The sequence below is a fragment of the Pipistrellus kuhlii genome, unplaced genomic scaffold, assembly GCF_014108245.1.
Source record: "Pipistrellus kuhlii isolate mPipKuh1 unplaced genomic scaffold, mPipKuh1.p scaffold_m20_p_3, whole genome shotgun sequence".
Taxonomy (NCBI): Eukaryota; Metazoa; Chordata; class Mammalia; order Chiroptera; family Vespertilionidae; genus Pipistrellus; species Pipistrellus kuhlii.
The window spans coordinates 44,898,638-45,027,012 of NW_023425529.1; the positions used below are offsets into that span (position 1 = coordinate 44,898,638).

Genomic DNA, 128,375 nt, shown 5'->3' on the forward strand with positions numbered 1-128,375 from the left:
TGTGTTCAGCGCACAAACTGTGTTCTGCACACAAACTTGTGTTCTGGGCACAAGCTTGTGTTCTTCACACAAATTTGTGTTCTGGGCACAAACTTGGGTTCTTCACACAAACTTGTATTCTAGTCACAAATTTGTGTTCTGGGCACAAACTTGTGATTTGGGAACAAACTTGTGTTCTCGGCACAAATTTGTGTGCTGGGCACAAACTTGTGTACTCTGCACAAACTTCTGTTTTTGGCACAAACTTCTGTTCTGGGCACTAACTTGTGTTCTAGTCTCAAACTTATGTTCTGGTAACAAACTTTGTTCTGGGAACAAACTTTTTTTCATGGCACAAATTAATGTTCTGGGCAAAAACTTGTGGTCTCGGCACAAACTTGTGTTCTAGTCACAAACTTGTGTTCTCGGCACCAACGTGTGTTCTGGTCACAAACTTGTGTTCTGGTCACAAACTTGTGTTCTGGGCACAAACTTGTGTTCTCAGCATAAACTTGTGTTCTGGGTACAAATTTTTGTTCTGAGCACAAACTTGTGTTCTCAGCACAAACTTGAGTTCTGGTCACAAACTTGTGTTCTGGGCACAAACTATTGTTCTGGGAATAAACTTGTGTTCTAGTCACATACTTGTGTTCTGGGCACAAATTGGTGTTCTCGGCACAAACTTGTGTTCTAGGCACAAACTTGTGTTCTCGTCACAAACTTGTGTTCCAGTCACACAAATGTGTTCTCGGCACAAACTTGTTTTCTTATCACAAACTTGTGTTCTGGGCACAAACTTGTGTTCTGAGCACAAACTTGTGTTCTCAGCACAAACTTGAGTTCTGGTCACAAACTTGTGTTCTGGGCACAAACTATTGTTCTGGGAATAAACTTGTGTTCTAGTCACATACTTGTGTTCTGGGCACAAATTGGTGTTCTCGGCACAAACTTGTGTTCTAGGCACAAACTTGTGTTCTCGTCACAAACTTGTGTTCCAGTCACACAAATGTGTTCTCGGCACAAACTTGTTTTCTTATCACAAACTTGTGTTCTGGGCACAAACTTGTGTTCTGAGCACAAACTTGTGTTCTCAGCACAACCTTGTGTTTTAGTCACAAACTTGTGTTCTGGGCACAAACTTATGTTCTCAGCACAAACTTGTGTTTTAGTCACAAACTTGTGTTCTGGGCACAAACTTGTTTACTGGACAAAAACTTGTGTTCTGGGCACAAACTTGTGTTCTCAGCACAAACTTGTGTTGTAGGCACAAACTTGTGTTCTCGTCACAAACTTGTGTTCTGGACACAAACTTGTGTTCTGGGTACAAACTTTTATTTTTGATGCAAACTTCTGTTCTCAACACAAACTTTTCTTTCGGTCACAAACTTGTATTCTCGACACAAACTTGTATTCTAGGCAGAAACTTGTGTTCTCAGCACAAACTTGTGTTCTAGTCACAAACTCATGTTCTGGGCACAAACTTGTTTTCTGGGCACAAACCTGTGTTCTGGGCACAAACTTGTGTTCTGGGAACAAACTTGTGTTCTGGGCACAAGCTTGTGTTCTTGGCACAAACTTATGTTTTAGTCACAAACTTGTGTTCTGGGCACAAACTTGTGTTCTTGGCACAAACTTGTGGTCTGGGCACAACTTGTATTCTCGGCACAAACTTTTGATCTGGGCACAAACTTGTGTTCTCGGCACAAACTTGTGGTCTGGGCACAAACTTTTGTTCTAGTCACAAACTTGTGTTTGGGCACAAACTTGTGTTCTAGTCACAGACTTGTGTTCTTGGCACAAACTTTTGTTCTGGACAGAAACTTGTGTTCTGGGCACAAACTTGTGTTCTCAGCACAAGCTGTGTTCTCAGCACAAATTTGTGTTCTAATCACAAACTTGTGTTCTCGGCACAAACTTGTGTTCTAGTCACAAACTTTTTTTCTGGGCACAAATTTTTGTTCTGGGCACAAACTTGTGTTCTGGGCACAAACTTGTGTTCTTGGCACAAACTTGTGTTCTGGGTACAAACTTGTGTTTTCGGCACAAACTTGTGTTCTAGTCACAAACTCGTGTTCTACGCACAAACTTGTTTTCTAGTCACAAACTTGTGTTCTGCACACAAACTGTGTTCTGCACACAAACTTGTGTTCTGCGCACAAACTTGTGTTCTGGGAACAAACTTGTGTTCTGCGCACAAACTTATGTTCTGCGCTCAAACTGTGTTCTGCGCATAAACTGTGTTCTGCGCACAAACTTGTGTTCTGTGCTCAAACTGTGTTCTTTGCACAAACTCTGTTTGTGCACAAACTTGTGTTTGAGCACAATATGCAGAACACAGTTTGTGCACAGAATACAGTTTGTGTGTAGAACAATTTGTGCGCAAAAACTGTTTCTGCACAGAGCACAGTTTGTGTGCAGAACACAAATTTTTGCCCAGAACACAAGTTTGTTCTCAGAACACAGTTTGTGTTCAGAACACAGTTTGTATGCAGAGCACACTTTGTGGGTAGAAACTGTTTTGCGTAGAACACAGTTTGTACATAGATACAGTCTGTGCGTAGAACACAGATTGTACGCAGAAACAGTTTCTGTGCACAAACTGTGTTCTGTGCACAAACTGTGTTCTGCGCAAAAACAAACTGTGTTCTGCGCACAAAACTATTTCTTCGCACAAACTTGTGTTCTGGGCACAAATTTGTGTTCTGCGCTCAAGCTGTGTTCTGCTTAGATACAGTTTCTGCGCATAAACTATGTTCTGTTCTCAAACTGTGTTTTGCGCGCAAACTGTGTTCTGTGCACAAACAGTTTCTACTCACAAACTGTTCTGTTCGCAAACTGTGTTCTGCACTAAAACTGTGTTCTGCACACAAACTTGTTTTCTGGGCACAAACTTGTTTTCTGGGCACAAACTTGTGTTCTGAGCACAAACTTGTGTTCTGAGCACAAACTTGTGTTCTGAGCACAAACTTGTATTTGGGCACAAACTTGTGTTCTGCGCACAAACTGTGTTCTGCGCGCAAACTGTGTTCTGCGCACAAACTTTATTCTGCGCAGAAACAGTCGTTCTGCGCACAAACTGTGTTCTGCACACAAAACTGTTTCTTCACACAAACTGTATTCTGTGCACAAACTGTGTTCTGCCCACATTCTGTGTTCTGTGCAGAAACAGTTGTTCTGGGCACAAACTGTGTTCATAGCGCCCCTCCCTCTCCCCCATTCCCTGAGCTGGGTCGAAAGAGGACGCTACTGTCACTAGGCCGGACATGAAAGGAGTGGATGCCGGATGCCAATACCACTGTTGTGGTTCCTCACTTTCCACCCTCCTCCTTTACTTGCCAAAGCACTGCCACCCCGGCAGGCAGATGTCAATCTGGGCCTGCTGGCCAGGGGGAGAAATGGGGCACAGGAGATTGGCCACTGGCCCCAAGGAGGGAGTGGGCCCTCAGCCCCCCAGGGAAAGGGGATGCATCTGCCACCACCCACCCCGTTTCCTGTCCCAGCCTAGGGCCTGCAGGCTGTGGGGAGGAACTGGGGGAGGTTGGCCAGCTCGGGGAAGGTTGGCCGTGAGAGTGCACTGACCACCAGGGGCAGCTCCTGCATTGAGCGACTGCCACCTGGTGGTGAGTGTGCGTCATAGCGACCAGTTGTTCTGGTCATTCTGGTCATTTGGTCATAACGGTCCCTTAGGCTTAGATAGATAGATAGATAGATAGATAGATAGACAGATATAGCATTCTTGAAATGAAAATTATTGAAATGGAAAACAATTTAGTGATTGGCCAGGGGTTAAAGAGAAGATAAGGCCAGAGGTAGTGCTATAGTTTTGTAAGTTGTCAGCTTTGCAGAAAACTGAGAAAAGGGTACATGAAGTTCTCTCTGTGCTGTTTCTTACAAATGCAAGTCTATGATTCTCTCAAAAAAGTTTAATTTTTTTAATGGCTTTGTAAATGTTTTTCATTTATTTTTTAAAATAAATTCATGGTGTGTTTTTTGTTTTTGTTTTTACAATCAACTCTTACCCTAAACACACACACCCTGAAATTTTTCCTCCTGAGTATTAATTATAGGAAAGAGCTCCCCTTCTTATTTTAGGAGCCTGGAAGGAGGTTGCAGGAGTCCCAGGACAAACTGGAAACCAGGAGACTTCTCCAGCTGGTGGGATTCGGGGGAAGGAGCGGCAGGAGGTGTGGCCCCAGGCTCCAGGAGGCCACTGGAAGGGGGGTAGGCCCTGGGCCCGCAGGGCTGGGGACACTCAAGCGCCACCCTTCGCTCCACGTGGGCGCAGATGGGTGCACCTTCGAGTGCATTGTCAGCGCAAAGAGAAAATGGGGAGCTGGCAAGAATTCAGCTTCCCCACGCGGTTGGCTCAGGAAATGAACCGAGTCTGCGGACAGCGCAGAGCCGGGAGCAGCTTCTCCAACTCCAGAGGTTTCTGTAAAGAATTTGGGGGATCCTGGGACTCGCTTCCTGCCCGTCCCGCTCTGGCTGAACCAGCCTAGCCCTATGCCTCCTTCCTATGTCTCCCTCCGCCCCCTCTCCTCCCCCGCTTCCTCCTCCCCCCCCCCCCCCCACACACACACACACACACTCCAGGACTTGGGCGCCTTTTCTAGATTCCTCCCCTCGCCTTCCTGACTCCCACCTTGGCTGAGGCTTTCAGGGGATTCCCACCCCAACACAAAGCTTCTTTTTGTTCTTGCAGTTCCTCTTTGCCCCTCAGCCCCGCCCCCGAAGAATGCGGCCTTGGACCGGGCTTTGGAGGTGATCAGGTTGGAGGGGGTGCAGCAGATGCCAGGGCAGCGGGCTGGCCAGGTGCCCGCTGCGAGGAGTTGGGGAGTGAGGGTGGGCCCCACACCCAGGAGTGGCAGAGGCCAGCGCCTCTGAGAGGCAGACCTCGACCTAGTCTGCCTGGGCTCAAACCCCTGGTGAGCCACTTGCTAGCTGAGAGACTGAGGGCAGGCGCTCTGTCAGTGCCTTCCTTTCCTTGTTCCTAAAATAGAGCTAAAAATAGTGCATGCTTCTCAGGTTGTTGGAAGGATTAGATGAATTAACATAGGCAAAGCTTTTAGAAGCCTATCTAATCCATACTAAATGCTGTATAAGACTTCTATCATTATATCGGGTCTAGTAATAATTAATGTTGTTTTTAAACATTCGTTTAAAATCTTGCTTGGCGTTGACTTGTATTGACATAACCTTCAAACACGTGGTATCTACAGAACGTGTGAAGTGCAATTAACAAGTTTTGCTTGAAAAAGTTTGTGTTTGGTTTGGTTTTTGTTGCAAAAGATGGCGGATGAAGAGCATATTCGGCACTGCATGCTTTACGAGTTCCAATTAGGAAGAAAAGCAAGTGAGGCTGCAAAAAATATCTGTAGTGCTCTTGGTCAAGATGCAGTTAGCGCCAGAAAATGCCAGCGTTGGTTTGAGAAATTTCGCGAGGGAAATTTTTCGTTAGATAACAAGAGTGGTCGCGGCCGAGTGTCCAATTTTGATCAAGAAGCTCTTCAAGCTCTTTTGGTGCAAAATCCTCAAATTACCCAACAAGAGCTTGCGACAACTTTAAATTGTTCACAAAAAACAATTTCCAATCAATTGCATGCACTTGGCAAAGTCCAAAAGTTTGGAAAATGGGTTCCTCATGAGTTGACCGACAACAACCGTAATCAAAGAGTCACAATTTGCAGTTCGCTCCTCTCTCGTCAAAACCGTTTGCCGTTTTCAGAGCAAATTGTTACCGGAGATGAAAAATGGGTGCTGTATGTTAATTTGAAAAGGCGGCCTCAATGGTTGGACAAAAATGAGGCTCGCAGCCCACGCCAAAACCTGACTTGCATGCGAAAAAAGTGATGTTGTGTGTTTGGTGGAATTTCAAAGGAATTCTTCATTATGAACTTTTACCATCTAACCAAACCATTACAAGTGCAGTGTATAGTGCCCAATTGGAAAGGTTAGCCCAAGCTTTAAGAGAAAAAGAACCCGCGCTGATTAATCGGAAGGGCGTAATTCTTCACCACGATAACGCACGACCGCATACTGCAAGAATCACTGCTGAAAAACTGCGCCAGTTGGAATGGGAAGTTCTCCCTCAACCTGCATATTCTCCTGATATTGCCCCTTCCGATTACCATTTGTTTCGTTCTTTGCAAAACTTTCTTCTTGGAAAAAAGTTTAATCATGAAGAATGCCTCAAAAATGCATTGACCGAATTTTTTGCATCAAAATCACAAGAATTTTACAACAGAGGGATTAAAATGCTTCCTGAGCATTGGGTACAAGTAGTAGAAAACAACGGCAACTATATTGTTGATTAAATTTTGTTGTACTGTTTAAATAAATTCGATTTTAAAAAGTATTAGAAAACGACATTAATTATTACTAGACCTAATATTAATAAGTATGTAAACACCAGAATTCAGTGTCCTCTTCGCAGGTTCCACACTGCCTCTTTTTCCCTGCCTCTCTGGAAGTCCTGTCACAATCTGGTATGCTCACTGGTCCACAGGAACGAGATACCAGTCCCCTCACCCTGGCCCAGGTGCCTCTCCCCTCTCCCAACCCTTAGCGCTCCTTGGTGACAGGAAGTAAGCAGAGGGATGTTCTGGCCTCACCTGGTCTGAGTCACACACCAGAGTGAGCAAAGCTGGACAGCTCTAAAATCTGAGTCCTTGTCCCAGCCCTGTCCTTACCTTCATGACCCTGAGTCAGCCAGCCTCTGAGCCTCTTCCCCCCTACTTCCCCCACCCCCACCCAGGCATGAGTGAAATAAAGATTTTTCCTTTCTTGAGCATACCCTTACAGATCAAAGACACTGGCCTGGCCTGCCCTATTTTAAAGGTTGCGACAATCAACCTAAAAAAAAAAATGCAATTGGAAATGAGTCATGAAGTTCCATAGAGCTCCACACATTCTCTAACCCTGGAATTGTGAAAGGGCTTCCAAATTACTCAGCGCTTATCTTGCTGCTCTCCCACCCACCATCCCCTGGGAGATTAGGGGCTTTTGTCTGTTGGTACTCAGATGTGACCCAGCACCTGGCACAGTGTCTGATAAATATGTGTGGAATGAATGAATGGTTCCAAGTTGGTCTCCCGAGATAGGAATTTTATTTATAGCCTTCTTGATGTCAGGCCCCTGTGTGAAGACTTTAAGATAAGTTTTAAGTGACTTTAGATAGCGTCGATTGGGCACTCCAGTTATTAAAATGTTATTTCTCCTACTGGGTGAAAATCCGCAGACTTCTAACCTCTAAACTCAGTTCTGCCCACTAAGAGGTACACAGAACTGCTCCTCCATAAGGTTTCATACGTGAGTGGTTATTCTAATCTGTGTAGAGGGAGCCCCAAGCAAAATCTGAGTAGGATTTGCTCCCCGCTGGCCCTACCTGCCTGTGGATGAGCTGGTAAAGAATTTTTTACACAGGAGCACCTCAAGGAATTAGAGTCACAGTGATCCTAGGGAGCTGAGAGACTATTTATCCCAAAAGCCCTGGTCAGAACATGATGAAATGGATCTTCCACTCTTTCTCCACTTATAGGCAAGATGGAAAGAATTTCTAGAATCTGCAGAATGGAGCCACAGGAGAGAAAGGGGCTTTATCTGAATGGCCATGTGGAGCAGAGCCCTCCTACCAGCACTAACCATGAGAAAATGAAAAATATACAGTTGAGCCAAAGGCTTAAAATGGAAATGTGGATAGAAGTACTCTTAAACAGCAAATACTGAAGTTGTATGCCATTTTACAGCCACATTTTCCTCTTATGGGTGTGCTTTCTTTAAATAATGTAACAATATTACACAGCAGTGGAAAAGAATAAAACATAGCTACACATACCAAGTTGGATGCATCTCAGAAAATAATATTGCCCTATAAACGTGTCTCCAGCACAGCAATTCTTCTATTAAAGACGGGTCCCCGTAGCCAATTGGCCTGGAGGTCAATTCCTCCCAGTGACACCAACAACAATCAAGACTTAACTACAACAAGGCTGTACACACAGTCCACAAAGGGGTGCACCAAGAGTGTCCACATCAGGTAACTGGGAGGCTGATCCGTTGAACCATATAGGACACCCAGCACACAAAGCTACCCTACCAACTCAGGGAAGCAGAGAAAATTAGAAGACAAGGAAACAGATCACAAATGAAAGAAATGGAGGAGAACAAACGACTGGACACAGAGTTCAAACCCACAGTTATAAGGCTTTTCAAGAATTTCCTAGAAAAGGCTGATAAATTTAGCGAGACTCTCGAGGATATGAAAGAGACCCTCAAGAATATGGAAAAGGACCAACTAGAAATTAAACATACACTGAATGAAATAAAAAATATTATACAGAGACCCAACAGCAGACTAGAGGAACACAAGAATCAACTCAAAGATTTGGAATACAAAGAGGCAAAGGACACTCCTCTGGAGAAGCAATAAGAGAAGGGAATCCAGAAAGTTGAAGATAGTGTAAGAAGCCTCTGGGACAACTTCAAGCATACCAACATCAGAATTGTGGGGGTGCCAGAAAAAGAGAGAGAGCAAGATACTGAAAACCTATTTGAAGAAATAATGACTGAAAACTTCCTCCACCTGGTGAAAAAAATAGACCTTCAAGTCCAGGAAGTGCACAGAACCCCAAACAAAAGGAATCCAAAGAGGACAACACCAAGACATATCATAATTAAAATGCCAAGAGCAAAAGACAAAGAGGGAATCTTACAAGCAGCAAGAGAAAAACAGTTAGTTACCTATAAGGGAGCACCCATACGATTATCAGCTGATTTCTCAACAGAAACTATACAGGCCAGACAGGAGTGGCAAGAAATATTCAAAGTGATAAATAGTGAGAACCTACAACCAAGATTACTCTACCTAGCAAAGTTATCATTCAGAATTGAGGGGCAGATAAAGAACTTCACAGATAAGAAAAAGCTAAAGGAGTTCATCAACACCAAACCAGTATTATATGAAATGCTAAAAGGTGTTCTTTAAAAAGAGGAAAAAGAAGAAAAAAGTAAAGATAAAAATGAGGAACAACAAATTTATATCTATCAACAAGTGAATCTAAAAGTCAAGTGAATTCAAAATCTGAGGAACAGAGTAAACTGGTGAATATAATAGAATCAGGGGCATAAAATGAGAGGAGATTGATAATTCTCAGGGGGAAAGGGGTATCTGAGTGGGGGGTACGGGAAGAGACTGGACAAAAATCATACACCTATGAATGAGGACAGTGGGGGTGGGGGGGTAGGGAGGAGGTAAGGGCAGAGGGTGGGGTGGGAACCGGGTGGAGGGGAGCTATGAGGGGGGGGGGGGGAGGAGAAACAATTGTAATAATCTGAACAATAAATATTTATTAAATAAAAAAAGAGAAAATAATATTGAGTGAAAAATTCAAGTTGCTGAAGAATACAGTGATTTCATTTATATTAACTCAAAACTAAACTACAGATTAAAGATATCAATACATGTGACAAACTACAAGGAAAAGGAAAGGAATAATAACCCAAATTTTAGGGTAGAGGTTTCCTCCAGGAAGGAGCAATATGACATCATGGAATGGCACCTGGAAGATCTCAAAAATGCTCAGAACGATCTATTTCTTATCCTGGGTGGTGGCCAGGTGGTTGTTAGTCAAGCACATAGTATAATTGTATCAATTCAGTTTTTGATAAAAACAATTAAAAATAAGTCAAGTAAAGGCATATTTTGACATATAGTAAAACATTTTCCTGTAGCCTGGCCTGTTGCTAAGTGGATAGAGCATCAGCCCATAGACTGAAGGGCTCGGGTTCAATACCCATTCAAAGGCAGGTACCTTGGTTGCAGGTTCCCAGGGGTGCATGCGGGAGGTAACCTATCAGTGTGTATCTCTCATGTCAATGTTTCTCTCCCCTTCTACTCTTTCTAGAAATCAATGGAAAAAATATCTTTGAGTGAAGATTTAAAATAATTTTTTTTCTGTAAAAAAATAATGAAATGACTGTAGCAGGGGGAATTTAAGGTAAACTTCTGAGGATTCTAAGACATTATACTGCTTGAACCTAAAGCACACAGAATTCTCCCCAGACCCCACCCCAGACAGCAGGGTCTAATTGGCTGACCTTTCGCCATCACTCCCTCCTCAGCTATCTGAGGACATTCATTGTTGAACTTCCTTTAAGGCCGTTCCCACACATGCCTGTGTTTGAGTCCTGTTTATGTCTACTGCTGGAGCTAATGATTTACATTCAAGGCCAGACAAAACGGTTGGGGAGCCAGTGATGGGAGGGATGGGGGAGGCACCCAGAGATGGAGAGTGAATTCAGTCCCTTGTCGCCGTGATCTCCCCTCAAGTTAGTTCCTTTTGCCAGACTTACGGCTGTTCCTTTCCCTCTTTTCCTTCCAAAAACCACTGCAATTTCCTTCTTTTCCTTCCAAAAGCCACTGCAATTTCTTCCAGTATGCCCCACCCCACTAATATTAAGCAGTGTTTTTCAAACTGAGGGGTATGAGCAGAAAGAGCTAACCAGCATATAAACATATTTTTAATAAAATAAGTAAAGGAGGGTAGAACAAACTAAACTAGACTGCCTCCCATGTGGGAAGGATGAATACTACTATTACACTGTTTCATGAAACTTTTGATAGAAATAGATAGATGATATTGTGACTACAGCAACCTCGGTTCGTATCCAAGTCACAGCACACACACACACACACACACACACACACACACACACAGAAATAGGTAGATGATAGATAGATAGATAGATAGATAGATAGATAGGCAGATAGATAGATAGATAGATAGATAGATAGATAGATAGATGTGACTGCAGGTTTTAATCAGAAAATTTTACGTAAAAGCCACAGCCTTGATTATAGGGAGGATCCAAGATGGCTGCGCCCAGGTGAACACCTAGCCGCAGCCGCACACAACAATTTCAATAAAATACAACTAAAATATAAAACGGACATTGCCCAGAACTACAGGAAGGTTGACTGACTGGAAATTCTACAGCGAGAAGCAAGGAGAAAACCAGAAGGAGGCGCGGAGGAGCTGGAAAAGCCCAAGGTACGGAGACGCGGCGCGGAGAGGACGGAGCCAGAGAGGAGGGAGGCCGAGTGCCTGACGGGCGTTCCCGAGCGGAAAGGAGAGAAAAGCTCCAACTGTGCTGGGCCCCCAACTGCTCTGAACCCGGTTCTGGGCCAGACCCCGGGGACTCAGGCTCAGCCATAGGGAGCCGGGCTGTAAGGCGGAACCCCGGGGAGAGGCGAAAGGAGGTCCCGGAGGCGCGCACACTGCGCGCAGAGAAGGGACGGTCGGCTGTGCCGCGAGATTGCCCTGACGGGAAGGAGACCTGGGCTCCAGTCTGCTCTGAACGCCACCTCCAACTCCACTTCCAACTGAACTGAACCCCAATACCGGGCTCATTGGGGGAGAGCATAGACTGTTTGGCAGCAGGCGAAAATCGAGGGCACCTTTCTCTCAGAGGCGCCGGCAGCAGCGAGCACTGAAGGACCCGCATAGGGCGGGGCTGACAGAAGCCAAAGCTGCAGGCTCCACCCTGAAACCCCGTCCCATCTGTAACTGCGAAATGCGACAACAAAATAGATCACAAAAGAAAGAAATGGAGGACAAAAAGCGTCTGGATATAGAGTTCAAATCTACGCTTATAAGGTTTTTCAAGAATTTCCTAGAAAAGATGGATAAGGCCTATGAGGATATGAAAAGAGATCAACTAGAATTAATAAGGAGTCAACAAGAAATGATAAGGGATCAACAAGAAATAAAGAATACATTGTCTGAAATAAAAAATATTTTACTGAGTCCTAAAAACAGAAGGGAAGATCGCAAGAATCAAGTCAAAGATTTGGAACATAAAGAGCCAGAAGACACTCCTCCACAGAAGCTAGAAGGCAAGAGAATCCAGAAAATTGAAGATAATGTAAGAAACCTCTGGGACAACTTCAAGCGAACCAACATCAGAATTATGGGGGTCCCAGAAGATGAGAGAGAGCAAGATATCAAAAACATACTGAAAGAAATAGTGACAGAAAACTTCCCCTACCTGGTGAAAGAATTAGACTTACAAGTCCAGGAAGCGCACAGAACTCCAAACAAAAGGAATCCAAAGAGGACCACACCGAGACACATCATTATTAAAATTCCAAGAGCAAAAGACAAAGAGAGAATATTAAAAGAAGCAAGAGCAAAGAAGGTAGTAACCTACAAAGGAGCACCTATACGATTGTCAGCTGACTTCTCAACAGAAACCATGCAGGCCAGAAGGGAATGGCAAGAAATATTCAAGGTGATGAATAGCAAGAACCTACAGCCAAAAATAATCTACCCAGCAAAGCTATCACTCAGAATCGAAGGCCAGATAAAGAGCTTCACTAATAAAAAAAAGCTAAAGGAGTTCATCACCACCAAACCAGAATTATATGAATTGCTGAAGGGGGTTCTTTCAGAAGAGAAAGTAAACAAAGATAAAAATTATGAACAACAAATACATAACTATCAACAAGTGAATCTAAAAACCAAGGAAATTAAAAAAATCTGATGAACAATATTAACTGTTGAATATAATAGAATCAGAGGTATGGAAGGGGAGTGAACTGACGATTCTTGGGGTAAAGGGGAGAGGGGGGCGTGGGAAGAGACTGAACATAAACTGTGCACCTATGGATGAGGACAATGGGGAGAGGGGAAAGGGCAGAGGGCAGGGTGGGAACCTGGTGGAGGAGAGCAATGGTGGGGGGGGGGGGGGGAAAGGAACATTTGTAATAATATGAACAATAAAAACTTATTAAAAAAATATATATATATACCATTATAACCATTAAAAAAAAAAAAAAAAAGCCACAGCCTTGAGCACTTGGTTCTCTCATTTTGAAGGTCTAGTCTGAGTCTGCATATATGACCCATTTGCCTTGTCTGTTCCTCTTTCTCCTTCTCCTGCTTCCACACAGTATCCAATAGAACTTCCTGCAGTGATAAAATGTATACTATATCTGTACTATCCTTTACGGTAGCCACTAATCACAAGTGGCTATTGAGCACTTAAAATATGGCTAGCATGCCTGAGAAAATGGATTTTTTTACTATAATAATTCATTTCATTTACATTTAAGTAGCCACAGTAGTGGCAAGTGGCTAATGGTTACCATGCTGGACAATGCAATGATAAACTATAAGTTTCCTGTGGGCAAAAACTAGGCTATATTGCTCACTGGTTACACCTGGGACTTAGCAGTTTCAGTAAATGTTAAATCACCCTCAAACAGTAGGGGGAACTGTTTTTGAGAATAAATGAAGTCTCCCTGATCTACAGCACTTGCCAATTTTCATGGTGTAAATATTCCCACTGTGGTCAATTTCAAGCTATTGGTTATTTAATTCTGGCAAGAAAAATTCCTGAATTTACCAATCAGCTCTCACTAGCTTTAAAATGAATGAGTGAATGAATGGATGAATGAATACATAGATGAGCAAATAACCTACCTGGATGGGGCTCTATATGTGGCACAGTTGAGGGAAGGAGGGAGAAGGAAAGTAGAAGGATCCTTTTCTTTTTAAAGATTTTTTTTTTTTTTGAGAAAGAACAAGGGAGAGGGAGAGAGAGAGAGAAATATCTATGTGAGAGCAAAACAAGGATCAGCTGACTCTTGCATACCTTCTACCGGGGATCGAACCAGAAACCCAGGTATGTGCCCTGAGTGGAAATAGAACCTGCAACCTTTCATTGCATAAGGCAATGCCCAAGCAACTGAGTCACACCAGCCATGACCTACAGAGTTTTTTTACAATGCCGATAGGAATCTTTCTTTATAAAGCCTCTTTGTACTAAGAAATAGAACCTAGTGGGAAAATGGCTGAACTTCCTCAGTGTTCGGCCCCACTTCACACCTCACAACTTTAAGAAATTCCAGGGGCTTTCCAACAGACCCTATAAGTCATTCTAGCCAGAGGAAACACCTGTACGTTACAAAAGTTATTGAATGAATATTAAAGCATGTAGAACAGATACTAAGCTCATGTAAGGTAATCGCTATCATTTTTTTCTTTTTTTAATATTTTTTATTGATTTCAGAGAGGAAGGAAAATGGAGAGAAATATAGAAATATGGGTGATAAGAAAGAATCGTTGATCAGCTTCCTTCTGCATACCTTCTATTGGGAATCAAACCGTGACCTCCTAGTTCATAGGTCAATGCTCAATCACTGACCCATGCCCACTGGCAAGGCATCACTATCTTGTTTTGTTTTGTTTTAAATGTCCCAGGCACAGCCGAAACCGGTTTGGCTCAGTGGCTAGAGCGTCAGTCTGCGGACTGAAAGGTCCCAGGTTCAATTCTGGTCAGGGGCATGTACATTGGTTGCGGGCACATCCCCGGTAGGGGGTGTGCAGGAGGCTGCTTGTCAATGTTTCTCTCTCATCGAAGTTTATGGCTCTCTCTCTCTCCCTTCCACTCTGTAAAAAATCAATAAAATATATTTTAAAAAAAAAAAAAAGAAGAAAAAAGAAAGAAAGAAAGGGCAAATGGCAAGCTTCAGGCAGTACATCACCATGGAGATAACCTTGAGCTGGCAGGAGTAGCAAGGACATAGGTGGGGCTAAGCAGGGCCAAAAACAATAACTAAAGGTCTGTCCCTGCTGCTACCCCAGGATGCCAAACCTCCAGCTGCCCCAAGGCCCAGGCCTAAAAAGAAGGTGACATTCTGCCGGCAGAACATGGCTCTGCCCAGCCAGGGTCTCGAAGGCCTGCTGCCTGCTGCCTGCTACCTGCCTTGGCACTGTCTTGAGTCCTGTCTGGCACCAGGCCCAGCCACACTCTCCTTCTCAGAGTTATCAGGTCCCTGGGTTGGCAGGGTAGCTGGACAGTCACCACCCAGATTCAATCAAAGCCTTCTTGGGGTTCCCTGGAGCTGTCTCTCATGTGCCACCCACTTTCAGGACTCTATCACCCGACCCTAGCCCTTCCCAGCAAGCTCTCTGGCTTAGTCAAGCTTCCATCAAGAAATACACAACTCATCCTTAAAAAGCAGCATTGCCCGGCCAATGTGGCTCAGTGGTTGAGGGCACATGCCTGGGTTGCAAGCTCAATCTCCAGTGTAAGGCATTCAAGAGGCAGCCATTCAATGATTCTCTCTCATCATTGATGTTTCTATCTCCCTCTCCCTCTCCTTTTCTCTCTGTAATCAATGAATATATATATATATATATATATATATACACACACACACACACACACACACACACACACACTGAGTGGCCAGATTATGATCTCTGAACACATAATAATCTGACCACTCAGTGTATATCCTATATAATAAAAGGCTAATATGCAAATTGTCCCCTCGACCAGGAGTTCCACCAGTAGGCAGGCCAGCCAACTACCCATGTCCCTTCCTCCTGGCCAGGCTGGCCAGACCCCGCCCATGCATGAATATATATATATATATTAGAGGCCCGGTGCATGAATTATACACACACACACACACACACACACACACACACTGAGTGGCCAGATTATTATGCATTCAGAGATCATAATAATCTTGCCAGTCAGTATATATATATTTGGCATGCTCCCAAATGCGGGCCAAGGGGAGGTATTTTCATCAGTGTCCCCACTTCTGTGATCCCTAGGTCGCCTCCAAAACTGGCTCTGCTTTATTTCTGGAAGGAGAGTATTTGTGGACCTAGGCAGGTGACTCTCCAAGACCTTACTCATGGGGCTCCTGCCCATCCTCTGCCCTCTACATTCCACTCATCCTTACCTATCAACATGTGTCCACTACCTCCAGGAAGGCCCTCTCTCTGCCTGTCCTTCTCTGTAACCCTCAGTTCACCTCTCTTCTCTGTAACCCTCAGTTCACCGCTCCTCTCTGGCAACAAAGCAGAACAGACTTTGCTGGGCCTTATCCCCTCACAGTTTCCTGTAGATGAGTCAGCCCACTTTACACTCCTCAAGGACAGCAGCTGCATTCCCCCTCCACTCCAGAGGGCAGAGGAGAGTGAGGACTCAAACTACTCCATTGACCCCTGCCAGGCCTTGTCACCACTAAACTCCCACTGATATATTCTGCTCTTTGCTATACAATTTGCGTTTTATGTTGTATGAGCACAAATGACTATAAATTTCCCTCCCTTAACATCCAGACACCCAGGAGAATATCGCTGCTCTTCACCCAGGGTCCTGGGCCCCAACACCTCCTTAAAGACTGCGAATTCCTGCCTTGTTGTCTTCTAGACAATTAGATGAAATTGTCACTTGGGAAGGTGGCAAACGCTCTACAAATACCAGGCCTCTCTGGAGGCCCGGCTTACGGAATTCCAGATCCTTTGAATGGGCAAAGACCACATGGCCATCTGCTCTGAGTCCCTGCCCAGTGCCCAAACCTGGGACTGCCTCTGTGGGATGCGGATGAGGCAGGCAGCCCTCTTGACTGGAGGACATTTTATAAAGTCCTTCATTTGAGCAGAAATCTGCCTCCAACAGCTTCCACACTTTGGTCTGGGTGTGCCCCTGGGAGTCACAGAGATTAGGTCTGATTTCTCTTCTCCTAGATGATAGTCCTTCAGATATTTGGTATCACAGAGAGTGGAAAGGAAGAGAGTAGAATGAAGGTTAAGTCTACATTTTGTTGCTGAGGAAGACTGGGACCAGAGAGGAAAGGACGGTGTTATGGTTGCAGAGTGAGTTAGCCTGACCTGGCCTAGGCCTCCTAACACCACTGAGGACACGTTTCTTACCCAACAAGCTTTCTTTTCTCAAGGCCAAACTCTCCCCCTCTGAAATCTGACTTTAATCTACTCAGTCCAATTTGCTTCTAATTGCAAATGCACATTGTCTTCCTGATTGAGTTCACCCAGTAGTGTAAGCATTGTCTTGTCCCTCCCCCCCCCCCTTCCAGGGGCGTAGATAGTACAAAGTGATCAAGAAACACTCACTGGATGAAGGAACAATCAAAGTAGCCGAGACCCACTGAGTTCCTTAAGTGTTCTATCAATACATGCTTCACTTCTTTCATCCCCAACCAGAGCTTCATTTAAATGTTTGAAGGAAACAAGTGAGGAGATGAGAATGTAGTCTGGCCCCTTCAAGAGGTGAAGCCCTATCTTCTAGGCAGCTGGCATACCCCTGCGCTGCTCTTGTTAAAGTATTGAAACACTACGTTGTGTCCCAGTCAGTAGATAGTCACTGCCCGAGCTGTCCAAGTCCCCCCACTCCATCTTGTTTTCCTGGGAGCCCTCCCTGCCAGCAGCTCTAAGGAGCAGGCATTCAAGCTTGAAATCCTTTTGCTGTAAAACTTAAGCCTGGACTTGGCTGTCAGACCACAATCCCTTCACTTAACCCGTGGGTCCGGATGACTCTTGGGATTCAGAATCTTTCAGATTTCAGAAAAGACACGTAGTGCATATACTGTGTAAGGGAAACTACAGTGGGGCTTGAGGTGGCACCTGAAACCATGGAATCAGACATTGATATTTCTGCAATGAAATGTATCAACATTCACACTAAGTGGAATATATGAAAATGATAAATAGCTTCATGAAAGTGAATTACAAGTAACTTTTGGTCTTTAGAGTCTTCTGGAGTTTGGAATTGTGGGATAAAAGTCTGAACTATATACTGCCTTTTAATTTATTTTTTCTTTTCTATAAAACAAAAATTGCATTTTGTTATGTATTTATTAAAGACAATCATTTATAGTTTATAAAAAAAATATTGCCCTGATATACACAAAAATTTCCTGATAGTGTTAATTAAAAACAGCTACTCCCACTACCCCTTGTGTCCACACCAATATTCAATCTAGATTGGTTTAATCTTGAAGTGTAATCCAAGACTAAAGACCAAACACTTCAGATCCTGGACAAGATAATAAAATACTCATAAGCTTTCTGGGTCCTTGGATTGATTGATATCAACAAGGGACCCAATTTTTGGTGCTGTGAAAGAAATGTGTTCATCTCCAATGATGATTTCAAGCTCCTGCCGGCTCACTCGATCAGGGGAAGGCCACAAAGCATCATCCTCTTTGGTAATTTCACTGTCATCAATTATTCTCTTCAGTTCTTCCATCACACTCTTATGTACATAGCCTCTTTTCTGATCATGACATCATTTTTGTAATTGCTGTTGTTGGCATATCTCAATTTCCCACTCGGTCAGAACTCAAATTCCAGAAATTTGTGGCTGAACTTGCCCTTGTGATGCAGATAAAAGTCACTCTCCATGGCTATGATATTGCCTAATATATATATTTTCCACTTCTTCGAATATATATATCTAGAGAGAGAGAGAAAAAGAGAGAGAGAGAGAGAGAGAGAGAGAGAGATTTCCTATATAATAAGAGAGAAATATGCTAATTATCCGTTATGCCCTGAGGTGTATCAACCAACAGCGTAACAACAGGATCACGGATCTGCAGGAGGGTGGGGCATCAAACTACTAGCGGGCAGCAGAGACCCACAGGAGGGGGCAGAGCAGCAAGACATGAGGGGGGAAGGGGAGAAGAGGATAGGAGGAACTACAGGAGGGTGGCAACGACCTACTGGCACACAGATTCGTGCACAGGGCTACTAATACACACACACACACACACACACACACACACACATGTGCATATATATAGGTGTACCAGTTATTAATAGCAGATTTTGTAATCAAAGAAAATACAATAATTTCAGGAGAAACATCAAAAATGCTATATTTGAAGTAATGTCCACCTCTAGCTAAACATTTCCCCATCTTTCAGGTAATTTGTGGATACTGTCCCAATAGAACTTTTCTTATTTTGAGATAAACCATTCAGAGACACAATTTTCCACTTCTTAGAATGCTTTGAAGTGCTGCTCAGAAAGTGCATGTGCCATCGATCGGAACAAGTGATAATCTGAAGGAGCAAGGTCTGGTGAATACAGTGGGTGAGTTAATACTTCCCAGGCAAGAGCTTTTAACATGACTTTAACTGGTTTTGAAGTGTGTGATGGTGTGTCATCATGAAGCTAAATTACTTTGCCATGTCTTCTGGCACATTCTGGTCGTTTCATGATCAAAGCGTCTTTCAAATTGATTATTTTTTGTCAGTAGTGATCAATATTAATGGTTTCACCAGGTTTTAGAAGCTCATAATATACCACACCTTCCTGATCCCACCAAACGTAGAGCATAGTCTTCTTTCTGAAGCAATTTGGCCTTGTAGTCAATGTTGATGGTTGATCTGGATCAACTCATGTTTTTGTGCATTTGGGATTCTCAAAATAAATCCACTTTCATCGCCAGTCACAATTTGATACGAAAAAGACTTTTTTTCATTTCATTGAAGCAACATTTTACCGATGGCTTTTTCGGTTTTCCATTTGTCTTTCGTTCGATTGATGTGGCACCCATTTTCCTTCCTTTAAAAATCTTTCCCATTTCTTGTAAATGATTGAAAATTGTTTGCTGAAAAATGTTTAATTTTCTGCAAGTTGTTTTTTAGTTTGAAATGCATCTTCGTGTGCAATGTTGGTCTTCAAACTTTTTCGGCTGACCTGGACGTCCTTTGTCTTTCACACCAAAATCATCACTTTTAAAGCATTTAAACCAGCGTTCACAAGTATCTCAAAATGGAGCATGTTCACCATAAGCTTCCTGAAGTATTCAGCAGCACTTTTCTTCAAAATAATGAATTGTAACTTCCTACAATGCTCTTATTTTGGCATAAAATTTTACATTTTTAAGCATAAAAATATCTATGATGTTAACACCTTCAGAAATTTTTATATATAAAGTTTTAAGCTTGTTGTCAATACAACAAAATGGCGTACATATCAAATCACATATATATCAATAAATGTGTAACTCCATCTATTAAAAAAATCCACATTATTAACCAGTACACCTAGTAATACACACACACACACACACACACACACACACACACACACCCCTCTGGTTCCTGAACCACACAGAGGCCTGATTGTACCTCAGCCCCAAGTATGACGGGCCTGCAGACAGCACTCTTGCACCAAGCTCAGAGCCGAGGCTGGCATCCACCACCTTTCCAGCCCTGTACCGAAGGGATGGGTTAGGGGAGCAGGATGTAAAGAAAGACAAGTGGGACACAGGTGGGTGGGGATGAAGACTCAAAGGCCTGGAATCCTAGCACTCCTGTTAAATGTTATCTCCCTTCCAATAATAGCAGCTACAAACGGTCCAGTCCCAGATTCCCAGAGAGATATCCCTGGATAGAGGTAAATAAAGAGCTCAGCCAACACTCTCTCAAGAAAAGTCATTGTCTCCATCCCCCCTCCTCAAAGGTATTCTCTCAGACCCAGGAATCAGTGTGGGTCTGCATCCCAGTGAGTCTTCCCCTATCCCCACCCTGGCTTCTGGAGCAGTGAAGAAAATGGGGGGATGGAGGTGTGGGGGTTACAAAGAGAGAAAGGAGACATTCAGGGGAGCCTTTTAAGTGAGCTGATCGTCTAGGACACATGTGTCAAACACAGGGCCCGCGGGCCAAATCCGTCCCGCCAGGCCTTGCAATGTGGCCTGCACCACGCTGTCATCACTGCACTCCGCTGCGTTTCCATCACAATGACAGTTTATGACTGTTCAGTAAACCATTCGGCCCGCGATTTAGGCTGGATTTTAGATTTTGGCCCCTTCTCTGATTGAGTTCGACACCCCTAGTCTAGGATCTCCTCCACAGAGCCAATGAGCTCATTTTAAACCATCTCCTTTGCTTTTGAATTTCTACCCTCAGCTCCTCCATGCCCCACTCCCATCTTCCTGGGCTGGGCGGAGGTGAGACCGTGGAGAAGGCAGGTAGCACTCAGTGAACTGAGCTCCTCCCTGGAAGCAGAACAGTTCATCTGTCTTCTGCTACCTGGGAGGCAGGGAAGGCTTTGAGGTCTAAGTTCCACTGTGGACAAAAGCGCTCGCTGGCCAGGTGTAGACACAAGGTCTGAGAATTCCAGATGAGAGATGAGGGACAGTGTCTCCTTCCTAGCCTGCTGAGACAGTGGTAACAGCTGAGGGTAAAGAGTGGGGGAGATAAGAGAGCATGGGATCCTTACTTCTCTACACTTTGCTCCCAGAATTATCTTTAAGTCTGCATCTGTCCCCCTCTCAATGCTCACCTGCCTTCATTGTAAACACCTGTGATGGCTTCCCATTGTTCAAAGTATAAAATTTGATCTCCTTGCCCCTACATTCCATCTCTCCCAATATTTCTCTCCCTCCCTAATGCTCCAATCCCCTCCTTCTCTAAACCCTCTGCTCCACCTGAACTGATCCCAAACATGTATTCTAAACTACCTCCTGCCACTTCCTCTATTTACTGATGCTCCTCTATTTCCTACACCCCACACTTCCCTCACGGCTTTGCAAGAATGACACCTCCTCCCTGAAGCCTGAACTCTAGCACTGCTGCTGATGTCCTCTCCTTCTCTGGATACCTCAAATTAGCACCACATATTTTTGTAGTACTTGGGGTGCCTACCCCCCTATGTGGATGGCATTGATTATTTAAATGGACATTTTATTGATCCAATCATGGCACCTGCTCTAGAAGAGAAAGGATAGAGAAGCCCATAGCAGAGGTCAATCACCTGTAGCCTGAAAAAAGAGATGTCTATGTAATGATTAAAATGAAAGTTCTCATGTGTTGTAGATTTGTGCACCTGAAAACTGTATAGTTGTGTGTTATTTTTTTTAAACTGGTGTCAACCCAGTAAATCCAATTAAGAAAAAAGTCTTCCTCCAGATTCAGAAGCACAGGCCTTATACAAGCCAAAGGAGCCATAGGAGAGACCCAAAGCTAGAGATGAGGGCTGACATGGGGGACATAGAAAGATTATGGGAGGCAAGTTCTTCCCACGGAAGAAGATAAACTTCAGGGACTAAAGAAGACAGAAACTAGTTCCTGGGAAAGAAAGTGATACTCCTTCTAGAAGGGGGGGAAAAAAAATGGAAGCTCTGGAAAGAAAGGGTCCTGATCTTACCTGATATTTACATTCCAGAGGCTCCAGCTGCTGCTTCTCCTCTTAATTAGAAAATAACGCCAAATAACTCCTATAAGCCAAAATGTCACTGAGATCTGAAATATCAAATTCGTGCATTTTCTGTTTTGCCAATTGCTCTCTGAACTTTGGCAGATTTCAACAATTAAGTCAAGTTGATGGCTTCCTTGTATTTCTGATTCCAATCCTCTTAATTTTAATAGGTAAAGATGTTATTGTAAAGATGAAAAAAATATTTTTATTATGCTTATGCAAATAATTTCCACTTATAGCTTTGTGTGATTTTATTAAAAGTAAAATAAAAAGTAAGATTTTTCTGGGATAGTCATTAGAAAAAAATGAGGAAATACCTGAGGTTTCCAGCTATGTGCTGGAAGACAGGAATTCAGGTGCCTCTCCTGATCTCCACCCCAGTCCTGCTCCCTCACCTCTGACCTCTGGGCTTTCTGTGAGGACAGACTGCTGATGAGAGCAGGGCTTCTGTTTGCATTTCTGTTTCTTTGTCTACATTGGGTTGATCCTTTAAGCTCATTTTTTGGGGGCAGATATCGTAAGAGGATCTGGAAACCTTCAGGGCTCCACTCCTGCAGGGGGGAAAAAAAAGAGAGAGAGAAATAGCCTCTAAGAAAACTAGCAGCTTCTCTCATTCAGTCTGACACACACACCCCACCCCGCCCCCATTGTTCTTACTCTACCACTGTGATGTCCACCAGGCTATTTTATCCACTCACTTGTCCAGCTGTCCATTCAAAACCACTTATTAGGACCTACTATACATGAGTCAGACACAGTGCTGGGGTACAGACACTTCTGTGGGAGTCTCCATTCTCACTAGTATGTGATTAAAGCTAGAATCCAGCTATAAACATGCTGTGAGTGGATGGAGACAAAGTTTTGTCTTGTAGATGTCCCAGAAACGGTTACATTTGAGCTGGTCTTTGAAGGATTCATGCAAGGTGAGCATCTCAGGCAGAGGGAAAGGCAGGAGCAAAGAACTGGACACCATCAGTTGACCTTTCTCTTTCTCTTACATCAGATTTCTCTCTCACTTCACCCATTAACATTCAAACCTGTTCTAGAGCTGCCCGCCTTACAGCAAGTTTTATGGGCCACCTTCCCAGCAGCTCCTCCTCCAGCAATCTGTCCCTTTTCACTGGCTTGCCCCTTCCTTACCCTTGCTCACTCCTCAGCCCTCTCCAGGCTGGTCTGGGCTCCCATCACCCCAGGGAAACTGCATTCGCTAAGGTTCCCAGAGACTCCACATTGTTAAAATCACCGGACACTTGACACTTCTTATATACCTAGACCCCTTGGCTTCCAGCAGCTGAATGCTCCCTCCTTGAAACATTGTCTCTCCCTGGCCTTTTTGACACCTCACCTCAGGTTTTCCTCCAGGTATACCTTCTCAGTCTCTTCCCCAGCTCACTTCCTTTATCTGATCTATAAACATCCATGTTCCTCATAAACATTGATGTTCCTCCTGATAGGTCCTAGACCCTCTTTTCTTATTACTGTGTTCTACTTATTTGAGTAATTTCATCCATTGCCATGGCTTTAATTGTATTTTTTATATACCAGACCTTCCTTCTGAACTCCTGAACACTCCATGGAATTTTCTATTTGATGCCTTCTTTCAGATATCTCTTAGGCATCTCAAATTTAACTTGTTCAAAACTGAATTATTGAGCTCTAGCCAGGTGGCTCAGTTGGTTGGAGGGTCATCCCTGGTTGGAGCGTGTATGAGAGGCAACTGACTCATGTTTCTCTCTCACATCAATGTTTCTCTCTCTCTTTCTCTCCCTTCCTCTCACTCTAAAAATAAATTTAAAGCCAGGACCGGTTTAGCTCAATGGATAGAGCATCGGCTTGGGGACTGAAAGGTCCTGGATTCGATTCCAGTCAAGGGCATGTACCTTGGTTGCGGGCATAACCCCAGTAGGGGGTGTGCAAGAGGCAGCTGATCGATGACTCTCTCTCATCGATGTTTCTAACTCTCTATCTCTCTCCCTTCCTCTCTGTACAAAATCAATAAAATATATTTAAAAAATAAAAATAAATTTAAAAACATATCCTCAGCCAAGACCGGTTTAGCTCAGTGGATAGAGCGTTGGCCTGTGGACTGAAGGGTCCCAGGTTCAATTCCTGTCAAGGGCATGTATCTTGATTGTGGGCACTTCCCCAGTAGGGATGGTGCAAGAGGCAGCTGATCAATGATTCTCTCTCATCGATGTTTCTAACTCTCTATCCCTCTCTCTTCCTCTCTGTAAAAAATCAATAAAATATATTTTAAAATAAATAAATAAATAAAAATAAAAACATATCCTCAGGTGAGGATTTAAAAAAAAAAAAAAAAAAAAAAAAAACCTGAATCATTGACCTCAGTCTCCCCACCAGTTTCTTCTTAATTATTGCTCATACCCAAAACCTGGGAATCATATTTGACCCCTCCATCTCTCTTACCCCACCCCTTACATCCAATTAAGTATAAAGTGAAGTCTAGTTCCAAGATATATCCATACCTATTCCCTTCTTCTCATCTACACACCTTGTCCAGGCTGCAGCCATCTTTCCTCTGTGCTACAGCACCTCCCTAATGGAAGGTCTTCTCGTGGTCACCAGCAACCCCTCAACCGCCCTCCACATACCATCCAGCACGGTATTCTCACCTACTTAGAATCCTTCCATGGTCTCAGAAATGCCCTAACTACATGGTCAGGCCCCTGATTCTCCCCAGCCCCAGCTTTCTCATTCTCTCCCTGTTGACCCATCTTCAGCCCCACTGGGCTTCACCTGGCTCTTCTAACCAGCCACACTCTTCCAGCGCCAGGACTTAGGAGCGTGGTCCTCTTTGCCAGTCACACTTGGTACACCCACTCCACACATACACATTGCCCCTCATTTAGCCCCTTCCCACCTCATCCACAGGGATCTTTCCCTTACCTTCCCAGGCTCTAGCTAAAAGCTTTGATATTCAGTGAATATGGGGGAAAGAAGGACAGAAGAGAGAAGGGAAAGATGTGGTAGAGGGTGAGGCTTAGAGGAAGCAGGGGAGGGTTGAGGGATGAGCCTGGAGAGGTACTTTGAGCTGTACCTTTAAGCGTTTAGTTTCAAGAGCTGCACCTGTTTGTCTTATTCTGTTTTGTTCCTGGCACTTCATTGTTACCATGTTCCGTTTCATTGAAGGGCAGCTGGTGGCATTGTTGACTGGTAACTCCAGCTGGCTTTGGGGAAGCAGCAAGACTCTTAATCTTCCTCTGCCCCCTGGTGGCCTTCCCGGTGCAGATGGCTGTTCCCGTCTAACCCAGCACTATTATGCAGTACTTTGACTTTCTGTCTTACAGCACCACCATCTGGCCAAATAGCTGCTAATAGTTGGCTTCTCCACCCGCATGCACCTCCAATTTCTTTTCAATATTTCCATTGGGCAACTTGCTCCAATTCTGTCATTCTATGTGGACAGTTAGAACTTTCATTTGTGTTTGAAATTTAAAATAATGGCAATGCAAACTGCAAGATATAATATTTTTACTTGACAATGCAATCTTTACTTCATACATGAAATGTTTTACTGGATTTGAATAATAATTTTGTTTCTTTTGTTTCTTTTTATATTTTAGAGAGGCAGAGAAGAAAAAGAGGAGGAAAAGGAGGAGGAGGAAGAGGAGGAGGAGGAGGAGGAGAAGGAAGAAGAGGAGGAGGAGGAGGAGGGAACCATGATGTGAGAGAGATTCATCAGTTGCCTCCCATATGCATCCCAACTAGGATCAAACCAGCAACCTAGGTGTGTGCTCTGCTCGGGACTATGTTCCAACCAACTGAGCCACACTGGCCAGGGCTGAATAATATCTTTTAAGTAAAGTAATATTTTTAAGTTATTCTAGAGCTGAAAAGTGAATTTAAAAACTAATGATTCTTAGCAAAACAACAAGAAAGCCCACTGTGTGGGAGAACATATTTGCAAATGTTACCACTGATAAAGGTTTAATCTCCAACATCTACAAGCAGCTTATACAACTAAATAAAGGGAAGATGAATGATCCAATTAAAAAATGGGCAATGGACCTAAATAGAATATTTTCAAAAGAAGACAGAAGGAAGGCCAAGAGGCACATGAAAACATGCTCAAAGTCACTAATTATCCGAGAGATGCAAATCAAAACAACAATGCGGTACCATCTCACACCTGTCAGAATGGCCAACATCAACAAATCAACAAACGACAAGTGTTGGCGAGGTTGTGGAGAAAAAGGAACCCTCGTGCACTGCTGGTGGGAATGCAGACTGGTGCAACCATTGTGGAGAACAGTGTGGAGTTTCCTCAAAAAACTGAAAATGGAACTCCCATTTGACCCAGTAATCCCACTCCTAGGAATATATCCCAAGAAACTAAAAACACCAATCAGAAAGGATATATGCACCCCTATGTTCATAGCAGCACAATCTACAATAGCTAGAATCTGGAAACAGCCTAGGTGCCCGTCAGCAGATGATTGGATCAAATCATGGTACATCTACACAATAGAATACTATGCTGCCATAAAAAAGAAGGAATTCTCATCATTTGCAGCAACCTGGATAGAACTAGAGAACATTATGCTGAGTGAAATAAGCCAGTCAATAAAAGAGAAATACCACATGGCCTCACTCATTTATGGACATTAAAAAACATTATAAACTGACAAAGCCCTAAAGACAGTAAAGCAATAAGCAGACTGTAAAATTACACCAGGGAGAGTAGGGAGATCTGGGGGAGATAAGAGATCAACCAAAGGACTTGTATACATGCATAAGTACAACTAATGGACACAAAACTCTGGGGAGGGAGGGTATGTGGGGGGGGGGGCAATGTTAAAATATGTACACAGATAATAATTTAATAAATAAAAAAATTAAAGAAAACAACAACAACAAAAAACTAATGATTCTTACTAAAAATAATTTTGGCCTTTAAAGGAAGAAGTGTCAAATACTTCAGGTATACCACTGGAGAAAGACGTAATTTCATTTTTTAAATATGATATTAATTAGAATTATTATGGATGAATCGCTTATTTCTTGGTTAACTAGTATTGTTATTGAATGAATAATGTTTGCCCTATGATTACTGTGTCAGGGTTCTCCAGAGAAACAGAACCAATAAGATAGAGAGAGATATAAATGAGACATTTATTACGGGAATTGACTCACACAATTATAGAGGCTGAGAAGTCCCATGACCTGCCTTCTGCTAGATGAAGAACCAGGAAAGCCACTGTGGTATAATACAGTCCAAGTGCAAAGGCCTGGAAATCAGGGCCCAATGAGATCCTGGTCTGAACTCAAAGGCCCAAGAACCAGAGTGCCAATATCTGGGGGCAGGAGAAAATGGGGGTCTCAGCTCAAACAGAGAGTAAATTTGTCCTTTGCCTTTCTGTCATATGTGGGTCCTCAACAGAATGGATGATGCCCACCTTCCCTGGTGAGGATGGTCATTACTCAGTCCACTAATTCAAATGCCAATCTTTTCCATCAACTCACAGACACACCCAGAAGTAATGTTTTACCAGCTACCTGGGTATCTCTTAGCCCAGACAAATTGATACATAAAATTAATCATCACAATTATAAAGTTGAATAGTACAAAAGATAAACAATAAAAAGTAAGTCTTCCTCCTAGCTCAGGCACCCAGACCCATACCTCATTCCAGATACAACCATAATTTACAGGTTGGTTGGTTTGTTTTTGAATAAATAAAAAAATTTCAGAGAGGGAGATGGGGAGAGAGATAGAAACATCAAGGATGAGAGAGAATCATTGATCAGCTGCCTCCTGCAAAAGTCACACTGGGGATCAAGACCACACCTGAGCATATGCCCTGACTGGGAATCAAACAGTGACCTAGTTCATAGGTTGACATTCAACCACTGAGCCACTCCAGCCAGACATAATTTACAGGTTCTTTAATGTGTAAGTAGATATAATTTTAATCTCACTGAGGATATTGAGACTTACAGAGGTTGTGTGCCTGACTTGCTGATGGAGCTAACAGACTGAACTAGATCTTGCCCTTGACACCACTGGCATCATCCGAGTTCATATGTATGTCTATGGTGGACATCCTGACTGAGGATCCTTGGAGAAAAATCACATAGCACCTGCTTGGAGCAGTACCCAGCATTGGGCTCTAGGCACTATGGCAGGAGGCCTGGGACCTGGCCCACAATTAAGCCTCTGGGTGGTGCTGGACAAATCTCTTGATTTCCCCACCTGTCCTTCTTACTTACTCACTGATCTAGGTTGGCACTCAAACAAGCTAAGTAGAAAGATATCTGGAAAGTGAAAGTGTCATGGAGATTCAAGGAAGGGAGAAAATATCAGGATAAGGTTAACTTTGTTCTTTGATTTGAGCATGTGTCCATGTTCAGATGTAAACTTCCTGGAAGTGTGTTACTTGTTCACTGCCTTTCTTCTTTTAAAGAGGGTTGGCTTCTACTTCTCTACCAGTGCCCAGCCCACGGCAGATAATAAGCTTGACAAAGGGGCTACATGGGCACCTAGAAGGTTTGGGGCAAATCACATACCCAAGTATTGGGTCGGCAACTACGTAATTGCGGATTTTTTAAAGAAAATCAAAGACAATTTTTTCATGGAACTAAATAACTTTATTCTGTAATGTATTGCCCATTTCGATCAATGACCTTTTGCCACCTTTCAGGCAGCATCATAATCCCACGTTCAAAAAACTTCTGGTTTTTATTAGCAAAAAACTGAAACAGGTACGATTTGACATCATCATCATTATTGAAATTTTTACCATTCAAGGAGTTTTGTAAAGATCGAAACAAAAAGTAATCAGATGGTGCAAGGTCAGGACTATATGGTGGATGTAGCAAAACATCCCAACCAAGCTCCATTAATTTTTGCCGAGTGACCAAAGATGTGTGTGGCCTTGCATTGTCATGATGGAATACAACACCTTTTCGATTTGTCAATTCGGGCCGCTTTTCTTCAACTGCATTGTTTAATTTCGTTAGTTGTTCAATGTAGACATCAGAATTGATCGTTCGGTTGGGTGGTAAGAGTTCAAAGTAGACAATTCCTTTGTAATCCCACCAAACTGATAACAAAACCTTCTTTTGATGAATATCAGCTTTTGATGTTGTTTGAGTTCGTTCACCTGGCCTGCTCCACGATCTTTTCCGCTTGATATTGTTGTAAACAACCCATTTTTCATCGCCAGTTATCAGTCGTTTTAAAAATGGATCATTTTCATTACGTTTCTTTAGCAAATCGCAGCTGCTAATGCGTTGCATTAACTGTGATTCTTTCAGTTCGTGAGGAACCCATGTATCGAGTTTTTGAACATAGCCAAGTCGTTTTAAGTGATTTTCAATGTATGTATGTGATACATGAAGCTTCTCTGCAATCTCACGTGTTGTACTGTGACCGTCCGAATTGATTATTGCTTTGATTAGGGCGTCATCAACTTCAACTGGACGACCAGAGCGTTTTTCATCTTTGAGTGAAAAATCACCAGAACGAAATTTGGCAAACCAATTTTGACACTGCCGTTCTTTTAAGGCTTCGTCACCATAAACAGCACATAACTTTTTATGAGCTTGCGATGCGTTTTTCCCTTTGCGGAAATAAAAAAGCAAAATATGACGAAAATGTTCCTTTTGATTTTCCATTTTTCAACGAACGCCAAACAAAAACTACAAAACAGATCAAAAAACTTTTTTTTACTGATTAACAGCTGAATAGCCAACTATCAAATAACAAAATGTGTTTTACATTTGTACTACGTCTGCAAACCTAAAAATTCAACTGAAGTCATATATGTGTGAAACCCGCAATTACTAAGTTGCCGACCCAATAGTAGTGACACTTCCTTCTAGGAGTACCACAGGCTCCCAACCAGCTGAGTGCAGGACAGCTGAGCTAGATAATTTAATCAGGAGGATCAGCCTATATATATTCCCAATGGAGAGCACTTGTCTGCCTCCCCTGACTGACCTTCTGTGACTGCACAGACAGTATTATATCAGATTAGCCATCACTGCAAGACAAAACACCCCCACACCTAGAGGCTTAAAACAATAACCATTTATTTACTCACAAATCTGCTGCAATGTTTTGCTGGGCTCAGCCAGGCAGTTCTTCAGCTAGTCTCACTTGAAGTTGTTCAGGCAGCTGTAGTCACCTGGACCAGGATGGCCTCCTTCACATAAAAGGCAGTTGGCTGGGACTGTCAGCCAGGATGGTTTGGTTCTCCTCCATGTGAGTCTCCAGCAAAATAGCCTACGTTTCTTATTTGGTTGGGGCAAGCCCCAAGAGAGGGAACGTGGAAGCTGCAAGGTCTCTAGAAGTCTAGGCTCCAAAAGTCACACATCACTTTTGACATATTTATTGGCTAAAGCAAATCACAAAACATTTCCAGATTCAAGGAGTAAGAAAATAGACTTTACTTCTTGATGAAGAAGATGCAAAATACTTTGGTCATGGTTTTCAATCTAGCATGCACTTTATAAACCACCATTCAAAAATTCTCATCAATCAGCCAGCCCGCACTGATTAAACACCTAATATGCACCACATGTTGTGCTAGATGCTGAAGAATAAAAGAATTGTGTGCAGAAAAATTTTTTGAAAGACTTTGAAATGGCCAAAACCAGTTTGGCTCAGTGGTAGAGCATCGGTCTGCGGACTGAAGGGTCCCAAGTTCGATTCCGGTCAGGGGCATGTATGCTGGTTGCGGGCACATCCCCAGTAGGGGGTGTGCAAGAGGCAGCTGGTTGGTGTTTCTCTCATCAACGTTTCTAGCTCTCTCTCTCTCTCTCCCTTCCTCTCTGTAAAAAATCAATAAAGTATGTTAAAAAAAAAAAAAGAAAGAAAGAAAGAAAGAAAGAAAGAAAGAAAGAAAGAAAGAAAAGAAAAAGAAAGAAAGACTTTGAAATGAGCAAGACTCCTGAGTTGTTTTTCAATGGAACTAAATTCTGGGCTTTGTCCAGGGACCCTTCAGTGTTATTTAAATCTGTAGGGGCCTGTACCTTTGACTCTTTGTTTTGTGGGGGTTTTTTAATCAGAGATGCAATTCAAATGGGCTTTTTAAAAAATTGGTATTTAGAGAGAGAGGAAGGGAGAGGGAGAGAAACATCAACATGAGATTGAAATACCTATCAGCTGTCTCCCACACATGCTTCAACCAGGGATTGAACCTGAAACCAGGGCATGTGCCCTGACAGGAATCCAACCGGCCACCTTTTGGTGCACGGGAGGACACCCAACCAACTGAGCCATACTTATGGCCAGGGCTTGACTTTTTTCAAGTTTATAAAAATGGTTTATTTTAAAGATTCCCAATTAGGATTTCAACATCTTATTTTTAGACTAGAGGCCCGGTGCATGAAAATCGTGCATGGGGGTTGGGGAGAGGTTGTCTCTCAGTCAGCCTGCACCCTCTCCAATCTGGTATCCCTCAAGGGATGTCCAACTGTCCTTTTATGCCCGATCCAAGTGGGATTGGGCATAAACGGGCAGTTGGACATCCCTCTCACAATCCAGGACTGCTGGCTCCCAACTACTCGCCTGCCTTCATGATTGCCCTAACTGCTTCTGCCAGCCAACCTGATCACCCCTTAATCACTCCCATGCCAGCCTGATTGATGTATAACTGCTCCCCTGCCAGCCTGTTTGCCCCCAACTTCCCTTTTCTGCCGGCCTGGTCACCCCTAACTGCAGTCACCTACAGGGTTGATTGCCTTCAGCTGCCCTCCCTTGCAGGCCTGGTGCCTCCCAACTGTCCTCTCCTACTTGCCTGATCACCCACAATTGCTCTCCCTTGCAGGCCATCTTGTGGTGGCCATTTGTGTCTACATAGGGGCAGGATCTTTGACTACATGGGGGCAGCCATATTGTGTGTTGGAGTGATGGTCAATCACACACTCTTTTATTAGATAGGATAGAGGCCTGGTGCACGGGTGTGGGCCAGCTGGTTTGCCCTAAAGGGTGTCCGGGATCAGGGTAGGGGTTTCTTTGGGGTGTGGGATGGCCTGGGTGAGGGGTCTGTGGTGGTTTGCAGGTGGGCCACACCCCCCAGCAATCAGAGCTGGAGGCCCTGGTATCTGGGATTTATTTACCTTCTACAATTGAAACTTTGTAGCCTGGAGCAGAGCCAAGTCTCCTGCTCCCTTTGTGGTGACAGCCATTTCTTTTTGGATTTGTTTACCTTCTATAATTGAAACTTTGTATCCTGGAGTGAAGGCTTAGACATGCTAGGGTGGGTGGAAAGCTTGGCTTCTTCCATTGCCAGAGAAACCCAAGCCTCTGTGGCTGCAGATATCTTGGTTGGAGTTAATTTGCATACTCACTCTGATTGGCTGGCAGGTGTGGTTTGTGGAGCGGAGTGGTGGTTAATTTGCATATTACTCTTTTATTATGTAGGATATACCAAGAAGATAATCAATATGTTCAGTATAATCTTTATTTTTTACTAGATTCATTTACAGCTTTGTAAGTTGAAAAAATGACATTAATACAAATTATTTTGTCCAGAGAAATACAAATGAACTTTGTCCAGATAAAATTGGTTTCCACTCAACAGAAAAGATGATTCCAAATATTACATTTTCATACCTGTAGGATATTAACCAGTTTTGTCCCTATTAGCAAATTCATTTCAGCATTCCTAATAGCTTATAAAGTCTGCTCTTCAGATTCTTCTTTCAATTGTTTTTAACAAATTGTAGATTCCCTCCTTAATTAGTGAGCTAAATAAAATATTTGATGTGTGTTCACTTCACATTTGTATGTGAGCCATTAGAAAATTATCCTATAATATAGTTGCCTCAGCTATAAAATGGTAATAATAACAGTATCTCCCATGGAGTTGTTGGGTGGCTTAAATTAAATAAAATATATATTAGCATAGCATCAAGCTCATAACAAATGCTTAATAAACATATCTGCTTTATTGTTATTTGTAATATTCAAATAACTTAGAATTTAGTTGGGAAATCACACAAAGCAGCGAAGAGTTTATACACATCATTAATCTCTAAACTGTGGCAAAGATTACTAACCCTGGTATTCAAAACAGGGCAATAGAGTGTGGAGTCATCTGGGATGGCTTCTGGGAAGGAGTGATCTTAGCTGATCACTTGCAGGACAAGTAGGGTTTGGATAAGGAAAGAGAGCAGGAATGAGATCGTCCCAAACACGGCAAGGTCAAGATGGGAAAGGTCAACTTGACCAGGCTCTGTGATTATGTCATCCCTACCTCTGTCCCCTGTTGCATTTACCTTTGATTTGTCTGTTAGAGAGTATTTCACTAATCATTTCTCATTTATCCACAGACATACAATAAAAATATTAATTAGTTGAATTATTTTCTTACCAATACCTGCCAAAAGCACACAATTAACTATAGATTGGTAAACTCCTCAGGGGCCTTTAGTTGTTTCTCAAACATATTTCAGCATTAAAAAGTCTGAACTGGTAAATGAAAGGGGAAAGAAAGAACTTGTCTCTGCTAATGTTAAACAAGCCTATCCTAATAAGCAACCACAGGCTGCTCTCCTGCCTGGGTCCAGAGCTGGATTTGAAACACTACATGACAAATCTCCAGCCAAAGTCCTCCCTAGTTTCTCCTTTGACTAACAATCTCAAATCCAGGAAGTGGGAACTATGGCATCTTTGGTGATAGAGGTTGGGTTTGGGCAAGAAAAATCCCACTTACACTCCTCAAGCAGAAATCCTCATAAAAAAGAACATTCATCCCAGCCAGTGTGGTTCAGCAGTTGAGCGTTAACTTATAAACCAGGAGGTTTCCTGTCAGGGCACATGCCCAGCTGCAGGCTAGATCCCCGTAGAAGGCGTGCTGGAGGCAACAGATCAGTGATCCTCTCTCATCATTGATGTCTCTATTTCTCCCTTCATTTCTAATCAATAAAAATATATTTTTTAAAAAGAACGTTTTGTAGCCCTGGCAGGTTAGAGTGAGGACCCAAGCATCAAAGAGTCGTGGGTTCCATTCCTGCTCAAGGGCACTACCTGGGTTGCAAGTTTGATACCCAGCCCTGGGCAGGGCTCATGCAGGAAGCAACCAACGGATCTGTTTTGCTCACATAAGTGTTTTTCTCTCTTCCTCTCCCCCTCCCTCACTCCCCTTCCACTCTCTCTCTTTAAAAAATAAAAAAATAAAAAAAAATCAGTGGAAAAAAATGCTCAGGTGAGGATTAACCAAAAAAAGAGAACATTTATAAGGTAGAAGACCTTGGAGGAGAGAGGAAAAAATGTATAAAATACTTCCAGGGGTGGGAGAGAAACCAGGCTGGTGTGGCTCAGTTGGTTAGGTGTCATTCCATGCACCAAGAGATCACTGGTTCAATTCCCAGTCAGGGCACTGTGCCGGGGGTTTCTAGCTCAGTCCACAATAGGGGGTGTGCAGGAGGCAGCCCATCGATGTTATCGATGTTTCTATCTATCGCTCTTTCTCTCTCCCTTCTTCCCCCTCTAAAAATCAATAAAAATGTATTTTTAAAAAAATAAAAATTATATATATATATATATATATATATATATATATATATATATATATATATATATATATCCTGGGAGGTCACAGTTCGATTCCAGGTCAGGGCTCATGCCCAGGTTGTGGGCTCGATCTCAAGTCGGGGGTGTGAAGGAAGCAGCTGATCAATGATTCTTTCTCATCATTGATGTTTCTATCTCCCTTCCTCTCTGAAATCAATAAATTTTTTTTTTTCAAATACCTCCTGGGGTTATAATCTAATTAGGAGGATGGAATAAACCAAGTGCACAACTAAATAAGAGATGAGGCCAAGAAGATGACTTGGGGCAATGTGTTGGAATAGGTAGGACTTGGCAAAACCGAGAAGGTACAGCTATTCTAGGTGAAGAGAATGGTAACAGTGTCTGGGCAAGGCAAAAGTTGGGAGCAACAGATAATGTTGGAGAAGCAAACTAAAGGCAGATTATGAAGTGCTTTCAATGCTAGGGAGTAGGGCCTTGGAAAGATGTGGAACGTGTACGTTAGTCAGAGTTCTCCAGAGAAATAAAACCAATAGGATATACAGAAATATATAACATAAGATTTAGTATAGGAATTGGCTCATGCAATTATGGAAGCTGAGAAGACCCATGATCTGCTGTCCCCAAGTCTAGGAAAGCTAGTAGTATAATTCAGTCTGAATCAAAAGGCTGGAGAGCCAGAAGCACCGATGTCCAAGGTCAAGAGAAGATAGATTTCTCAGCACAAGCAGAGACATTGAGTTCGCCCTTCCTCTGCCTTGTTCTCTTCAAGTCCTCATCTAACTGAATGATGCTGCATCAAAACCGGTGAAGGCGATGCTTTGTTCAAAGGCTAATTCAAAGGCTAATCTCTCCCAGAGACACCCTAACAGAAACACCCAGAAATCATGTTTTACCAGCTATCTTGGCATCTCTTCCCAGTCAAGTTAACACTTAAAGTTAACCATCACAGAGCCCTGTTTTTAGGAAATTTGATGCAGGCACTCACTGTGTGCTGGGTAGACTAAATGGAAACGAAGTGGGACAATTCCTGAAGCAGAGGGAAAAGGAGAGTCATAACTAGAGCAAAGACAGTGGGGATGGTACAGAATGGAAGGATGGGAGCTGTATTGGAACTTAACCCCCAAAATCCTTATTTCTGGTTGATCTTCTAAAAAGTGGAAGACTGACAACGCTGGGCCCACACTTCACTTGACAGTAGGAGTCTGGACTGAGTCATGGCCGCTGCCTTTAAAGAAGATGCATAGGGTAGGCTAAGCTACCGTACCAAAATAGAAGGGTTTTAACACAATGAAGATTTTGTTGTTGTTGTTCATGCAAAGTCCAGGGTGAATCAGGCAACTTTCCTGGGCAACTTTCTTCCTAGCAGTGACTCAGGGACCCAGGCTTCTTATTCCTCATGGCTCTATTTCGATTTGTGTTCTCCACAGTCACATAAGCCGAGAACAAACGTATGTAAAGCTTCTGACTGGACAGGACACACGTTACTTCCACTGACAGTCCATTTGCCAGAACTAGGCACATGCCCTGCAGCAAGAAGCTCATGGATACTGAGTGAACAGTAAGTGTCTCTGCCACAGGGAGTATATGCTCTGCTTGCAGTACGCCCCAATGCCTACCAGGGTACTTTAATCATTCACATTACCTGCTGGGTTCCTGGAGGCACTTTGCATTTGCAGCCTTGGGTACAAAAAGAGAGGAAGGCTGGTGAGAGAATCCTGTGAAATGCTACCAGGGAATAACCATCATAACAGAACCCTACACTGGTCAGAAGTCTCCCTGCCCTTCCTCGCCTCCCTAAGGTAGCTTCTATAAGTGACAGACCCTGGGAGGTGACCTAGCCATACTTTTCCCACTGAGAGGATGCCTGCTTCTTTTCTTTTTTTTCTTTTTTCTTTTTTTAATATATTTTGTTGATTTTTCACAGAGAGGAAGGGAGAGGGATGGAGAGTTAGAAACATCGATGAGAGAGAATCATCGACCAGGTGCCTCCTGCACACCCCTACTGGGGATGTGCCCGCAACCAAGGTACACGCCCTTGACCGGAATCGAACCTGGGACCTTTCAGTCCGTAGACCGACGCTCTATCCACTGAGCCAAACCGGTTTTGGCAGAGGATGCCTGCTTCTTCTTCAAAGATGAAGATTAAAAATGATTTTGTGTCACAACCATTTGCATATTTCAAATTCCTCATAGTAAAAAAGACTCCTATATTCTATCCACTTTACTTTCCCGTGCATCCTGTTTACCCTTGCAATGAGAACCTACATTAGTAAGCTCTGGACAGTACAGATCCCCTTGGAAAATATTACTGAGAAAGACTCAGTGTATGTGTTGTCCCTTTAAAGTGTTTGTTTTATATATCATTTCCACCCCACACACACACTCTGGTTTATTATTATTACTAGAGGCCCAATGCACGAAGATTCATGCAAGAATGGGCCTTCCTTCCCCTGGCTTCCCACACCCCCTTTGCTCCAGGCCAGAGCCACCTTTCTGCCTTCCCACGCTGCCCAGAGGCCCGGAGCTGCTGGGGCAGTGCAGAAAGCCTGCGTTGTCACCATAGCAATGATGCAAGTGTCCTGTCCCACCTCCAGCCGCTCAGCGCCTGTGTATGCAAATTAACCTTCCATCTTTGTTGTGATAATTAGCATATTTGCTCCTGATTGGCTGGTGGGTGTTGCAAAGGTATGGTCAATTTGCATCTTTCTCTTTTATTAGTATAGATTATTATTATTGCCAAAACTGGTTTGGCTCAGTGCTAGAGCGTCGGTCTGCGGACTGAAAGATCCCAGGTTCGATTCCGGTCAAGGGCATGTACCTTGGTTGTGGGCACATCCCCGGTAGGGGGTGTGCAAGAGGCAACTGGTCGATGTATCTCTCTCATTGACGTTTCTAGCACTCTATCTCTCTCCCTTCCTCTCTGTAAAAAATCAATAAAATATAAATTAAAAAATAAATAAATAAATATATATATATATATATATAATTAAAAAAATAAATTATTATTATCTGTTCATTTGTTTCTGCCTTCTTTGAGATTATTTAAATAATTTTGGGGCAAGGATAGTACAATATCCACAAATCAATAAACGTGATATATCACATAAACAAATTGAGAGATAAAAATCATATAGTCATATCAATTGATGCAGAAAAAGCATTTGATAAAATCCAACACCCTTTCCTGATAAAAACTCTCAACAAGGTGGGAATGGAAAGATCATACCTCAACATAATAAAAGCTATATATGATAAACCCACAGCAAAAATCATACTCAATGGGCAAAAACTAAAACCATTCCCTCTAAGAACAGGAACAAGACAGGGATGCCTACTCGCACCACTCCTGTTTGCCACAGTACTGGAAGTACTAGCCATTGCAATTAGACAAGAAGAAGAAATAAAAGGCATCCAAATTGGAAAAGAAGAAGTAAAATTGTCCTTATTTGCAGATGACAAGATATTGAACATAAAAAAAAAAAAACTCCATAAAAAACTATTAGACTTAATAAATAAATTTGGCAATGTAGCAGGATACAAAATTAATGCCAAGAAATCTATGGCATTTCTATACACCAATAGAAATAGTGAACTTACAGAAAGAGAGACTAAAAAAGCAATCCCATTTACCATAAAAAAAAAAATTAAGATACCTAGGAATAAACTTCACTAAGGAGTTAAAAAACCTATATGCATAAAACTACAGGACACTGAAAAAAAGAGATAAAGGAAGACATAAACAGATGGAAGAACATACCATGTCCATGGATTGGTAGAATCAGCATCATTAAAATGTCCATACTAGGGGGAAGGAGAAAAAAATGTCCATACTACCCAAAGCAATCTATAGATTCAATGCATCCCCCATTAAAATACCAATGGCAGCCAAACCAGTTTGGCTCACTGGATAGAGCATCGGCCTGTGGACTGAAAGGTCCTAGGTTCAATTCCAATCAAGGGCATGTACCTTGGTTGCGGGTACATCCCCAGTGGGGGTGGTGCAGGAGGCAGCTGACTGATGATTCTCTCTCATTGATGTTTCTAACTCTCTGTCCCTCTCTCTTCCTCTCTGTAAAAAATAAATAAAATATATTAAAAAATAATAAATAATTTTTTTAAAAAAACAAAAAAACTACACAACATTGAAAAAAGAGATAGAGGAAGATGTAAACAGATGGAAGAACATACCATGTTCATGGATTGGTAGAATCAACATCATCAAAATGTCCATACTTCCCAAAGCAATCTATAGGTTCAATGCACTCCCCATTAAAATACCAATGGCATATTTCACTGACCTAGAAAGAACTCTCCAAAAGTTCATTTGGAACAATAAAAGACCCGAATAGCCACAGCAATCCTGAGAAAGAAGAGTAAAGTAGGAGGGATCTCAATACCAGATTTCAAGCTGTATTACAAAGCCACTGTCCTCAAAACAGCCTGGTACTGGCACAAGAACAGACATATAGGTAGATCAATGGAATAGAATCGAGAACCCAGATATCAACCCAAATCACTATGTTCAATTAATATTTGACAAAGGAGGCACGAATATACAATGGAGTCAAGACAGTCTCTTCAATAAATGGTGTTGGGAAAATTGGACAGATACATGCAAAAGAATGAAACTAGATCACCAACTTACACCATACACAAAAATAAACTAAAAATGGATACAGGACTTAAACATAAGATGGGAAACCATAAAAATACTAGAGGCATCCACAGGAAGCAAAATCTCAGACATATGCCAAAAGAACTTCTTCACTGATACTGCCCCTAGGGCAATGGAAGCTAAAGAGAAAATAAACAAATGGGACTACATCCAAATAAAAAGCTTTTTTACAGCAAAAGAAACCATCAACAAAACAACAAGAAAGCCCACTGAATGGGAGAACATATTTGCAAATGTTATCACTGATAAAGGTTTAATCTCCAACATCTACAGACAGCTTATACAACTATTCAATAAATAAAAGGAAAATGAATGATCCAATTAAAAAATGGGCAATGGACCTAAATAGAATATTTTCAAAAGAAGACAGAAGGAAGGCCAAGAGGTACATGAAAACATGCTCATAGTCACTAATTATCCGAGAGATGCAAATCAAAACAACAATGTGGTACCATCTCACACCTGTCAGAATGGCCAACATCAACAAATCAACAAAGGACAAGTGTTGGCGAGGTTGCGGAGAAAAAGGAACCCTCGTGCACTGCTGGTGGGAATGCAGACTGGTGCAACCACTGTGGAGAACAGTGTGGAGTTTCCTCAAAAAACTGAAAATGGAACTCCCATTTGACCCAGTAATCCCACTCCCAGGAATATATCCCAAGAAACTAGAAACACCAATCAGAAAGGATATATGCACCCCTATGTTCATAGCAGCACAATCTATTGTACAATAGCCAGAATTTGGAAACAGCCTAGGTGCCCGTCAGCAGATGATTGGATCCAAAAACCATGGTACATCTACACAATGGAATACTATGCTGCCATAAAAAAGAAGGAATTCTCATCATTTGCAGCAACCTGGATGGAATTGGAGAACATCATGCTGAGTGAAATAAGCCAATCAATGAAAGAGAAACACCACATGTCCTCACTCATTTGTGGATGATAAAGAACATTATAAACTGATGAACCAAAAGATAGATATAGAGACAGTATATCAACAAGTAGACTGTCAAATTACAGCGGGGAGGGGAGGAAGATCTGGGAGAGATAATAGATCAACCGAAAGACTTTTATATTCAATACATGCATATAAGTACAACCAATGGACACAAAACTCTGGGGAGGGAGGGGATGTGTGGGAGGGAAGGAGGGGGGCAAAAAAAAATCAACAAATGGTAGATCCTATTCAAAATTTTTATGACATTATGGAAAATAAGAGTGTTTAAGTTGGTTTGCCTTTTTTTTTTTTTTTTTTCCCCCTACTGGAAACTCTTAGAAGTTAGTTACATAAAATTATATCTATACAAAATATTTTAAAACAAAGTGTATTTTAAGGAGCATTATCTCAATCTGTTGAGGTTCTGCTTCCCAGCATTTGTCTACCGTTTGGCTCAAATAAACTCACAAAATTCTTTAAAAAAAAAAAAAAAAAGTGTATTTTAAGCAGGGAAGGGATAGCTAAAACATTTTACTTAATGGATAAGAAGTCAATAATTCTGAGGAATCTTTGCTCTATTTGCAGTTAATTGTAGCTTTAAAATAAGGCACATTATCAGAATATTATAATTATTCTGCTTTGTGGAATTTTGTGAAAACTGCATTTCCCATTTTTAGGTGTAATTGTAGTCTAGCTAATTTCAGCTCTTCTTTGAGGTACTATTCATTACTTAACCTTGCTAAACTCCACTTTTTCCAACTGTAAAATGGAGATAATAAAATAAAATTCTCCAGAGTCTGCCACCTGGGAAGCATTAGCTATTATACTACAGCCTGACACAATAAATATTCCATTGTTAATATATAGCTATTGATGAGTGTAGATATATTTTCCAACAAATTTACCTTTTTCCCACTTCCCCCTCAAATACAAAATATAGTGAATATTAATAATACCATAAACCAAACAAAATTAGGTGGATAAATCTGCCTAAAATAGAATGCACACCAAAGGAAGTGCAGGAAAATTTGGGATCATCTATAAGAACACTAATTTCATCAATTTGCTAAAGAAGAGAAAAATAAGATGTTATACAAGTCTTCTTGTGTCTGGTTATATATGTTAATTCATTACTTAACCAATGATTTGGATAATCAGTCAAAAGGGTACATTTTCAGGAAGATTGGGAAATAAAGACATTAAAATAAACTACAGTATTTGCCAGAAGTCAAAAAAACAAAACAAAAAACAAAAAATAAATAAATAAATAAATAAATAAATAAAAATACACAAAGCTTAAATAAATAAATAAATAAATAAATAAATAAATAAATAAAATACCAATGGCATATTTCACAAACTTACAAAGAACTCCTCCAAAATTCATCTGGAATAAAAAAGAATATCCCAAATAGCCACAGCAATCCTGAGAAAGAACAAAGTAGGTGGGATCTCAATACCAGATTTCAAGCTATATTACAAAGCCACTGTTCTCAAAACAGCCTGGTACTGGCATGAGAACAGACATATAGATCAATGGCAAAGAATAGAGAACCCAGGTATTGACCTGTAGGAACTCCTTTCACATCCGCATGGTTCAGGGTTCCAGTTCAGGGTTCAGGTTCTGGAGAAGGGCCACATACAAGTGAAAGAGACTAAAATAAATTTAATTTGGCAATATGGGGAGCCAGGTGGGGGCCCATCTCTAGTGGGAGGACTGCTTCTAGGCTCTGGCCATGCTAACCTTTTTATTGAGACTATGGAATACACCCATTACCCTAAGCAAGTTTAGGATACACCCATAGCCCTTAGACAGGTAATAATTGGATTATCTTATCAGTAAGGATTTCATGATTATTTGATGGAGAAGTTGCCTCAGTTACCATTGTCTCAATTAGATAGGGAGTGGTTGGCTCTGACCTTTTAGAGCACATGTGTCAAACACAAGGCCCGAGGGCCAAATGCGTCCCGCCAGGCCTTGCAATGAGGCCTGCACTGCGCTGTCATCACTGCACTCCGCTGCGTTTCCATCACAATGACAGTTTATGACTGTTCAGTAAACCATTCGGCCCAAGATTTAGGCTGGATTTTAGATTTTGGCCCCTTCTCTGATTGAGTTCGACACCCCTATTTTAGAGCTTCAAGGTTGACCAGCCTTTAACATCTTTCTAATTGTGAGACAATGATAGGTTTCTGGCATCAACCCAAACCATTATGCTCAATTAATATTTGACAAAAGCCCTAACTGGTCTGGCTCAGTGGATAGAACATCGGCCTGTGGACTGAAGGGTCCCAGGTTCGATTCCGGTCAAGGGCATGTACCTTGGTTGTGGGCACATCCCCAGTGGGGAGTGTGCAGGAGGCAGCTGATCGATGTTTCTCTCTCATTGATGTTTCTAGCTCTCTATCCCTCTCCCTTCCTCTCTGTAAAAAATCAATAAAATATATTTTAAAAAAATATTTGACCAAAGAGGTATGAACATACAATGGAGTCAAGACAGTCTCTTCAATAAATGGTGTTGGGAAAATTGGACAGATACATGCAAAAAAAAAAAAAAAAAAAAATGAAACTAGATCACCAAGTTACACCAAACCCCAAAATAAACTGAAAATGGATATAGGACTTAAACAGAAGATGGGAAACCATAAAAATACTAGAGGAATCCACAGATAGAGAAATCTCAGACATATGCCAAAGCAATTTCTTCACTGATACCACTCCTAGGGCAATGGAAACTAAGGGGGGGGGAAAACAAACAAACAAAAAAAAAAAAAACAGGACTACATCAAAATAAAAAGCTTTTGCACAGCAAAAGAAACCATCAACAAAACGACAAGAAAGCCCATTGTATGGCAGAACATATTTGCAAATGTTATCACTGATAAAGGTTTAATCTCCAACATCTACAGGGAACTTATACAACTTAATAAAAGGAAGATAAATGATCCAATTAAAAAATGGGCAATGGACCTAAATAGAATCTTTTCAAAAGAAGACAGAAGGAAGGCCAAGAAACATATGAAAATATGCTCAGAGGCACTAATTATCCGACAATGTGGTACCATCTCACACCTGTCAGAATGGCAATCATTAACAAATCAACAAACAACAGGTGTTGGCGAGGTTGTGGAGAAAAAGGAACCCTCGTGCACTGCTGGTAGGAATGCAGACTGGTGCAACCACTGTGGAGAACCGTATGGAGTTTCCTCAAAAAACTAAAAGTGGAACTACCATTTGACCCAGTAATTCAGCTTCTAGGAATATATCCCAAGAAACTAGAAACACCAATCAGAAAGAATGTATGCACCCCTATGTTCATAGCAGCACAATTTACAATAGCTAAGATTTGGAAACAGCCTAAGTGCCCATCAGATATGAGTGGATTAAAAAACAGTGGTACATCTATACAATGGAATACTATGCTGCTATAAAAAAGAAGGAACTCTTACCATTTGCAGCGGCATGGATGGATCTGGAGAGTATTATGTTAAGTGAAATAAGCCAGGCAATGAAAGAAAAATGCCACATGAACTCACTCATTTAAGGAAGATAAAGAACATTATAACCTGATGAACAAAAAAGATAGATACAGAGGCAGTAAAGCACCCAAAAGACTCAAATTACAGCGGGAAGGCTGGGAGTGTTGGGGAAGGGGGAAAAGAGATCAACCAAAAGACTTGTATGCATGCATATAACCACAACCAATGGACACAAGACACAGAGGGCATGGGATGAGGGCATGCAACTGGGGTTAGGGAAGGCTGGAGTAAAGTAAATGGGGGGGGGGGGGGAAGAGAAAGGAAATATATGTACTATTATATGTAATACTTTAACAATAAAAAAATAAGTAAAAAAAAAAGATTTTTTAAATAGAACCCCTATATAATACGATATATATTTAAAATTAACCTTACATATTCAAAAATCAGTGATAAAAAGACTTACTTTAGATAAATACACATTGTTAAAGTAATAATAAATTTTGCTTGGCTTGTGCGGTCATAAAGCAGAAAACAATGACAATTTATTATTTCAGCTATACAGGCTGAACAAAATGGAAGTAACTGGCATATGAACCATATTCTCTAATTAATGGGTTAGAGGCCCGATGCATGAAATTTGTGCAAGAGTAGGCCTTTCTTCCTTCACCCCCACCCTCCCGACTGCTACCTAGCACCAGCTTCCCCCTGGCACCCAGGACCTGGGCTTCCCTCGCAGCCCTGGCTTCGTCTGGAAGGTCGTCTGGTCTAATTAGCATATTATGTTTTTATTATTATAGATTAGCTTAGTCCTGGTTATCTGAAGAATGTCTTTGCCAGAAGGAAGATAATAATATCCACAATTAGCATCACCAATTCATAAAATGACAAAAAAGATCTCTGAAATCATCTAGTTAAATACCCTCCTTTTACAGATTAGAATTCTATGGCTCAGAGAGGGACAGGGAATGCTTTATATAACTAAAATATTTTTAATATATGTTTATTGATTTCAGAGAGGAAGGGAAAGAGAGAGAGATAGAAACATCAATGATGACCTCCTGCATGCCCCTACTGGGAATTGAGCCTGCAACCCAGACATGTGCCCTTGACTGGAATTAAATCCAGGACCCTTCAACCCGCAGGCCAACACTCTATCCATAGAGCCAAGCCAGCTAGGGCTATATAATTAAAATTTATTAATATAGTTGAGGTTGTTTTTTATAGGAAGATAACATTTTTTTGTTTTGTTTTGTTTTGTTTTGTTTACAGGGAGGAATGAAGAAAGATGTGAGAGGGAAATACTGATCAGTTGCCTCCCTCACGTGCCTTGACTGACCAGGGATCCAACCAAAACCTTGGTATGTGCTCTGACTGAGAATCAAACCAGCCATCTTTTGATGTACAGGATGACACTCCAACCCACCGAGCTACCCAGGCCAAGGCTGTAGCTGAGATTTTTTTTAAACTGCTATGTATAAGTATTTGCTGTTTATATGTTTTTTATTTGTGTGTGTTGAGTGTGTATATATAACAGGATGGTTTTCAAAAGAAATCTGGACTATTTCAACCAAGTTATTGTAAAAATCTCAAATATTAAGTTAAGCCAATTAGCTTAGTAAACTCAGACTCTGGAAAATAAACGTATGCATTTGCTTCTTTGCTTTATTTTAACCTAGTTTCCAAACATTTTTAAGTTTGAAAAAGTCCAAAAGAGGAAACCTTTTTTGCTCTTTTCCTGTGGAAGAAATCACTGATTTTAAAGGCTATATTTTCCAGTTTGATGAACACTAAATGAATCCAGATATATGAATCAATGTGTGTTAAGATAGCCTCAATGAGTATAATTCCTTGAAAGTTTGACTGTAGCAACAACAAATATATACTGAGCACTAATAATGTTCCAAATGCTGATGCACAGAAAACACAAAGATAATCAACATGAACTCTGCCCTTGAGGAGTTGATGGAGGAGGAGTGAAGGCAATTAAAGGAGGAAAATGACAAATGCCAAAAGAAGATATAGGTGCAGTCCTGGTGGAGTTCAGAGAAAGAAGCTCAAAAAAAGCTTCCTAGAAAAGGTGACATTTGAAGAGCCCTTGATTATTGACTGATTTGGTAGTGAGTGAGGAAAGAGTATTCAGGCAAAAAACAAAGAGCAAAGGGGGAGGGGAAGGAGAGAATAAGTTAGAAAAGCACAGGTGTACATGTTTGGAATATAACTGCAGACAAGGGAGGATAGTAGAAAAAAATGATTTGAGGAGGGAATATACCAATCCTGAAGGTCCTCCCAAGCCAAGTAGAAAGAGTCGTAGGAAAGTTTATTAGCAGGGGGATGTATTCAGAACTATGCTTTAGAAAAATAAATCTGGTAGCTACACATTACACGGATTAAAGCAAACATACTCATTAGAAGACTAATGTAGTGGTCAGGGTAAAAATGATAGGGGAGCCGAAACTGGTTTGGCTCAATGGATAGAGCATCGGTTTGGGAACTGAAAGGTCCCAGGTTTGATTCCGGTCAAGGGCATGTAACTTGGTTGTAGGCACATCCCCAGTGGGCAGCTGGTCGATGTTTCTCTCTCATCGATGTTTCTAACTTTCTGTCCCTCTCCCTTCATCTCTATAAGAAATCAATAAAATATATATTTTAAAAAAATAGTATTAACCTTGTGAGGGCCATTGTGAGGGCTATGCAAATTAGTTTTTTAACTGCCTGTATTACCATGAAATATATAGGTGCTTAGAAAATGGAAGTCTTTCCCTACCTTGTACATTTCTATCTTATTTAGCTTTTCTCAGAACTTTCTGAAATATACTGTCCCCAATAGTAATTGGGCCAATGCTTTTTTTTGCTTAATTCTCAAGTATCATTCCATTTTAATGACCCAAACCAGAAGAAATATAAAATCTCAGGCTCGCCCCAGTCCTACTGAATTGGAATATGGCTTTTTACAAATTCTCTAGGTAACTCATAATCACATTAAAATGTGAGAAGCACTGAACTGGTAACCACCTCAAACTTAATACTGCCAAAACAGAGCCCACACACCCACACTCCAAACCTGCTCTACGCCAGGCTTTGCGATCTAACTGAATAGCATCACCCATATGTTCATGCCAAAAACTTGGGAGTCATCTTTGACAGCTCCCTCTCCTGTGCTCTCCATGACTATGCAATCACCAAGCCTACTTCCAAAATAGTTCTGCATCTATCCCTTTCCATCTCTATACTCATGGCTCGATCACCATCTTCTCTCACCAGGATTATAGCAGCTAGCGCTGACTTATCCAGTAGACACACCAGGCACAGTACCTAGTCCCCACCACTGAGGTTAAAGAAAATGTTTTCATGTGTTATTTCTATATATAAAAGGCTAATATGCAAAGTATCCCCTCAGGAGTTCAACCCAGAGTTCCATCGCTGGCTATGATGTGCGCTGGCCACCAGAGGGCGGCACAGAATGAAGGCCCTGCTGGCCAGGCCTAGGGATTCTACCGTGGCATGAATTTCATGCACCTGAAATTCTCAGGCCTCTAGTATTAATATATTTGTCTTTAAACCAATAATCATAAAATATAATTTTTAATATTGCTTTTATGGAGAAAGGAGCTTATAAAGGCAAAAGTGCCTAGAGTCTACGAAATGTCATAATAGAGCTAGGAGGTCTCAGTTCAATTCCAGGTCAGGGCACATGCCCAGGTTGGGGGCTCATTCCCAGTGTGGGTGTGCAGGAGGCAGATGATCAATGATAGTCTCTCATCATTAATCTATATCTCTCTTTCCCTTCCTCTCTGAAACCAACAAAAATATATTATTTTTTTAAAAAGAAAAGTCATAATGGGGCTCTGGCAGCAACACCTTTTTTTTGTTGACTTTTTACAGAGAAGAAGGGAGAGGAATAGAGAGTTAGAAACATCAATCAGCCGCCTCTTGCACACCCCCTACTGGGGATGTGCCCTCAACCAAGGTACATGCCCTTGACCAGAATCGAACCTGGGACCCTTCAGTCTGCATGCCAAGGCTCTATCCACTGAGCCAAACCGGTTTCAGCTAGCAACACCTTTTAACTAACTGGTCTTTCTCTTCCATTACTGCATCTGTATAATCCACTCTCCACTCAATAGCCTGAGTATTCTTGTTGTGGCCTCCTTTTTTTGCATTAAAATATAACTTCTATAAGTAAAATGCACATATTTTAAGTGTATTATGCAATGAATTTTTACATTCACAGTCGTAAACACCAACCACATCAAGATACTAATTCTTCTCAAATTTTTATTTCAAGTAATGACATTCCCTTATACAAAATTTTCTATGCTTTCCCAACCCACTTGGAATAAAATCAAACTACTAAACCTGGTTTACAAAGCCACACGTGATCCAACCTCTACCTATCGAATAGTTCTCAAACTCCATCTTGTACCCTTCCCTTACCACACTCCAGCTACCAGCCTTTAAATTCTTCAACTTGCCAAGATGGCAAGTTGGGCCTTGGAGTAGGCCTTGGAGCTTTTGATCTAGTTGTGTATCTCCTGCCTTCTCCTAAAGATCTTCACAGGGCTGGCTATTTGTAATTCAGATCTCAGTTTAAATGTCACTACCTCGGAGGCTTGTCTATCCTGACAAGGCAATCTAAAGCTCCACCCAGTCACCTCTTATCAAAATCAGCTCGATTACAGAGTGTTTATTTTTCCCTTACTGAACTGTAACCTCCTTTGGGGAGGTTTTGTTATCTCTCTCTTTTTAAAAAAAAAATATATTTTATTGTGTGTTTTTTTACAGAGAGGAAGAGAGAGGGATAGAGAGTTAGAAACATTGATGGGAGAGAATCATCGATCAGCTGTCTCTTGCACACCCCCTACTGGGAATGTGCCAGCAATCTAGGTACATGCCCTTGACCGGGAGCCTGGAACCTTTCAGTTCGCAGGCTGACGCTCTATCCACTGAGCCAAACCGGTTCCAGCAGGTTTTGTTATCACTTGTATTCAAAAAAACCAGTAAGAGTACCTGACATATAGTAATTTTTCATTGAATGAAATACTAATATGACAAATAATATATGATAAAGTGCAGCATTAGCTGGAGAAGCATGGATAGCACTCGTCTGTGAAAAATGGAGCCTGAGTTGGACTGAACCAAGCCAGTTAAATGAAGAATTAATGAGGTTAAAAACACACACACACACACACACACACACACACACACGGCAAGTTAAGTGTTCTCTACCTTTTACTTTTATTCCTTCTAAACAAGCTCAATTAAAACCATCCTTACCCAGGATTGTGGGCTTGTTTTGCTTCAACACACAGAAATTTAAAAAGAAACCCAGAATCCTCGCCTTCAGAAAACCAATTGTAGCACACCCATTCTGAGTTCCAGCTCGCTTCCATTCCCTCCCAGAGAAAGGGCCCTAGCCAATGCGGCCCCGCCCCTTCCGCTGACGCCACCGACCGGAAGTCCGAAGACCAGGAGACCCCGCCCCGGGCTCAGGCCCTGCCCCGAGTCGGCACGTAATGCTACGTAAAGCGTTACGGTTTCGCGACAGCCCAGGCCCCACCCCTTAGGGCCAACACGTCGCGTAGGTCTTCCCGTAGGACACTGCGCCACCTCCTCACTCAGCTTTACGGGCCTAGAACAGCAACGCCCCGCCTCCGGCCTCCCTCCTCCTCCCTGCTCCCTCCCAGTTTCGCGACTCCTAGCCCGGAGCTCCCGCTATAATCACGTGATTGCCTCATCCGGGTCCTTTGCGTTCTCTCTCCCTCTCCCAACATGGCGGCCTCAGGTGAGTGAGCGGCCGAGTGCGTCCAAGGGCCGGGTTCCCAGGCCACTCTCCGAGCCTGATCTTCTGGTTCCCTGGAGTCGGGGGATCGGCGGCACTGCTTCCCTTGGGGTTTGGAGGCTGCGGCAGGCAGGCGACTTGGCCCCGTTGGGTTATCTCCTCGGAATATTTGAGGGGAGGGGAAGGGCACCCTCCTCCTCACCCCCTTTTCACCCCATCTGCGCGAGGTTGGCGCGGGGAGTAATGGTGGACTCTGGCTCGAGTTGGAAGGAAGAGGAGGCGCAGAGAGACCTGCGGGAGGCGGAAGGCCCTCTCATAGACGCGAAGCGCTGTGCCGGCGTGGAGGAAAGGAGGAGGCGGTTGGCGCGCGGACGGTGCACGCTAGACCAGGTCTCCCCGGCGCGAGGCCGTTGCGGACGGGAGTGGGGGCAGGGGAGTGGGGGGGGGGGGACAGTTAGAACCCGAGCGCGAGTAGCTGGAGGGGCGGGAGGTGGCCGAGGTGCGCGTGCGCGGAAGGAGAGCTGAAGGTAGTGGAGACAGGCGCGCCTTAGAAGCACGCGCGAGCGCGCAGATGGCAGGGTTTTAGGTGCCTGTGTTTTGTGCCCTTCCACTTCCCCTTTTGGAGGGTGGCCCGGCCTGCGTGTGGAAAGGGTATAATGTTAGGTTTGGAGGCCGAAGTTACTAGAGTTAGGTGGGATTGGGAAACCCGCGGCGGTGCGCCCACGTGTTGGAAGAGAGGAAGCAAGGTGGAGTCCTAAATTTCTGGTTAAGTCGATATGTTTTTACCGAACGCGAACTAGACTAGCACGGTTCGTGGTGTTGGAGATACAATGACGAGCAAGATCAGATCCCTTGACAACTTCCATTTTGGTTGAATTTTTATAGCTTCAGTGGTGGGATTCAGCTCTTTCCCCCCCCCCCCCCCTGAGATATGGAGAACTAGGAGTAATTTTAAAATACTACGGTAGTTGCTGGAGTTGGTTTCTGTTTAACATTCGTGGAGGGGGGGAATATCACTGTCATGCAAGTCTGTTTGCATTTCTAATGAAATTAGCAGTGAACTGTGCAACATTTTGTAGCATTAATTTTGGAACTGGGGACATACAGTGGGCATTCCTAATCTGAGGGTTCAACCCACGGAGATGGAAAATATTGGGGGGGCAGGGATTGTTGTGTTGCTGGCTTGTACTATGTAGCTAGCTTATACTGCGCATGTATAGACTTTGTATTACCTCCTAAACAGTACAGTGTAACAGTTATTTACATAGCATAATTTTGTATTAGGTATTCTAAGTAATTTAGAGCTGATTTAAAGTATATGGGAGGGTGTATGTAGTATACATGCAAATACTGTGCCATTCTGTGTAAAGGACTTGAGCATATGAGGATTTTAGTATCCACAGAGGCCCAGGAACCAACCAACCCCCTGCAGTACCAAGGATTGACTACTAACTTTTTCCTGGCCTGACCTTGCATGCTACAAAATATTTATTGAACCCCTGCTGTCTCTGGACACTCATTTACCACCGGGAATTTATCATCTCTGTTATTACACAGGAGACTTAAGGATTGTGTGTGTCTTTGGAAAATTGAGGGAATTGAGGTGCATTTGAACATACCTTTTCGTCGATGTAGCACTAGACAATTAACCAAGCACGTTTATGTCTCTTGTCTCGTTTGATGCTCTGAGATAAATGTAGCTAGATGGTGGTATCTCCCAGCTGAAGAAGATGAAATTATTTGTTCAAGGTCATACTGTGTGCAGGTGGCAGAGCAAAGTCGAAATCTTTGAGACTCCTGACTCCTCCATTATCCACTTGGAAATAACAAGGTTGGCTTCCATGTCATAAGTTCTGGGTGCTGCCCAAAAGCTTCATCTGAAACAAAGTGCTTATTCAGCCTGCATTTGCCATCATAACAGCTTAGTGTCATATTTAGTGGGAAAGCTGTCCTCCCTTTCTCCATAACTTTAGTGGAATATTTAGAAGTGGAAGACATATTAGCAATTTGTGTCATTCATTTTACAGAGTGAGTGAAAACCAGAAGGGTCAACAGGATTAGTGATATCTCCTGTTCCATATTTACTCTACCTCCTTGGGAGCTCTCATCTCCTTTAATTCCTTAAATCTCTTTAGATTGTGAACTGTGCATAAGACTATGCTAGTATCTGTGCACGAGTTTACATCTGACAGTCTGCCCTTGAAGAATTTGGAGTTTATCAAAATTCTTTACCCAGTTTGAATCTTCTCCAGTTAATCACACTGATTTTGTTGAGTGACCAGTATTCCAAGATACTGGTTACTCAGCTAATATGGCTGTAGTGATTCCACATAATAAAAGGCTAATATGCAAATGGATCCTAATGGTGGAATGACCAGAAGGACCTCTGGACCAATCACTATGACCACCTCTTGGTCCCTTTCCTGGGCTGCCAGGCTCCAATTGCCTGATGGTGAACAGGGAACGAGGGGTGGGTGGTGGGGGATGCAGGTGGGGCCAGGCCACAGAGGGCTACTCGTGGTGGAGGTGGGGCCAATTGCAGGAAGCGGTGGAAGATGTCCCTGATGGCAGGCCAGGCCTAGGGACCCTACTGTGCATCAGGCTCTAGTAAAACTATAAAATTCTCAGTGTAATTCAGTATATTTCTTTATGTTAATTGTTTGATACAGGTTAATTTTTGAGAGTAAAATGCTTTAAAACTGGAAATAGTATTTATATATGCCCACAAAAGGCCCTTTTCATTTGCTTAACACTTACAAAATGCCATTATATGTGGGATCTTGTTTGATTGTTTTTTATAGAAAGCGGATGGTGTCCAATGATAGTATATACTCTTTAAACCACTTTGACTTATAATTCACAAACCATATATGTATGGCTTATAATGCAATACGCTACTATTTGGTATTAGTCTCAAAATGGCCTAGAATTTATTCTCGTCATGGTGGTGAGAAAAAAAATGAACTTCAGGTGGGTGGGTTTCTTTGTTTTTTAACCAAGTGCTTATTTGTAATAAATATGTGTATGTACATTTATAAGTGCATACACCAAAGTCAATTTCAAAGTCAGCAATAAATATTGCTTTGGTCCTAATGATAGGGAAATGCCCAAAACAAGAAGTTACTTTTCAATGTTTATAGCTCCTCTCTTACAGATAATCTCCAAGTACTTTGTGTGGTAGTTAGCAGGATGTGTATTAGGTGCTTATTTTTTATTTTTATAATTGTCAAATTGAGTGGAAAGGGCAGTAGGCGTTTTCCTCAGACTGTGTCAAGATGAAATTGAGCAGAGAAGAGGGGTTCATATGTAACAATCCAGGGGTTGACATAGTGGAGCTTATTAGTTCTGATTTAGTCTTTATTCTCTACTCTGCTGAACTGTAATGCAATAAAGGAAAGGCCTCTCAACATCATGATATTGCATTGAATGAAGCTTCTTTTCAGTTGGAGCTCTACTGTAGTTCTGATACTCTTGTATTTGGGTGCATTGATTGCATTTATACAATGCTGTTTCTTTAAGGAAACATTTGTTAACATTAATCTTTCATTCTGGATGATTTGTGGGATTGACTTCCTAAAAGAAACAACTTATCCATTAGCAGTCATTTATCCTCACCCCTCCAACATTAATCTACTGTTTCTTTGTATTTATCTATTCTGAATGTCTTATACAATATGTGGATTTTCATTATTAGCTTCTTTCACTTAGCGTGTTTTCAGGATTCATTTGTATTATAGGATATTTAGGAATTTAGACCTTAATGTCAAATTGTATAGACATCTATATTTTATCCGTTCATCAGTTAGTGGACATTTGGGTTGTTTCCAGGTATTATTATGGGTGAATAATACTGCTATGATCTTATACAGGTTTTTATGACACTTTCTGACTTAGCCTGTGATTACTAAAACATTCAGAAAAGTTGATAACCCTATAAAATAAGTGGGACTTAGTCTGACAGGATCTAAAATTAAGAAACTTAATTTTTATTTTTAATATATTTTATTGATTTTTCAGAGAGGGATAGAGAGTTAGAAACATCGATGAGAGAGAATCATCAATCAGCTGCCTCTTGCCCACCCCCTACTGGGGATGTGCCTGCAATCAAGGTACATGCCCTTGACCGGAATCGATCCTGGGACCTTTCAGTCTGCAAGCCGACGCTCTATCCACTGAGCCAAACCGATTTCGGCAAGAAACTTAATTTTTGACAAAGACTCATCTGAATGTTAATAATTATTCAACTCCCCTTCCTAAATAAGAGATTAAGAAAGGTGCAGGAGTGGGCAGCATTGTACAACCAAAAGGCTTTATTGCTTATAGTACTTTAAGATATCCTCTGTTTTGAAATATAAAACTATCGGCCAGTCTCTCTGGATTTTATCACTCCAGTAGCTGCCAATTGTGTTTTTATTACCAATACAATGGAGTAATAAGAGGGACACATTCTGAGAAAAATAAAGCATATTTTTTACATTCTACAACCTGATAATCCTGAATACTTGGTTTATTGCCTTCACTTTTCTGCTATTGTACTTTATCTTGGGCTAACATTTCCTTTTATTTGTTCTTTTATTTATTGATGTGAAAATAACACTTAGAACAGCGGTCCTCAACCAGGGGCAATTTTGTCTTGCCCAGGAGGCATACAGCAGTGTCTGGAAGCATTTTTTATTGTGGAGTGGGGACTTTTATTGTCACCTAATGAGTAGAAACTAGATATGGTAGTAACATTCTACAATGCACAGGACAGTCCTCTCAACAGAATTACCTAGCCTCCAATGTTGGTGATGTAGAAATTAAGAAACTGACAGTTAAGTTGATTAGTTGTATTTATTTTTTTTATATATCATAACATTTTGTTTATTAAGAATGCTAGAGATGTTTCTTGTTTTAGGACTTGTACTCTTAATTTTGAAAAATACTTTTAAGGTGTCTTAAAAATAGATTTTTATTGATTTCGTAGAGGAGAGGGAGAGATAGTAACATCAATTATGAGAAAGAATCCTTGGTGGACTATCTCCTGCACACCCCACACTGGAGTGGAGCCTGCAATTCGGGCATGTGCCCTGACGGGGAATTGAACCACGACCTCCTCGTTCATAGGTTGGTGCTCAACCACTGAGCCATGCCAGCTGGGTTTAAGATCTATTATTTAACTATATGAGTATATAAAAGAGCTTCACAAGTACAGTAGGCCCCCTACCTTCAGGTGTCTCGTGGGCAGATGTCACTAATCACTAACGGAAAAAAACATTTGGGGGTAAAGGTTATGATTGCTGGGCATATACTGTGTAGTTTTAGGTCTGCAATGGTTGCATGTGTACGGACAATATATACTTTTTTTTGTTGTTATTCCCTAAATACAGTAACTATATAGCATTTACCATTATTTTATATAAGGGACTTGAGCATCTGAGGATTTGGGTATTTATGGGGGAAGGAGCATGGGACTTGGATACCTAGAGATCACTGTACACAGTGCTTGTAAGTTAGAATCGTAATTGAGGCAGCAGGCAGTCAGAGGATTTAATAAAGTTTCTGGGACATGTATTCCCTCCCTCCTTCTTCACCCCACCCCTGCCCCCTTAGTCCGTGTAGGTTTGGTCTTAAATTGGGGCTTGTTTTGTGAAGTTGGTTTCACTTTTTAGCCAATTGGATTAAAGAAAAATGAGTTACGTAGATCATCAATTTGATCATTGTGGCAAGGAATTGATAAACCTTGAGTGTTAAAAACAATGTTTTACCTTACAAAGAGAACTTTGTTGAAATCCTAAACATATGGGCCTAGATAGATATTAGAGGAGCAGAGGGCATAGAAGATTTAGATAACATAGTTTTTCAGTTTTTGGAATAAAATAAGAGTGAAGCAAACATTGGCACCCACTTGATTTATTGATTTTACTATATAAAGGCTAATTTCTTTAATTCTGCTTATATTGTGATTGAATCGGTTCTGCAAAATTCAAGCAAATTAGAAATCTTGTGAAAGAGTTTTTGCCTCTTTAAATGAAATCTGGCATCATCCAACATGGATATCTCAACCAGAAATTTTTAGAGTGGGCAGTGACAGAATCAGGGGAAATGGAGATATATGATTTGAAAAGGTATTCTACAACAGTGCTTTAATTTTTTTTTAATTTTTTTTTTAGTAATTTTTTTAGCTTATTATTTTTGGAATTTCAAATAACATTGAAGGAGACTTGTTTGTCAAGAGTCAAGGGATAAAAGTTGAGAAATCCTGATCGAGAAAGTTGATTTAAGCCAAAAGCAGACCAAAGGGCAAGTTAATTTCAGATTCTGCATTTTTATTAGATATGTATGTAGAACAAAGGGGAAAGGGATACCTTAATCAAATTCTTATTAATCTTATGTTGAACTTGATCTCGTTGTATAGACTAACCACTAGTTCTATTTTTATTGTCCCAGTGATCAGACAGGTTAATAATTGGTCATAGCTGATGACATTAAATTAAGTTTTGTGAGGGAAAGGTGCTCTAGTTAGTATCTTACTAGTCCCAGACAGTATATTTGAATTAGAGGATATAGAGAAAACTAAAATAAGCCTATACACTATAAGTTTTCTACCTCACAAGTATGCTTTATGTTTTATTCAAATTCCCTAGGCCTTTGCATACAAGCCAGGAGCAGCTTTCTTTGGAAGCATAGAGCAGATCCAATATAACCTGGTTGATCATAAATTATACTTTTGGAGAAGGAGTAATTCCCTTGAGAGAAGCATGGAAACTTCACATTCAAGGCCATGTTTTCCCTGTATTATTGCAGCCAAGTTCATCTCGTTTGCACATTGATACCATAATACTTCAAGTTCTTGCTATGTCCAAAAGATTATTCATAGCAAACCGGACTTTATAGGAATAAGTTGGATTTTAAAAGAAAGGCAGGTTAGGTACCAAGTGAAAGAGCACCCTTTTTAGTTAAGCGAATGGTGCATCAAGTTACAGATTTTTCTTGGATTGAAATTTTAAAGAATTGGAACATGGAGGATGAACTCATGGCTTTAAAAGCCATGAAACTGATCTTTGTTACAATAAAGCTTCTTTTACCATGTAGTAACTGCTCTTGGGGGCCAGTTCTAGAACTTGACTTAGTCCTTTCAGCTCTCTGCATTAGCTATTGGTTGGTGCCATCTCAGAAGTACTGAGGACTAAATAATCGGAGCCATGGTCAATCCACTAAATGGAGTCTTTTGGAGATTCTTGAAGATTTCATGACTGGAAAACATTTAAATGTGTTGGTTCTTAGGAATTTCTTATTTATTCCCTTTGGTATAATATTTCATTTTCATATGTGTTGTTAAGGTAGGGAAGGAGATAAAAAAAAGTTTTTAGAGGGCAGAGAGACTCAGCTATGTATACGGATCTTACCATTTTAACACTTTCAAATGACAGTGCATACAGCATGTTACCATGATTATTATAACCTGCCATGGAACTAATAACAAGCTGCTTACAGGCTGGGCTCCTTTGGGAAGAGCTCAAGACATGTATGCAGCTGAAACCGGTTTGGCTCAGTGGATAGAGCATCGGCCTGCGGACTAAAAGGTCCCAGGTTCAATTCCAGTCAAGGGCATGTACCTTGGTTGCGAGCACATCCCCAGTTGGGGGTGTGCAAGAGGCAGCTGATAGATGTTTCTCTCTCATTGATGTTTCTAACTCTATCCTTCTCTCTTCCTCTCTGTGAAAAATCAATAAAATATATTTTTAAAAAGACATGTATACAAAACCCCGGGTTCAGTTCTAGCTCTGCCATCCAATAGTTCTGTAACTTCAGCATAATCATTTTGTCTGAGTTTTCATTTATTTTTCTGTAAATTTTGATGGCGGTGATTCCAACCTCTCATGGTTATTTTACAAGTATCAGACGATCTTCAAAAGTGTCATATAACCCGGTCGACGTGGCTGAGTGGTTGAGGGTAAACCCAGGAACCAAGAGGTCTCAGTTTAATTCCCAGTCGGGGCACATACTCGGCTTGCAGGCCCGATCCCCAGTAGGGACCATGCAGGAGGCAGTTAATTGATAATGATCCTCTCTCATCAATGTTTCTATCTATCCCTCTCCTTTTCTCTCTCTAAAAATCAATGAAAACATTTTTTTTTTTAATAAACAGTAGTGTCATTCAGAATGTTATAGGGATAGAGATTTTGTTTTTATTTTTATCCCAGGAACAACAAATTTGTAACCTGTTTAAAAATGCAAGTCGTTGCTAAATTAAAAAGTCTCAAATTGCATGAGTGAATAGAGTAGGGAATAAAAGGTTGCCCTCTCTGAAACCGGTTTGGCTCAGTGGATAGAGCGTCAGCCTGAAAGGTCCCAGGTTCGATTCCGGTCAAGGGCACGTACCTTGGTTGCAGGCACATTCCCAGTGGGCAGGGTGCAGGAGGCAACTGATCGATGTTTTTCTCTCATTGATGTTTCTAACTATCACTCTCCCTTCCTCTCTGTAAAAAAAACAATAAAAAATATATTTTTTTTTTTAAATGGTTGCCCTCACCCCAGCCTTTCTCCACATAAGGCACCCTTGAAAATCTTTCTAGACCCTTTTTCATGCATAAGAATACTGTGTATTTAAACAAAAAGAACTTAAAGAATATGTATTCTGCAACCTTTTTTTTTTCCTGTGCCAATATATTGCTTTCTTATTTACATATGCATAGTATTTCTCCATATAAATGCCATCTTCCAAACCGTTAATAAACCTTTATGTTGCTTTGTGTGTTGTGTTTTGTTTTGTTCAAGAGGGAGAGAAAGAAATGATCAATTGCCTCCTGTACACCCCCCTACTAGGGCATCAAGCCTGAAACCTGGGCATGTGCCCTGAGTGGGAATTGAAACTGCAACCCTTTGGTGCATAGGACAATGCCCAACCAACTAGCAAAGCCACACCAGCCAGGGCTGTGTTACTTTCTTTATAAATATATTTAACAATAGTGCATTGAATAACCCTGTAAATACCCAGGTATTGATTAATAATCTTTCTGCCCTTTTTAAAACAGCAAAAAAGAAGAATAAGAAGGGGAAGACTATCTCCCTAACAGACTTTCTGGCTGAGGATGGAGGGAGTGGTGGAGGAAGCACCTATGTCCCCAAACCAGTCAGCTGGGCCGATGAAACAGACGACTTGGAAGGAGATGGTAATTTTTCTTTTCCGTCATACTTCGGATTTTCATTATCTACTAGACAAAACCTATTGTGTAATAGTGGCTCACACTTGCAATTTGAAAGGACTCATTTTATAGAACCTGAAGTCTTATGTTTATATATTTTATGGAATTTTAGGTTTAGGTGTAGATTTGAGAGTTTGTAATAGGGTCTAAAGTTGTGACTCAAGAAAGCTAGTTCTGGTCTTGCATTAACTAATTTTTCTTAAGGTACATTCTTTTTAGTCTCATTCTTCATGTGAAAAGTAAGAAACGTTTAAACTTCTGTGATGTCCTCATAAAAGGAATATTGCAATGTAATCTATAAGCTGCTTATACTCATAGTGTCAAGGAAATTCATTCTAGGAGCTGTTATGAAGTCAGTGTGCCTGGGTAAATAAAAGTGGTCTGAGAAAAGGGTATAGGAATAGTAACTGATGGGAAAATAAGCAGAATTATGGGATGTCATTTGGACAAGTTCTCTGACTAGGTAAGAGCTATATATAATCATTGGATATGGAATAAATCTGATTAACCTTTTTTTTTTTTTCCTAAAAGCTTTTGTTGTAGACGGAAAATAATTTTTCTATTGTAACCTATTTTCATAATAAGTTTCATAGATTGTACTTTCCATAAGTGTTGATACCTGAAGTACAAATTAATGGGCAATGCTATAGGAGCAAAATTAATCTTTTTTTTTAATAAACGGAGGGTAAAATACGAAGAAAACTCTTCCTTTAGCTGGAAAGTAAGAATGAGAGCTATTCGTAGTGGTTAAATACATCTGGCATGAGAGGGACCCAGGTCGGAATCCTAGCTCCACCAGGATCACAAGCTACTGCTCTACCATCTGTGTGACCTTGGCAATCTGAGTTTTCTTCTTTAGAATGAGGAACAATCTCAGGATTGTTAAAAAGATAAGATGGGGTGTAATTAAATATGATTATCTAGCACGTAGTAATATTCCATAAGTAGTTGATATATCTTCTCTCTCTCTCTCCTCCTTCCCCCCCCCCTTTTTTTTTTTTCTACATAAAGAATAAGAATCACCATGATTCTATTAACTAAAGCCTGTGCCTTGAAATACTTAGAAACAAATAGACTTGAGTCTTTTTTGTGTTGCTTTTCTGATTAAAATATTACTGTTTCTTTCTTGGGGTAGCTTGTTTAATACTTGACACTTAGCATAGGTCTTTTATGCTACAATGGCAGTGAGGGAAGTTTCCTCTAATTTATGTCCACTTTTCTATTCTAGTTTCAACCACTTGGCACAGTAATGACGATGATGTGTATAGGGCACCTCCAATTGACCGTTCCATCCTGCCCACTGCTCCACGGGCTGCTCGGGAACCCAACATTGACAGGAGCCGTCTTCCCAAGTCGCCCCCCTACACTGCTTTTCTAGGGAACCTGCCCTATGATGTGACAGAAGAATCCATTAAAGAATTCTTCAGAGGATTAAATGTAAGTCTAAAGGTTAGGCAATTACCTAGATATGAAAAGTAGCATTATTAATAATGACTGATTTTCTATGTTGAGAAAGACTCTAAAACTGTGTCTACACTTGGAAGAAGGAGATGTATAATTAAATGTTTAGGCTCTTTGGCTGAGAATGTTCTCATCCAACACCAATCGGACAATCTTAGAAAAATTAACAATACCTTATTGATACAGGGAGAGACTCTCAAACCTATGCCCCTTCTCATTAAGAAGCTTAAAGGTGATATACCCTGTTAAATGTTAAAAGGTAGAAAGTTTCTCTGCCATTCTGTTAATGATATTCAGCCATACATCAAGATTATTAATTTTTTGTAACAACATATTTAACTTAGCAGATAACATAGTTTATATTAACAGTTTGCTTGGTTTAAAAGCTTAAGATAGTATTTTCTTGTTAAGTTTATTGGGGTGGCATTGATTAATAAGATTATATAAGTTTTCAAGTGTCCATTTCTATGGTACATGATCTGAATCTTGCATTGTGTGCCCAACACCCAAAGTCAAATTACCTTCCATTACCATATTTTTAGTCCCTTTTCCCCTTCCCTCTAGTAACCATCATACAGTTGCCTGTTTCTGTGAGTTTCAGTTTTATATACCACATATAAGTGAAATCATATGGTTCTTGGCTTTTTCTGACCGACTTATTTTGCTTAGCACAATATTGTCAAGATCCATCAATATTGTCGCAAATGGTGGACAGTATTTTCAAAATGCTGGTCTAGAAAGTTCGAGAGTATAGAGGTGCTTAGAAGTTTTGTTTTTTTTTCAAACCTTTGATTAAAAAATACTAAGGACTTGAAAAAAATGAAACAAATGAGCAACAGGTTCCAGTTCTATCCAGTTTTTCTCCAGTCTTTGCCAATGAGGAAAAATTTTTTTAAAGCTGCTCCCTTCTATTTTGTACTTATTTTTATGTGATTATATTTTTAAACATATATATATATTTTTTAATATATTTTATTGATTTTATTCAGAGAGGAAGGGAGAGAGATAGAGAGTTAGAAACATCGATGAGAGAGAGTCATCGATCAGCTGCCTCTTGCACACCCCCCACTGGGGATATGCCCGCAACCAAGGTACATGCCCTTGACCAGAATCGAACCCGGGATCCTTCAGTCCCCAAGCCAACGCTCTATCCATTGAGCCAAACCGGTCCCGGCAATATTTTTAAATATATTTTTATTGATTTCAGAAAGGAAGGGGGGGAGAGAGAAACATCAATCGGCTGCCTCCTGCACGTCCCTTAATTGGGATCAAGTCTGCAACCCAAGCATGTGCCTTGACCCAGAATCATCCATTACCTGCTGGTTCATAGGTCAACATTCAACACAGCCTCATCAGCCAGGCACTGATGTGATTAAATACTGCCACCTACAAATTTTCTTCTGTTTAATTATGTAGACCAACTAGAAGGCTGACCTGTTCGTGATTTTCCTCTAATGGCCTCTTTCTCTAAATGTTGGATAAAATCTAGTCCATTCAAGCTTTTCACCTGTATGCCCGGGAACTGGTCTTTAGATACTTCTCCTTAAAGACTATAATAAATCTACATATCAGAACCCAGAATAAATATCAAATCAGTGGTTAATAAAAGCATAATATGCAAATTGACCATACCGCTGCTACACCCACAAGCCAATCAGGAGTGAATATGCAAATAAACTCAACCAAGATGGCTGCAGCCACAGAGAGCAGGATGGAGGCTTGTGTTTCCCCAGCAATGGAGGAAGCCAAGCTTTTCGCCTGCCCTTGCCAGCCTAGGCCTCGACTCAAGGCTACAAAATTTCAGTGATAGAAGATAAATAAAACCCAACAAAATGACAGCAGCCATAGAACTGGAAAGACCAGGAGGCTTGAGTTGCCCCCTGAGATGGAGGAATCCAAGCTTTCCGCCTACCTGGCCTGCCCAGGCCTCCACTTCAGGCTATAAGGTTTCAATTATAGAAGATAAATAAATCCCAGATACCAGGGCCTCCACTTGGGTTGCCAGGGGGTGTGGCCAGCCTGCAAACCATCACAGGCTCCTCGCCCAGGCTACCCCATGCACCAAGGGAACTCCCACCCTGATCCGGGACATCCTTCAGGGCAAGCCAGCTGGCCCCCATCCATGCAGCTGGCCTCTATTCTATCTAATAAAAGAATAATATGCAAATTGACCATCACTCCAACACACAAGATGGCTGTCGCCATGTGGACACAAGATGGGCAGTTGAGAAGAACCAGGCCTTCAGGGGAGGACAGTTAGGAGTAAACAGGCTGGCAAAGGAGTGGTTAGGGGGTCATCAGGCTGGCAGGCAAAAGCAGTTATGAGGCAATCAGGAAGGCGGGCAGGCAAGCAGTTGGGAGCCAGCAGTCTGATTGTGAGAGGGCTGTCCCAGATAGGAGAGAGTGCAGGCTGGGCTGGTCACTCCCTGTGCATGATATACGTGCACCGGGCCTCTAGTAGTAAATCAAAAGGGTAAGGAAAACATGTGGATGACGGAAAGGAGATGGTGAGAAAATAAAAGAATTTGAAAGCAGTCTTAAAATTGGACATAAAGAAAACATAACCTGTTGTAAATAAAAATTAGTACCAGGGAATGTTTTATGAAACTGTAAAGGAAAAAAAGCCTGCCTTTACAATCAGAATAATAAATCTACATATCAGAACCCAGAATAAATACCAAATCGGTGGTTAATAAAGGCATAATATGCAAATTGACCATACAATTGCTATACCCACAAGCCAGTCAGGAGTGAATATGCAAATAAACTCAACCAAGATGGCTGCAGCCACAGAGAGCTTACCCTCAAATTAAAACTAGATCAGTGTGAATTTTTTCCTGTGCTTCAAAGAGTAAAAACTCAGTGGCTGTCTTCTTAGAATTCAGTAGAGGGGTTAGGGATGAGAGAGTTTACAATCCAGTATTGATTCAATCAAATTTTAGGGTTAAATTTATATTCAAGTTGAAGAGGTTTGATAGGGTATATAATGAAGTCTGCTATCCCATTGAATTTTATTGCATATAATTTATGGTGGTCAAAAGAGGCAAATGAACCAAAACATTGATTTGGGAAACATTTTTTGTGTTTGTTTCTTTCTTTACTTCAGATCAGTGCAGTGCGTTTACCACGTGAACCCAGCAATCCAGAGAGGTTGAAAGGTTTTGGTTATGCTGAGTTCGAAGACCTGGATTCCTTGTTCTCTGCCCTGAGCCTCAATGAAGAGGTAATGAAAATAAGGGTGGAGAGTTTGAGGGGTGGGAGCTGACAAATCTGGTATTTATCAAACTGATATTTCTTTAAATTGGTTCAGCAACTGTTTCAAAGGTTTCCAGAATATCTATGAAGGAAAGCATGGGTTATTTAACAGTGTAACACTTAAAAGCCACACAGCGATTCAGCAAGTTCAACAGGCGCCAATAATTCAGGGAGGTATTTAGGTGGAAAACTGTGGAAGAAATTCACCACATCAAGTCTTTAATAGAATCTCACATTCATTCATTCTTAGTTTTGCCTCAGCTCTGGTGTCTTTTCTCCCCCCACCAAAGTATTCTGACCAAATCAAGCCAAGCAGAAAAATCCTATTAATCAGGTTAATATTAAAAGGTATTATCTCATTTCAGGGAAATAATCATGTTTTGTTATAATTTTTTTTAATATATTTTATTGATTTTGTACAGAGAGGAAGGGAGAGATAGAGAGTTAGAAACATCGATGAAAGAGAGTCATTGATCAGCTGCCTCTTGCCCACCCCCTACTGGGGATATGCCCGCAACCAGGGTACATGCCCTTGACCAGAATCAAACCCGGGACCCTTCAGTTCCCAAGCCAACGCTCTATCCATTGAGCCAAACCAGTCCCGGCATGTTTTGTTATAATTTTAAGAGGGTTCAGAAACATTTCTCATTCAGATGTCGTTTGTAATAAATACATGCTCTTAGGAACATTCAGTCCTGCTTTTTATCATTGACCATAGATGTTTTTCTATCTAGATACATTGGTAGTTCAGTAGGGAGAGGAGATTCAGCCAATAATACATGAGATCAAAATAGAGATTAAATCTAATTGTGATACAGTTATTACATGGTTGGTACTACATAGGCCAGGCAAGCAGGATACTAAAGCATTTATTTACCTTTTAGTGTTGGAAATTTGTAATCTTAAAACTTCTTTTTTTTACCTCTAGTGACTTTAGAAATCAAAATAATTACATCTGGGAAGAAAAAATATTTTCTTTTTCTTTCTCTTAATTACAGAAATCCTTCATTTGTTGAGAAGGCTGTTTCCAGTGCCATAACTCTGGTCCAGATCTGCCATTTGACATGATTAAAATCAGCTCCTCTTTAAAATATTTTCCTGCCTCATAATTGAGTACCTCTTTGATAATCTGAAGTAAATGCTAGTTAGAAATAAAAGTTCACTGACATAGTTAAATAGATGAAAAGCTGAAATTACTCCAAAATATTTTTTCTTTAGATCTTATTACTAATTTTTAACTTCTCAGTCTGGATTATAGGAGAGAATAGCATGGGAGAACAGGCGCTGGGTGGAAGGGGTCAATGGGGGAAAGGGAGGACATCTGTAATAGAACTATAAAGACAAAATTTTTAAAAGAATAGCATATAGTTATCTGAAGTTTGCTAGATTAAATGTTAAAATGTCCTCATGGTCCAAACAATGGAGCTGCTGTGTATTTAGAGATTTTATTATAGTGGTATTCAATATAATTCTGGGTATTTTTAACAAATGCAATGTTATCCTTCAATTATAGATTCTACTGTGAAATGAGGAAAAATCAGCAGTAAAATTAATTGGGTTCAAAGTATTATATATAAATAATGATGTGGGCAAGGGAAATCAGAGGGCATGGTATCCTGGAAGAACTGATTTACCCAAAGGTAATATTAAGTGAAAGAATTTAAGATTATACAGAGACCATGCTTTAAGCAACTTTGTGATACATAGTAAGGGCTCTATAAATGCTTGAATGAATAACTACTCTAGATCCAAATGTGTGTTTTGTTTAGTTGTCTGGGAATTATTTTTAACTTATTGTACTTGGTATTAAATTGCCTTTGAGCCGAAGCCGGTTTGGCTCAGTGGTAGAGCATCTGTCTGCGGACTGAAAGGTCCCAGGTTCGATTCCGGTCAAGGGCATGTACATTGGTTGCGGGCACATCCCGAGTAGGAGGTGTGCAAGAGGCAGCTGGTCGATGTTTCTCTCTCATTGACGTTTCTAGCTCTCTATCTCTCTCCCTTCCTCCTCTCTGTGAAATATCAATAAAATATATTTTAAAAAATATAAAAAAATAAAAAAATAAATTGCCTTTGATAGTTGAAAAGTTAAATTAACTATTCTGTGAAATTTATCTTTATAAAAATAGTAAGTTAATTGATCTGACATCATTTAAGCCCAACTTTAACTAAGGGATTATCTCAGTTTTCAAGTTTTTATAAAGGATTCTTTAGCCAACAAATTGGAATGTTGGGTCGATTACAATGTTTTCCCTTTATCTTCCTTCCCCCAGTGCTTCTGCTTTGCCCAGATGTTCAAGGTCCCTCATGGGATTTGTGCATAATGGGGCAAAAGGTTGGTTAATATAGTCCTATGTTCTTAGTCTCTAGGTAACAGGAGAATTCGAGTGGACGTTGCTGATCAAGCCCAGGATAAAGGTAAGGAAACTGACCAGTTCTCCTGTTTGGTTATTGTCAAATTTTAATAGAGGTAGATAGTGGTAGCCCTACTTTAACCTAGAGCGGTACTTAACTAAGGATGATTTTTGCCCATAGGAAACATTTGTTAATGTTCAGAGACATTTTGGGTTGTCACAACTGGGGAGTACTACTAACATAATAGAATCCAGGATTAATCCAATAATGCATAGGACAGCCCCCCACAAGAAAGAATTATCCAGTTCAGAATGTTGGTAGTGTTGATTGAGAAGCCCTGATTGACATAAGTGAGTGTTAAATGTATAATTAGGTACCCAACGGCACATTGGACACAAGAAGGCCCTAATTTATTTATTTATATATATATATATATCAGGAATCCTCCTAATACAGAAGTTGACAAATAAGCATTAAGCCAGTAGGAATAAATGTGAGGAAATGTGTCACTCATTTGAACTGGAGAGTGCACTTGTAACTTCGTGACTGTACTGTGGTATGAGCAAGAAATAAATTGAAGGTAGTTTTCTATGAATGCAATAAATATTGAGCAAATGTTTTTATGGACTTGTTTGTTGTTTTATTTTATATATCTGTAGACAGGGATGATCGATCTTTTGGCCGAGATAGAAATCGGGATTCTGACAAAACAGATACAGACTGGAGGGCCCGTCCTACCACAGACAGCTTTGATGACTACCCACCTAGAAGAGGTGATGATAGTTTTGGAGACAGTAAGTTCATTTTTATCAAGTTCCTTCTTTCTGTGTTACTTTCTCTCTTTTTTTTTTTTTTTTTTTTTTTAGAGACAGTTGTTATAGAGACCCAACAGATTCTACAAAGTAAAGTACTTGAATTAACAAGAGTCCAGCAAGATTGATGGATATAGAGTAGTATTTAGTAGTCCTCACTTGATATCATTGGTAGGTTCTGCAACTTTTAAGTGAAACGGCATGTAATGAAACCAGTTTTACCACAGGCTAATTGATAGAAACAAGAGTTAAGTTCTACATTATTGGATAATTTCCTGTACAAAAATTTCTTGCATTATTAGAAGCAGTAAAAATGTAAGTTTATAAAAATATCTTTTAAAATTACTAAATTCATTCACTTTGAAAATACTAAATGTCTGCCATACATATGCCAGATACTGTTGTAAATTCAGGCTACAGCAGTAAACAAAACAGACAAAAATCCTATACTCATTGGACATTGTTTATACTAAGAAAGAGAAACATCTATATAACAAAAGCCTAAGTTACCATTACGGCAGAGTGACCAGTGCACTCCCACAGGGGGCATGTCACTCAGCCAGAAGCTGGGCTTGTGGCTGGCAAGCATAGCTGCAGTGGCAAGATCCTCTCCTGCCTCCACGGCAGCGCTAAGTAGTAGGGGTCCAGGCTAGTCTGAGACCCCTTTTTGCACCGGGCCTTTAGTCTGCAACTAAAAGATAATTTAAAGGGGAATAAAGAGTGTCATGGAGTAGGAATTAGGATGAATTATAACTTTTACACATATCACCTAAGTGCAACAGAAGGCTTGTAAAATGTTTATGGAGAAAATTGTGCAACTTTATTAAAATACATGCAGAAATACTCAACAATGTATTTTTAAAAGGGAAAGAATTTACTCCTCAGTAAAGAAGTTACTAACTTATTAGTTTTCTTCTATACTGTACTACTTTATAACATAATATCCATGTAACAATGGGGATAAAATTCAAAACCTTGGGAGGGAGTGTAAAAATTTGAAAACTATATATATAGTGTTGGAGGAGAAACCAAGATGGCAGCATAGGTAAACACCAGAATTGCTGACTCGCACAACAGTTTCAGAACTACAACTAAAAGACAAAACAAACATCCAGAAACAAGGAAGCTGGCTGAGTGGAAATTCTACAACTAGAAGGAAAGAGAAAAGCACGCTGAGACTCACAGGAGCTGCAGAAGGCAGAGATAAGGAAGCACGCACACGGAGAGGGCTGACAATTGAGTATGCAGCTGTCTTTTTTAAGTGGGAGGGAGACAAAACTCCCTACTGTTCTGAACTCCAGTTCCAGGCAAGACTTTGGGGACCCAGACTCATTTGGGGAGAAACTGGACTGTCTGGCAGTGGGCAAAACTCAAGGGTGGCTTTCTCTCAGAGGTGCTTGCAGCGATTATCATGGGACACAGAGACCCAGGGGTCTCTTAGGGCAAGGCTGATGGGAAGCAGTTGCTGGTTGCTCCGCCCTGAGACTCCGCCCCATCCTATCTGAGCGCAAAGGCTTTTGCATATGAATGCCCTGGTCCTTTGAATTCTAAACTTACCTAACAGACTGCAGCTGAGTCAGTGAGACTCTGAACATTCAAAAGAAGGCCCAGGGCCCATAGCAGCTTACATTGCTTCACAGATGGGCCTCATCTGGGCACATCTCTCCATAGCACCTCCTTGGAGATCCAAGAGCCAGTGTACCCTGGGGTCAGAATGAGACCATCCAGATTATAACTTCTCAGACCCATAAGGGACATACTCGGGGTCAGACTCCCTGAGCACTGAAGCAAGTCTTATAAGGGTATCTCCAGCACAGAAGTTATCCCATCATAGACACAGCTGATCATCACACACAATTGTCCTGACTGTCAATTCCTGCCAGTGATACCAACAACAATCAAGGCTTAACTACCACAAGACTGTGCACACAGCCCACAAAGGGGTGCACCAAGAGTCCCCCTCAGGTAACTGGGGAGGCTGAGCCACTGGGCCCTATAGGACACCTAGTACATAAAGCAATTCTATCAACTCAGGAAAGCAGCCAAAATGCAGAGATAAAGGAACAGGTCAGAAATGGAGGAAAGCAAACGTCTGGATATAGAGTTCAAAACCACGGTTATAAGGTTTTTTAAGAATTTTCTAGAAAATGTTGATAAATTTAGCAATATCCTCAGGGATATGAAAAAGGACCAACTAGAAATTAAGCATACACTGACTAAAATAAAAAATAATATACAGAGATCCAACAGCAGACTAGAGGACTGTAAGAATCCAGTCAAAGATTTGAAATATAAAGACGCAAAAAGTACCCAACTGGAAAAGAAAAAGGAATCCAAAAATATGAAGATAGTGTAAGAAGCCTGGGCAACTTCAAGCGTACCAACACCCGAATTATGGGGGTGCCAGAAGAAGAGAGAGCAAGATACTGAAGAAATTAATATATGTAAAGATGTAATATGCAGATTAGCTAGGACATCTTAAGGCGTCACAATCACCTCAGGAGGAGCTGCACGCACAGATAGGCGGGAGGGGACTGTATGCTGCTTCCAGCCCCAGTGGACACACGCTAGGGGTGGGAGTGTGCTATGAGAGCTGTGGTGCAGCTCAAAGCAGCCCAGGTTCTGGTGGGTGGTGGTGACAGGAGCGAAGCGGCCTGGGTCCTGGGTGCCTTAGGGAAGCCAGTGTTGGCAGCCAGGGGAAAGAAGTCCTATTCTTGCACGAATCTTTGTGCATTGGGCCTCGTAATGACAAAACTTCCCCCACCTGATGAAAGAAATAGACTTACAAGTCCAGGATGACCAGAGAATCCTAAACAAAAGGTATTCAAGGAAGACCACACCAAGACACATCATAATTAAAGTGCCAAGAGCAAAAGACAAAGAGAGAATATTAAAAGCAGCAAGAGAAAAGCAGTTGGTTACCTGCAAGAGAGCATCCATATAATTATCAGATTTCTCAACAGAAACTATGCAAGCCAGATAAAGAGCTTCACATATAAGAAAAAGCTATAGGAGTTCACCACCATCAAACCCGTATTATATGAAATGCTGAGAGGTATTCTTGAAAAAGAAGAAAAAAGTAAAGATAAAAATTATGAACAACAAATACATATCTATCAACAAGCAAACCTAAAAATAAATATCTGAGGAACAGAATAAACTGGTGAATATAATAGAATGGTAGTGGACTGGCAATTCTCGGGGGGAAGGGTGTGGAGGGTGCAAGAAGAGATTCAACAAAAATCACACACCTATGGATGAGGACAGTGAGGGGTTAAGGGCAGAGTGGGGTGGGAACCGGTGTAGGGGAACTGGGGAGGTGGAAACAATTTAAAAATCTGGACAATAAAGATTTAAAAAATCAAAACAAATATATGTATGTATGTATGTATGTATATAGCCATAACCAGTTTGGCTCAGTGGATAGAGTGTCAGCCTGTGGACTGAAGCGTCGCAGGTTCGATTCCTATTTAAGGGCATGTATCTTGGTTGCAGGCACATCCCCAGTGGGGGCTGTGCAGGAGGCAGCTGATTGATGTTTCTCAACGGAGAGAGATAGCTAGAAACGTCGATGAGAGAGAAACATCGACCAGCTGCCTCTTGTGCACCCCCCACCGGGGATGTGCCCTCAACCAACATACATGCCCCTGACCAGAATCGAACCTGGGACCTTTCAGTCCACAGACCGACGCTCTACCACTGAGCCAAACCGGTTTCGGCGTGTCCTTCAATTTATAAATTTAAACTATCATAGAATGTCTGTTCACATAGACAAAATGATGGCCTTTGCAAAATGAAATTATTGTTTATAAAAATGTAGTAACAAAATTAATACTCCTCTTTGGTCTTTATGCATCAATGATTAAACTCAAAGTATTGGTTCCTGTTTAGAAAATGAGATTTCTCTTATAAAAATCTGGCTTCCCAGCATTATCAGCTGCCTCCTGCACACCCCCTATTGAGGATGTGCCCACAACCACAGTAATATGCCCTTCACTGGAATTGAACCTGGGACCCTTCAGTCTACAGACTGTCACTCTGTCCACTGAGCCAAACCGGTTAGGGCATGAGTTCCCAGCTTTTGTCAGAAAATCGGAAGATCTAGCAAGTTTGCTGAAGTTAAATAGCCACTACTCCCTTTTATACTATTCACAGTTGCCTCCTGAGCTACATTTCTTTGTAAAAATTTCTGTCATTAATGTGTGTGTAAAATAAAGTTTATAATTTTTTTCAAATAATGTCATGGACACATTTAGTAATTACATTTCTCAGTTTTGCTTTGTATGGATGCCCTCTAATTTACTTAATCTATGAGAGAACATTACAATGAACCTCCTTTTGTACTTGTGTCAAGTTATTAGCTCAGGAAAAATTCCTAGAAATATTGGCCCACAATACAGAATTTAATACATAGTTCTCAAACAACTTTGAGATTAGTTGTACTATTTTAAAATCATTAATAGTGTAGGAATTGACTTTCTCCTCTAAACTTTGCCAACACAAGATGTATCATTTATTTTCATGCTAAACTTAAGTGATATCTGATTGGATCTTTGGCACCAAAGTTATAAGATTCCAACTATATTTTCTTCAAATGTTATATACTTACACTAGAGGCCTAGTGCACTAAATTCATGCATGGGTGGGGTCCCTAGGCCTGCCAGTGATCAGGGCCTCTCCGGCCATCTTGCCCAGTCCCAATAGGGGCCAGGCTGGACGGAGCCTGCCGGCCACTGGATATGCAGAAGGGAAGGACCTAAGCTGGCAATCGGACATCCCTCTCACAATTCGGGACACCTCGGGCGATATAGCAGTGCACCAAGCAGCACGTGGTCAGGGAGGAGCCCAAATCAGGGCTGGGTACTACACCACTCTTGCTCATCCTAACCTGCTGCCATGGAATCTGGAAAGGCTCCCTCCATGGCAGCTGAGCTCACCAGTCATGAGCCAGCTTCTGGCTTAGCCGCACTCCCCCTGTGGGTGCACACTGACCACCAGGGGCAGCTCTTACATTGAGAATCTGTCCCCTGGTGGTCAGTGCGCATCATAGCGATGGGTCATTCTGCCATAACAGTCACTTAGGCTTTTATTATATAGATGTTTTAATACCTAAATCTTTAATCCTGGGAAATTTATTATGGGCTGTATTTTTCTCTCCCCTAACTTCCTCCTAAATTGTTAGTCCAGCAATGTGTATTGGATTGCTAGAGAAAAAATTATGAAGTCAAATAAATACCAAGAATACTTCAGTAAATACCAAATACTTCAATACATATTCTTCTATACAATGTGACATTTTTATAAAAATTGATACAGCAATGAATATGAACTCATGAAATCAAATACCTAATTGCCTCTCTTGTTTCTTTAGTGTCCAAAAATATGTTTTTTACTTGTCTCTTCTCCAGAGTATCGAGATCGAGATCGTTATGATTCAGACCGATATCGTGATGGGTATCGGGACAGTTATCGTGATGGCCCACGCCGGGATATGGATCGATATGGTGGCCGAGATCGCTATGATGACAGAGGCAGCAGAGACTATGATAGAGGTCATTATAAAACACCATTAAGTTAAATTGCTTTCTTTTAAAAACTTCTTTCTTCCCTCCAGTGTGATGATCACAATTTGGTGTATATTTATTTACAGGCTATGATTCCAGGATAGGCAGTGGCAGAAGAGCATTTGGTAGTGGGTACCGAAGGGATGATGACTACAGAGGAGGCGGGGACCGCTATGAGGACAGATATGAGAGACGTGATGATCGGTCATGGAGCTCTAGAGATGATTACTCTCGGGATGATTATAGGCGTGATGACAGAGGTAATCATTTTATTATGCTTGCTTAATGAGGCAGACCAATGAACAAACTAATGGGGAAATTCTCAGTTATGTTCAAACCCCTTAAGTGGACACAGATAAAATTTGTATATTGTGAAGGATGCAGCAGAGTGTAATGGAAAGAGCATTGGATATGAGTGACATAATGGAAATAAAAGTATTTCTAACTTCCTTTAGTATATAGATATTTGGGTCAAAAAGTATTGAGTAAACTAAGTTGGAAAGGAAAAAAAAAACTTTTTCCGACATCTTTATGATATGATCAAATTTTTTTTTAATATATTTTATTGATTTTTTTTTTTTTTTTTTTTTTTTTTACAGAGAGGAAAGGAGAGGGACAGAGAGTTAGAAACATCGATGAGAGAGAGTCATCAATTAGCTGCCTCCTGCACACCCCCCACTGGGGATGTGCTTGCAACCAACGTACATGCCCTTGGCCCGGAATCTCACCCGGGACCTTTCAGTCCACAGGCCAACGCTCTATTCCCTGAGCCAAACCGGTTTCGGCGATATGATCACATTTAATAAGCTATACTTAAAGTGGGTGGTATTTAGTCCTAGCTTTCTAATGAAGGCAGTAATAAAGTCTCATAGCTAGTAATTGACACTATGGGGTTCAAAACCAACCATTACTGATTTCAATGCCATTACTAATTACCACAGTAATTGATTATATTAATTAATGCTAAGATGTTAGTATACCTATTTTAAAATTATGCCCCTAATGTTATAACATTTCTATAAAAGTGTGTGTTCTAAATCTGACCTCTAAAACAAGTATTACTAAATGGCCAACATTTGTGTTCTGACTTTAGTGATATCGTTGAAAAAGTAAGGTATCTGGCCCACAGTTTTTCTATTTTCAGACAAAAATCCCAGCCTTTTTTTTTTTTATTGATTTTTTACAGAGAAAGAGAGAGGGAGGGACAGAGAGTTAGAAACATCGATGAAAGAGAATCATCGACCAGTTGCCTCTTGCACACTCCCCTCCGGGGATGTGCCCACAACCAAGGTACATGCCGTTAACCAGAATCAACCCAGGACCTTTCAGTCCCCTGCTGACAGTCTATCCACTGAGCCAAAACGGTCTCGGCCAATCCCAGTCTTTTAACAACCTTTTATCAGCCCTGACTTGGTGCCAAGTGCTTTATGTACATCATCACCTATAGTCCCCCAATTAAGGAAGGGAGACCTAGACAACTATCAAAACACAGTGGGGTGACAGAAGTCACAAGAGCCATATTGAAAGTCCAGCACAGTAGTCTTTGCTCCCTCAAAAACACAAAGCAAAAATTTTTTTCTACAAATTATTTAATTCTTAAAAGCAATGCTGTTATCTGTTTCCATTCAAGGAATGTATAAATATAGAGGCCCGTTGCGGGAAGATTCTTGCAAGAATAGGGCTTCCTCAGGCCTATTTCTGCAATAGGGCTTCCTGGGGCCCAAGCAAAGCAGAGAAAGGAGCGATGCCCACCAAGGCAAGCTTCACTCCTATCTCTGCTGCCTCCCTCCCTTCTCCATCGCTCTGCTCCCTTGGCTTCCTTCTTGCTCAGTGCCTGTATGCAAGTTGGGGACAGTGAAATAAGAAAGGGCTAGGGAGCCGGCACCGGTTTGGCTCAGTGGTAGAGCGTCAGTCTGCGGACTGAAAGGTCCCGGGTTCGATTCCGGTCAAGGGCATGTACCTTGGTTGCGCGCACATCCCCGGTAGGGGGTGTGCAAGAGGCAACTGGTCGATGTTTCTCTCTCATCGACATTTCTAGCTCTCTCTCTCTCTCCCTTCCTCTCTGTAAAAAATCAATAAAATATATCTGAAAAAAAAGAAAAAGAAAGGGCTAGGGAGTTCTAGCTGGTTTGTCTCAGTGTTTAGAGCATCTGCCTGTGGACCCAAAGGTCCCAAGTTCGATTACAGTCAGGGCACATGCCTGGATTGTGGGCTTGATTCCCAGTAGGGGCCGTGCAGGAGGCAGCCAGCGATCAGTGATTCTCTCCTATCACTGATGTTTCTATCCCTCCCCCTTCCTCTCTGAAATAAATATATATTGTTTTAAATTTAAGGGCGGGGAGGTGGGGAGAAGGGCCTGGGGGAATGAGCCTGGGCTGAGCTGCTTTGGCTCACTAAGAGCGGTCCTTGGGGACAGGTTCACGGGGTTTGCCCAGGATGAGCTTCACTGCTCATTGCTCCTGGTTGCAAGCCTCAAGGGTCCTTTAGAGTTTCAGAGGTTCACACCCGTGGGAGAAGAGGAGAGGGGAAAGGCAAGGGCTTGCTCCTGGGAGGGAGAATGCACATAGGCTTTCGTCTGTATTTTTTTCTGTGTGAAATATTTAGAATAAACACCGAATTTGAGAAACATGGTTTCCTTGAAACACTCAAATTTATCTTTTGAGAAATGTTGGTAACTTGAATCAAAGTCCTGTAGAGCTCATTCATGTAGTAGTCTATTGTAGTTGAAAATTTCTTCCCAGGAAGTAATAATAATAATCATGATAAAGAATTGGTTGTTTTGTGTAAATTATTACTATTTTTAGTCTTTCTCTTAGTCTAGTAGTACATCATGGATGTAGTAATAGAAAGATGGATTGGGCTTGATTATTCAAACCACCCATTTTCTAATCTCCCTTCTTAACCTCTGCTGCATTGGCTAGGCCACTAATCTCAATCCCATTATAAAAGCTTTGTCTGGGAATCTGGCTTCCAGCCATCAGCTTCTGATTTTGAAAACCTATTACTTAGCTGAAACTGATTTGGCTCAATGGATAGAGCGTCGGCTTGGGGCCTGAAGGGACCCGGGTTCGATTCCTGTCAAGGGCATGTACCTTGGTTGCGGGCATATCCCCAGTAGGGGGTGTGCAAGAGGCAGCTGATCGATGACTTTCTCTCATCGATGTTTCTAACTCTATCTCTCTCCCTTCCTGTCAGTACAAAATCAATAATATATATATATATATATATATATATATATATATATATATATATATATTTTTTTTTTTTTTTTTTTTTTTTTTTTTTTTTTTAAGAAAGAAAGAAAACCTATTACTTAGAGTTTTATTTTATGTAGGTCCCCTCCAAAGACCCAAACTGAATCTAAAGCCTCGGAGCGCTCCTAAGGAAGATGATTCCTCTGCCAGCACCTCCCAGTCCAGTCGAGCAGCCTCCATATTTGGAGGGGCAAAACCTGTTGACACAGCTGCTAGAGAACGAGAAGTAGAGGAGCGGCTACAGAAGGAACAAGAGAAATTGCAGCGTCAGCTGGATGAGCCAAAACTAGAACGGCGGCCTCGAGAGAGGTGAGGTTATTGTCGATATGAATTTCCCATCTCTGAGTCCAGTAGTTCTTAGTAGGGGCATTATATCCCCAGGGGGTACTTGGGAAATCTGTGTGGATGTTACTGGTTGTCATTTATCAGTATTTAGTGCACATGGGCTGGGCCTGTCAGGTGGTCTGCAGTACATGGACGGTTTAACCCTGTGAAGAGTCGTTGTCTATCCTTCACATTTTTCAAAAGGCCTGCTCAGTTTAACCTGCAATGGATATAAATTGGTGGTACTTTAATACAGGAGTCCACAAATTATGATCTGGGCATGTGTTTATAAGTAAAGTTTATCTGGGCCCTTAAGAAAAATTTGCAAGCCCTGCTTTAGTATATAAAGTAAAATCCCACCATGATGAGTGGGCAGATTTACCTCTTTCAATTTACTAGAGATAAAGTAGAGAGATGTTTACGATTTTTCTTTTTCTTTTTTTTTTCAGATTTTGTTTTCTTTATATTTTTCATTTTTTTACTTGTTTGTATGTTGGTTATACTATCTAAGTGTTAAGATACTAAAAGAGTCATCACAGGTGTCATTGTCTCTAATAGGGTAGAAACCATCTACAGCAATGTTCTGGACAACTGGGCCTAGTTTTTGTTTTTGTTTTTTTTAATATATTTTATTGATTTTTTACAGAGAGGAAGAGAGAGAGATAGAGCGCTAGAAATGTCGATGAGAAACACCGACCAGCTGCCTCTTGCACACCCCCTACCGGGGATGTGCCCGCAACCAATGTACATGCCCCTGACCAGAATCGAACCTGGGACCTTTCAGTCCACAGACCAACGCTCTACCGCTGAGCCAAACCGGTTTCAGCAACTGGGCCTAGTTTTAAATGACTTGAAGAATTGTATTTTCAGTAAGGGAGGGCAGTGTTGTAGATTATATAGGAAAATGTTCTTAATCCTAGCCAATGCAAAAAGTGATCCTACTTGGGGGGTCAGCATGAGTTCAAGGTGGCCTTCGCTGAGCTAGATGTACATATTTTGTTAAATCTCTTATACAGGCACCCAAGCTGGCGAAGTGAAGAAACTCAGGAACGGGAACGGTCAAGGACAGGAAGTGAGTCATCACAGTCTGGGACCTCAGCCACGTCTGGCAGAAGTAAGTCAGACCAGGGTGGGTATCATATTGTTGCCATTTTCCATAACCTATTCATAACCAAATTATGCAGAGACTTTGGGGTGTTGAATTCAATCTTGGACTCTTTATTTGGATTAGTTCAGATTGGTATTAGTTTTACACCTCCTGCTCTGAAAAATCTGAGAAATGGGCACCAGACGTAGGCTTAAATGATCTGTTTAATAATTTTCTAAAGCCCTAGCTGGTTTGGTTCAATGGATAGAGAGGCAGCCTGCAGACTGAAGGATCCCAGGTTTGATTCCTGTCAAGAGTACATGCCTGGGGTGCGGGCTCGATCCCCAGTAGAGGGCGTGTAGGAGGCAGCCAATCAATAATTCTATTACATTTTGTCCCTTCTTTTTATGTATTGACATCTGAGTTTTGTTTATTCAGAGCAGCCAGTGTTTCAAGTGATGATATTCTGCTCTTGATTCTTTCTTCCTCCCTTGAATTACTGCTTGGTCATAAGCATGGTTAGTGCTTTGGAAACTGAATTGTTCAGTTATAACACCTCTCTCTCTTCCCTTAATGTGAGCCAGTGTTTTGTTTTGTTTTATTGGGGTGGGGTTGGTGTTTTGTTTTTTGGTGTTTTTTATTTTAAGGCTTCTCCTTCCACCGCTAATTTGATTTGTACTTGAGCATTTCAAAACATGGCTCAAGGCTGAGGTGATTTGGAAATAGTTGTCCACATGCTGTAGAAGTTTCCTGGTAATTAATTATTCATGCTGGTGTAGATTCTTAGTAACAGGATATAATGCCTCTTTGTACCCAGGTAGGAATATGATGGTTGGGTTTATATCCCTACTTCTGAAGAGCTTGCACTCAAAGAGTAAAAAGAATCTGATAAAATAAGCTCCTAGTTTTGAGGAGACATTTGGTGCTTTAAAAAAAAATGCACGAGCCCTGCCAGCATGGCTCAGTGGTTGAGCATTGACCTATGAACCAGATTACCAGTCAGATCACATGCCCAGTTGTGGGCTCAATCTCTGAGGTGGGGTGACAAAGGGGGAGGTAGGGAGTAGTGTGTTATACTTTTCATAAATGTATAAATCTGATTGTATTGTGTTTACTTATATATTTGTGTATGTTGAGCCTGTAAATTGATCGGTGGTTTCTGGGTTTTGCAGATTTAAAATAGGACCCCTTTATTGTTTTTTCTTAATTGTATAAAGTATTACATGTCTCCTCTCCCATCCCCATCATAACCCTCCCACTCCCAAGGGCAAGCCCCCACGGCCCCAGTGTCTGTCCATTGATCATGCTATTATGCATACATACAAGTCCTTTGATCTCTAATCTCCCCCGTCTTCTCCCTGAGGTTGGACTGTCTGCTCAGTGCTACCTTGTGTCTGGATCCATTTTTGTTCATCAGTTTATGTTGATCATTATATCCAACATATGAGTGAGGTTTTTTTTTTAATTGATTTCAGAGGAAAGGGGGGAGAGAGAGAGAGAAACATCAATGATGAGGATCATTGATCAGCTGCCTTCTGTACGCCCCACACTGGGATCGAGCCCACAACCCAGGCAAGTGCCCTTACTGGAATCAAACTCGGAACCCTTCAGTCCACAGGTTGACGTTTTATCCACTGAGCCAAACGGCTAGGGCCATAGGTCCCCTTCACACACACACGTGTGTGTGTGTGTGTGTGTGTGTGTGTGTGTGTGTGATGATATCATTTTCCAAGTATGACCATTTTAACAATGGGACTGCAAAAGCTATCATCCTAAAGGTCAGGGGCTATCCTTGGAGAGTCATTTTTCCAGTTTCTCTTGCACAAGTGAAACATTTTCTCATATTTTGGGAGCCAAGTTAGAGTCTGTATTTAAGAAAAATGATAGCAGTAAATATGGGTGTAGACCATTTCCCACACAATAAGCCTATTTTTGATCATTTGACCCTCTCCCACTCTGACTTCACAGATTCACGGAGGAGAGAGAGTGAGAAGTCTCTAGAAAATGAAACATTCAATAAGGAGGAAGACTGTCACTCTCCAACTTCTAAGCCTCCCAAACCTGAACAACCTCTAAAGGTAATGCCAGCCCCTCCACCAAAGGAGAATGCTTGGGTGAAGCGAAGTTCTAACCCTCCTGCTCGATCTCAGAGCTCAGACACAGAGCAGCAATCCCCTACAAGGTGAGTCAGCTTGGAAACAGCAGTCGGTTAGCTGTAGAATCTTTTTTTTTTTTCTTTTTTTTTTTTTTTTTTCCTATCCTCACCGAGGATATACTTTTTCTTTTCTTTTTTTTCTTTTTTCTTTTTTTCTTGAGAGAGGGGAGAGAGAGAGAAACACTGATGTGGGAGAAACGCATGGGTTGCCTCCTGCACAGCAGGCCTTACCTGGGCTAGGGATGGAGCCTGCACCAAAGTATGTGCCTTTGGTCTGCGGGCTGGCGCTCTAACATTTGAGCAAGACCAACCAGGGCAGCTGTAGACACTTAAATGTTGTGATGTTATGATAGAAAGTGCCCTGTGGGAGGTTGGCCTTAGATAGCACCTAACCTATCTACTCTGTTAGTTCAGGTTCAATGGTGTACTGGAGCTGGCTCCTGAGCACCAATTGTTCCATTTTCTAGGGTTTTTATAGCCTCAAAATCTGTAAATACTAGACTTAGAACCCATAGCAGCCACATGTTGGCAATGGGAGGATCACTTCCATAAGTCTTGGGATCCTCATTTGTAAAACAGAGAATAATATTAGCCTTGCGTGATTGTGATGATTCCAAAGGACATGGCACTTAAAGTGTTCAAATAACTGCTTTTGTTGTTGCTGTCTTTCCTGTATTATAACGCATCACAGCATTATGTATTTTTGGTTCTTCATATAGCTTAGAGGATGATAAGTTTTTTATCTCTTCTTTAAGACAACTGTTGATGTGATTACATGTTTTTCTTTTAGTGGTGGGGGGAAAGTGGTTCCAGCTCAACCATCTGAGGAAGGACCAGCAAGGAAAGGTAAGATCAAAAGGAGAATAGGATTTTTCAGCTAGAGACCTAAATTAAAAGGCTTATAAAGTCATGAAATACTGGACTTCAGTGTATTTTGCACCAGGTTTTGTGTTAAGGTTCTTAGATTATCTGTCTTTTCTTGCCATTAGAGGGCAGGAGTGGTCTCTCTTGAGAAAGCATGGAACTCTGCCCTTTCCTGGTAGAACAGGGGGCGGGGGAATCGGAAGGAAAATAACATGCTCAGTACAGATTAGAAATGTCACCATCTGCGAGGCCAAGGTCACTCACAATACAGCGTCATAGCCTTATTGCTGGTTGGCTTTTCATAATGGTGTAATCCTACAGTGGAACTTTTTAGTGGATCTCGTTGGGGGAGGGGTGTGTGTGATATATATAGAGTACGTGGGAAGAAGGGCTTAGGAAGGAAGTAGGGTTGGGGTGAGGTTTATTTTCCCTGGGTACATGATGAGCACATTTTTCTCCAACCCTTAGGAAACCTAGGAGAGGGAGAGTAGTTATTTACGTGCCTTCCATTTGTTTTTGCATTTCCACTCAAGCAGATGAAAATAAAGTCGATGGGGTGAGTGTCCCAAAAGGCCAAAACGGGAGCTCCAACCGTGGTCCAGGAGATGGAGGGAACAAAGACCACTGGAAGGAGTCGGAGAGGTAAATGTAGTCCCTTTCCTGTTGTTTGTAACTGTGTAATCACTAAAAAAAAAGTTACTATTCTGAGAATCTAGAAATAACACAGTGTCTAGGTATCAAGAACTGTTGACTGGAGGTACCTGTTCAGTGCCTCAGAACTGCTTACGGGTTTGGGGAGAATCCTCTCCTAAGGATGTGGTCTTATGCTCATCTCTGCAGGAAAGATGGCAAAAAGGATCAAGACTCCCGATCTGCACCTGAGCCAAAGAAACCTGAAGAAAGTCCAGCCTCTGTAAGTGTCAAAGGCTTGCCCAACTACTCCCCTTAGCTTTTCCCTTTGAACCCCACTTACATTAGGGCTGCGAACAGTGGTTGGAAATAAGGCACTGCTGCTCATTTGAACTAATGAAAGTTTAGCATTTTTCTCTGTTCTACCTTTCACTCCCCTTATCCCTTTTTCAAGATGAAGGGTGGTGTGTGACTTGTATGAGAACATGCGTGCATGCCTTTGACAGCTCTCCCTAACTGTGGAAATGCTTCAGTAAAAGCTAATGAGCAAGCAGGTGGTTGAGATCTGGTCTAAAGTATCAGAATCCAGTTTCTTGGAATTGTTTTTAAATATTTTTTTAATGGTTTCAGAGAGAGCATGGGGGGAGGGGGGAGAAACATCAATGATGAGGGAGAATCATTGATTGGCTGCCTCCTGCCTATCTACATCCTAGGCTTGTACCCTATTTGGCAATCAAACCCTGACCTCCTGGTTCTTAGGTTGATTCTCAACCACTGAGCAACACTGGCTGAGCTGTTTCTTGGATTTTGACATGAGGATTTAACGCCTTGGTCACTTTATCACTCTTCTTTGTTATAGAAGTTCAGTTCTGCAAGCAAGTATGCTGCTCTCTCTGTGGATGGTGAAGATGAAAACGAGGGAGAAGATTACACCAACTAGACCTCTACATTCTGTTTTCTCCGAGTCTCTCTCTACCCTGGAACGTTCAAGAGCAAACCAAACCTCTAGCCAGACAAGACAAAATAAAACTCACATCTCCTGGAGACTTCTTAACTTTTTTTAAAAAAGCGAAATGAAATGAAATTTTTTTGCATGCTGCTGCAGCCTTTAAAGTATTGAACTAACTGGAGAATCATCAATATAGCCAGAAAGACAGGCATATTTTAATGGGAAAGTTGTGCACTTTTATGACACATGCAGTCCCCATGTGATCAGTGCCTGGGGGCCTCCATTTAGGAAAATGGCAGTGACAGTGATGCAATGTCTGGAATCTGGTAGGGCAGTAGGACAGGTATGAGGAAGAGGATAAGATTTGTACCTTTAATTCTTACATCCTAATGTGGCATTTATGAATTCTCAAATATCTGAATAAATTCCCCATCCTTGGAAAGGTAGGTTTAGTCTCTGAAGTTTTAGTCTCCAGGAGGCTGCCAGCCCCTCTTATTTAATTCTGAGTTCTTGGGGCCAGCCTAGGGGGAATGCCTTCATTTTTACCCCCCAGGGGGGTAGCTGGGAGTGAGTCTACAGGCCTTTAAAGGATAGGACTGCTTGGTGACCAAAATAACTGGGAAAATCGTGGTTTGAAAAGAAGCTTTGGGGAGGTGATGAATTATTTTGAACCAGAAATAGGGGAAAATGATATGACCTCCAGTAAACACATGAATGGTTACTTCCTGGAGCAGGAAGCACTTAGGGGTGTGGGAATTCCCAAGTTTCTTAAGTGTCCTGGTTTTGCCCTTTCTTCAACACTATCCTTTCTCAAAGTTCAAATATCCACATTCTGTTGAAATCTTGAAGCTTTTAAATTTAGACTTTTGTCTTGTGTTCCTCATGCTACTCTTTCCTGTACCTCCCAAAAAGCAGCTTCTGTGGAAGCCACAGACCCAGTGCCCCAGCCAATCTGGATCAGCCCCTGGGAGCTGTCAAATGAGGAATCACTGCTCTTCTCACGTAAATCCTGGCTCCTTTGCCTTTTGACTCTCCTGTTCAGTCCTGGCCCCTTTCACACCTCAGAAAACTAGAATGGTCTTAGGTGGTGAGGGCCGAGGATAAATAGGGACAGTTAAATGGGGAGCCTTTCTTGTGACCTTGACTGGGGTTTTTGTTCAAGGTTTTTAATTTTTGGGGGGTGGGGGCATTTTTTTTTTCCCCCTACAAGTTTCCTTTTCTCCACTGAAATCCCACACCAATGTTTGGATTTATAATGTGGCCTAGATCAGTGTGATGTTTTGTTTTGTTTTTAGCTTCCCTTGAAAAAAAATGATAATGGAGAGAACTCTTTAACAAGGTCCTGGTTTCCCTTGCAACATAGTAACTTAACTTGCCTGCTTCCATGTATTCCTGTGTGCTGTCAGCTCAGTAGGTGGAATCCCTATGGGCAATATTGGTATCTAACACAGAAATGAGAGCTTGATCTCTTGTTTGCAGCCCTCCTCCCATCAGTCCTGGGTTAGCCTGTCCAGCTATGCGGGATGTTGGTGTATGAGTGCTGCAGCACTTGGCATAATGAATCATTTACCCAGTGGACATAAAAAACTACAAGTGAAGTAACTAATTGGCTTGGATGGCCAGGAAATGGCTTTTGGAGACCCGAGGTTGAAAGGGTTTTTTTAACCATTTGCTGTAGATGATGAAAAGATAGGGTTTGCCCTCTTCAAGTCTACTTCCAAATAGTTGTGTCCAAAAAAGTGGTTCTTCCCCACTCCCCTACCATGTCCCCCATTAAAACAAACAGGGATTTATGTCCTACTCAATACATGTAAAATTTGTACAAAAATATCTTCTATGAAAATGATTTGTAATCTGTAGACTTACTACCTGGGAGATGTCTTGAGATGTGAATCCCATCCTTTGGGTTGTGGGGTTTTTTTTGTTTTCTCCAAATAAATCTGATCTTTAAAGTTCATTTTAATGCTGAAATTCTTTAACGATGCCCTCCATGCTCCCAAGTCCTTTTTGTGGACTCTCCCACGGACAGTGCTACCCTCCTGCCTTCCCATCTCGGTACCATTTTGTGCAAGTACAGGGGGGGCATTTACAAGGGGAACTGATCTCATTGAAGCCCAAGAACAAAATTCACATCAACTGCCCTCCAGCATTTTTGTCTGGTGTTAACTTTATATATATATATATATACATATAATTATTGATTTTTTACAGAGAGGGAGAGAGAGAGCCAGAAACATCGATGAGCGAGTTCTTGATCAGCTGCCTCTTGCACACACCCCTACTGGGGATATGCCTGCAACCAAAGCACATGACCTTGATCAGAATCGAACCCAGGACCCTTCAGTCTGCAGGCTATTTACTAAGATGAAGTGGGACCTCGGGATAAAGCCTGAGGCAATGCCTCCATTAGCCTTGCCCTTCCACTGTTGAAAGATGCAGCCTCTTTTCCTGGGTTGAACTGCACAGGCAAAGTCTAGGTTATCACTTTTTTTTTTTTTTTTAATTTATTGATTTTGCACAGAAAGGAAGGGAGAGAGATAGTTAGAAACAACAATGAGAGAGTCATCAATCAGCTGCCTCCTGCACACCCCCCACTGGGGACATGCCCGCAACCAAGGCACATGCCCCTGACCGGAATTGAACCCGGGACCCTTCAGTCCCCAAGCCGACGCTCTATCCTCTGAGCCAAACCGGTTTCGGCACTTTTTTTTTTTTTTTTTTTTAAGATTTCTTAATTGATTAGAAACATTGATATGAGAGTGATATTGGCTGCCTCCTATACACCCTCAACTAGGAATTAGGTCTGAAACCCGGGCATGTGCCCTGACCCGGATTGAACCAGTGTCCTGGTGCATGGGACCAAAGCTGAACCAACTGAGCACACTGGCCAGGGCTAGGTTACCACTTTTTTTTTTTTTTTTTTTTTAATATCTTATTGATTTTGTACAGAGAGGAAGGGAGAGAGTTAGAAACATCGATGAGAGATAGACATCGGTCAGCTGCCTCTTGCACACCCCCTACTGGGGATATGCCTGCAACCAAGGTACATGCCCTTGACCGGAGTCGAACCCGGGACCTTTCAGTTCCCAAGCGGACGCTCTATCCATTGAGCCAAACCGGTTTCGGCTAGGTTACCACTTTTAATCATGGCTCCGACTTAGTGGGAATTTTCCTAACAGAGGGACAAACTGTTCATTGTTGCAAGGGCAGGAAAGAGGTTAGGAGAGCGGCAGAGAATCCTTAAGGTCACAAGGGGGTGGAGCACAGAAAGCCCAGGAAACCTCAATTTGGGGACTAGGAGCCTAGGGGCAAGTGAAGGGAGTTGGGAATTGGGAGTTACATAAGTGGCTTTCCCTGGGCCAACTGCAGCAGCTAGTCCAGTTTCTTGCTGGTACATTGATCTCTTGTAAGTTGAGGGATAAGAAAAAGGCTCCCTGTACAGCCTGCCCATGTGGGTTTAGGAAGGGAAAAGGCCCTGCCCAGGCTGCCTGAGGACCTACAATACATGGCAGTGCCGCCTCTTCACAGGCCGCCTCACTCTCCAAGCCTTCATTCGAGCCACTCCCCTCGCTGCAATACTGAGGTCTGGTGAATGGTGATGGGGAGGAGGGAATGAGAGTGGGACAGGCTAACATGAAGGAGGTTCATGTTGGTTGAGCAAAGAAGGGGCAGGGAGGAAGGAGCTCCCTCTCCCATGTCCCAAGAGGGAAAAGCAAGCACTGGTCTGCCCCCATCCGCTCAGTCCTGCAGCAGAAATGCACCTCAGGCCTGGCCAGCCTTTGCTGCAAATCCTAAGCAACCAGAGGGTGTAGGTATGACATCCTACTTTATAAGGATCCAGTTTAGGTTGGTTGGGTCCCATGTGTATAATGGGCCATGTAGCCTACTTTCTCCTAAACAGAATCAAGCACGAGGCTCTGGGTCCCAGTTAGTGCTGAGGGCATTACCTCAAGTGCTAAGTGAGCTCACAGCATCTGGTTTCACAGGAAGTGGGAGAGCTACACATCTGCTCCTGGGAAGCATTATTTCTCAAATAAAACTTGTTTCTCGGCAACCATAGTAGCCCCCAGGGCCACAAGTGAAGGGGGGGACTCGCCTTCCTCCCCCTCCCACCTCACCAGAGAGAAGGGGTTTGGAAGAAGCAAGCTGTGCTGCTCCCCGCCCAACTGCAGCAACCTCCGGGTTGGACAATACAAGCTCTGTCCTCGGCCAGGAGATCCGCCTCTGGGTCAGCTCTGCTCTTCCCCCCACTCTTCCTGGTTCCCAGCGCCCAGCCCTCCACAAGTTCCCCTGACCAAGAGCTCTTCCAACCCGCAGTGCCCTCCTCCTATAATCCCTACCCCAAGGATCTCCACACACTGGGTCACAGGCATGGGATCGCCCCAGACCCTGGAAGAGGAGGTTCAGCCTTCGGTGCCAAGATGGGCTGCTCTCTGCATAATCAAGGTAAGAAAACCTGCTTGGAGGGAGGTGGGTGAGGTGTTGCTAAAATTGTTTCACTTTACTAACATCATTCTGGCTTCCTCCTCCCTTTCCCCGTTCTGCAGCTCTTGGTCTGCCTGGCTGGCCCTATGTGACAATAATGTTTCACTCAGCCTCTCATCAGCTTCCTTTTTGCAGCCTCCTTCCCCCACAGTGAGAGCGAGCATCAAGTCTGAGCTGGTAGTTCAGCTACCCATTTTGTGATCCTCCCCAGTTCCGTGGAGGACAGCAACACCAGCCTGAGTGAAAGGCTCTAGCCCACCCACCACTCAGATTCAATCAAGTGCCTCTTGGCTGAGTCCCATCTCTCCTTTAGGTACCTTAGAACCTACTCTCTGAACATGTATCAGAGGGCCAACCAAAGACTCTGGAAAAGGCAAGACATTTAAAGAACGAGCATGTGCTCCAAAAGAATTGAACCAATTTTCACGTCGCATGTTTCTCAATGACATAATCAAATCTTGCCAAAATACAGTGACCTTCAGCCCCACCCCCCTCCAGTAGCCTCTGATCCCTGTTGCTCTCCTAACTCCTGTCTCTCCTCCCGATCTCTTCCCTCCCCAGCACCATTCCAACCCCCCAGCCCCTCCCTCCAGCCCCCAGTGACTGCTCTAACCTCTGGACTGCCTGTTGGACAGCAACTCAGCCAAGAGCAGTAAGATCATGGCTCCCTAGTCCCAGCAACACCCACCCCTCTCAATGCCAGTCTCTGGGGGACCCATACTGTCACCATGTGCTGCTTCCCAGCCTCTTCCCTGCTGCTAGATTGGAATCAGGGGCTCCACCCCCTGGTAATCAGAACCAGACTTACCCAGCTCTTGCCAGAGGCAGGCTGAGCATTAAAAGGATGAAGGGCCTTAGCCGTGGTGGTACTGGCTGCTTTGAGCAGGCATTGGGCAGAGCCCTGGGCCCTGGCTCCTCAGAAGCCACCTCCCGCTGCACGCTGCCCCCGCCCCGCCTCCCTCCCCCCCCCCACTCCCGCCGTTTTCATCACGGAAAATCCGGTAGGGAGGGGAAGGAAGAGACGGAGGTTCAGCAAGTGCTCACGGCTAAAGAACATTGGGGGATCTGGGAATGGATACAGATTCAGAGATTAGAAAGAGACCCCTTTCCTTTACTTTCCCCTCCAGGGCGGCACAACAAAAACCCGCCCCATGGCCCCGTAAGTCCGTTACAAGAAGTTACTACCCAGTGGCAGATTCAGACTCTGCAAAAGAAGGGGGTGATATTAAACCACAGAATGAACTTCCACCCCATTGGAAGCCTGGGGCCTGAGTTAAATGGGAGGAAGACCTCATGAAAGTCTCCCAGGGAGTGGGAGTGACCGTCCAGCCCCCAAGCAGGACAGTGGGTGGGCTGCCTGGAGTTGCTTAGCAATGGCGGTGTGTGTGTGGGTTGGGGAGGTTGGTATTGAACTTGGTATGGAGGTCCTCGCTGCTAAGTCCTTCGGGGAGACCAGGTGACACCTGCGAAGTCTCGTATGAGGCTGAGGGCCAGGGAAGGGTGTCCAGAGACTCGGAACACAGGTGACCCAGGCATCTTCCTCTGAGTCCAGTGCTCCGTGGTCAGGTGGCGCTGGCCCCGCCAGGCCGCGCCGCGCGGGTGGGTCCAGCTCCGGGGTCAGGCCCAGTCCAATGCACCCCTGTGGAGGGGCGATCGGAGAGGCCAAGGCAGTTCTCTCCCCGGCCTCCAGTGCCGTCTGGACCTGGGCCCACCTCTTCTGCGTCCGTCTGGCTCGTGAGGGTTCTGTGGCCTGTGTCCTCCGTGTCCACCTTCCCCAAACCTCCCGGGCTCTTCCCATCTCCGGCGCCTCTGCGCTCCTTCCTTCCTCCCAGCGCTTTGTGAGCGGGGTGCGCAGAAGGTGGGGAGCGCGGGGAGAGAGGAGGCCGAGGGGCGGGAGCGAGCGGAAGGTGGGGATTGGAGCGGGGCAGGAGGGAGGGGAGAAGCGCGGGAGGGAGGAGAGGAGAGGGCGGCGCGGGCGCGGGCGAGCGCGGCGGGGCGGGCGGGAGGGAGCCCAGGAGCGCGGCGCCCGCTCCCGCCTCCGGCGCCTCCCGCGCGGCCGCTCTGCGCGGGCCCCGCCGGGATGGGCTGGCCCGGGGGCTCCCCCTGCTGCTGCTGCCCCGCCCCGCCGCGCCCCCGCCCCGCCGGGCGCCCCCCGCAGGTGAGTGGCCGCGCCGGGCGGGAGGGCGGCGGCCTGTGCGTCACGGCCCGGGGGGCAGTGCCGGGGGCGGGCGCCAGGGGGCGCGGGGCCGCCGGGCCCGAGGGGGCGCGGGGAGCCGGGCCGGCGTCCCTGGGCCCTCCCTGGGCCGGGGGTCCGAGATGGCGCGGGCCGCGGCGAGCCCAGACAGCTGGCAGCCGGGACCCGGACCAGGGGGCGGGGCGCGGGTGGCGGTCAAACTCCGGTCGGGGCCGTCACGCCTTGGCGAGCCCGGTGCGCACACGCCCCCGGGCCCCGCGCTGCCCGCACCCGCGCGCCCCGCACCGGGCGCCGCTCCCGGGTCGCCGTGGGGCACGATCCCCCACACGCAGGCCCCAGACCGCCCTGGCCTGGGAGGGTTTTCCTTCTCTACTTCACATCGGGGAAACTGAGGCAGGAAGCAGGCCTCCAGGAGGCCGATTTCACTTTCCAGCCCCACTCCTCGGCCCCCTGGGGCTGCTGCTGCTCTCAGTTCCCCAGACCCCCCCTGGCACACCCGCAGACGCCGCCTCCCTCCCTCCCGCCTTCCCGCGCCTCACCCCTCCTCCGTGGCGGCCGGGCTCCCGGCCTCTCATCCAACCACAGCTATTTCCAGGAAGGGGGAGTGTGGGTGGAGGGGTTTCTCCAAACAAACCCCGGGCTTCAGCGTGCGATGGGGGCCAGGCCGGGGGAGAAGCTGACGGGCTCTGGAATGTTCCAGGCAGGCAGGAGAAGGGTCCTGGGGTCTGGCCATGCCTTTCCAGGCCTGCCCCAGGGAGCTGCTTTCCCGCTCCGCGCGGCCGAGGGACCCGTGCTTCCCCCTCTCCATCTTCCCTCCGAGGTGCCTCACAGGGTGGGGAAGGACCCAAAGCCAGAATTCCCCCGACACCCAGAGGGCTCAGTGAGACCCCACAAGGAAAGAGGGTGCGTCAGGAGATGTTGGAAGACCTGCTGCAGGGGAGGGTGGCTTTTCGGGGAGGGGACGTTCAGCCCCTCTGGAGGGAGCAGGAGGAAAGAGCACGCTGAAGGGTCCCGGTCAGGGTGTGAGCAACTGGAGCAGAGAAAGGCCACCCACCTACCAGCGTCCCTCCCCCCCCCCCCCCCCCCAGCAGCGCCGGGGACTGGAGGAGGCCAGGCCCAGTTGCCCACATTGGCCTGGGGCCTGGAATGTCCTGGGACCCGGCCAGAGCCGGTGGGGTGGGAGTGGGTTGCAGAGCCAGTGCCCCTCTCCAGTTACAGGCTAGGGGCCCTCGTTTGCCACACAGATGTCTCCCTCTGGGCAAGGTACCCTGGGGACAGACTCCCTGACCTGGAAGGAGATTTAGAGCTTCAAGGGAGAAGCCTCAGGCAAGGCCCAGCCCACGCAGGTCCACAGAAGTGTCCTGAGTGGGCTCCCACAAGGGGAGTCATCCGGGGAAGGCAGGACCGGTCCAGCCCCAGGGGCAAGAGGGCGGGAGAGGGAAGTGTAAGGACCTGGTGGGAGATGCCAGAGCTGGGGGAGCTGCGCAGCGCTGGGACATTCAGTAAATACCATGCAAATGAGGGGGGTAGGTATTTGCACATTCTTTCAAGTGACAGCTCTGGCTGGTCCCAGGGGCTGCTGTCCGAGGCTTGGGGCTGAAGACCCCAGAGCATGAACCCCTTATATTTTTGGAAGATTACTTCCCCTGTTTCCAAGGCCCCAAACCACCTCCTTCCCTTGACTCCCGGGACAGGAAGTTGGCCGAGTTCCCAGGAGGGAGGCAGGAGGCCCATGGAGGGGTATGGAGTATGTGAGGGGGTGAGGGGGGGCACTCCTGTCCATACTCAGGTCCTGGGACAGCTGCTAAGGAAGGAGGGCAGAGCTCAGAGAGCCATGAACGTGGTACTCAGGCTTTGGGGGAGGGGCAGCCCTGGGGCCTCAGTGGCAGAGCCCAAAGAGGGGCCAGGGATCTGAGAAGCTGGGCAGAAACCAGCCCAAGAAGTGAGTGAGCGGGGGCCTGTGTCAGAGCAGAGCATCTGGGGGCTGTCAGGAGAAGGGCCTCAGACGCCTTGGGCCGGGGCGGGAACGGATCACTCCTGTGGGCAAAGCTGCCTGCTGGCTGGAATCTGCCTTCCAGCGTGAGTGGGGGAAGGAGGGGCATGCATGTTTTCCTTTTCCTACTTCACAACCTGTGAAACTGAGGCAGAAGCTGGCCCTCAGCCCCCTTTTCTCTGACCCGCAGGATGCACTCTGGATCCTAGGATCCTGGGCTGGCCAGGACAGTTTCCTAGGGCCCACCCACCCTCCCTCACCCCCTCCCAAACACCAGAAGTCCCCAGAGAGCCTGAGAGTTCAGGCTGGGAGGCCGGCCTGGTCAGGACTCCGTGTTCCCTGCTGGCCCTTGAGCCCTGCCCTGAGACCTAAATTCCCACCCTGCCCCCATCCGGCCCCACCGACGGGGAGGGGCGGGGGAAGCTGGATCTCAGGGTCATCGCAGATCCCTGGTTAGGATAGATTCCTAGGTATAGGGCAGCTCCAGAGCAAGAGGGCTGGGGGGTGGGGGGGCAAAAGATCTTGGGCTGACACTCCCAGCAGGGTAGATCCTGGGAATCTGATCTCCTGGCCTCCCCCACATCCTCCCCCCACCCCACTTCCTGGAGCAGCGACCTGCCCCCTTCCCGCCTGTACTCCCCTCCGCTTCCAGGGCTGGGCTTCTCCTCACTCCAGCCAGACAGCCTACCCTCCACCCAGGGGAAGCGGCGGCCTCCGCCAGCTGCTTCCAGGAAGCCCCGGGCCTGGCCCCAGCATTGTTCGGGCCCGCAGCGGCACCCACACAGCCGGACACCATGAAGTCCAGCGGCCCCGTGGAGAGGCTGCTCAGAGCCCTAGGGAGGAGGGACAGCAGCCGGGCCACCAGCAGGGTAGGAGTGCCCACCGGCAGGGCAGAGGAGGGCGGGGTGGAGGTGGGGGCTGTGGGGGAGGGCACCAGGAGATCACATTACGGGGCCAGACCTCTTCTTCAGCCTTCTTCCCTTACTCTCCATCCCCGTACTCTGCCCCTTTGGGGTGGCCAGGGCAGAACCGGGGTGCTTTGGCTCCTCTGTCACCTTCCTGCCCCAACACAGGCCAGCCCTGGGGGGTCCCGGCCCCTACACCTGCGTCTTGGTACGCTTCACTGTAGGACTCTCTGGGCGCTGCACTGGAGTCCAGAGCGAGGCTAAGAGAGGAGGCTCCTTCTCCAAGTGGAGGCGTTTAGGGGGAATGGGGTGAGGTGGTGACGGGAGGGAGGGAGGCAGGGAGGCGGCCAGGTCTCAGGGTTGCCTTAGGCACAGGGGCTTTGCTTTCCACTCCTCTGTGTGCCACTCATGCCAACTGCACCCAAGTTTCTTAGTGGGTCCAGCAAGGTTGGTCCAGTTTAGGAGCGTTCAGCTGCTGGTTTAACCCAGCTGTTTCAGGGACAGGCAGCCAAGAGACCAGGGGTGTGGCCTGGGTCCCCAGGCTGGGGAGCCTGGAAGCCCCCACTGTCGGAGGCTGGGGTTGGGGTATGGTTTTCTCCACATTTTTTTTCAGCTTTACCCCCAAAGCAGCATGAGACAATATTGTATATAGAAGGGAAGAAGGGGGCAGAAACTTGAACTCCAGGAGAGAAAAAATGGGCAGGAGAGAGGAGGCAAATGGTCCTCAGACAGAGGATGGGAGGAGGGAACGCTGTGGGAGGGATGGGACTGAGGCAGCCTGGGGCATAAGGGGGCATCCAGCCTCCTCATAACCTCTGACCCACTCCCTCCGCCGCTGCTGGGATCCCACTTGAACCCCCTCAAACGACAGGGTGCTCACTCCATCCAGTAGCAAGGCAGCTAAATATTTCCCCAAGGTCATGCTCCGGTCTGCCTCTCCCTCCAGCATTGCCGCCCGCCTTCTTACACAACTTCTGCCTGCAGCTTCAGTGCACAATGAGTAAACATGTTGTTCTTGGAGGGGGGGGGGGCGAGGGAGGGAGGGAGGGAGGGCCTGTCAGCTGCCTGGAGCGTGGGGACAGCAGGAGCCAGGGGACCAGGACTGGCCAAGGCCACTCCCACCAGCCAGCCTGGGTGCTGCTGAGGGACTGTCCTCTGACATGCATGTCTGGACCCCCCGCTGCTCCCTCTGCGCATGAGCCTCGGCTGGGAGGGTAAGAGGGGAGGAGAAACGGGGGGCCTCACAGGGGAGAGTAAGAGGGCCCCCTCCACGGGAGGAAAGCTCTCCGTGGGGGGCGGTGACCACGAGCGGGTCACACACCAGGGCCACGTGAAGGGCCTGAGTGATCCCTTGGGGAGGAGCTGACCCGGCGAGGGTGTTGCAACGGGCCAGATTCCATGCACTGTCAAGGACAGGCCCACAGCTGGCCGGAAACAGCTGTGGCCGGCGCGTCCTACCGGTTTAGGGACTTCAATCAGTCGGATGGAGGCAGAAAGGAACCGGTGCCATGCTCACGCCCGGCCTGACCCCAGAGACGGGCCCGCTGTGAACGGACACCTGTCTGTCTGTCCCCCGCCCCTAGCCTAGGAAAGCTGAGCCACACAGCTTCCGGGAGAAGGTTTTCCGGAAGAAGCCACCTGTCTGTGCGGTGTGCAAAGTGACCATCGATGGGACGGGCGTGTCCTGCAGAGGTGAGGCACCCTGTGCTGCAGCTGAGAGCCTCTGCCCAGCACCGCTCTGTCTCACAGCTCCAGCTGGCAGGACCGCGGAACATAAACAAGTGTGCACACCGCCCCTTGCCTGGGCAGCATGGGCACCAGGAGGCAGCTGCCCCCCTTCCCAGCAGCCCTTGCTCCCCATGGCCAACACCTCAGCAACCCAGGAGACCCCAGTACAACACCTTCCCACCCTGACTGTGACTGGGAGCTTCCCTCCCTCCCTGTCAGCGCCCCCCCTCCCCACTCCCGGCCTAGGCAGTAGTACTCCACTGCCACTCTCTGCCCCTGCTTCCCCCACTCCATCTCAGTGCGTCTGTCCTAGAAGTCACAGGGCATCTGGTTCCAGGGCCTGGGGAGACGGGAGAGGGTCACCCCAGAAGAGCCCGGCTAACCCTTCCTCTCCCTTTTCCCCTCAGTCTGCAAGGTGGCCACACACAGAAAATGTGAAGCCAAGGTGGGTACCTGGTTGGGAGGAGGGAATGGAGGTGCCTTCCTCCTCAAAACAGGCTTCTCCAGCCCCACTGGCACCACCCCTCCACCCCTCTCATCCTTGGGGAGCCCCTGCTGAGGTGGGAGAGGGTGCTGTTCGGGGCCCTTTAAGAACCACCCTACTCCACCCCCTGGAGGTCTGGCCCAGGCGAGTGGACAGCTAGACAGCGTTTGTCTTGGTGCTGTGCCCAGGCTGCAGCTGGCAAGAGAGTGGGGGTGGGGAATGAATGAGAAGGAGGAAGGGTGGGGTGGGTGGGTGGGGGGAGCAGTATTTCAGAGACTGGGCAGCCGGATGGGCCGTGCCTTCCCTCTGGGGAGGGGGCCCCAGGATGCCTGGGTGGGTCTTGTCCTCAGCCCCGGAGAGGCTGGGCAGAGGTGCAAGCTGTAGAGACGGCACACCCTGTCCACTGGGGACCTGAGACACCCCATCCCGGAGGAGGGTCCCTGGTCCCCCTCCTGCAGTATGGGGGTCCCCAGGGCCCTGGAGCCAGCTTGGGGGAGCTGTGTGCCCAGGGGCGGGGTCTGTGGTGAAAGAGGCCAGTGTCAGTGCCTGGCCGTGGCCTGCCTGCATGGCTCTATATATAACTCCTGCCCTGCAGCTGGATGAATGGGGGTCTGTGTGGGCACGGGGCTGGGAGCCAAGAGCAACAAGTGGGGGGCCTGGGCTGAGGGACCTAGGAGCCAGAGGGGAGGCTCCCTTAAATAGAGGGACTTCAGCTGGAGCCTGCACCCATCTCCTAACAGCCCCTCCACCTCGCTGACGCGGAGGGGTGGCCCCATCCTTAAGCCCAGCAGAGCCCGCTTCACCGGGAGCTTAGCCCCTCACTCAGGTCTCCTTCCAGGTGACTTCGTCCTGCCAGGCCGTGCCTCCTGCAGAGCTGGTGAGTGAGCGCTGGGACGGAAGGGGGGGGCGAGGAACCTGGCTGCAGGGTCCAAAAGTCTGGTGGCCACAGGGGGAGGGGCGGGAGGAGGGAGGGCAGAGTTACCTTGAATGGACTGCTGTGGGTATGGCTCATCCTGAGACAGAAGGAAACAAGGTCGCAGCCTTCTCTCTTCTCCTCTGAGCTCTTGGGTGTAGGACTCTCCTCCCTTTCCCAATAGAGCCTTTCCGGGGACCGGGCAGGCGGTCTCCGCTTTCCCGGGGCCCAGACGGGGCCTTGCTCCTCTCCTAACCACCCCTTCTCCCGCCCCGCCCGCCCCGCCCGCCTCTAGCGGAGAAACACGGCCCCCGTGAGGCGCATAGAGCACCTGGTAGGTGATGCTGGAGGGGGCGGGGTGGGGGCGGGAGCAGGAAGCGCTGGAAGTATGGGAGGAAGGACTAGGTTTCCCTTAGCCGGTTTGGCTCAGTGGATAGAGCATCGGCCTGCAGACTGAAGGGTCCGGGGTTCAATTCCGGGCACATACCTATTGGGGGGTGTGCAAGAGGCAGCTGATCGATGATTCTCTTTCATCGATGTTTCTGGCTCTCCGTAAAATTAAAAAAAAAAAGAAGAAGAAGAACCTAGGCCTCTTCTGAGGACAAAAGTTCTTAGATCTCTGGAGTGGGGACCCTAGAACCCTAGAGTGTGGAGGATTGTGGGGGAAGACACCCAAAGAGACGCTTGCTCATCATCTCGTCTCATCCTCCAGGGATCCACCAAGTCTCTGAACCACTCCAAGCAGCGCAGCACTCTGCCCAGGTAAGTGCGGGCGCCGAAGGTGGTCCCACCGGAGCCCCTGACGCCGTCCCCACCCCTCAGCCAGGGGCAGGGGCCCCAGCAAAACCCCCTGGGACAGCTCCACCCGCCCAAGCGGCTTCACCCACCCTGGGGACCAGGAGGCCTCACGCGCCCACCGTCAGACAGACACCCATCCATCCCACCGGCCCTCCGGGACCCCGCCCCTCCGTCCCACACGCGGCCTCACACCTTCCAGGAGCTTCAGCCTGGACCCCCTCATGGAGCGCCGCTGGGACCTGGACCTCACCTACGTGACCGAGCGGATCCTGGCCGCCGCCTTCCCGGCGCGGCCGGACGAGGAGCGGCACCGGAGCCACCTGCGCGAGCTGGCTCACGTGCTGCAGTCCAAGCACCGGGACAAGTACCTGGTGAGGGCGGGGCCTGCCGCCCCCAGCGAATGGGAGGGCTGGGAGGCCTGTACGGGCTAGGCTGCGCCCTGACGTCACGCCCTCGGAGGCGGGGCCCGGGGCAGCTGGAACCGCCCTGGAGTGCCCACGACTCTCTGTCGCGGCGGGCAGGGCCCTGGCAACCTCCTCATTCTGGAGAAGGACTCTTAGGGTCACTGCGGGCGTTACCATCTTCATGCGTCAGGTCTAAAGCCTCCCCCCTTTTCTTGCAGTTCTTCAACCTTTCGGAAAAAAGACACGACCTGACCCGCCTAAATCCCAAGGTAGGAAGGCATTAAAGCCATCAAACAGAATCTTCCCCACACAAGAAGCCCCCAGCCTCCTGGTTATTAATAGTAGCAACTGGTATCTACTTCACGCTTAAGCACGTTATCATATGACATATATTTGAGTCACCCCAAAGCATGGTGCCACGGGTATCAACCCACTGCATAGAGGAGGAAAGTGGTGAGGCTGCTGTGGACAGCCAAGAGGCCGACCTTGCCCCAGACCCATACACCCTGTCCCTTTTCCATCCATCTCTCTTGGCTGTGGCCCCCCTCCAAGTTTCACCCCTGCACCCCCCACCCCCAGGTCCAGGACTTCGGTTGGCCTGAGCTGCACGCACCCCCCCTGGACAAGCTGTGCTCCATCTGCAAAGCCATGGAGACCTGGCTCAGTGCTGACCCACAGCATGTGGTCGTACTGTACTGCAAGGTGGGCTGGGACCTCGGGTTTGCAGGGCCGGGCTGTCCTCAGCCTGGGGTCCCAGCAGGCCCTGCATCCCTGTCTCTCTTCTCAGGGGAGCAAGAGCAAGCTCGGGGTCATCGTCTCTGCCTACATGCACTACAGCAAGATCTCCGCAGGGTGAGGCTCCTGGCCCTTGAGTGGCCCCTTCCCCAATGGCCCTTCCTCCAGCTGGTCCTTGGCCAGCCCATTCCCCCTGAAGCCCCACCTCTGTGTTCAGAGAGCCATGTACCAATAACCTGACATTGCCACCTCCTTTTTCTCACTTGTACTTCATCACAGTTCTCTGGGGCAGCCACGAACTAAGTGGCTTAAGACAGCAGAAATTGATTGTCTCCATTCTGGAGGCTAGAAATCTAAAACTGAGGCTTCCGCAGGACCTCACTCCCTCTGAGACTCCGGGCAGAAACCTTCCTTGCCTCCTCCTAGCTCCTGGTGGTGGCCAGCAATCCTTAGTGCTCCTTGGCTTGTGGCTGCATCCCTCCAATCTCTGCCTCCGTCGTCACGTGACCTTCTCTCTGTGTGTCTGTGTTTCTTCTCTTCTTCTAAGGACACCAATCATATTGGATTAAGGGCTCACCCTACTCCAGTATGACACCTTAACTAATTACATCTGCAACGACCCTATTGCCAAATCAGGTCACATTCTGAGGTATATATATCTTTTTGGGGGACACAGTTCAACCCATAACATGGCTAATTGCCCCATTTTACAGATGAGGAAATTAAAGCTCAGGGAACAACTGTTTGAGGTCCAGCAACTAGTAAAGCGACTTATGTGGGGTTTCTAGTTCTCGTTACCACTACAATAAGTTTTCTCTAGATTTGGGGGTCCCCTCTCTCATCCTCCCCTGGGGCTTAGAGATGGGAGACCAGGATGGAGACCATCCCCTCACCCCCTGCACTTATTTGCTCTCCCCAGGGCGGACCAGGCACTGGCCACTCTTACCATGCGGAAGTTCTGTGAGGACAAGGTGGCCGCGGATCTGCAGCCCTCCCAGCGCCGGTGAGCCACCTGGGTGGGGACAGGCCGGAGGAGTAGTCTCTCCATGGCTACCAAGGTCAAGTTTTTCTCACTCACATAGCACACTTTAACGGGCACCTGGATGTGCCAGGCACTGGGCCAAGTGCTGAGCATTCAGAACAAACAAGATCCTTGCTTTTACGGACCTTACATTCCAGGGGAGTAGAAGGCAATAAACCTGTGATGAATAGACAAGATCGTGTTGGAGGATGACAAGTGCTATGAAGAAAATAAAGCTGAGTCTTATTTTAGAGACTTGCAGCCCGGCTAGTGTGGTTAGGTGGTTGAGCATTGACCTATGAACCAAAAGGTCACCGGTTCAATTCCTGGTCAGGGCACATGCCCAGCTTGTGGGTTCGATCCCCAATAGAGGGCATGCCGGAGGCAGCCAATCAATGATTCTTTCTCACCAATGTTTCTATCTCTCTATCCCTTTCCCTTCTTCTCTAAAAATCAATAAAAACATATTTTATTTTGGTATATATTTTATTGATTTTTTACAGAGAGGAAGGAAGAGGAATAGAGAGCTAGAAACATCTATGAGAGAGAATCATCGACCAGCTGCCTCCTGCACACCCCCTACCAGGGGTATGCCCACAACCAATGTAAATGCCCTTGACCGGAATCGAACCTGGGACCTTTCAGTCTGCAGACCAATGCTGTATCCACTGAGCCAAACCAGTTTCGGCAATAAAAACAGACTTAAAAAAAAAAAAAACATAAAAAAGAAACTTGCAGGTTCCGTCTCTAAGGTCTGGGAGAAGAGCATTCTAGGCAAAGGGGGCAGCAAGCATAAAATCTTGAAGCAGCAGGAAGGGTTGAGGTTAGATACAAGGGAGAACTTTCCGGTGGCTGGAATGGGAGGGAAGTGCTGAGGAGAAGGGCAGGCCTTCTAAGGGTGGGTGGGAGGTGTGCACAGTTGAAGTGCTAAAAGGGGACCTCCAGAGGAAGGGGCTTATGTTCTTCTTGACACCCCCTCCCTCCCCCCCAGATACATCAACTACTTCAGCGGCCTGCTGTCTGGCTCCATCAGAATGAACAGCAGCCCTCTCTTCCTGCACTATGTGCTCGTGCCTGTGCTGCCAGCCTTTGAGCCTGGCACAGGTGAGTCTGCCTGGGATGTACGCCATGGGGGGCTGTTCCCCCACCTCCGTCACTCAGTCCTCCTCATGTGCCTTCTTGCCCTTCTAGGCTTCCAGCCCTTCCTCAAGATCTACCAGTCCATGCAGCTCGTCTACACATCTGGAGTCTAGTGAGTGCTGTGCTCCCATCCCCTGCTCCCCTGGGCCCCAGCTCCCTGTTTTTCCAGCCTCCCCAAGCACCTAGGCCTCCAGCTCTAGCCACTGAACCGGAAACTGACACCACCATGGAGTCCCTTTCATAGATGGGGAAGCTGAGGCTCAGCTAAAGGTCTCTCACTCAGGGCTCAGACTCCCCTCTCCCAACTGCCTTCTGACTCTTCCCACTGAGCCTGAGGGCTTCTCACTCCGCTCTGCCTTCCCCTCTTTTCCAGTCACATCGCAGGCCCTGGTCCCCAGCAGCTTTGCATCAGCCTGGAGCCAGCCCTCCTCCTCAAAGGGGACGTCATGGTGAGGGGCCTTGGCAACAAGAGGAGGCTTGGAGATGGGCCGACGGGTGGTACTGTCATCTCCTGCCAGCAGCACAAGCTCTAGTGAATTATGAAATCAATCCATATTGGAGAGGGAAGGGAGGTCCCCTACACGGGGGTCACCTTGAGGCTGAGGCCAGGCAGGGCTGTGGGCAGGCACCCCAAAGGGTAGAACCACAGAGGAGGGGGAAGTGGACGTGAGGACCTGACCCCAGGCGCCCTCGCCAGGTGACGTGCTATCACAAGAGTGGCCGGGGGACAGACCGGACCCTGGTGTTCCGAGTCCAGTTCCACACGTGCACCATCCACGGGCCACGGCTCTCCTTTCCCAAAGACCAGCTGGACGAGGCCTGGACGGGTGAGTCGGAGACAAGTGGTGTGAGGGCCAGGTCCCAGGAGAGGGCAGGCGGGCGGGGGACCTGGCTTCTCACTGTCCGCTCCTCACAGATGAGAGGTTCCCCTTCCAAGCGTCAGTGGAGTTCCTCTTCTCCTCCAGCCCCGAGAAGATGAAAGGTAAGCGCAGGCCCGGGGGCAGGCAAGGCTGAAGGCCGAGGGCCTGCTTCTCACCACGGGGGCCTCCCGCAGGCAACACCCCCCGGAACGACCCCGCCGTCACCGTGGACTACAACACGGCCGAGCCCGCTGTGCGCTGGGACTCCTACGAGAACTTCAACCAGCACCACGAGGACAGCGCGGAAGGTGTGTGCAGCGGCCCACCGGCGGCGGCGGGAGGGGAGGTTGGGGGGGTTGGGGGGGTGCACTCCTTCCTCCCCAAGCAGGTCTGCCTGCCTCCCAAGAGACAGCCGCTGAGCCGGAGTCTCCAGGGCTGTCCCCCCTCACTAACACTCTTTCTCCTTTTCCTGCCTGACACCCTTCCTCTCCCCACTCAGGCTCCCTGACCCACACGCGTGGCCCCCTCGATGGCAGCCCCTACGCCCAGGTGCAGCGGGCCCCCCGCCAGACTCCGCCGGCGCCTTCTCCGGAGCTGCCCCCAGCCCCGCTGCTGTCCATCAGCAGCGACTCCGGCCATTCGTCCACCATCACCACCGAGCCAGCGGCGGAGTCCCCCGGCCGGCCGCCCCCCACGGCTGCCGAGCGGCAGGAGCTGGACCGCCTCCTGGGAGGCTGCGGGGTGGCCGGCGGCGGCCGGGGGGCCGGGCGCGAGACGGCGATCCTGGATGACGAGGAGCAGCCCCCCGCCAGCGGAGGCGCCCACCTTGGGACGTACGCGGGCCACCGACCTGCCCTCAGCCGCCACTGCTCCTGCCGCCAGGGCTACCGGGAGCCCTGCGGGGTCCCCAATGGGGGCTACTACCAGCCAGAGGGCACCCTGGAGAGGCGGCGGCTGGCCTATGGGTACGAGGGGCCGGCCCAGGGCTATGCCGAGGCCTCCGTCGAGAAGAGGCGCCTCTGCAGGTCGCTGTCCGAGGGGCCGTACCCCTACGCCCCGGAGCTGGGGAAGCCGGCCGGCGGGGACTTCAGCTACCGCGCCCCAGGCTACCGGGAGGTGGTGATCCTGGAGGAGCCTGGGCTGCCCACCGCCCTGTGTTCCTGCCCCGCTTGTCAGGAGAAGCTGGCGCTGCCCACCACGGCTCTGTATGGGCTACGGCTGGAGAGGGAGGCTGGAGAGGGGTGGGCGAGCGAGGCCAGCAAGCCTCTCCTGCACCCCGTGCGGCCCGGGCACCCGCTCCCCCTGCTGGTGCCAGCTTGCGGGCACCACCATGCCCCAATACCTGACTACAGCTGCCTGAAGCCACCCAAGGCAGGCGAGGAAGGGCACGAGGGCTGCTCCTATGCCCTGTGCCCAGAAGGCAGGTATGGGCATCTGGGCTACCCTGCCCTGGTGACCTACGGCTATGGAGGCGCGGTTCCCAGTTTCTGCCCAGCGTATGGCCGGGTGCCCCACAGCTTCGGCTCTGCGGGCGAGGGCAGAGGGTACCCCAGCCCTGGGGCCCACTCCCCACGGGCTGGCTCCGTGTCGCCGGGCAGCCCACCCTACCCACCATCCAGGAAGCTGAGCTACGAGATCCCTGCAGAGGAGGGAGGGGACAGGTATCCGCTGCCCGGCCACCTGGCCCCAGCAGGACCCCTGACATCTGCAGGTGAGGGGCCCTGGGGTGGGAAGTGCCCCGGGCAGAGGAGGGCTCTAGAATATGGTTGGGAAGGAACAGAGCGAAAGACCTAAGCCAGGCAGAGGCCTGTTCCTGGCTCACGGCCTCTACTCTCCCCTTCCCTGCAGAGTCGCCTGAGCCGGCGCCCTGGAGGGAGGGCCCCAGCAGGCACAGCACCCTGCCTCGGTCTCCCCGAGATGCCCCGTGCAGTACCTCTTCAGAGATGTCTGGTCCCTCCACACCCCTGCACACCAGCAGCCCGGTCCAGGGCAAGGAAAGGTAGGCAAGCAGCTCTTTGCCCCACACACTGAAGGCTGGGGTGGGGGGGCAGCTCACCACTGGGGACTCTGGGGCCCTGCTGACTACCTGCCCTCCCTCCCCACAGCACCCGGCGGCAGGACACCAGGTCCCCCACTTTGGCGCCCCCTCAGAGACTGAGTCCTGGCGAGCCCTTGCTGCCTGTCCCCCAGCGGGGCGCTGAGAAGCCTCCTGAGCTGCCAGCAAGAAGTGGGCTTGAGCCTCCAACCCCAAGCCCCTTATCCCCGACCTCCCCGCCCAGCTCACCCAACGACTGGCCTCAGGAGAGGAGTCCTGGGGGTCGCTCAGACAGTGGCAGCCCTAGGGGCCCTGTGCCCACCACGTTGCCCGGCCTCCGCCACGCCCCCTGGCAGGGCCTTCGAGAGCCACCGGACAGCCCGGACGGGTCCCCCCTCACGCCTGTGCCTACCCAGATGCCCTGGCTTGTGGCCAGCCCTGAGCCACCTCAGAGCTCACCCACGCCTGCCTTCCCCGTGGCAGCATCCTATGATATCAATGGCCCCACCCAGCCCCCACTTCCTGAGAAACGCCACCCGCCAGGGCCTGGGCCGCAGCCGGGCCCCTGGGGCCCAGGGCAGGCATCACCACCAGCCAGAGGCACCAGTCACCACGTCACCTTCGCACCTCAGCTCCCAGATAACACCCCTCAGCCCCCAGGTATAAAGGCCTCGAGGAAGGGGTGCGGGGGGGGGGGGCATCTTGGAAGAGACCTTTTTCCCAGGGGTGGGCATGGCGTGGGCACTTGGGAGCCCTGGGGCCAAGCTCAGTCCTTCCCTGCCCCAGAGCCTCCCCTGCAAGAGAGCCAGAGCAACGTCAAGTTTGTCCAGGATACGTCCAAGTTCTGGTACAAGCCACACCTGTCCCGTGACCAAGGTGAGAAGCCAGCCTGCCCACCGCTCCCACCCTCCAGGGCTCTGTCTGGGCTTTGCCCGATCCAGCCAGCCTTCCAGTTGGCGCCCTTACTGCCTCCACCCGTCTCAGTGTTGACTCTGAGCGGAGCGCCTCACTAGCAGGTGATTCTCGGCTTTGTGCCCAAGGAGATGTACACTTGATGTTGTCAGCACCCTCCCTGTTGATTCTAAAGTCCTGTGCCCAGATGCCCAACACTGCCCCAGCTGTTAGGACAGCGCCTGGGGAGCTGGCTGGCAGAGCCGAGGAGCGGCCGCCTGGGGCTCAGCCAGCCACTGTGAATGAACACTTCTGCCTCCCCCAGCCATCGCCCTGCTGAAGGACAAGGACCCTGGGGCCTTCCTCATCAGGGATAGCCATTCATTCCAAGGAGCCTACGGGCTGGCCCTCAAGGTGGCTACACCCCCACCCAGTGCTCAGCCCTGGAAAGGTACAGAACCCCCAGACCCAAAGGGGGTGGGGAGTGGGGTGGGGCAGGCACAGTGGCAGGACAAGGGGTGGCGGGCCTGCCCCTTCTTGGTGGGAGGGACAGGAAGTGACTCTCAGGAGCTGGAAAGAATCCCAGCAGGATGGAGGCAGGAACCTGGAATCTGATAAAGCCTCTCTCTCCCCTCCCGGGCTCTCAGGGGACCCCTTGGAACAGCTAGTCCGCCATTTTCTCATTGAGACCGGGCCCAAAGGCGTGAAGATCAAGGGTTGTCCCAGCGAGCCCTACTTTGGTGAGAAGCTGGGGCCGGGGAGGCCACGCTGGGTGGGTCTAGGGAGGCCAAGGGATTTCAGGAGGGTGGGGGGAAGGTTGGGGCTACCTGCGGGCACCCCAGGACTTCTCTCACGTCTCTGCAGGCAGCCTCTCCGCCCTGGTCTCCCAGCACTCCATCTCCCCCCTGTCCCTGCCCTGCTGCCTGCGCATTCCCAGCAAAGGTGGGTGTTTTGTCTGTCCTCCCCGCCCACCGCAGCCTGCCTTCCTTTGGGATGGCAGAGGGAGTTCTGCAGCTCTCTCCAATGCCACTCCCTGCTGACCTGCCTGCTGGCTCTTCTCTTCAGATCCTCTGGAGGAGACCCCGGAGATCCCAGTGCCTGCCAACATGAGCACGGCGGCAGACCTCCTGCGGCAGGGCGCCGGTAGGGCCTCTCCCTCCCTGGGCACCACGGGGCACTGCAGACACAGGCACAGCACACGGAAAGGCCTCGAGATGGACGGGCCCTGCAGAGGCTTTTAAGCCATAAGGCAGGGGAGCCTCATCTTTGTAGGGAGGTTGGATAAGGAGGTCCCCAGTCTGGGTTCTCAAAGTTTTGTGAACATGAGAATCCTGGGGAGGGGGCTCGTCGGAATGCAGGTTCTCAGGCCCAGTCCCAGCATCTCTGACTGTAGATCTAGGGGTCATAGAATCTGCCTTTTTTTTTTTTTTTTTTTTTTTTTACAGAGAGGAAGAGAGAGGGATAGAGAGCTAGAAACATCGATGAGAGAGGAACATCGACCAGCTGCCTCCTGCACACTTCCCACTGGGGATGTGCCCGCAACCAATGTACCTGCCCTTGACTGGAATTGAACCTGGGACCTCTCAGTCCGCAGGCCAATGCCCTATCCACTGAGCCAAACTGGTTTTGGCAGAATCAGCTATTTTTAATAGTTACCTTTGTGCCGAAACCGGTTTGACTCAGTGGATAGAGCATCAGCCTGCGGAATCAAAGGTCCCAGGTTCGATTCCGGTCAAGGACATGTACATTGGCTGCGGGCACATTCCCAGTTGGGGGTGTGCAGGAGGCAGCTGGTCGATGATTCTCTCTCATCGATGTTTCTAGCTCTCTGTCCCTCTCCCTTCCTCTCTGTGAAAAATCAATAAAATAGATTTTTTTAAAAAAAGTTACCTTTGTGATTCCAATGCATTTTGAGCAGAGCTAGCCAGGGAAAAGTACAAGAGCTGGTGGGGAGGAGGGGTAGGGGAGACAACTCTCAGGGCTGATGGAGCCAGTGCTCCCCCACAACCCTCTTCTTGTCCCAAAGCCTGCAGTGTGCTCTACCTGACTTCCGTGGAGACCGAGTCACTGACGGGCCCCCAGGCGGTTGCCCGGGCAAGCTCGGCAGCTCTGGGCTGCAGCCCCCGCCCGACACCAGCTGTAGTGCACTTCAAGGTCTCAGCCCAGGGCATTACCCTGACAGACAACCAAAGGAAGTGAGTGTGTGCCCTGAGCGCCTGGGGAATCCCAAACACAGGCCCTTGGGACCCCAATTTCTGGGTGTGACTCCCCCTTCCCTCCTCTTCACAGGCTTTTCTTTCGCCGCCATTATCCAGTGAACAGCATCACCTTCTCCAGCACTGACCCTCAGGACCGGAGGTGACTCTCCCTCCCGCCCTTTCCCCGCATCGGGCCCTGCAAACCAGGCCCCTGGCCAGCTCCTCCTCTGGTAGCCATTCCCTGGGGTGCATTCATCACACTTCTTTTCCTTCTGCAGATGGACCAACCCCGATGGAACCACCTCCAAGTAAGCTTCCCATCAGTGCAATCCCTTTCCTCCACGGGATTGACGTGTCTCCTTCCTCCCCGCTCCGGCTCTGTATCCCTTGGGGAAGGGTGCTGAGCCCCCACCTGACCACCTTTGTCCCCCTAGGATCTTTGGCTTCGTGGCCAAGAAGCCGGCAAGCCCCTGGGAGAATGTGTGTCACCTCTTCGCAGAGCTTGACCCCGATCAGCCTGCAGGCGCCATTGTCACCTTTATCACCAAAGTTCTACTGGGCCAGAGGAAATGAAGGAAGGCCACAAGCTCAGAGCCCACACCAACACTGTGTCCCTCCCAGCACCCCACAGCCCTCACTTCCCCCGGCCTGGGCCCAGGAGCCGGCCCTCTCCCTTAGGAATAGGCAGTGGGCACCAGCCTGGGACACTGCTCCCCTTCCCCGCCCCAGCCTGCTAAGCTAAGTGGACGGGCCCACGAGATGACCTTGCACGTGAGCAGATGGCAGAGATGGGCATGTGAAGGGTGAGGAAGCGATCAGGACAGCCCCACCTGTACGTCAGCCCTGGAGAGGAGCCAGTTCCACCCAGCCGCAGGTCCCAGCATGGCGGGGAGAGGGGAGCAGGGTGGGGAGCAACGTACTCCCTCCTCTGCCTTCTCCGAGCAGAAGGATCAGAGTGGGATCACAGGAAAAGGGGGGGGAAAGAGTCTATTTTTGTCTAATAATAAAGAATTTCTATAATGTCTACGTGGAGTTGGAGCCGTGTCTATTCACAGGAAGGACAAAGCCCACATCTCCCGGGGGCGTGCCTGTGGGAGAGCCAGGTCCACGGAGCACACGCAGCCCCATCCTGGGCCTCACGCTGGTCCACGAGTCCTAGCGAGCAAGCTGCCCTCGGCTGCCCCCACCTCAGCCCTGTCCCCCAGCCCTGTGCACTGGAAAGGACTCCTGTGTCCTGGCCATGCTGATAAATATGGAAACTCCATCTTTATTGGCTGTATAAACATCTCTGTCTGTACATACATTTCATACATCATAGTGCAGGGACCGAAGGGAGGGCCCACGGGGCAGCCCCAGCAGCACAACAGCTACCCCCCTATCCCCAGAGCCCTATCCGCTCTGTGCAAACCACGGCCGACAGCTCCTGCTCCCGCTTCCTCCCAGGAGGAGTCACTGTATAGAGAGGGGGTCAGAGGTCAAGGGGCTAGGAGACAAGAGGTCTTGGTGGGGGGAGACACGCCACCAAGAATCAAACACTGAAGCAAAACGGACAACTGGCACAGGCAGCAAGCAGGGAGGAAGGGGGGAGGAGTCCAGCTACCCGTGGGGACGCTGGTGAGGGCACTGGAGTCCGGCCCTCTCTACCACAGGAGAGGCATGCTCAGCCTGCATCCCAGGGAACTAGACACAAGGGGGCCACCGGCAGACGAAGGCTGGCAAGGGGAGAACGGGAACAAAGGCCTCAGTCTCTGTCCCCCGCCTGCAGCCCCTCTCTCACACCACTAAACACTCATTTCTGTATGTCCGGCTGGGGAAGTCGGAGACTGAGCTTCTGTGGAACTCTGGTGCCTGAGCAGGTAGGTGGTGAGGGAGAAAGCGGTTCTCAGGAGAAAGGACAGAGACTCGAGGGACAGCAGTGAGTGGAAGGAGAGAGGGCCCCCTGGCCCAGCCAGGGGATGATAGCAGCAACTGATTCCCATGAGGAGGACAGGGAACACAAAAGAAGAAATGCAAGAAGAAATACTGTGGGAAATAGGGGAGGGGCTGTCTGCTCCGCCCTCTGCAGAGCCTCAGGCCCAGTAGCTGAGGCAGGTGCTCCCTCCCCTCCGCCCACATGGGCAGTGGGGGCAGTGGGACGTGGAGCCCCTGACCAAAGCGAGTGGGACCCACAGATATGACACTACGTTTGGGTCTGCCCCGTCCAACCAGGGACTAGGGCCCAGGGACTGATGATAGGGGTGGCACGGGGTCAGAAATATGGGCGCAGAATGGCTTGGCAGGGGCCTAACCTGGTAGGGGCAGAGTGACGATACACCCTTGGGGCCTCAGGTAAAGAAATCCTCAGGGAAGTCAGGAACTGGGCACCTGGTCCTGTGAAGGGACAGGAGAGAGAGAAGGGGCCGGCGTGTGAGAAAAGTCCCTAGCCACTCAAGGGGTGCAGGTCCACTTTGACTTTCTCGCCACAGCTCAGCATTCCGATGGTGGGGAAGAAGCCCCCAGAGGGTACAACAGCATCCTTCTTCCCGATGATCTTGCCATTCCGAGTAAAGAACACCTGGCGGGGGGGGGAGAAGAATGGAGCGGGCAGCTCTGGCCTATTCTCTGAGGACGTACCAGCTAGCTACACAGGACTGAACCCCACTCACTCCCAAACCCCAGCATCGCTCTAGGAGAGACTTGGGATGATGCAAGAAGTGACCACAAGAGGGCGTCCTAAGGCTGGAAACCAAGTCTCAGCAACTCGGCACACCCAATGCCTCAGAACAGGGCACACCCACAGCAGGGCCAGGCCTTCCCTCTTCCCTCCCCTGGCTCCACTTTCTATTCCTAACAACGCCAGCCCTTGCCCAGGCCCAAGAACCCTAGTCCAACCCCAAACCCTCCACACTCACCACCACCTTCTTGCCCTCATGCTCCTGCTCTATCTCTTCCCCATCTTCTTCCTCTTCCTCTTCCTCCTCTTCCTCTTCCCCTTCCTGGTGCAGGTACATAACGTTCCGAACATTCCGGACAGCTCGGGCAGTCGGGGACAGGATCACCGTGTCACAACTGTCATCACTGTCACCTAGGAAACCAGAAAACCTGAGCTCCTGGAGTACGGCCCCCACTCTCCACCCTCCACCCGACCAGCTTGGTTGCCCCACCCCACTCACCCTCACTGTCCAGAATGTAGTCCCGCGGGAACATGATCCCACAGCCCATAATGTCCCCTTTGTAACAGCGTGGCCCAAAGGGGTCCCCCACACCACTGCCATGGAAGATCTTCCCATCGTCTGTTGGAGGGAGAGGAGAGCATACAGTGAAGGAGAGGCTGACACACACACACACACACACACCCAGCAGCCCCGGCTTGAAGTTGACGTTTCATCTTTCTGGCCCAGAGGAAGGGGGAAGACAGGTGAAACAAAGATTTAGAGACAGAAGCGGGAAGAGGGCTCCACATTAAAAAATACAATAGAAAGAGCCCAGCTGGTGTGGCTCAGGTTGAGCATTGACCTATGAACCAGGAGGTCATGGTTCAATTCCCAGTCAGGGCACGTGCCCAAGTTGCGGGCTTGATCCTCAGTAGGGGGTTTGTAATGATTCTCTCTGGTCATTGGTGTTTCTATCTCTCTCCCTCTACCTTCCTCTCTGAAATTAATAAAAATATATTTTAAAAAATATAGAGAGAGACAATGAGGGCCCATTTCAAGAGCTAAGGAGGAGAGTCCTCAGGGAGCTGGTCAGAGGGGAGGGGAGCAGGTGGGACCAGGAACTCCCGGTTTGTTCTTTCTAAAGAAAGCTCCAAAGGAAATCAAGATGACCAAAAAAAGAAAATGCAGAATCTGCAGGAAGGGCACAGAGGGAGCCAACTCAGAGGCCTGGAATGTCCAGTTTGGGCCCAGATCCCCGCCCTGGCTCTGCTCCCCGGGCTTTTAGGGCTTGGAGGAAAAACACAGATGAGGAGAAAGCAGTTTGGAAGGAAAGCAGATGACAGCAGGGAAAAGCTCTCCAGCCAGAAGCTGGAGGAGAGGCCACTTGGGGGGGCCAGGAAAATGGATGTCCCTGAGTCTCTACATCTCTCAACCCCAGCTTCCCCAGGGCAGCCCCTGCTCACCTGCATGATAAGCCACAGACCCTCTGCTCCAGCCAGGGTGCCTGTTCTTGGGATAATCCTGCACAAAAAAGGAGAAAGAAAACCTGTGTACAATGACAAAAGAGGACAGGAGTGGGGAGCATGTGAACCTTCAGTCTTCTGGAATAGGCTACAAGCCAGACGGCTGCTCACCACCCTGCAGCCTCACCCCTGCAGGGGAAGCAGGGAAGGTGAGAAGGGTTCTTGGCTTTCCTGGCCTGGGCTGCAAGCTGTCCCCACCCCACCCCCAGGGCTCAGTGCGTGTGATGCAGTCACAACACTCTCAGTCCTAGGTCACTTGGGGTCTGTACCCTTACACGGCAGACACACACAACCAGGCTCTGTCTCAGATTTACCAGGATCCCCAGCCCCACCCCAAAGCCCCAGAGCTGAGAAGCCCCACAGGCAAAAAGCAGCATCGTGCCCACCTTCCGGGCCAGCCCCAGGGCGATGTAGCATTTCTCTCCGGGGTCTACGATCTCCACCTCGAAGTAGTGGCTCCGGGTGCTCAGTGGGTGCCGGGCCTGGGCCAGCCCTACATCCACGATGCTCTTGCCCTTGCCCAAGTACTCCAGCAGCTGCGGGGGAGAGGGGGGGGGAGGATAAGGAGGCAGGCTCACACGGCCCTGGAAACCTGGTCCCAAGGCCATCTGGGGACCAGTTTCCTGTGTCTGACAAAAAGCCCTGGCTGAAAGGTAAAAGATTGGGCCTTAGTGTTCTGGGCAGGCATGGGAGAAGAGAGATGGGGCTAGGGTAGCAACGACAGCAGCATGAGCGAGAAGGCTGAGCCCCTTGCAGAATGCTGCACCTGCCTGCCTACTGAGCCTTGTTTTGGGGGAGACAGGGAGAGCAGCACAGCAATGCGGATGGCTGAGTGCTGGGAACCACAGGCTACATCATCACTTCCCTGGACAGCCCTGCGGGGAAAGGCACACCCTGAACAAGAGGAAAGGTGAAGTGAAGACGAGGCTCTGAGGAGACCTGGCCACTTTCATGGAGGGCCTAATGTGGACAGGTAAGATGCCCACGCCAGGTGTTCGGGGGAGGGGAGAGAAGCTCAGAAGCCAATTCCGTCTGGGATGAAACTGAAATAATTCTCAAGGTGTTTGTTTTATTTGACTTCAGACTGAGCTGTGCATGGCTGGGGTCGGGGAGGTGCCAGAGGACTCAGGTCAGCTCTCCTCCTTCATTTAACGTGAGGGAGGGAGCCGCACAACAAAGCTAGGGAGACAAACTCTCCAGTCCCAGCCCCTCGTGGTGTGTGTGTATATATATAATTATTGATTTCAGACAGGAAAGAGGAGGGAGGGAGAGAGAAAGAGAGAGAGAGAGAGAGAGAGAGAGAGAGAGAGAGAGAGAGAGAGAGAGAGGGAGAGAGAGAATGAGAATCACTGATTGGCTGCCTCCTGCATGCCCCCTACGGGGGATCAAACCCACAACCCGGGCATGAGCCTTTGACTAGAAATCGAACCCAGGACCCTTAGTCCCCAGGCCCATGCTCTATCCACTGGATCAAACCAGCTAGGACCCCTCGTGGCTCTTTGAAGCTGGAGCAAAGGTGTGGAGAGGGAATGAGAGGGAAGATGACTGAAGGGCTCTTCAGTCCACAATGGTCCTGCCTGGGCATGATGGGGTGGCAACTCCAATCTGGGAGGATTTATTTGTCAGTCGCCATGGTAATAACAGAACTATGACTCAACTCCATTCCCTCTTTCTCCCCACCTTCAGCCTCGCCTGGGATTCCTTAATCCCTTTTTCATTAGCCAAACTGCCCCTTAAGACTTTCTTCTACCTTCCCACCCTTCCAGCCCTGAAGAATACACTTTCCCTGGGGACCTCCTTCACATACTCCTGGACGCCTTGGGACGCTGGCCTCTCGCCCCACCAAAGCACCTGCCTGAACAGGAAAGGGATTGTGCTCACCGGCAACAACAAGGAAGCCTGTCTTCGGCATCCCCTTCAGAGAGGAAATATAGGGACTTGGTCCCCTTCTCAGCTCTGGGTTCCCAAAGCCCTGCCACCACAAGCCCAGCCTCCCTTCTCTGCCAAAGAGAACTGGAGGCGGGGATGGGGGCGGGTGTCAGGGTAAAAGCCAGGGATGTACAGACCATCTAAACCCACACCCAGGCCGACTCTCCTCTCCTTCCTGCAGCCAGGGCCTTATGCTCTAGCCCAGTCTTCTCCACACATCGATCGCACCGCTTTGTTTCACCAGAGCCGGGTGCCCTGCGTCATCTGCTGGACTTCTGGACACTGATTAAGACCCACAATGTTTAGATCCTGCTCATGGTCCTCTGCGTGTTCTCTGCTTGGCCTGGGTTCCTGCTCTGCACCTCTCCCCACAGCCGGAAGGGCTGTAGCTTGATGCACACTAATGAGCTTCCATCCCACCCAGTCCGAGCTGCCCCCAGACCACCCTCTCCACCCAGCATTGCAGAACTGGGTGGGAGACTCCACAGCTGCCCTTGACCCACTCCATCCAACTGGCCTCAGCGTAGACAGCAAAGTGTTCTCCACTCCCAAAGCCAAGAGACGGCGGATCCAGACCCTGATCCTTGGGAAAAGCCCATCCAACCATTCCCTCTAGCTCAGCCCCGAGAAGGGCAGCGCTGCAGACTCGTCTATGGACAGCCTTCCGCTAAAGGGCCAGGAAGATAAAACACACTAACAGGCACTCACAGAGTTCAGGCAGACTGCTGACGGCCTGCTGGACTAGACCCCTGCACAATGTGCCCTCTTCAAGAGAGGGGCCACCCACCCCTCAGGACAGAAGCCACCCCAATTCATCTGGTCCTCTTGGATCCACTCACCTGCTCCTGGGCAAAGTCCCCCCCAAGCTTTCCAGAACCTTCTCAGAGAACTTAAGGGATGGAGTGAGGGGAAGTTTGGCCTTCCTGACCATCCTTGCTTCAATCCACTCCTCCCCTCCTTAGACTAGGGCTATTAGGCACCTAGAGGAGAGTCTTAGTTGTAAAGCCTGATGCTGGTCCCTTATCTGTGCCTCAGATGCCTTAGTTTGAAAGAGAATCAATCAGACCTGGGTGCAGATCCTAACTCCTATTTCTTACTGGCCACTAACCTTGAGCACTTCCTTAAGCCTAAGTTTCTTCATCAGTTAAATCAGGATACTACTATCTGCATCTCTAAAAATAGGTGAGAAGATGAAATTAAGTGTCAAGTGCTTATCACAGAGCCTAACACCCAGTAGGTGATCAATACACATTTCTGCCTTTCCCTAAATCAGAAATGGGGGTTATACTGAAACAGGCCAACATATCAGTGCTCCCTAAACATTAATAGTCACCCCAAAGCTGCGGCAGACTGGACATGCCGATCACAAATTAGGAAATGATCTTTCACCTCAGCATTTACGTCCAAAGGGAACAGTCCCTTAGGCTCTCAGCACCAAGTCCTGTTTTCCCAAGACAGATGGCCACTTCCCAGATGACTCTGCCCCAACTGACCATCTGTCCTCCTCCCAGTGTTTCTCTTCAAACAGTGCCCAATCTGCAGGAATGCTCCTTTATACCTTTGGTGGAGGTAGAGGGAACCCTTTCCTTGGGACTCTCATACCCCGCTGCCTCTTATATGTCCCTCCAAACACAACCAAAGCCTTGAGAGGCCGATAGGTGGACTCAATGCCAGAGTGGAGGCTGCAGACCAGAGTGCAGAGAGCCTACTGCACCCCCCTCTCCCTGTACCATAGCACTTCTCAGTTTGTGCTCCCTGCTGGTGTCTGCCCTCCTCTCGCCAGCGGAAGCCCTAATCCCTCTTGACAGGAGCAACGAAAGGCTCAGTGCCCTGAGGGCCTAGAGGAGCTGAAACAGGAACCAAGAACATGCTCCCCACCAGCCAGCTCAGGCCCCAACACGGTCTCCTCCTGAGTTAGGGCCATGAAGGACCCCTAGGAGGGTGGGGCCTCATTCACCCCCCTTTGTGTATCAAAGCTGTTGCCCCGTCACTATGGAGTTGTCAGAGGAGCTCTGACTAGAAAACAAAGAAAAGACAGAATGAGTCTAATCTCCAAGCTTTACTAACCGCCCCCCATTCTCTACTCATTACCTTTGTGTGCGAGGCTTTGGGGCATGGGTGAGGTGAGGGACAACACCCCCATTCCTGAGCAATGCAGCAGCTACACTCCAACACCCTCAGAGTTCCAGGAAGGAGGGAAGCTGAGGCCACAGGAAGCAGGGGAAGAATTCCACTCAAGAAAGCCAGGTCTTGGCTGGTGTTGCTCAGTTGGTTAGGCATTATCAGGGAATTGTCTGTGCACCAAAAGGTTGCTGGTTTGATTCCCAATCAGGGTACATGCCCAGGTTCAATCCACAGTAGGGGGCGTGCTAGAGGCAGCTGCTTGATGTTTCACTCTTACATCAATGTTTCTCTCTCTCCCTCTCCCTTCCTCTCTCTCAAAAAAAAAAAAAAAAAGAGCCAGGTCTAACTCTTTATAGACACTCAGATTAAGCAAACATGACTGAAAATTAGCACCTGTTGCTGAAACCGGTTTGGCTCAGTGGATAGAGCATCAGTCTGTGGACTGAAGGGTCCCAGGTTCGATTCCAGTCAAGGGCATGTACCTTGGTTGCGGGCACATCCCCAATAGGGGGTAGACAAGAGGCAGCTGATCGATGATTCTCTCTCATTGATGTTTCTAGGTCTCTATCCCTCTCTCTTCCTCTCTGTAAAAAAACAATAAAATACATTTTTAAAAAATTAACACCTGTTGAATAATGTAAATAGTGGGTATATGAATGTTCACTGTACTATTTTTTCAACTTTTCTGTATGTTTAAAATTTTCCATAATGAATGTTGGAGAGAAAAACGTCAGAAATTGAATTTGCTCTTCTTTTAGGAAGAACCAGTGAAAAGGGAGAAGAAAGGATGAATGAGATTCCAAAACTGAGAAAAAGGACTAGGAATAAAAGAATCCCAAGGCAACCAAATAAACTCACCCAGGAGGGCCTTGGCTGAAGGACAAGAGAATCCCTGGGAAGGAGGAATTGAGGCCCAGGAACTCCAGATTCATCTTAAGAGAAGGGGGCAGGAGAAGAGGGCAGCAGGAGGGGAGATGAGTGGCGACAGGAGAGTGGGCTTGGACAGAAGGTAACAGCACATATTAGGCAGTGGAAAGGCAGTGAGTAGGGTTCAAAGAATGAATATCTGGGCTTAGTTTTGTCACTAATTCACTTTTTAACATTTTAAAATATATTTTTATTGATTTCAGAGATGAAGGGAGAGAGAGAGAAATAGAAACATCGATGGTGAGAGAAAATCATTGATCGGCTGCCTCCCTCACACCCACACTAGAGATCGAGCCCACAACCCAGGCATGTGCCCTGACCGGAATCGAACCGTGACTTCCTGGTTCATAGGTCAATGCTCAACCACTGAGCACACTGGCCAGGTACTAATTCACTTTTTAACATTTGAACAAGTCTCTTCACTTCTCTGGGACTATTTTTTCATCAGCAGCATAACATGGTATCAGGGAACGTGTGGCCGTCACAATGCCCAGAGACAGAGATGCTAAGCATCCTGTCCATCAAGGAACTGTCTCACCTAAAATGCCCACAGCCTTCGTACTAAGAAACCCTGGACTAGAGGGCACCAAAGCCTCTCTCAAATCTTTGTGGTTCTAAAGGGTGCTCTCCTGGGAACATCACCCAGGGCAGGATAAACAAGCTTCAACACAGCAAAGGTCTGAGGTCCCAGGGAAGGGCTCCCCACAGAGGGGAAGGATAAAACTGGAAAGGCAAAGAGGAGAAAGAACCGTGCTGAACATAGAAATAGGAGGCACAGGCATGGTCCAAATGACCTCCCCTAGGCTCCTCCAGACTGACACAACTCTGATTGCTGGATCAGAAATTCAGTGCATGACCACAAAGGGGAGGGCATCAACAGACAAGTGGACGGGAGGCCCAGGGGATGGAAGAAAGTGGGTAAGTCCCCTTATTAGAAAGATGCACCCCATAAAGGCACATTTCCTTCAGGAGGCGCATGCCCAATCTGCTCCAGAGGAGCAAGTATTCAGGGAGTAGTGTGCCCACCCTGCTCGCTGTTAGAAGCTGGAGGGTCTGAAAAAAAGAGCCAAATGTAACGGCTTATGTCTAAGAAAGAAAAAAAATCTTCAACGCTTGGCCTGAGAGTGTTGGGGGAAGGGCAGAGAGGAATGAAGGCTATTTATAAATGTCTACAGGATTCTGCATCAATTAGAAAAGATTGCCTGGGAGGAGCCAGGAGCAGAGTGGGGACAGGTCCAGGCAGGGAAAGCACGCCAGGAAAACACTCTTGAGGAGAGGTCAGGGACGAGAGCGGGAACACAGCCCTGGCTCAGTCCCAAGTTCAGCTCTGTAGGTGTTGTCAAAATGATGGTGGAAGTGGAAAAGAAAGAGAAAAGGGCCTAGGAGTGGGCCTCCTGGCTCACAGCATAGCAGTCCTTGAACCCTAGTGTCCAAAGCAGCAGGACGACACACTTTCTGCCATTTTCCTTGAGTTTAACTCACCTTGAACTCCAGAAAGGCGGGAGGGGGGGGGGGCCTTGCTCATTATCCACTTCTACCCCCCAACCTCACCCCCACTGCTTCTGTTTTGCTCTCAAAGGCTGATTTGAAAACAGCCTGGGTTGGTGGTGAGAAGGCCAGAGGATGGAGAAAAGGTTGAGCTGGGAGCAAGGGGGGCAGCAGAGGGACAATTCGAAGTGGGACGTCTGGGCAGTCCACTGGAGACCAGGGCCAGACCCCAACTCAGCATCCATTCACTCCCAACCTAGCATGAGGTACAGAGTGTAGATGTGAAGGTGCACACACATCCCAACAAAATTTAAAATCCAGGAAAAGACTAAAGCAGGCATGAAAAGACTAAAGGAGTCAGGGAAGGGGTACAAGCCAGAAAAGAGAGAGAATACATCTTTTTAACCAAGATGTATAAAAAAGCAAGCAGTGCATTGACAAGAGTTCTCCCGGACCTTCCTATGCCGCTAGTCTCATCCTCTATAGAAGGTAGAGGGAAAACAGAAGATATTGACATTGACATTTACTCAAAATGAGCTCAAAGAACCTTTCCACACGAGCAGGACTTGTGACCACACTTGCCGCACAGCAGTGAATGGAAAGCCTGGGGAGCTACGCTGTGATACAGCCAACGGGGGATGCAGGCATCCTGCCTCCCAGTCAGCCCAGCCTCTCAAAGGCAGGTGTGCAGGGCAGCAGGGCTCACCAGGTGCCGAAGGAGCCAAAAAAGACAAAGGAGAACTGCTACTCGTTCTGAGAGTAAAGCTCTCAAATGAAGGGGATGGGAAGAAAGTGAATCAGTGCTAAGAAGAAAACAGATTTTAAAAAATCGTGTCAAGACTCCCCCAGGCTATGCTGCCACAATTCCCATTTTCCCAAATCTTACAAAAGACACCGTCCTTACCCCCAATTCTAAGCAATTCAGACCTGCTTATGTGGCCCACGGGTGTCCTGCCCAGCCCTCCCGCCCACCCCCGCTGCCCCTTACTTACAGTTCCACAGACCCTGACATCATGCAGCCGGCCCCATTCGTCCTCATAGCTGTCCACCATCATGACACTGTCGTCCTCACGGCCCAGCTCCGCGTTGAGGTGCAGCCGTACCTCCTCACCCAGGGAGTGCATGCCCACCGCTGGGAACAGCCCGTCTGGGGACATGGGCATGATAGTGGAGCCCACCTGCAATGGGGGAGGGAGGGAGCTGCCATCGGGCTCAGTTTTGCATAGCTCATCTCATTCTCGCAGGTTACTTTTGAGATGATGCAAAAAACAATTATCACATACGCCGCCAGACAGAAAAACAGAGGTGTCAAAAAAAAACTTAAAGCTGCTAAGTACTCCTAGCCGAGCAAGGTTTGCACAGAGCTAGAAGGCAAACACAAGGCTTTCAACTTGCTATGAGTGTGTGTGTGTGCATGGAGGCAGGAAAATGCTGAGGCCTAGGTGCTGAGGGAGTAGGACTTCTCGGCCTAGGCCTGAGGAAGCAGTTTTCCCAGGGTTGGGTACAGAGCTGGTGGCTCTCTTTGCTGTGTGCTCTTATCCCACCTCTTCCCTACTTCTAGTCTCTCTCTGAAGAAGAAAGGGAAGGAGAAGTGAAACAAAGAAAATAAACACAGAAAAGACATATCCTCGAAAGTATTCAAGTCAAAAACCCGAAGAGGAGCTCCAACTTATATAGCCAGGCCATCATCTTCTCTTCTTTGTTCCTGCTCAAAACCCTCCCCCAGTTCTGTCCCCCACAATTTCTGCTCATCTGCCATGGCACTAGCTGCCCCTCTGCATCTTTCATCTGGGTAATGGCCAGCTTCCCCTGGGCAGGGAAGTGTCTTCTTCTACACCAGATGTCAGGAGAACCTGAAGCTGGACGGAAGGAGGCGGGATCGGAGCAAGCGCCAGCCAGCAGCCTCTTTCTTATCACTCCCACAAATTCTTACACAGCTTCAAACTGCTTAAAACCAACTTGGGATTTCCACTTACCCGCTTCCCGTTTTTGGTGAAGAAGATCTGAGCAGTCTGTACATCAAAGGACACAGGCTCAATACCGCAGCCAATCCGGTCCCCGGAGTTGCACTTTGACCCAAACTGGCGGCCCTTGGCTCGGCCATTGTACAGCCTGTGGACAGAGCAGCGCAGACACGGGGCCTGAGCTGAGCCTCCCAACTTCTTCCAGGTGCCAACAGCTGAGGCCTCACCTTGCTGCTTCCCAGTCATCCTGTGACAGCATCTACCTATGTCCCAGCACAAGTCCTACCCTTCCTCTAAGTCTACAAACCTCCAAGAGTAGCCATTAGGCCATCTTCCTGTCCTGATCAGAAAAGTCTATGAAAATACCCCGAGACAAGTGAAGGAATGGCAAAAGCCACTCTGAGGTAGTCCTTTATATCTAAGACTAGTGGCCCAGTACACAAAATTCATGCACATTAAAAGGGAATTAATTAAAGGAAATATTTTAATATTGCTATTGGCTCTTTCTCCATAATAAAAGTTATCAGTGATGAAAGAAAATTAGTAAAATGTATATGAAAATCTTCCTCCAGTCAGAGTCTGTGGCACACCGCGGGACCTAGAGTCAAGTCCCTGCCCACCTACACATGCTTCGAAAATGCAGGAGACCCAGACTTAGCTGGCCTCACCCCCATTGGGTGAGACCCAGCCAGCCCCACCCCTGCCAAGCTCCTCCGGGGAGGAAACTCAGCCTCAGGTCCCCCGGCCTGGCACTGGGTAGGGTAGTCTCAGGTCCCCTGATAAGCCCTGCCAGGCAGGGGGTGCAGCCTCAGGTCCCTCGGGTCCCCTGTCAAGCCCCCCTGGGTGGGGGGGCGCAGCCTTAGGTCCCCCAGCTCGGCCTGAGGTCCCCTGGCCCCAGCTCGAGGGCTCCAGGGCGTGATGACCATTTGCATATTAGCTTTTTTATATAGGATTCCCTAACCCCCGAATCCATAGGAAGGAGGTTAGGTTCCGCAGGAGGAAACTCACTTGCCGTCATCAGCATGGTAGGCTACAGAGTCAGGCAGCCAGCCAGGCTGGTGATCCAAACTGTAGTACTGAGGGACCAGCCCCACCGCGATGGTGCCTCGGACACCACTGTCCACAATCGACACCTGGAGGGAGGAGAGCAGGGCAGTTAGCACAGGTCGGAATGGGAACTGCTGCTGCTGTGGGGAAGGGAGGCGAGCCATCAAAGGGGACTGAGCTCAAAGAGACAACAGACATGGGAATCGGAGAAAAAGACAGGGCACTCAGAGGGGGAACTGGGAGAGTGGGGGCCTACTTTGCCATGATTACTTAGAAAATACTTTCCAATTAATGGATAGAACTGGACGCAGATGCTGGGCTTGGGTTAATGGTGGGAAAGGACATGGGTCAAAGTCTACTTGGATGAGGGGCAGGAGAGCTGAAGGGACGGCATGACAGGACTCCGGGGCTCCTCTCTCTCAGATTAGGCACCATGCTACCCTGTGCCCTTTTCCAAGCCAACAGGCCAACAGGACAGCTCTGACGGAAAATGAAAAGGCCCACACTGTGAACCCAGTAAAAAAAAAAAAAAAAAGGAAAGAAAAAAAGGTTCTTGGAGCGTAATGATCTCACCCCCTGCTCTGCCCACCTCAAAATAATTGCTGTCCTTGGTCAAGGGTCGAGAAGCCACATAGCAGCCAACTTCACCGGAGTTTCCATGGTAACTGAGGAGGAATGAGTGGGAAGTTCCATTAGCAACCTAGCCCAGGAGTTGGGGGAAGGGCCTCATCTCCAGCCCCGACCCTGCGAAGGCCCGCACAGAGGAGAATCCACTAGGCCAGTGTTTCCCAACCTTCTCTCATGATGAGAATCACCTGGTGGAGTTGTTAAAACACAGATTCCCGGATCCCAACTAAGAAGTGCTAAACTAGAATTTTTGGGAACATATAGGTAAAATTGCATACCTAACTTAGTGCTCTGTATATAAAATCTGTCTTAGAGCACTAGTTAAGTATACAATTTTACCTATATGTTCCCAAAAATTCTAGTTTAGCACTTCTTAGTTGGGATCCGGGAATCTGTGTTTTAACAACTCCACCAGGTGATTCTCATCATGAGAGAAGGTTGGGAAACACTGCACTAGGCCACACGTTAGGACATCGGCACAGACACAGTAACAAGATACTTGAGGTCCTCCCGCTGCCTCCAATCTGGGTCCAAGCCACTCTGACCAATGCAAGCCTGGTTTCTTCGTTTCCAGGGGGAAAAGACAGCAGGGCCTCCCTTAGTTACTAAGGGTCTCACAACTCTGTCCAACCTCAATCCCTCCTGCTGCAGCTCCGGCCCTTTTCCTCTGGCTCCGTCCTCGGGGAGCTGGAGAACGGCCGGTCTCTATCCTCTGGACCATAGCCCTTCGCAGACTGGAAGACAGTTATTCAGTCCCCACTCCTCAGCTTTCTTGTTTCCAGGCTAAATAACACTACTTTCTTCCCCCCTTCAGTGACAACTTTGTGAGTTGGCTCGAAAGGAAAGAGAAAAAAAACACAACCCAAAGGGTTGTAAGGCGGTGAGCAGGATGCATTACAGAACCATCCTTCCCCAAACAGGAACTCCACTGCCTTTGAAATGGTCACTCGTCACCTAAGGCAGTGGACAGCAAACTGCTGCTCGAGAGCCACATGTGGCTCTTTAGCCCCTTGAGTGCGGCCCTTCCACAAAATACCACGTACCCTAACTAAGTTAATAACAATGCACCTACCTATATAGTTTAAGTTTTAAAAATTTGGCTCTCAAAAGAAATTTCAGTCGTTGTACTGTTGATGCTTGGCTCTGTTGACTAATGAGTTTGCCGACCACTGCCCTAAGGCATCGAGACACAGGAAGAAGGCCCCTGGCATGCTCTCAACCATCCAACCCACCCACCCCCACCCCCGCACACAAGTCTGTTCTCTGCACAAGATGGATGACCTCAGTCTTGGGCGCTTGGGCAACTCCTGAGACCCCCGGCAGCCTCCTGCCTCTCGCATGACGGCTTCCAATGAGACCAGGAGATGGCCCAGAGTCATGGGCAGAAGGTGCAGGGGGAAGCAGCACACACTGCTCCACGCAGAAAGGCCCCCACGGTCAACAGCACCGCCCTCCCCGGGCAGTGTAGACAGTCCTCTGCCTCAAAAAAAAAGCCCGTTTTCATCTCTAAGATCTGGCACACGAAGGAAAATGTGGAAAACTCCCCTCAACTCACCTCAAAGTGTCTCCATCTACAAGAATGTGCTTGAACCTCTCCTGATACCGGAATGCCCGGACCTCCCGAATCTCCCGGATCCGCCGACGCCAATTCAGAAACCGGTAGTGCAGATTGAGGTCATCCATCTTGTTCATGAGAACAAACCTGTGTGGGTGGGGAGAAAGGGATTGAGAAGGAAGCAGGGCCCTTAGCAAAGCGTCTCAGCCTGTTTTATCAGCAATGTGGTGAGGGCGCTGGACCGGAAGCCAGTCGCCCAGGTGGACCTCAACAATCTCCGTCTTCATTCTTTCGTTCAGCAAACGTTTTATAATTCTAGGTGCTACAGACACGCTGTGGACGAGAGGGAGGGGATTCCAGCTCTAACAGGGCTTCCATTCTAGTGTAAGGAGGCAGGCCAGAACATAGGCAGATGTGACCATGTTAGACACCGGAGGAAAAAGCAGTGAGGGGATCAAGAACATGGGGTGACCTCTGTCTACAGAAGGCCTCTCTCTGAGGAGGAGACATTAGAGTTGGACGAGAAGGAGCCAGGCATGTTACAAGTCCAAGAAAGGGCATCCCAGGCACAGGGGACAGCCAGGACACAGGTCCTGGGGTAGAAGGGAGCTGGCCTGGAAGGGAAATAAAAAGCCAGGTGGCTGATGTATAAGAAACAGGAAAGATAACACAAGAGGAAAACAAGAAGGCAGGGGCCAGATCAAGGCCTTAGAGACCATAGTGAGGAGTTTGTGCTTTATTCCAAGTGTGACGGGAAACCTGTGGAGGGTTTTAAGCGAGGAAAGGATACGGACTTAAGGCTTGTCAGGTCTTAAAGATCATTCAGGCCGTTGTGGGAGCACTGACCAAAAGAGGAGCGGGTGTGGTGAACCATGAATGATGCGGCTGTGGCACCAGTTCAGATGACAGCCGGCATCCACTCAGATGGCAGCAGAGAAGATGGAGCGGAGTAGAATGATTTGGATGTTTGAACCACCAATGGTGCTAACATAGGAATGAATGAATGAACTAATGAACGAACAAATGAATGAATGAATGAATGAGTGAGTGAGTGAATGAATTTTTCCTGGAAGCCAAAAGTGAGAAAAGGGTGCAGTACTTTCCCTGTTCCCCAAACCCTGAGACAGGGGTCCCCTCAGGCCTAACAGTGCTCTGCACACAGTAGGTGCTTCGTAAGGGCAGGCCCGGAAGGGTAAGCACCTGCGGGCAGCCTGTGCCTGTCCTCCCTCGGCCAGGGCTGATCCGAGGTAGCGCCGGCGCCCCAGACTTCGGGGCATCTGCTTCCCCGGAGCCCCGCAGCCGTGGCACCGGCCAGTGGCGGCAGCACCAGCCCCGCCTCCACCCGCCCGGCCACTGAGAGGAGACCGGGGGCGCCGCGGCCAGCCTGTCAGATGACGACGCCCAGCCTCCCCACGCCTGGCGCGGGGCGAGGGTCCCGACCGGGGAAGCCTCGGAGCAAGAGCGCCAGGCGCCGCCCTGGGCTCCCGCCTCCCGCCTCAGGCCCAGGGGAGACCCGGGATCTCTGGGACCCCGCCCCCGATCCCCGCCTACCGGGGCCGCCGCGTCCTCCTCATCCATAGGCCTCTCAGCTCGCACTCCAGCTCTTCGGCCGCCGCCACCACACACATCCGGGTCCCCGCCCTACCTACTCCCTAAGGCCCGCCTCGCACTACTCTCCTAGACCAATCCGAAACGACCTCGGATGACAGGCACCTGCAAGAGCCAATAGGAGGGCGCAGTCGGGGTCGGGCGCGGCCCGGTGAACCGGGTACCTAGCGCTGGGTGGGGCTGGCAAACCGGGGTGTCGGGGCGTGGGAGGCGGCGACGTGGCGGCGCGCGCGCAGCGCCGGGCGGTCTGGGCGCTGACGGGGCGATAGCAGGGTGGCTCCTGGGCAGGCGGAGAAGGTGGACGCGCGCGGATAAATACTGGCTAGTGTTTCCTGAGCCGCGGTCTGCACGAGATGTGATGCCAAAAGCTTTGTGGGGATTCCTTTTAATATACTCTATAGTTTTATGAGATGAATCTTATTAAGATCTCTCTCTTTTTTTTTTTTTTTTTTTTTTTTTTTTTTTTTTTTTTTGTAAATGAAGAGCCTGAAGCGGGCCTCCATTGATTTTTTACAGAGAGGAAGGGAGGAGAGAGTTAGAAACGTCGGTGAGAGAGAAACATCGACCAGCTGCCTCTTGCACACCCCCTACTGGGGATGTGCCCGCAACCAAGGTACATGCCCTTGACCGTAATTGAACCTGGGACCCTTCAGTCCGCAGACCGACGCTCTACCACTGAGCCAAACCGGTTTCGGCGAACTCCATTTCTTGTAACCTTTTGCTCACTAGGGGACATTCCATTCCAGGAGAGAATTTTGAATGCAAAAGGCACAGTGGCGTGAAACTTCCGCACGTCCAAACATTTGGCATGTCAGGAACAAAGGAGTCTGGTGTGATAAGAAAGTGGGGTTGGAGTCATAATGTGAAGAGAAAAAGGATACAAGCATTTATTGAATACCTTCGAAAGTGTTATTGCCATTCTGGGGAGGACTTCCTTGATTTCCTCCCATCACCAAATCCCTTTTCCAAATCAGGAGGTTTTTTCCCCCTCTGTATTTTCATTCTATCTTGTTTGCACCTCATTTATAGCCCTTATTACAATTATACTTGTATTATTAAGGTCCCCTCTGTGTGTAGACCTGTCTCTGCTAGCCTGTGAGCTACTTCAGACTCTGGGATTTATCCTATTCTTATAAATAGACAATCCACAAATGTTGAATGAAACAGAAACCATCATCTCTTACACCATACACAGTGACCACTGGCATGCTGGAAATAGGTGTTGATGAAAAATTGAGAACCTAGGTTAGAGCCCCAATTCTGTGACAGAAAGATCAAGATCTTGGTGTTCTTATTAAAAAGTATTGAAATGAGCCGAAACCGGTTTGGCTCAGTGGATAGAGCGTCAGCCTGTGGACTGAAGGGTCCCCAGGTTCGATTCTGGTCAAGGGCATGTATCTTGGTTGTGGGCACATCCCCAGTAGGGGGTGTGCAAGAGGCAGCTGGTTGATGACTCATTCATTGATGTTTCTATCTCTCTGTAAAATAAGAAAAGAAAGAAATTAAAAAAAAAAAAAAAGGTATTGAAATGTGTTCTCTTAGCTCCCTTCCAGCCCCTGAGTTACATGGTTCTGGATAGTTACTCTCCTTAACTTGTCACCAGTTCCTTCTGTTTCCTTTATTTCCTCTCTTCCACCCTTTCTTCCTGAGCTGTGAAAATACCCCAAGTGTCAACTCAGCTCTTCCCAAAGGCAGCTAAAGTGTGACCAGCCAGGCAGCTCCTAGAGTCATGTGCATGGTCACAACTGGGTCTCCTAACTCCCTCCAGAAACTAGCTAGCAAGGGCCTGAGACAGAGAGAAATGGCTGGCAGAAGGTATTTCTGAAATGTTACTGATGGTTCTTTTTCTACTCGAGATTTCCTCATCTTCAGGTGCCATATGGGGCTGGCCTTTTTGGTGAATCCTCAATCTGTTGACATTCTCAGAACCTAATTGATAATTTGTGGTTAATACCTAAATATATTTTATTAAACAGCTTTATTGAGGTATAATTGACATGTAATAGACCATACATATTTAAGGCATATAATTTGATAACTTTTGAATATACCCATGAAAATATCACCACAATCAAGATAGTGAACATTCCATCACTCCCAAACGTGTACTCATGCTCCTTTATAATCCCTCCTTTTCATCTGCAGGAAACTACTAATCTGCTTTTGTCATTAGTTTAGTTTGCATTTTCTAGAATTTTGTATAAATGGAATCTTCTAGTATATGCTCTTGGGGAAGGTCTGGCTTCTTTTATTCAGCATAATTCTTTTGGGATTTATGTTATTGTATATATGAATAGTTCATTCTATTTTATTGCAGAGTAGTATGAATATACCACAGTTTATCATTCACTTATTGATGGACATTTGATTGTTTCCAGTTTGGGACAATATTAGAAACTAGAGGCCCCGTGCATGAATTTGTGCACAGGTGGGGTCCCTCAGCCTGGCCAGTGATGGGGCAATCAGGGACAGCTGTGGGGAAGGACCACAGGAGGTTGACTGGCCACAGGAGGTTGGCTGTGGGAGCGTACTCACCACCAGGGGGAAGCTCCTGCATTGAGTGTCTACCCCCTGTTGGTCAGTGCATGTCATAGTGACTGGTCAACCTGTCTTTCAGTTGGCCGGTTGTAACGGTCACTTAGGCTTTTATATATAGATAAGGCTGCATTCATGTTTGTATGGACATATATTTCATTTTCTTTTGAGTAGATACTTAGGCATAAATGGCCAATATATATATTTTTATTGATTTCAGAGAGAGGAAGGGATGGGGAGAGAGAGATAGAAACATCAATGATGAGAGTGAGATGGAATCCAAGATGGCTGCACAGGTAAACACCTAGCTGCAGCTGCCCACAACAATTTCAATAAATACAACTAAAATATAAAATGGACATTACCCAGAACTACAGGAAAGTCGACTGTGTGAAATTCTATAACGAGAAGCAAGGAGAAAACCAGAAGGAAGAGCGGAGGAGCTGTAAAAGCCTAAGGAAACCAGCCTAAAAGAGCCCCCTCTGACTCTACAACCTTCATCATGGCCTCAGCTATAATTAGGACATCTCACCCCAACACTGGATAAAGGTGATGTAGATCAAAGAGTGTACCTGAGAGTCAAGAAGATTGAAGTTTGATTTCTGGATCAGCCACCTGTCAGTCCTATAACCTTGGACAAGTTGTCTGGCCTAAGATGCCTTGTAAAATAAGGAAAATAAAGTAGGATAGTTCCGAAAAGAAAAAAAAAGAAAAAGAAAAAAATGATGAGAGTGAATCATTGATCAGCTGCCTACTGCATGCCCCCAATTTGGTCATGTGCAACCTGGTCATGTGCCCTTGACCAGAATAGAACCTTGGACTCTTCAGTCTGCAGGCCAACACTCTATCCACTGAGCCAAACCAGTGAGGACATTGTCTGTCATTCTTTTAGATTTTAGCCATCCTAATAGGTTTGTAGTGATATTTCGTTGTAGTTTCAATTTGCATTTCCATAATGACTGATGGTATTGAGCATCTTTTTCACATGCTTATTTGCTACCTATAGATCTTCTTTGGTGAAATGTACAAGTCATTTGTCCATTTTTTAAAATTGAGGTGTTTTTTCTTAACATTACATTTTGAAAGTTTTTCTTTTATATACATTCTGTATTTAAATCCTTTATCAAATACATAATTTACAAATAGTTTCTTCTAATCTGTGGCTTGTCTTCTCATTCTATTAACGGTGTCTTTCAAAGAGCAGTTCTTAATCATGAAGAAGTCTAATTTATCAAGTTTTAACTTATAAATGCTTTTGGTGTCCTATTTAAGAAATGTTTGCCTAGTCCAAGATCACAAAGATATTCTATGTTTTTTCTAGTAGTTTTATGGTTTTTAGGTTTTGCATTTAAGCTATAATTCATTAAATTATTTTTATTTTGAAACAATTTTATATTTGTAAATATTTACAAAAATAGTACATGGAATTCCATACATCTTTCACCCAATTTCCTCTAATGTTCACATCTTACATAACCATAGTACAATCAATAAAACCAGGATATTAACATTGGTACAATACTGTTAAGTAATTTACAGACTTTATTCAAACATCATCACCAATTATTCCACTAATATCTTTTTTCTAATCCAGGACCCCACATTGTCTTTTTAGTCTTCTTAGTCTGGGACAGTGATTCAGTATTTCCGGAAGAGTATATGCCAATTATTTGGTATAATGTCCCTCAGTTTCATTTTATCTGATTGCTCATTATTAGATTGAGATTATGTATTAACAACTGTATTGAGATATATGATTCATTTTGTATTAGTTTTTGTATATAGTGTGATATAATATATGGATTAAAGTTTACTTTTTTAAAAAATATTTTATTGATTTTTCTTACAGAGAGGAAGGGAGATAGAGAGCTAGAAACATTGATGAGAAACATCAACTAGCTGCCTCTTTCACACCCCCTACTGGGGATGTGCCCGCAACCAATGTACATGCATGCCCTTGACCGGAATTGAACCTGGGACCTTTCAGTCCGCAGACCGACGCTCTACCACTGAGCCAAACTGGTTTCAGCTAAAGTTTACTTTTTTCCTATGAATATCCAATTGTCCCAGCAGCATCTGTTAAAAAGACTATCCTTTCTCTACTGAATTGCCTTTACACCTTTGTAAAAAATCAATTGAGCAAGGAAAAAAATTTTAAGAAAATGATAAAAAGTCAATTGACTGTATATATGTGAATATATTTGTAGACTCTCTATTCTGTTCCACTGTTCTATCTTTATGTTTAGATTACTAGAGCTTTATAATAGGTCTTGAAATCAGGTAATATAAGTCCTCCAATTTTTCTCTTTTTCTTTTTTACATTTTTTAAAATTCTCCTGGAGGATATGTTTTTATTGATTTTAGAGAAAAAGGGAGGGATGGAGAGAGAGAGAGAAACATCAATGTGAGAGCAAAACATTGGTCAGCTGCTTTCTGCATACCCTTCACCAAGGATCAAATCTGAAACCTAAGCTTGGGCCCTGATCAGGATTGAACTCGAAACTTTTTTTTTTTTTAATTTAAATGTACAGGGCAATGCTCCAATCAACAACCTGCCAGGGCTTGCTTTTCTTTTTTAAAGTTGGTTTGAGCTATTCCAGATCTGATCCTTTGTATTTCCATATGAAAAATCAGCTTGCCACCCTAGCAGGAATGCTCAGTTGTCTGGATCTCATCTGTGCACAGAAAGATGGCCTCTTCAATTCCAGATTCCCAGGCATATGCTGGGACTGTGGGCTCCATCCTTGGTGGGGGTCATGCTGGAGGCAGCTGATTGATGCTTCACCGTCACATCAATGTTTCTCTCTCCTTCTGTCTCTGAAAATGAATTTTTAAAAATCTTTAAAGCAAATAAATAGAAATACTAAATTTGTTTGTCATCACGAGTTTTCACTGTATCTCACTGTGAATTTGTGGCAACACTTTAAAAAAAAATCACCTTGCCAATTTCTACAAAAAAAAAAAAAAAAAAGTTCTCTGGGATCCCACCCCACCCCCTTGAGATTTTAATTGGCCAATTTTGAAGAACTGACATTTTAACAATATACAGTCTTCAAATCCACAAACATGTTATATCTCTCCAGTTATTTGTCTTCTTTAATTTAGCTCAGAAATGTTCTATAGTTTTCACTGTGTCAGATTTATCCCCTAAGTATTCCATATTTTTATACAATTTTAAATGTTCTTTTTAATTTTAATGTCCAATTGTTTATTGCTAATATACAGAAATATAATTCATTGCATACATTAATTTTGCATATATTTGATTTTTTAAATTTTCACCTGAAGATATGTTTTCATTGATTTTAGAGAGTAGGGGGAGAAATGTTGATGTGAGAGAAAAACATGGATCACTTGCCTCTCGTACATGCTCCAAACAGGAATTGAACTTGCAACCTAGGTATGTGCCCTGACTGGGAACCGAACCCACAACCTTTTGGTGACGACGCTCCAACCAACTGAGCCACCTAGCCAGGCCTATATTTGATTCTGATGTATGAGATTTAGTTGCCATTTCCCTAAGCTCACTCTGGTTGTCCAGTATTAAATTCTAGACTCTCAGGACAAAATTTTAGGGAGGAAAAAAGAAATATTTATTATAACCAATGTTTTATTATAGGCTATGGGAGGACACAGCAGGCCTGCCCAGACCTCAAAGAGCCCAGGCTGCCTTTGGAAAGAGCCCAGGCTTAGGCCTGTGGTATTCTCACAGCTCAAGAAGTTGAAGAAGAGGTATAGTCTTTGTGTGACTTGCCAGAGAGCTTTTATCTATCATTTTATTATTTTCCAACTTCTTTCCTTTTTCAGTCTGTGCTGACTATCATAATACACTTCTTGTGATTATTCCTACCCCACTCACAATACAAGAGAACCCTTCCTGTTATTTATCTTAAAACAACCTCTCTCTTGCTCTAGAAATTACATGTGGTTTGAGTATTTAGAGAATTGGGGGGTAGGGGGGAGGAGGTTAAGTCTGCATTGAACTTAGCAAACTCTTTTTTTTTTTAATATATTTTTTTATTGATTTTATACAGAGAGGAAGGGAGAGAGATAGAGAGTTAGAAACATCGATGAGAGAGAGTCATCGATCAGCTGCCTCTTGCACACCCCCTACTGGGGATATGCCCGCAACCAAGGTACATGCCCTTGACCGGAATCGAACCCGAGACCCTTCAGTCCCCAAGCCGACACTCTATGCATTGAGCCAAACCGGTCCCGGCAGCAAACTCTTTTTTTTTTTTTTTTTAACTTAACCAAACTCCTAATGTTTTTCTACATCATGAAAGTGTTTGTGTTAAAGTGAAAAGACCATTGAACTTGGAATCCAGGGGATCTCACCACCCAGCT

General features: G+C 46.1%; 3 protein-coding genes and 1 pseudogene across 16 annotated transcripts; 2 read left to right on the top strand and 2 right to left on the bottom strand.

Annotated features, from left to right (window-relative positions):
* Nucleotides 1-17,630: 17,630 nt before the first annotated feature.
* On the bottom strand, nt 17,631-18,203 carry LOC118730498 (annotated as a pseudogene).
* Nucleotides 18,204-49,240: 31,037 nt separating this feature from the next.
* On the top strand, nt 49,241-83,241 carry EIF4B (eukaryotic translation initiation factor 4B). Of its 4 annotated transcripts, none has more exons than XM_036458502.2 (15): nt 49,241-49,392; nt 58,407-58,544; nt 59,806-60,014; nt 63,145-63,261; nt 65,654-65,708; nt 66,305-66,439; nt 71,866-72,009; nt 72,108-72,281; nt 75,356-75,584; nt 76,616-76,728; nt 78,655-78,868; nt 79,632-79,687; nt 80,239-80,347; nt 80,546-80,618; nt 81,195-83,241. In XM_036458502.2, the coding sequence occupies exons 1-15, from the start codon at nt 49,380-49,382 to the stop codon at nt 81,273-81,275; spliced, it is 1,860 nt and encodes a 619-aa protein (XP_036314395.1). In that variant the 5' UTR covers nt 49,241-49,379; the 3' UTR covers nt 81,276-83,241. The 4 variants fall into 4 exon arrangements, with proteins under 4 accessions (XP_036314395.1, XP_036314396.1, XP_036314397.1 ...); XM_036458503.2 differs by having other exon boundaries at nt 80,242-80,347; XM_036458504.2 differs by having other exon boundaries at nt 76,616-76,713.
* Nucleotides 83,242-85,712: 2,471 nt separating this feature from the next.
* Nucleotides 85,713-105,091, top strand: TNS2 (tensin 2). 10 transcript variants are annotated; one of them, XM_036458499.2, is made up of 29 exons: nt 85,713-85,730; nt 92,445-92,553; nt 92,997-93,034; nt 93,912-93,950; nt 94,282-94,320; nt 94,699-94,748; nt 94,984-95,155; nt 95,407-95,457; nt 95,768-95,890; nt 95,976-96,040; nt 96,843-96,926; nt 97,936-98,048; nt 98,136-98,196; nt 98,458-98,533; nt 98,782-98,911; nt 99,001-99,066; nt 99,139-99,252; nt 99,444-100,655; nt 100,793-100,943; nt 101,050-101,639; nt 101,766-101,855; nt 102,196-102,321; nt 102,518-102,610; nt 102,735-102,812; nt 102,936-103,013; nt 103,897-104,065; nt 104,160-104,228; nt 104,347-104,376; nt 104,503-105,091. In XM_036458499.2, the coding sequence occupies exons 7-29, from the start codon at nt 95,006-95,008 to the stop codon at nt 104,639-104,641; spliced, it is 3,858 nt and encodes a 1,285-aa protein (XP_036314392.2). In that variant the 5' UTR covers nt 85,713-85,730; nt 92,445-92,553; nt 92,997-93,034; nt 93,912-93,950; nt 94,282-94,320; nt 94,699-94,748; nt 94,984-95,005; the 3' UTR covers nt 104,642-105,091. The 10 variants fall into 10 exon arrangements, with proteins under 10 accessions (XP_036314392.2, XP_036314390.1, XP_036314388.1 ...); XM_036458497.2 differs by lacking the exon at nt 85,713-85,730 and adding an exon at nt 87,777-87,927; XM_036458495.2 differs by lacking the exon at nt 85,713-85,730 and adding an exon at nt 89,576-89,803.
* Nucleotides 105,092-105,307: 216 nt separating this feature from the next.
* On the bottom strand, nt 105,308-121,574 carry SPRYD3 (SPRY domain containing 3). Of its 2 annotated transcripts, XM_036458506.2 has the most exons (11): nt 121,437-121,574; nt 119,886-120,032; nt 118,293-118,368; nt 117,665-117,789; nt 116,669-116,804; nt 115,685-115,870; nt 108,611-108,760; nt 108,165-108,222; nt 107,221-107,340; nt 106,960-107,132; nt 105,308-106,622 (listed from the first exon to the last, which is right to left on the bottom strand). In XM_036458506.2, the coding sequence occupies exons 1-11, from the start codon at nt 121,511-121,513 to the stop codon at nt 106,488-106,490; spliced, it is 1,383 nt and encodes a 460-aa protein (XP_036314399.1). In that variant the 5' UTR covers nt 121,514-121,574; the 3' UTR covers nt 105,308-106,487. The 2 variants fall into 2 exon arrangements, with proteins under 2 accessions (XP_036314399.1, XP_036314400.1); XM_036458507.2 differs by lacking the exon at nt 115,685-115,870.
* Nucleotides 121,575-128,375: the final 6,801 nt, after the last annotated feature.

What these genes read in the sequence shown, in the direction of transcription:
- EIF4B (XM_036458502.2), top strand. An exon ending in CAGCAGAGACTATGATAGAG is followed by an intron (nt 72,010 to 72,107) that starts GTCATTATAAAA and finishes ATTTATTTACAG; the next exon opens with GCTATGATTCCAGGATAGGC. An exon ending in GAGCAGCAATCCCCTACAAG is followed by an intron (nt 78,869 to 79,631) that starts GTGAGTCAGCTT and finishes TTTTTCTTTTAG; the next exon opens with TGGTGGGGGGAAAGTGGTTC.
- SPRYD3 (XM_036458506.2), bottom strand. Translation starts at nt 121,513, where the DNA reads ATGTGTGTGGTGGCGGCGGCCGAAGAGCTGGAGTGCGAGCTGAGAGGC. An exon ending in TACCATGCTGATGACGGCAA is followed by an intron (nt 116,805 to 117,664) that starts GTGAGTTTCCTC and finishes CTCTGTCCACAG; the next exon opens with GCTGTACAATGGCCGAGCCA. An exon ending in CTACATTCTGGACAGTGAGG is followed by an intron (nt 107,133 to 107,220) that starts GTGAGTGGGGTG and finishes CTGGTTTCCTAG; the next exon opens with GTGACAGTGATGACAGTTGT.
- TNS2 (XM_036458495.2), top strand. Translation starts at nt 89,576, where the DNA reads ATGAACCCCTTATATTTTTGGAAGATTACTTCCCCTGTTTCCAAGGCC. An exon ending in AGCACCGGGACAAGTACCTG is followed by an intron (nt 95,156 to 95,406) that starts GTGAGGGCGGGG and finishes CTTTTCTTGCAG; the next exon opens with TTCTTCAACCTTTCGGAAAA. An exon ending in CCCGATGGAACCACCTCCAA is followed by an intron (nt 104,377 to 104,502) that starts GTAAGCTTCCCA and finishes TTGTCCCCCTAG; the next exon opens with GATCTTTGGCTTCGTGGCCA.